Source organism: Hippoglossus hippoglossus, chromosome 3 (genome assembly GCF_009819705.1).
Source record: "Hippoglossus hippoglossus isolate fHipHip1 chromosome 3, fHipHip1.pri, whole genome shotgun sequence".
Classification (NCBI taxonomy): domain Eukaryota; kingdom Metazoa; phylum Chordata; class Actinopteri; order Pleuronectiformes; family Pleuronectidae; genus Hippoglossus; species Hippoglossus hippoglossus.
Genome location: NC_047153.1, coordinates 2520213 through 2661111, shown reverse-complemented (window position 1 = coordinate 2661111; position 140899 = coordinate 2520213). Strand labels below are relative to the sequence as shown.

At 42.2% G+C, this 140899-nt stretch overlaps 13 protein-coding genes across 29 annotated transcripts in view; 5 read left to right on the top strand and 8 right to left on the bottom strand.

The window, feature by feature from the left end:
• Nucleotides 1-8105, top strand: part of LOC117759323 (protein NLRC3-like) — a 17101-nt gene extending 8996 nt beyond the window's left edge. Inside the window, exons 4-8 of the mRNA XM_034581389.1 lie at nt 1978-2117; nt 2501-2674; nt 3544-3628; nt 7617-7893; nt 7984-8105. Coding sequence (XP_034437280.1) covers nt 1978-2117; nt 2501-2674; nt 3544-3628; nt 7617-7893; nt 7984-8105 — 798 coding nt within the window. The remainder of the gene's footprint in view (nt 1-1977; nt 2118-2500; nt 2675-3543; nt 3629-7616; nt 7894-7983) is intronic.
• Nucleotides 8106-8707: 602 nt separating this feature from the next.
• LOC117759322 (cysteine and glycine-rich protein 3-like) lies at nt 8708-9912 on the bottom strand. The gene is made up of 3 exons (XM_034581388.1): nt 9795-9912; nt 9002-9173; nt 8708-8735 (listed from the first exon to the last, which is right to left on the bottom strand). Exons 1-3 carry the CDS (start codon nt 9904-9906, stop codon nt 8708-8710), a joined length of 312 nt encoding a protein of 103 aa, XP_034437279.1. The 5' UTR covers nt 9907-9912.
• A 3851-nt stretch (nt 9913-13763) lies between these two features.
• LOC117752472 (NLR family CARD domain-containing protein 3-like) lies at nt 13764-15092 on the top strand (the record flags this gene model as incomplete). The annotated part of the gene is made up of 2 exons (XM_034569807.1): nt 13764-14709; nt 14764-15092. Coding segments are annotated over 2 exons (1275 nt in total), but the record flags the coding sequence as incomplete, so codon positions are not given.
• An 8559-nt stretch (nt 15093-23651) lies between these two features.
• On the bottom strand, nt 23652-26406 carry LOC117759321 (cysteine and glycine-rich protein 3-like). Its single transcript, XM_034581387.1, has 4 exons — nt 26006-26406; nt 24896-25007; nt 23946-24117; nt 23652-23679 (listed from the first exon to the last, which is right to left on the bottom strand). The coding sequence occupies exons 2-4, from the start codon at nt 25005-25007 to the stop codon at nt 23652-23654; spliced, it is 312 nt and encodes a 103-aa protein (XP_034437278.1). The 5' UTR covers nt 26006-26406.
• A 15948-nt stretch (nt 26407-42354) lies between these two features.
• Nucleotides 42355-57659, top strand: LOC117759320 (protein NLRC3-like). Its single transcript, XM_034581385.1, has 2 exons — nt 42355-43260; nt 57355-57659. Exons 1-2 carry the CDS (start codon nt 42528-42530, stop codon nt 57657-57659), a joined length of 1038 nt encoding a protein of 345 aa, XP_034437276.1. The 5' UTR covers nt 42355-42527.
• Nucleotides 57660-61618: 3959 nt separating this feature from the next.
• Nucleotides 61619-63630, top strand: LOC117752388 (myoblast determination protein 1 homolog). The gene is made up of 3 exons (XM_034569636.1): nt 61619-62338; nt 62891-62960; nt 63253-63630. Exons 1-3 carry the CDS (start codon nt 61808-61810, stop codon nt 63444-63446), a joined length of 795 nt encoding a protein of 264 aa, XP_034425527.1. The 5' UTR covers nt 61619-61807; the 3' UTR covers nt 63447-63630.
• Nucleotides 63631-64641: 1011 nt separating this feature from the next.
• LOC117752233 (troponin T, fast skeletal muscle isoforms-like) lies at nt 64642-78392 on the bottom strand. Of its 15 annotated transcripts, none has more exons than XM_034569455.1 (16): nt 78258-78392; nt 75472-75511; nt 75369-75382; nt 74653-74661; nt 72874-73011; nt 70195-70212; nt 69963-69980; nt 68843-68861; nt 68693-68738; nt 67806-67913; nt 67621-67698; nt 66818-66931; nt 66595-66704; nt 66143-66233; nt 65515-65555; nt 64642-64926 (listed from the first exon to the last, which is right to left on the bottom strand). In XM_034569455.1, exons 2-16 carry the CDS (start codon nt 75489-75491, stop codon nt 64890-64892), a joined length of 861 nt encoding a protein of 286 aa, XP_034425346.1. In that variant the 5' UTR covers nt 75492-75511; nt 78258-78392; the 3' UTR covers nt 64642-64889. The 15 variants fall into 15 exon arrangements, with proteins under 15 accessions (XP_034425346.1, XP_034425336.1, XP_034425442.1 ...); XM_034569445.1 differs by having other exon boundaries at nt 67806-67922; nt 78258-78385; XM_034569551.1 differs by lacking the exon at nt 72874-73011.
• A 2477-nt stretch (nt 78393-80869) lies between these two features.
• LOC117752356 (proline-rich protein 33-like) lies at nt 80870-91382 on the top strand. The gene is made up of 3 exons (XM_034569578.1): nt 80870-80882; nt 83516-83518; nt 88632-91382. Exon 3 carries the CDS (start codon nt 89487-89489, stop codon nt 90336-90338), a length of 852 nt encoding a protein of 283 aa, XP_034425469.1. The 5' UTR covers nt 80870-80882; nt 83516-83518; nt 88632-89486; the 3' UTR covers nt 90339-91382.
• LOC117752696 (lymphocyte-specific protein 1-like) lies at nt 83704-104877 on the bottom strand. The gene is given in 17 exon segments (XM_034570264.1): nt 83704-83991; nt 91905-91998; nt 92537-92620; nt 92944-93042; nt 93149-93286; nt 93685-93769; nt 93991-94022; nt 94886-94927; nt 95103-95126; nt 95484-95594; nt 96789-96833; nt 96836-97043; nt 97175-97311; nt 97509-97643; nt 97646-97757; nt 99741-99881; nt 104600-104877. Coding segments are annotated over 17 exon segments (1569 nt in total). The 5' UTR covers nt 104656-104877; the 3' UTR covers nt 83704-83965.
• On the bottom strand, nt 100320-127821 carry LOC117752128 (V-type proton ATPase subunit d 1). 2 transcript variants are annotated; one of them, XM_034569321.1, is made up of 9 exons: nt 127585-127797; nt 126444-126615; nt 125202-125380; nt 124982-125061; nt 124437-124514; nt 124112-124288; nt 123867-123944; nt 122506-122689; nt 100320-100374 (listed from the first exon to the last, which is right to left on the bottom strand). In XM_034569321.1, exons 1-8 carry the CDS (start codon nt 127709-127711, stop codon nt 122528-122530), a joined length of 1053 nt encoding a protein of 350 aa, XP_034425212.1. In that variant the 5' UTR covers nt 127712-127797; the 3' UTR covers nt 100320-100374; nt 122506-122527. The 2 variants fall into 2 exon arrangements, with proteins under 2 accessions (XP_034425212.1, XP_034425203.1); XM_034569312.1 differs by lacking the exon at nt 100320-100374 and having other exon boundaries at nt 121596-122689; nt 127585-127821.
• On the bottom strand, nt 110605-113507 carry LOC117752587 (rheacalcin-1-like). Its single transcript, XM_034570058.1, has 3 exons — nt 113267-113507; nt 111637-111956; nt 110605-111055 (listed from the first exon to the last, which is right to left on the bottom strand). Exons 2-3 carry the CDS (start codon nt 111844-111846, stop codon nt 110867-110869), a joined length of 399 nt encoding a protein of 132 aa, XP_034425949.1. The 5' UTR covers nt 111847-111956; nt 113267-113507; the 3' UTR covers nt 110605-110866.
• On the bottom strand, nt 117320-121114 carry foxr1 (forkhead box R1). Its single transcript, XM_034569435.1, has 7 exons — nt 120742-121114; nt 120464-120556; nt 119850-120073; nt 119020-119088; nt 117978-118105; nt 117472-117704; nt 117320-117371 (listed from the first exon to the last, which is right to left on the bottom strand). The coding sequence occupies exons 1-7, from the start codon at nt 120860-120862 to the stop codon at nt 117349-117351; spliced, it is 891 nt and encodes a 296-aa protein (XP_034425326.1). The 5' UTR covers nt 120863-121114; the 3' UTR covers nt 117320-117348.
• Nucleotides 127822-129998: 2177 nt separating the features above from the next.
• On the bottom strand, nt 129999-134359 carry LOC117752420 (low choriolytic enzyme-like). 2 transcript variants are annotated; one of them, XM_034569692.1, is made up of 11 exons: nt 134309-134359; nt 134146-134221; nt 133862-133889; nt 133720-133770; nt 133417-133545; nt 132494-132614; nt 131889-132067; nt 131020-131101; nt 130660-130823; nt 130492-130570; nt 129999-130388 (listed from the first exon to the last, which is right to left on the bottom strand). In XM_034569692.1, exons 2-9 carry the CDS (start codon nt 134188-134190, stop codon nt 130691-130693), a joined length of 768 nt encoding a protein of 255 aa, XP_034425583.1. In that variant the 5' UTR covers nt 134191-134221; nt 134309-134359; the 3' UTR covers nt 129999-130388; nt 130492-130570; nt 130660-130690. The 2 variants fall into 2 exon arrangements, with proteins under 2 accessions (XP_034425583.1, XP_034425593.1); XM_034569702.1 differs by having other exon boundaries at nt 129999-130390; nt 130499-130570.
• Nucleotides 134360-140899: the final 6540 nt, after the last annotated feature.

Here is a 140899-nt window from a genome sequence, read left to right as displayed (position 1 = left end):
TTTGTAGAATGAGCGCTGAGGACCGAGTCAGGCTCAATGTGACTGAAGTTTTACTGACAGAGAAACAATCCAATGCTGGACAATGAGTACATGTAATGTTTCTGTGGAAGCTAACCAGGACTTGTCCCGGTGGTCCTGTGGACTGACCACATGACAGCGTGCTGCGTTCATGTTCTGGGCTCATTTCAAACATGAAACCCTTCCTCTGGTTTCAGGACTTACACGGGGTCGTCCATGCCTTTATCTTTTCACCACTAGATCTCTGTACCGCCCTGTACACACGTGTTCCTCAGGCTCCCTGCACCACTTTCAACTGGTCAAACTGCTGCTCAGATCATCGCCACTTCAAGAAAACATGATCATAGAACTGCTCGCCCTCTTCACACATCAACTGTGGAACATGGTCAGAAAAGTGGGTCGGACATTTTCTGGAGGTGCAGCAGCAGCAGGAGATTGTCCAGGTCCAACTCGTTCACAGCAACAGGAACATGTGGGAACATTCAGACGAGGGGCGGAGCCAAAACACACATGTCCATGATAACCATGGTTACGTTAAGTTATGTTAAGTTACAGGTTCACTGTGAAGGAGTTAGTGACGTCTCCAGGTGTCGTACATGTGAACGTAGTCCACTTGTTCACATGTACGACTCCTGAACATGTCCAGCAAGATATTTAGAGACATCTAGTGGTGAAGTTACATATTACAAACAACTCAACCCCGAGGACACGAGGACTTTCAAGCTGTTTTCAGTCATGAACTCTGTAAAATAGTGTCTGGACATTTTCTGGAGTTTGACTTTCACATATGAAGAATGGGTGGAGCAGCAGGAGGTCGGACATGACGTATAAATCCTGCTGTGGAAAGATCAGTGTTGTTGTTTACAGCTCATCCACACCGGCGTCGGCCCTCATCACTAAAAGCTCTGGAATCTCCTCGTGTTTCCAAGTTGACGTCTTCGTCTTCTCCGTGTACGGCTCCTCTTCTTCATCCTGAGATATTTGTCTTCTTCCAGTTTCACGTCCGTCACGTGTTTGTGTCCTCAACACGTCCACTCACTCTCTGTGAATCCTCTGGACATTCACCTGCTCTATTCTCACATGGACTCACCCAGAAACTTTATTAGGAGGCTGCAGGAAAAGTTCCAGAAAATGTCCAGAACAACTTGACTTAGACTTCAATGCAGGTCTGAAAACAGAGACAGTGATGTTTAGTCAAAGTCCTTTATTTTTACACATGGACTCAGTTTAATTTACAGTGAAGTTTAATCCTTTATACTTTATACTAGTCTTCTCTAGACTGGACGACTGTAACTCCCTCCTCTCTGGAAGAAGCCAAAAGTTACTCTCCTGCCTCCAACCAGTTCAGAACGCAGCAGCTTCTCACTGGTATTAAACGGCAATATCACATCTCCCTGATCCTCGCTTCTCTCCATTGGCTCCCTGTCCATTTTAGAATTGATTTTAAGATCTTACTGATCACTTTTAAAGCATCTGGCCCCAAACTACATCACAGAATTATTGAGCCCGTATGTTCCTGCACGCAGCCTTAGATCCTCAGGTGGATCCTGCTGTTCCAAAGTCCAGGTTGAAAACTAAACCGTGACCGTGCTTTTACCATCAGGGCCCCTCGGCTTTGGAACGGCCCCTTGAGGAGATAAGGCAGAGTCAGTGACTTCTTTTAAACCACTTCTTCAAACCCATTTTTATAGACTTGCTTTTATGTGATGTTGTGTTTTTACTGTGTTTTTTTATCATTTTCACCTTTTATTTACTTGTTTATTTATCTCTATTGTCATTTTACTGCTTTTATGGGTTCAAGTTTTTATTTACTTTTCTTGCCTTGAGTCAGGTGGTAACAGTGTTCAAAACACTTTGTAAACTCTGTTTTTAAAAAGTATTATATCAATAAAGTTTATTATTATTATTATTATTTCTTTATCCAGGTTGGAGAGCTGCAGACTGTCAGAGATCAGCTGTTCTTCTCTGGCTTCAGCTCTGAGGTCAAACCCCTCTCATCTGAGAGAACTGGATCTGAGCTTCAACGACCTGCAGGACTCAGGAGTGAAGGAGCTGTGTGGTTTTCTACAGAGTCCAACCTGTCGACTGGAGACTCTGAGGTCAGTTCACTGACTGACCTTTGTAGATCTCATATCTATGATACAGCATTTATACCCAATTGATCTAATTTAATTGTAATTTAACATAATTCCTCTTCATACATAACTTGAATCCATTCATTAATTAATCTGTGACATTTTAAATATTCAGCTACTTGTTAAAACACATCTGAGTTTAGTTCTGGATTTCCTAAACTGATCTGCAGGACAGAGACCGGGTCCAAATAATATATTTTTACTGAATCAGGACTCGTTTTTAGTCCAACATGTCTGATTTCATATTTATCTTCCATGTTATGAGTCTGTGCTGACATGAATATTTGTCTGTTATTTTCACACATGAACTCAGTTTAATTCACAGTTAAGTTTTATCCTTTATTCAGGTTGGAGAGCTGCAGACTGTCAGAGATCAGCTGTTCTTCTCTGGCTTCAGCTCTGAGGTCAAACCCCTCTCATCTGAGAGAACTGGATCTGAGCTACAACGACCTGCAGGACTCAGGAGTGAAGGAGCTGTGTGGTTTTCTACAGAGTCCAACCTGTCGACTGGAGACTCTGAGGTCAGACATCATGTTTTATTGTTAAAGGTTCAGTCTGTAGAATTTAGTGACATCTAGTTGTGAAGTGTCATGTTGCAGCTGAACACCCCTCACCTCACCCTCCCCTTCCAAACATGAAAGAGAACCTGTGGTAGCTTCAGTTGTAATAGAAACTCAAAAGGTTTAGTTGGTCCAGTGTGGGCTACTGTAAAAAACATGGCTTCCTCTGTAGAGAGGACCCGCTCCTGATGTAAATATAAAGAATGTAAATATAATGTAGTTAAATATAAATGTCTCATTTTAGGGTAAAGAAAACAACAATTAGTTTCCAACCAGTTCAGAACGCAGCAGATTCTCACTGGTATTAAACGGCAACATCACATCTCCCTGATCCTCGCTTCTTTCCATTGGCTCCCTGTCCGTTTTAGAATTGATTTTTAGATTTTACTGATCACTTTTAAAGCATCTGGCCCCAAACTACATCACAGAAGTATTGAGCCCGTATGTTCCTGCACGCAGCCTTAGATCCTCAGGTGGATCCTGCTGTTCCAAAGTACAGGTTGGAAACTAAACCGTGACCGTGCTTTTACCATCAGGGCCCCTCGGCTTTGGAACGGCCCCCTGAGGAGATAAGGCAGAGTCAGTGACTTCTTTTAAATCACTTCTTAAAACCCATTTTTATAGACTTGCTTTTATGTGATGTTGTGTTTTTACTGTGTTTTTATCATTTTCACCTTTTATTTACTTGTTCATTTATCTCTATTGTCATTTTACTGTTTTTATGGGTTCAAGTTTTTATTCACTTTTCTTGCTTTGCTGTCAAAGCACTTTGTAAACTCTGTTTTTAAAAAGTACTATATCAATGAAGTTTATTATTGTTATTTATTCAGGTTGAAGTGCTGCAGACTGTCAGAGATCAGCTGTTCTTCTCTGGCTTCAGCTCTGAGGTCAAACCCCTCTCATCTGAGAGAACTGGATCTGAGAGGTAACGACCTGCAGGACTCAGCAGTGAAGGAGCTGTGTGGTTTTCTACAGAGTCCGACCTGTCGACTGGAGACTCTGAGGTCAGTTCACTGACTGACTTTTGTAGATCTCATATGTATAAACAGCATTTATACACAATTGATCCCATTTAATTCTAATTTAACATAATTCCTCTTCATACATAACGTGAATCCATTCATTCATTAATCTGTGACATTTTAAACATTCAGCTACTTTTTAAAACACATCTGAGTTTAGTTCTGGATTTCCTAAACTGATCTGCAGGACAGAGACCGGGTCCAAATAATATATTTTTACTGAATCAGGACTCGTTTTTAGTCCAACATGTCTGATTTCATATTTATCTTCCATGTTATGAGTCTGTGCTCACATGAATATTTGTGTGTTATTTTCACACATGAGCTCAGTTTAATTTACAGTTAAGTTTTATTATTTATTCAGGTTGAAGAGCTGCAGACTGTCAGAGATCAGCTGTTCTTCTCTGGCTTCAGCTCTGAGGTCAAACCCCTCTAATCTGAGAGAACTGGATCTGAGGTACAACGACCTGCAGGACTCAGGAGTGAAGGAGCTGCTTGTCCTCAGAGTCAGTGTGTGTCCTCAGAGTCAGTGTGTATGTCCTCAGAGACAGTGTGTGTCCTCAAAGTCAGTGTGTGTTATCAGAGTCAGTGAGACCTTGTGTGTCCTCACAATCAGTGTGTGTCCTCATAGTCAGTGTGTGTCCTCAGAGTCAGTGAGACAGTGTGTTTCCTCAGAGTCAGTGTGTGTCCTAAGAGTCAGTGTGTGTCCTCAGAGTCAGTGTGTGTCCTCAGAGTCAGTGTGTGTCCTCAGAGACAGTGAGTCAGTGTGTGTCCTCAGTCAGTGAGACAGTGTGTGTCCTCAGAGTCAGTGTGTGTCCTCAGAGACAGTGTGTGTCTTCAGAGTCAGTGTGTGTCCTCAGAGACAGTGTGTGTCCTCAGAGACAGTGAGACAGTGTGTGTCAAACTAAAGCTCATTATCGAGGCCACATCCTGGGATTCAAATGTTTCTCATCAAGAAACTTCTTCTCTTCCACTCGTCTTGTTAGTAAACAACAGATTCAGATCTCGTGGCCTCGAGTTATTTATCTCGTTCACACATGTTATTATATCGTGGTCACGTAATATATTTTTACCAAATGCCACCAGGGGGCGCTGTAACTTACACATTGACACAATCCCAGATGTTTCACCAGCTGTTCTTCCTGCATTTAGCAGCTGTGACTGAGTTTCTTTTATTCTGGATCATGTGTTTGTTCTCCTCTGATTTTTATTATAGAACAGTTTGATCCTCGTTGTGAAATATGAGGCTCTGCTGTCAGTCAAACTGTCCATGTCTGTGATTGGTCATACGCAGTAAACCCCGCCCCTTTTATGTGCACGTGCTCACACAGTGAAACATGGCTTCACCTGTAACAGCAGTAAATCCACCTCTCAGGTGTCCACTCTGCACTTTGACATGCAGAGGAAACACACTTAGCTCTTAGCGTGTTCATTCCAACACGTGAACATGAAGCAGAGAGGAAGCTGCTCCACCTCTGAACAGGACTGAAGTCCCTGCTGCTCTTTCTACTGGATGTGCTGCATCACTGACTCACAGCTGATGAAGTGAGTCTCTGGAAACACTGATGTCTTCTTCTCTCAACAGATGGGAGGGATCTTTGTGGAGCTGAGTGTGAAGAGGACAGTGTGTGTGGACGGAGGCTGAGCTGTGTCCTGAGGATCCAGTGGCTGAAGCAGCAGCAGCTTGTGTGTAGAGCGGCTCTGACTGGGCCTTGTTGCTGGGAGGCAGAGTGGAGACAGAGCTCCAGAGGAATCAGAGGAGGTGAGCTGCTCTGAGATCAGCTGTCACACAGAGTCCAGTCCACCATCCTCCCTGTGTGTTCCTGTGGATGTGACACAGCATCATCAGTGGATCTGCTGCTGCTCTGTCCTTTGACTCAGTGTCTGCAGACACACTCACGCTCCTCCACCTCCTCCACTCTTTTATTCACTCACATATTCTGAACACAAACACGACGACATGACTGCAGATCAACACTTTTCTAAATCTGTTTTGAGTGAATGTGGAGAACATGCAGACTCCACACAGGAAGAGCCCATCTGAACTGGGATTCAAACCAGGAACCTTCTGGCTGTGAGGCCAGAAGGTTAAGGGCCAACCACCGCGCAGCCCCAAAGTCTTGCCCCTCGCTACCGATTGTGTTTATTCACATGAAGAATGTGTTTATTGAAATGACACAACACCAACAGAATATATAAACCCTCTGTAAAGAGTCACATATAGTGTATTTAACTTTGTCTTTATTATTTTCCGCCTTTGTCCCTCAGTATGTCTCCATGTGTGTATAACCACATTCTGTGTATCTGTTTATGATCTTAAAGTTCCTGGATTCACGTCACAAATTGATTTAGTTCCCCACAAAGTTAAACACATTTAAATCACTTTGAGTTCAAAATCCGAGTTTTGACTTTGACACAAAAGATCAAAACTCTGGACTTAAAAATGGGACTGTTTCATTTCTGCATCAGGTGCAGAGCGGTGGTTGCTTTTCTACTTTTGACCCACAGGTGGCGCTGTAGTATAACAGCAGCACATCCCAGTCAAAGCCTTTATATTCAGTCTATGAGTCAAACACATGGATCATTTCCTCTGTGACAAACCAGATGTAACGAGAAGAAAAACATCTCCGAGAGAAAAGTTCTGTTGTTTCTACTTGTCTCTGCTTTAATGCTCAATAAACATCCTTCCACCGACTTCACTGGAATCATGACTCTGGTTTTCTTTCATCTTGCAAACAAACAGGTGAAAACATCACCTCCTTGCTGCAGGTACATGAACAAAATCACCAGTTTGACATAATGGAAACAACCAGAAGAAAAATGAATGTCATATTTACAGTATGAAGAAGAGTCGATAAAGAGCAGAGCATCTTTAAGACTCAGAGGAAACTTTCATAAATATTTTACCATATTTAATAGAAAACTGACCCAAGGACATTTTATACAAACATAGATGAAGATTCTTCGTCTGTCAAGTTTGTGAATTGTTGCTGAAATAATTTCTAAAACAATGATGAAATCTGTTTGTATGTTCTCGACCACCAACTCAGAACAACCACAAGGGGGAGACTGTAGCAGGCCACTGGGAACAGCAGCATGCTGGGAAATAATTGATGATGGGAGGTTCACAGCAGAGACAAGTGACAGAAAGTGTCTGAGAGATGATGTCCTGAAGACAGTGGACAGTTTGGGTCTGTTGTGTTGAACAGTTTGTGTTACTTTGTGGAGACACTTGTCTCAACATGATGATTTCACTGAGTTAATTTTCAAGCCCATCTCAGTTCTTTGTGACTTCAGGATAAGAAATGTTTGACAGAGTCGGTTCCTGACAGGCTCAAGTTCTCACTGTATGGAGAGGTCATCATGTGACTTTGTTATGATCATCAACACACGTGTGTCAGTGTAACATGTGACTGTGACGCCATGTTCATGAACACGCTGCTCTAACATCTGTCCAGCAGATGTTGAAGCTGTGAGGTCCAGTCCACTTCCTCTGCACCAGAGTGAGACCATCATCTCTGCATGGAGCTGTGCACGAGGCTGTTGTCATGGTGACACAGACAAAACACAAAGTGTGAAGGACACGTCGTCCAAATGATCCGTTCAAATTCCACCAAACATATTTATGGGATATACTTTATACTTATGAAGAAAAGTTTGTGCTCGTAATCAAATTCTACATATTCTAAATATTATATATCAAGCAGTTTTGTTGTCTCAATATTTTTTTTTTGCAGTAAGTCTCAAACCGGACGTCACAAAGTTAGATTATGACGACACAAGGTTGTGAAGAAAATCTGAAAATGAATGAATTAGATTCAGTCTTGATTTGAGTCAGTTTTAAATGTACGAGACCTGTATAATAACCTTTGTTCCTGCAGTCTGCTTCAGTGTTGTCGTCTCACGACCAGCGAACTAGAAATCATGGCGTCATTTGTGCGTCCTCAGCCTGCACCGACAGCTCCGGCGCTCCCCGTGCTCACGGCGAGGTGTGGAAGGCCTCGAAGGACGCCTGCTGCATGTACCGCTGCGACAACGACTCCATCGTCCCCGTGGAGTACGACTGCTCCAACGTGGCGGCGCCCGTGTGCCGCAGAGCAGGGGAGGTGGTCATCGGCCTGGCCGACGACACCAGCTGCTGCCCACAGAGAGTCTGCGGTGAGGCGGCAAGTTTGAAATGTTCAAACTGAAGAAGTTGGTGTAGAATTAGAAAATCCAATGTTGAAGATGTGATTTGTGGCTCTGCAGTTTGTAACCAGAGCCTGTGTGACCTGGTCCCTCCTGAGTGTAAGTACGGGGAGAAGCTGGTTTCGTACTACAGGCAGGACTCCTGCTGTCCGCACTACGTCTGTGGTGAGTTTTTATTTTGAGTGCTTTCATTCTGTTTATAGTTTAGACTTAGTTCAGAGTTAGTTTAACCTGCAGGAGTTTCTGGAGGCTGGTGTGATGTGTGTTGTCGCCTCGGTGGAAACGTCTTTACTGCAGCATTCTGAGAGAGCAGGACAGACAAGACCCCAAAATGTGCATTTTACGTTAGAGTAGGTGATGTTTATTTCTACATCCTGCATCAAGCAATGAATAAAAGAACATTTCTAATTGGTGCGAGTGTGTTTTAGCGGCTGTGGAGGGAGATCTGGAGGAAAGTGATTGTTTTCTTTCAAACTCAATCTACTTTTGCTTTTATTTCTTCTTTCACTCAATCAAGAGAAACTGTCTGTGTCTGTGTAATTTCCTGTTTTTCTCAGATACAGTTTTATGCAGAAGTTTTGACACGTTAATAATTTTGTTGATTGATGTTTGGATTGAACAGAAGGAAATAAAACCTCTGCAGAGTCTGTCTTCAAACATCAAGCCACTGTTACGTCAACATTTTATAAACTTAAAAAATTAAAAGAAATGATAATTGTGTGTGTACATTTTTCAGTTGTGTGTCTCTGTGTGTCTGTGTGTGTGTGTTTGGTCCAGGTATCACTCATGTTGTGGCGGGTTTGGGTTTAGATCTAAAAAAAACAAACAAGAGATAATTAAAACTTTCCCGAAGTTCACTCAAATCACCAAAGAACCTTTGGAAGGACATTTCCCAGATGGATTTCTCAAAGCCTCAATAACAATGTGCCTTGTTCCTCGGTGATTTGGATGAACTGACCCTTGGTGCTTCTTATTTGTTTGTTCTGTGTTTTTGTGACGTGTGTATTGTGTCATGTAAAGAGCCTCTGAGCGTGTTGAAATGCACATGTGTGATCTGCATTAATATAGTTGTTGTTACTCGTGAGGCCGCAGGTCCACGTTCTGTCCGGGAGGATCCGAGCTCAGAGCTCCGGCTCCCTGCCCGTATCCGTAGCCTTTGGGCCCATATTTCTTGCCGTAGCAGGACTTGCAGTAGATCTCGGACTCGTGCGCTGCCATCGTGGTGCTGTCCAGCCCTTTTCTGCAGCTCACTGTGCGAAACAGACACAACAAACCAAACCACACACACTTGAACCTGTTACCGTTCGGCCTCAGAGCTCCAGCTCATGACAGACGGCAGGGAACAGAAAACCTAAACAACATGGCCGCTGTCCGAGGCCTCGGATCAGACCGAAGAGAGGCTGATTGTGGCCTAACACGTTTTGACTGTAACACAACAACAACACAACTGAAATTCAGGCCACAGAGGAAGAGGAGGAGAAACTCAGAGAACAGTTTTTACTGTAAAACGACTGGAAGGTGAGAAAAGAGGCTTTTTATGGAGTGAATGTGAATAACCGCTGAGAGAACAGAACGATGAAGAGGAAGAGGAGTTACTGAAGAGAAGAAAGAGAGAAAGGAAAAGAAGAAATGAGGAGAAAGAAGCACAACAGATTGGAAAGTTGCAAGAAAGAGGGGATAGATGGACGGAGAATGAAAAAGATGAAGGAGGCAAGAAAGAAATGAAAAATCTGACAAGAACTCAAATAAGAAACGGGGAAAAGAAAATGCAACAATTCCAAGAGGAGGAAATGAAAAAGGCTGGAAGAAGCTCTTTGTTTCTGCTGATCCACCATGACACCAGAGAGACGAAGAAGAGGAGGTGAACTCACTGCAGATGAAGCAGGTTTTATGGAAGCTCCTCCCATTACACTGGATCTCCTCTGCATGATACACCGACTTCTCACAGGCCGCACACTTGGCTCCTCCTCCCCAGTTTGGCATCTTAGAGTGAAAAGATAAAAACAGAATTCAATCAATCTATTGATCACAAACTCTAAATCCATTTCCAGGATCTAGTGTTGGGCTGCAGCCATCAATTATTCCCATTGACTCAAATAATAACATTAGAAACATTACAAAATTAACTATTTATAATCTCCTGTGATGTAATGTGACATCTTAAATATTCCTCATATAAATAATTCACTCAATTCATAATGTTATAAAACAGAGAAAACAGTTTATTTTTAGCTTCTCAGCTGAGACGCAGAACCAGGAGGTGTTTGACAATTCCATAATCCAAACTATCTCCAATTAGTTTTCCAATTAATTCCTAATAAACTGATTTAATTAATAAACTAATTATTCTGCTGATAACTTAAAACTGTTCAAATATTCAAGGATATAAAATGAAGATGAGAGAGGAACCCCATCCCCATTAAGCTCAAGAGTTCATCAAGACAAAACAAAACAATTTAATAATAAATTTCTCTTTTTAAAGAAAAAATCAACCTGTGATATTTAGATTTGAGCTCAAATGACATCGTCGACTACTCTGAATGATTTTTAAATTATTATTTCTTTTACAATTAATTATCATTTGATTTACCTTAGAAATGATCAATATCTATACGTCAGATGATATTAAGCCAAAGTAGCTGAAATAAAACTTTAGTGAAAAATGTTTTTTACCTTGTTTGTGCTGCAAATTAAATTGAATCAAGTCAGTGAACCACTTTATTTTGGTTTATATTTTTCATGCAGTGTCACAGCTTGATTATTGGGAGGTTACAACAATTCTTTTCGCCGCAAACTTCTGAATATTAATAATATCTCATGTGGAGCTGAGTCCTGATGTTGATGTTCACGTCAGAAAGGAAAAGAGTCTGATGAAGTTGATTTAATTCCACCTACACAAACTGGAATCAACAAAATAACCTCATCACATTTAAACATCAGCCTCGTGATAATAACACACAAACTCTGGAAATGAGATCTTACCTTGAATCACAGTCCGAACGCTTCAGTCCTGTGGCAGTGAACACGCCCGGCTGGTTTATATATCCTCCATCCCACCATCACCACAGTCCACCGGTGACACTGCAGTGAGAGCATCCTCCCAAAATAACCTGTGACAGAGCGGAGGCCCTCTGACCCTTCATCACGGCCCCGGAGACGCCTGAATGTCACAGACGCTTGTTCATGGGCCCACAGACACACACAGGAAACTGGACTGTGTGTGACAGCTGCTCGCACGGAGGCTTCGATGCTGGATTATCAGCAGAAACGACGGGAACTCAAAGCACGTAAATGACAACTGCAGACGCACCAGTGACCTCGTGCTGCTCAGAACACACCAGGAAACTAAACAGCTGGTTGGACGGACGCAGAATGCAGAGAATCTATTGAGCTGCTTGGTCTGAGGGAAGCTAAATGAAGAGAAGGTGTTTTTTTACTGTTTAAAATGTATTTATCATCTGTAGTGAAGTCATTTAAAACCTCTGGAGTCGATACGTGATTTGTCTTGTGTGTTTTCTGGGTCCAAAAGGGTTGAAAAATGTATTTTCTGAAAAAAAAGATACTGAACATCAACAAGGTGAAACTAAATTTAACGTGGCATTTAAAACTGGCTGTAAAAGCCGAGGACTGTAAAGGATTCAAGCAATGAATAATATTTAATGAAGAAGAATGCAAATAACCTGTTCATCTTCATGTGCATGAACTGGACTTTGAACTGGTTGTTTTCGAGAGTGAACTGGTTCAACAGGGAGGAGGAGCCTGAGAACAGGGAAGTGTCAGACTCCATTTTCACCTGGATGAGCAGGAGGAAGAAAAGTGAGCAGGTGAGTGAGAACACAACTTTCTGAAAGTTTTACTGTCACACTCTCACACCTGCTGTTAACATCCGTCTGCTGATCACACCACTCTAAGTTTGTCAGTTCACACCTGGTGACAGACGTAGTTTCATGTGATCGGATCCCCAGAGACAGATGTGAACAGCAGCTGTGGAACAAAGAGCCTTCAAAGGACTAATTAACAGAGTTAACTCACAGTTTCACGTTTTATCTTCATCACGTCTGTTCATCAAGTGTTTAATAACAGAACGTGTTTTCAGAATCATACGTTACAGTGACCTGAGTGTGTGTGTGTGTGTGTGTGTGTGTGTGTGCGTGTGCGTGTGTGTGTGTGTGTGTGGGTGTGTGTGTGTGTGTGTGTGTGTCTGTGTGTGTCCTTCCTTGTTTTTTTTGGGTGTGTTTCTTGACAGACTTGTTTGTCCTGATTCCTTTGAGCTCACAGTGTTTTTCCTCTCAGACTGAAGATGAGTGGTTATGAGGAGGAAGAGGAGGACAGAGCAGAGTCTCCAGTGTTCAGCTGTGTGTCTCTGAAGAGTGACCGGTCCATGAATTATCCTCTAAACTTCAGTAATGAACCTGGACCCTCACACACAGAGTAAGAGACTGTTTCTACTGTGACCTGCTCTGAAGAGGATTGAGTTTCCTCTAGTGTGGCCCCTGCATTAGGACACAGCTTCATTGAAGTTGGTGACTAATCTCTCAGAATCACTCAAAGAGCTCAGACCTCCACCAAGAACCAACACGCTCCTTATGAAACCACTTTGAGATTCACTAGAGACTCGTTTTTATTTGGATCTGCACCAAATTCCACACACTGGTAAACATCAGTCCTCTGAACATGTCTGTGAAAGAGGAACCCCCATCACCCCCCCGATCTGGTTCATAGGACACATCCTTCCACCAAGTTTACTGGTAATCTGTTCAGTGGTGTTTTATAATCCCACTAACGAACAAACCAACCAACACACAAACATACTGGGTGAAAACAAAACCTCCTTGACAGAAGTAATGACAACCTGTGACTGTGACATGTGAGTTATCAGGAAATGTCTTCACAGGGAGAGGAAGAGGAGTCATGTTTCTGAGGAGGAGCAGTCGTCCTGCTGTGCTTCGTGTCAGGACGTCCTGAAGGATCCAGTCTCCACCAGCTGTGGACACTGGTTCTGCAGACAGTGCATCACCTCATACTGGGACCAGTCTGGTTCTTCAGGAGACTCCTCCTGTCCCCAGTGTGGACAAAGATCCAGAACAGGAGCTGGAGCTCAGACAGCCGGTCAGAGCAGCACTGTACATGTGTCTGCTGATGTCTTCACTTCTGACAACAGCACATGTTGTTTTATTTTGTTCCTTCATACAGCATCAACATTTAACATCGTTATAAAAGCACAAAGTTAAAAAGCTTTTATTTTCTGTAGTTTTTCTGTATCTGATGAAAACAATCAGCAGATTCTCAGATTCTCTGTCTCTGACATTGTTTCTTGTCTTTCAGCAGATCGTGGTCTGCAGGAGGTTTTAGATGAACATAAGCTCAGTCTGAGGAGGAGATGTGAACATGTGACTGAAGGAACTAATGAAACAGGAAGTAGAACCCTCCTCAACAGGATCTACACTGAGCTCTACATCACAGAGGGACAGAGTGAAGAGGTTAATACTCAACATGAGGTGAGGCAGCTTGAGACGGCTTCCAAGATGAAGAGCCTCCACGACACTCCCATCAAGTGCCACGACATCTTTAAAGCCTTAACTGACCAGCAGAGCAGCATCAGAGTCGTCCTGACCAACGGCGTCGCTGGCGTTGGAAAAACCTTCTCGGTGCAGAAGTTCACTCTGGACTGGGCAGAGGGTTTAGAAAACCAAGATGTGGGTCTGCTGACTGTGCTTTCGTTCAGGGAGCTGAACCTGGTGAAAGACCAGCAGCACAGTCTTCTCACGCTGCTCCGTGTTTTCCATCCAGCGTTACAGAAGCTCACGGCAGAGACGCTCGCTGTCTGTAAACCTTTGTTCATCTTTGACGGCCTGGATGAAAGCAGACCTTCTCTGGACTTCAACCACAGGGAGCTTGTGTCTGATGTCACACAGAGGTCATCAGTCAACGTGCTGCTGACAAACCTCATCCGGGGGAATCTGCTTCCCTCGGCTCTCGTCTGGATAACCTCCAGACCTGCGGCGGCCAATCAGATCCCTCCTGCATGTGTCGACAGGGTCACAGAAGTACGAGGCTTCACTGATGCCCAGAAGGAGGAGTACTTCAGGAGGAGATTCAGTGATGAAGAGCTGTGCAGCAGAATCATCTCACACCTCAAGACGTCCAGGAGCCTCCACATCATGTGTCAAATCCCAGTCTTCTGCTGGATCAGTGCTACAGTTCTGGAGCACATGTTGACCACAGACCAGAGAGGAGAGCTGCCCAAGACCCTGACTGACCTGTACTCACACTTTCTGCTGGTTCAGGCAAAGAGGAAGAACAACAAGTACGGTGAGGGACATGAGACGACTCCACAGCAGCTGAAGAGGGCTGACAGGGACGTTCTACTGAAGCTGGGGAGGCTGGCACTTAAACATCTGGAGGAAGGAAACATCATGTTCTACCAAGAAGACCTGGAGAGGTGTGGTCTTAATGTCACAGAGGCCTCAGTGTACTCAGGAGTTTGTACTGAGATCTTCAGAAGAGAGTGTGTGATCTTCCAGAAATCAGTCTACTGCTTTGTTCATCTGAGCGTTCAGGAGTTTCTGGCTGCAGTCTACATGTTCCACTGTTACACCAAGAGGAACACAGAAGAACTCAACCACTTCTTGGGAACATATGGGAACACAGGTAGTACCTTCTCCCTGGATGACCTCCTGAAGAGAACCATGGAGAAATCCCTCACCAGTACAAATGGTCATCTGGACCTGTTTGTTCGCTTCCTTCACGGCCTCAGTCTGAAGTCCAACCAGAGAGTCTTAGGAGGCTTGCTGGGTCGGACAGGGAACAATCCAAAGATCATCCAGAGAGTCTTAGGAGGCCTGCTGGGTCGGACAGAGAACCATCCAGAGATCATCCAGAGAGTCATCACCAACCTGAAGGAGATGGAGAGTGGTGACATTTCTCCTGACAGAAGCATCAACATCTTCCACTGTTTGACTGAGATGAACGACCACTCAGTTCATCAGCAGATGCAACAGTTCCTGACGTCAAAGGACAGATCCAAGAAACTCTCTGTCATCCACTGCTCAGCTCTGGCCTACATGCTGCAGATGTCAGAGGAGGTTCTGGATGAGTTGGACCTGGAGAAGTTCAACACATCATACCAGGGTCGATGGAGACTGATCCCAGCTGTGAGGAACTGCAGGAAGGCTCGGTGAGTCCAGACATGATCAATAACATGTTCAATCAGTGGAGATGAGTTGTTCTTCAAATACACTCAGTGTTAAATGGTTCTCATTGTTTGGGGCAGCATGGTGTTGCAGTGGTCAACACTGTTAGTGCAGCCTTTCTGTGAGGAGGAGGTTCTCCTGGTGTCTGCAGGGTTTTCTCTGGGTTCTCCAGCTTCCTCCACAAACCCAAAGACATGTAGATCGGAGTTAGGTTGGTGTGTGTGTGTGTGTGTGTGTGTGTGTGTGTGTGTGTGTGTGTGTGTGTGTGTGTGTGTGTGTGTGTGTGTGTGTGTGTGTGTGTATTTATACGTATGTATACGTAAATATATGTATACATTTGGTTTGTATATATACATTCTCATTGATCTCATTTACATATAAATGAGGGCGGCTGTGGCTGAGGGGTAGAGCGGTCGTCCTCCAACCTGAAGGTCGGCAGTTCGATCCCCAGTCTTCCCCATCTGCATGCTGAAGTGTCCTTGGGCAAGATGCTGAACCCTGAATTGCCCCTCATAGAACAACGAAGTGCTGCTAATAGATGCACTGTATGAATGTGTGTGTGAATGGGTGAATGTAAAACTGTACTGTAAAGTGCTTTGAGTGGTCAGCAAGACTAGAAAAGCGCTATATAAATACAAAACCATATAAGAGCAACTAGATCAGATGTGGAGAAATCCAAGTGATCACTGTTTGCCGTATATTTATTTATATATATATATATATAAGGGCTGTCAAACTTAACGCGTAACGCAGGATGATTAATTTGTGGAATTAACGTGTTAATTATTTTAACGCATTAACGCATGCGCAGAATGAGCCGCTCCATGAACCCCCCCCCCCCCCCCCCACTCACTCGCTCAGAGCGACACACGCAGTGAGATCAGAGCTCGTTCACGTGAAGCAGCCGCTCAGTGACTTTGTAGAAGTGAAACACAGAGTTTCTCTGGTCTCAGCTGCTCAGTGATCAGCTGCTTCATGATCAGAGCAGAAGCTGCAGCTGGTTTGTACCGAGCTGGAGTTTCTGTGTCCTCCTCCACTCGGCTCTCACTGGAACTAATAACCACTCATCACTAGTTATCAGGACCTGATCAGCACATGAAGTCACTTAGTGTTGGTTTGATTCCACAGTTTATGAGGCTGCATTTAAACATCATGAAAATGACTCGTCAACATGTTGTGCTCAGTACAACACGAGACGCTCACAGTCAGGACTCAGTGTTAAAGTGAGCGACACGCAGACATGATCCGACTCCATCGATTCAGAACCAAACACATGACCGGACGTTTGTCACCTGAATCATCCCAATAAAAAATGAACTGTGAACGTGAACTAGTTCATTTTCATCTGCATGAACTGAACTTGGAACTCGTTCTTTTTAAGTGTGAACTGGCTCAACACTGCTTCTGCAGATGGGCTCAGATTCAGATTTAACATTTAATTGTGTCAAGGTCTGGTTGTTTGTTTGATTCAAAAAAGAAAAGAAAAAAGTTTTATTCAACCATCCTTGCTAAAAAAAAAAAAGAGCAAAGGCTAAGAAGCCCCGATTGTTTAGGATAAAGGTTCTTTGAGTTTTATTAAAAAGAAAAGGTTCTAAATAACATCATCCTATGTTTGCTCAGAGGCAAAGCAAAGAGACAGAGACATTTAATTATGGTATGGTATGTTTTAGTTTGATTTTATTGTATTTTTCAATCTTAATCACTATCATTTGGACTTGTCATCAATAACAAAACTAATTTTAAATGTATATATCCACCTTCTGTCGTTTATCTTTCTGTTCCCACAACAATATACAGAGATAAAGGGGATTTTTCAGTCATTTAGAAGCGGTGATTAATCAGATAAATCACAGCTTCTCTGTGTTTAGGATGAGAATCACTGACTGTTCCTTTAAACTGAAGAAGCAGAACTGGAAATATCGTTTATTCTTCTTTCTGGTCAAACTAGAATTACCACCCTGCGTTTGTACGCCACCACCAACCAGTGCAGTGTCCGTCCCTCCAGGCTCCTGACATGTTGCATTCACAATAATATGAGTTCACTGTAACCTTTGACCTTTGACCACTGAAATCTAATCAGTTTATCTTTGAGTCCAACTGGTCAAAATGTGAAGAAATCCCCTAAAGACAGACTTGAGACATCATCTTCAAGAGGCCAGAAACATGTTGTGTGACCTTGACCTTTGACCTTTGACCACTTGAATCTAATGAGTTCCTCTCTCAGTCTAAATGAACGCTTGTACCAAATCTGAAAGGATTCTCTTGAGGAGTTTTTAACATGTTCATGAGGCAAAAAGGGGATTTACCAGGGTGAGGGTCACATGATCACGTTTTGTATGAATGTTGTGTTTTCTGATTTTATTCTAACAGATATTTTCTTTAATTACAGACTCATTGGTTGTCGACTCTCAGAGACTCACTGTGAAGTTGTGGCCTCAGCTCTGAAGTCAGACTCCTCACATCTGAGAGAACTGGATCTGAGTGGAAACTCCCTGCAGGATTCAGGAGTGAAGCTGCTGTGTTCTGGACTGGAGAGTCCAAACTGTCGACTGGAGACTCTGAGGTCCTTAAATCCTTCTTCACTTTTCTAACTTTCTTTCTTATTCGTCATTATTTATTTAAATTGTCTCAGTTCTGCTCTGCTCACTGTCCCTCAGTCATCTGTCACTCACCCAGCCTGTCAGTCACGTCCACCTCATCAACTCCATTCACCTGCACTCACCTGCTCCTGATCACTAAGAAAGTGTCAGTAAATAACATGTGGACTGAGGCCGAGCACTCGTCCTCCTCAGGTTTTCAAAATAAGACACATTCTTATTGAAACACTTATTTAATTACACAAACCTGCTCAGTGACCAACACACAGAGAAGAAGGTGATGAATGAAACAATGGTCCAACATGTCTGATCTGATATTTATCTTCAGGTCACAGACTGGACTGAGGTCAGCAGCATGTTGAGAGTCTGTGTTGACATGAAGACGATCCACAACAACAGGAGGACACATTCTAATATTCATATTTCTTTATCCAGGTTGAATCTCTGCAGTCTGTCAGAGATCAGCTGTTCTTCTCTGGCTTCAGCTCTGAGGTCAAATCCCTCTCATCTGAGAGAACTGGATCTGACTAACAACAACCTGCAGGACTCAGGAGTGAAGGAGCTGTGTGGTTTTCTACAGAGTCCAACCTGTCCACTGGAGACTCTGTGGTCAGTTCACTGACTGACTTTTGTAGATCTCATATCTATAATACAGCATTTATACCCAATTGATCTCATTTAATTCTAATTTAACATAATTCCTCTTCATACATAACTTGAATCCATTCATTAATTAATCTGTGACATTTTAAATATTCAGCTACTTGTTAAAACACATCTGAGTTTAGTTCTGGATTTCCTAAACTGATCTGCAGGACAGAGACCGGGTCCAAATAATCTATTTTTACTGAATCAGGACTCGTTTTTAGTCCAACATGTCTGATTTCATATTTATCTTCCATGTTATGGGTCTGTGCTCACATGAATATTTGTCTGTTATTTTCACACATGAACTCAGTTTAATTTACAGTTAAGTTTTATCCTTTATTCAGGTTGATTCACTGCAGACTGACAGAGATCAGCTGTTCTTCTCTGGCTTCAGCTCTGAGGTCAAACCCCTCTCATCTGAGAGAACTGGATCTGAGCTTCAACCACCTGCAGGACTCAGGAGTGAAGGAGCTGCTTGATCTAAAGCAGAGTTCAGGCTGTCGACTGGAGACTCTGAGGTCAGTAGATGGTTGGAGTCAGTCCACGCTGCTTTCATCAGTATTTTACTAAACACAGTCAGTATCACAGTACAGATCCAGGGTCTGTGCTACCAAGCAGGATTTGTGGTTATCAGGTTAACTTCAGGTTTAGTTCTTTCAGTCCTATGAAGCTCGTTCACTTCTTAACGAGGTAAATCACCATGGTAACTTCTGATGAACGGCTAACCTGCTCCAGGTTAAGTTGGAGATCAACCCGTATAAAAGCTCCGCCCACTGACCACAGTGACTCTACACTGTTGTGTGGTGCACACTCTCCTTAAAGGGACGGATAAGGGAAGTTTAAATCAACGTCTGGTTGGTTCAGTTGATCTCTAACTCACCCAGAACATCTCAATCTCTCCAGACTCATCCTGTCACCAAAACACCAGATGCACTCAGTCAGCTTCCTGAAGATAGGTCCATGTGTTTCTATTGAGGAGTGATGTCAGAGGTTTCCACCACAGTGTGTGTCCTCAGAGACAGTGTGACCTCAGAGACAGTGTGTGTCCTCAGAGTCAGTGTGTGTCCTCAGGGTTAGTGAGACAGTGTGTGTCCTCAGGGGCAGTTAGACAGTGTGTGTCCTCAGAGACAGTGTGTGTCCTCAGAGTCAGTGAGACAGTGTGTGTCCTCAGAGACAGTGAGACAGTGTGTGTCCTCAGAGTCAGTGAGACAGTGTGTGTCAAACTAAAGCTCATTATCGAGGCCACATCCTGGGATTCAAACGTTTCTCATCAAGAATCTTCTTCTCTTCCACTCGTCTTGTTAGTAAACAACAGATTCAGATCTCGTGGCCCCGAGTTATTTATCTTGTTCACACACGTTATTATATCGTGGTCATGTAATATATCTTTACCAAATGCTTCCAGGGGGCGCTGTAACTTACACATTGACACAATCCCAGATGTTTTACCAGATGTTCTTCCTGCATTTAGCAGCTGTGACTGAGTTTCTTTTATTCTGGATCATGTGTTTGTTCTCCTCTGATTTTTATTATAGAACAGTTTGATCCACGTTGTGAAATATGAGGCTCTGCTGTCAGTCAAACTGTCCATGTCTGTGATTGGCCATACGCAGTAAACCACGCCCCTTTTATGTGCACGTGCTCACACAGTGAAACATGGCTTCACCTGTAACAGCAGTAAGTCCACCTCTCAGGTGTCCACTCTGCACTTTGACATGGAGAGGAAACACACTTAGCTCTTAGCGTGTTCATTCCAACACGTGAACATGAAGCAGAGAGGAAGCTGCTCCACCTCTGAACAGGACTGAAGTCCCTGCTGCTCTTTCTACTGGATGTGCTGCATCACTGACTCACAGCTGATGAAGTGAGTCTCTGTAACACTGATGTCTTCTTCTCTCAACAGGTGGAAGTGATCTTAGTGAAGGTGAGTGTGAAGAGGACAGTGTGTGTGGACGGAGGCTGAGCTGTGTCCTGAGGATCCAGAGGCTGAAGCAGCAGCAGCTTGTGTGTAGAGCGGCTCTGACTGGGCCTTGTTGCTGGGAGGCAGAGTGGAGACAGAGCTCCAGAGGAATCAGAGGAGGTGAGCTGCTCTGAGATCAGCTGTCACACAGTGTCCAGTCCACCATCCTCCCTGTGTGTTCCTGTGGATGTGACACAGCATCATCAGTGGATCTGCTGCTGCTCTGTCCTCTGACTCAGTGTCTGCAGACACACTCACGCTCCTCCACCTCCTCCACTCTTTTATTCACTCACATATTCTGAACACAAACACACTCAGCAGATTATTTCTGTTCATGACGACATGACTGCAGATCAACACTTTTCTAAATCTGTTTTGAGTGAATGTGGAGAACATGCAGACTCCACACAGGAAGAGCCCATCTGAACCGGGATTCAAACCAGGAACCTTCTGGCTGTGAGGCGACAGTGCCAACCACCGCGCAGCCCCAAAGTCTTGCCCCTCGCTACCGATTGTGTTTATTCACATGAAGAATGTGTTTATTGAAATGACACAACACCAACAGAATATATAAACCCTCTGTAAAGAGTCACATATAGTTTATTTATCTTTGTCTTTATTATTTTCCACCTGTGTCCCTCAGTATGTCTCCATGTGTGTATAACCACATTCTGTGTATCTCTTTATGATCTTAAAGTTCCTGGATTCACGTCACAAATTGATTTAGTTCGACACAAAGTTAAACACATTTAAATCACTTTGAGTTTAAAATCAGAGTTTTGTCTTTGACACAAAAGATCAAAACTCTGGATCATTTCTGCATCAGGTGCAGAGCAGTGGTTGCTTTTCTACTTTTTGACCCACAGGTGGCGCTGTAGTATAACAGCAGCACATCCCGGTCAAAGCCTTTATATTCAGTGTATGAGTCAAACACATGGATCATTTCCTCTGTGACAAACCAGATGTAACGAGAAGAAAAACATCTCAGAGAGAAAAGTTCTGTTGTTTCTACTTGTCTCTGCTTTAATGTTCAATAAACATCCTTCCACCGACTTCACTGGAATCATGACTCTGGTTTTCTTTCATCTTGCAAACAAACAGGTGGAAACATCACCTCCTTGCTGCAGGTACATGAACAAAATCACCAGTTTGACATAATGGAAACAACCAGAAGAAAAGTGAATGTTATATTTACAGTATGAAGAAGAGTCCATGAAGAGCAGAGCATCTTTAAGTCTCTGAGGAAACTTTCAGAAATATTTTACCATATTTAATAGAAAACTGACCCAAGGACATTTTATACAAACATAGATGAAGATTCTTTGTCTGTCCAGTTTGTGAATTGTTGCTAAAATAATTTCTAAAACAATGATGTAAATCTGTTTGTATGTTCTCGACCACCAACTCAGAACAACCACAAGGGGGAGACTGTAGCAGGCCTCTGGGAACAGCAGCATGCTGGGAAATAATTGATGATGGGAGGTTCACAGCAGAGACAAGGGACAGAAAGTGTCTCAGAGATGATGTCCTGAAGACAGTGGACAGTTTGGGCCTGTTGTGTTGAACAGTTTGTGTTACTTTGTGGAGACACTTGTCTCAACATGATGATTTCACTGAGTTTATTTTCAAGCCCGTCTCAGTTCTTTGTGACTTCAGGATAAGAAATGTTTGACAGAGTCAGTTCCTGACAGGCTCAAGTTCTCACTGTATGGAGAGGTCATCATGTGACTTTGTTATGATCATCAACACACGTGTGTCAGTGTAACATGTGACTGTGACGCCATGTTCATGAACACGCTGCTCTAACATCTGTCCAGCAGATGTTGAAGCTGTGAGGTCCAGTCCACTTCCTCTGCACCAGAGTGAGACCATCATCTCTGCATGGAGCTGTGCACGAGGCTGTTGTCATGGTGACACAGACGAAACACAAAGTGTGAAGAACACGTCGTCCAAATGATCCGTTCAAATTCCACCAAACATATTTATGGGATATACTTTATACTTATGAAGAAAAGTTTGTGCTCGTAATCAAATTCTACATATTCTAAATATTATATAACAAGCAGTTTTGTTGTCTCAATATTTTTTTTTGCAGTAAGTCTCAAACCGGACGTCACAAAGTTAGATTATGACGACACAAGGTTGTGAAGAAAATCTGAAAATGAATGAATTAGATTCAGTCTTGATTTGAGTCAGTTTTAAATGTACGAGACCTGTATAATAACCTTTGTTCCTGCAGTCTGCTTCAGTGTTGTCGTCTCACGACCAGCGAACTAGAAATCATGGCGTCATTTGTGCGTCCTCAGCCTGCACCGACAGCTCCGGCGCTCCCCGTGCTCACGGCGAGGTGTGGAAGGCCTCGAAGGACGCCTGCTGCATGTACCACTGCGACAACGACTCCATCGTCCCCGTGGAGTACGACTGCTCCAACGTGGCGGCGCCCGTGTGCCGCAGAGCAGGGGAGGTGGTCATCGGCCTGGCCGACGACACCAGCTGCTGCCCACAGAGAGTCTGCGGTGAGGCGGCAAGTTTGAAATGTTCAAACTGAAGAAGTTGGTGTAGAATTAGAAAATCCAATGTTGAAGATGTGATTTGTGGCTCTGCAGTTTGTAACCAGAGCCTGTGTGACCTGGTCCCTCCTGAGTGTAAGTACGGGGAGAAGCTGGTTTCGTACTACAGGCAGGACTCCTGCTGTCCGCACTACGTCTGTGGTGAGTTTTTATTTTGAGTGCTTTCATTCTGTTTATAGTTTAGACTTAGTTCAGAGTTAGTTTAACCTGCAGGAGTTTCTGGAGGCTGGTGTGATGTGTGTTGTCGCCTCGGTGGAAACGTCTTTACTGCAGCATTCTGAGAGCGCAGGACAGACAAGACCCCAAAATGTGCATTTTACGTTAGAGTAGGTGATGTTTATTTCTACATCCTGCATCAAGCAATGAATAAAAGAACATTTCTAATTGGTGCGAGTGTGTTTTAGCGGCTGTGGAGGGAGATCTGGAGGAAAGTGATTGTTTTCTTTCAAACTCAATCTACTTTTGCTTTTATTTCTTCTTTCACTCAATCAAGAGAAACTGTCTGTGTCTGTGTAATTTCCTGTTTTTCTCAGATACAGTTTTATGCAGAAGTTTTGACACGTTAATAATTTTGTTGATTGATGTTTGGATTGAACAGAAGGAAATAAAACCTCTGCAGAGTCTGTCTTCAAACATCAAGCCACTGTTACGTCAACATTTTATAAACTTAAAAAATTAAAAGAAATGATAATTGTGTGTGTACATTTTTCAGTTGTGTGTCTCTGTGTGTCTGTGTGTGTGTGTTTGGTCCAGGTATCACTCATGTTGTGGCGGGTTTGGGTTTAGATCTAAAAAAAACAAACAAGAGATAATTAAAACTTTCCCGAAGTTCACTCAAATCACCAAAGAACCTTTGGAAGGACATTTCCCAGATGGATTTCTCAAAGCCTCAATAACAATGTGCCTTGTTCCTCGGTGATTTGGATGAACTGACCCTTGGTGCTTCTTATTTGTTTGTTCTGTGTTTTTATGACGTGTGTATTGTGTCATGTAAAGAGCCTCTGAGCGTGTTGAAATGCACATGTGTGATCTGCATTAATAGAGTTGTTGTTACTCGTGAGGCCGCAGGTCCACGTTCTGTCCGGGAGGATCCGAGCTCAGAGCTCCGGCTCCCTGCCCGTATCCGTAGCCTTTGGGCCCATATTTCTTGCCGTAGCAGGACTTGCAGTAGATCTCGGACTCGTGCGCTGCCATCGTGGTGCTGTCCAGCCCTTTTCTGCAGCTCACTGTGCGAAACAGACACAACAAACCAAACCACACACACTTGAACCTGTTACCGTTCAGACTCTGTCATGGAGGAGCGATGGAGTTTAAATAAAGCTCCTGCACCTCGCTGGGTTTATCAGTCAACGGTGGCATTTACACGTGTTCACATGTTTCTATTTGTGGGACGAGAGGAGAGTGTTGGAGAAAAGATGAACTCTCGGCAGATGGATGAGGCCTCAGAGCTCCAGCTCATGACAGACGGCAGGGAACAGAAAACCTAAACAACATGGCCGCTGTCCGAGGCCTCGGATCAGACCGAAGAGAGGCTGATTGTGGCCTAACACGTTTTGACTGTAACACAACAACAACACAACTGAAATTCAGGCCACAGAGGAAGAGGAGGAGAAACTCAGAGAACAGTTTTTAACTGTAAAACGACTGGAAGGTGAGAAAAGAGGCTTTTTATGGAGTGAATGTGAATAACCACTGAGAGAACAGAACGATGAAGAGGAAGAGGAGTTACTGAAGAGAAGAAAGAGAGAAAGGAAAAGAAGAAATGAGGAGAAAGAAGCACAACAGATTGGAAAGTTGCAAGAAAGAGGGGATAGATGGACGGAGAATGAAAAAGATGAAGGAGGCAAGAAAGAAATGAAAAATCTGACAAGAACTCAAATAAGAAACGGGGAAAAGAAAATGCAACAATTCCAAGAGGAGGAAATGAAAAAGGCTGGAAGAAGCTCTTTGTTTCTGCTGATCCACCATGACACCAGAGAGACGAAGAAGAGGAGGTGAACTCACTGCAGATGAAGCAGGTTTTATGGAAGCTCCTCCCATTACACTGGATCTCCTCTGCATGATACACCGACTTCTCACAGGCCGCACACTTGGCTCCTCCTCCCCAGTTTGGCATCTTAGAGTGAAAAGATAAAAACAGAATTCAATCAATCTATTGATCACAAACTCTAAATCCATTTCCAGGATCTAGTGTTGGGCTGCAGCCATCAATTATTCCCATTGACTCAAATAATAACATTAGAAACATTACAAAATTAACTATTTATAATCTCCTGTGATGTAATGTGACATCTTAAATATTCCTCATATAAATAATTCACTCAATTCATAATGTTATAAAACAGAGAAACAGTTTATTTTTAGCTTCTCAGCTGAGACGCAGAACCAGGAGGTGTTTGACAATTCCATAATCCAAACTATCTCCGATTCATTTTCCAATTAATTCCTAATAAACTGATTTAATTAATAAACTAATTATTCTGCTGATAACTTAAAACTGTTCAAATATTCAAGGATATAAAATGAAGATGAGAGAGGAACCCCATCCCCATAAAGCTCAAGAGTTCATCAAGACAAAACAAAACAATTTAATAATAAATTTCTCTTTTTAAAGAAAAAATCAACCTGTGATATTTAGATTTGAGCTCAAATGACATCGTCGACTACTCTGAATGATTTTTAAATTATTATTTCTTTTACAATTAATTATCATTTGATTTACCTTAGAAATGATCAATATCTATACGTCAGATGACATTAAGCCAAAGTAGCTGAAATAAAACTTTAGTGAAAAATGTTTTTTACCTTGTTTGTGCTGCAAATTAAATTGAATCAAGTCAGTGAACCACTTTATTTTGGTTTATATTTTTCATGCAGTGTCACAGCTTGATTATTGGGAGGTTACAACAATTCTTTTCGCCGCAAACTTCTGAATATTAATAATATCTCATGTGGAGCTGAGTCCTGATGTTGATGTTCACGTCAGAAAGGAAAAGAGTCTGATGAAGTTGATTTAATTCCACCTACACAAACTGGAATCAACAAAATAACCTCATCATATTTAAACATCAGCCTCGTGATAATAACACACAAACTCTGGAAATGAGATCTTACCTTGAATCAAAGTCCGAACGCTTCAGTCCTGTGGCAGTGAACACGCCCGGCTGGTTTATATATCCTCCATCCCACCATCACCACAGTCCACCGGTGACACTGCAGTGAGAGCATCCTCCCAAAATAACCTGTGACAGAGCGGAGGCCCTCTGACCCTTCATCACGGCCCCGGAGACGCCTGAATGTCACAGACGCTTGTTCATGGGCCCACAGACACACACAGGAAACTGGACTGTGTGTGACAGCTGCTCGCACGGAGGCTTCGATGCTGGATTATCAGCAGAAACGACGGGAACTCAAAGCACGTAAATGACAACTGCAGACGCACCAGTGACCTCGTGCTGCTCAGAACACACCAGGAAACTAAACAGCTGGTTGGACGGACGCAGAATGCAGAGAATCTATTGAGCTGCTTGGTCTGAGGGAAGCTAAATGAAGAGAAGGTGTTTTTTTACTGTTTAAAATGTATTTATCATCTGTAGTGAAGTCATTTAAAACCTCTGGAGTCTGTACGTGATTTGTCTTGTGTGTTTTCTGGGTCCAAAAGGGTTGAAAAATGTATTTTCTGAAAAAAAAGATACTGAACATCAACAAGGTGAAACTAAATTTAACGTGGCATTTAAAACTGGCTGTAAAAGCCGAGGACTGTAAAGGATTCAAGCAATGAATAATATTTAATGAAGAAGAATGCAAATAACCTGTTCATCTTCATGTGCATGAACTGGACTTTGAACTGGTTGTTTTCGAGAGTGAACTGGTTCAACAGGGAGGAGGAGCCTGAGAACAGGGACGTGTCAGACTCCATTTTCACCTGGATGAGCAGGAGGAAGAAAAGTGAGCAGGTGAGTGAGAACACAACTTTCTGAAAGTTTTACTGTCACACTCTCACACCTGCTGTTAACATCCGTCTGCTGATCACACCACTCTAAGTTTGTCAGTTCACACCTGGTGACAGACGTAGTTTCATGTGATCGGATCCCCAGAGACAGATGTGAACAGCAGCTGTGGAACAAAGAGCCTTCAAAGGACTAATTAACAGAGTTAACTCACAGTTTCATGTTTTATCTTCATCACATCTGTTCATCAAGTGTTTAATAACAGAACGTGTTTTCAGAATCATACGTTACAGTGACCTGAGTGTGTGTGTGTGTGTGTGTGTGTGTGTGCGTGTGCGTGTGTGTGGGTGTGTGTGTGTGTGTGTGTGTGTGTGTCTGTGTGTGTCCTTCCTTGTTTTTTTTGGGTGTGTTTCTTGACAGACTTGTTTGTCCTGATTCCTTTGAGCTCACAGTGTTTTTCCTCTCAGACTGAAGATGAGTGGTTATGAGGAGGAAGAGGAGGACAGAGCAGAGTCTCCAGTGTTCAGCTGTGAGTCTCTGAAGAGTGACCGGTCCATGGAACTTCCTCTATACTTCAGTAATGAACCTGGACCCTCACACACAAAGTAAGAGACTGTTTCTACTGTGACAACAGTAATGACAACCTGTGACTGTGACGTGTGAGTTATCAGGAAATGTCTTCACAGGGAGAGGAAGAGGAGTCATGTTTCTGAGGAGGAGCAGTCGTCCTGCTGTGCTTCGTGTCAGGACGTCCTGAAGGATCCAGTCTCCACCAGCTGTGGACACTGGTTCTGCAGACAGTGCATCACCTCATACTGGGACCAGGCTGGTTCTTCAGGAGACTCCTCCTGTCCCCAGTGTGGACAAAGATCCAGAACAGGAGCTGGAGCTCAGACAGCCGGTCAGAGCAGCACTGTACATGTGTCTGCTGATGTCTTCACTTCTGACATCAGCACATGTGGTTTTATTTTGTTCCTTCATACAGCATCAACATTTAACATCGTTATAAAAGCACAAAGTTAAAAAGCTTTTATTTTCTGTAGTTTTTCTGTATCTGATGAAAACAATCAGCAGATTCTCAGATTCTCTGTCTCTGACATTGTTTCTTCTCTTTCAGCAGATCGTGGTCTGCAGGAGGTTTCAGATGAACATAAGCTCAGTCTGAGGAGGAGATGTGAACATGTGACTGAAGGAACTGATGAAACAGGAAGTGGAACCCTCCTCAACAGGATCTACACTGAGCTCTACATCACAGAGGGACAGAGTGAAGAGGTTAATACTCAACATGAGGTGAGGCAGCTTGAGACGGCTTCCAAGATGAAGAGCCTCCACGACACTCCCATCAAGTGCCACGACATCTTTAAAGCCTCAACTGACCAGCAGAGCAGCATCAGAGTCGTCCTGACCAACGGCGTCGCTGGCGTTGGAAAAACCTTCTCGGTGCAGAAGTTCACTCTGGACTGGGCAGAGGGTTTAGAAAACCAAGATGTGGGTCTGCTGACTGTGCTTTCGTTCAGGGAGCTGAACCTGGTGAAAGACCAGCAGCACAGTCTTCTCACGCTGCTCCGTGTTTTCCATCCAGCGTTACAGAAGCTCACGGCAGAGACGCTCGCTGTCTGTAAACCTTTGTTCATCTTTGACGGCCTGGATGAAAGCAAACCTTCTCTGGACTTCAACCACAAGAAGCTTGTGTCTGATGTCACACAGAGGTCATCAGTCAACGTGCTGCTGACAAACCTCATCCGGGGGAATCTGCTTCCCTCGGCTCTCGTCTGGATAACCTCCAGACCTGCGGCGGCCAATCAGATCCCTCCTGCATGTGTTGACAGGGTCACAGAAGTACGAGGCTTCACTGACGCCCAGAAGGAGGAGTACTTCAGGAGGAGATTCAGTGATGAAGAGCTGTGCAGCAGAATCATCTCACACATCAAGACGTCCAGGAGCCTCCACATCATGTGTCAAATCCCAGTCTTCTGCTGGATCAGTGCTACAGTTCTGGAGCACATGTTGACCACAGACCAGAGAGGAGAGCTGCCCAAGACCCTGACTGACCTGTACTCACACTTCCTGCTGGTTCAGACAAAGAGGAAGAACAACAAGTACGGTGAGGGACATGAGACGACTCCACAGCAGCTGACGGAGGCTGACAGGGACGTTCTACTGAAGCTGGGGAGGCTGGCACTTAAACATCTGGAGGAAGGAAACATCATGTTCTACCAAGAAGACCTGGAGCGGTGTGGTCTTAATGTCCCAGAGGCCTCAGTGTACTCAGGAGTTTGTACTGAGATCTTCAGAAGAGAGTGTGTGATCTTCCAGAAATCAGTCTACTGCTTTGTTCATCTGAGCGTTCAGGAGTTTCTGGCTGCAGTCTACATGTTCCACTGTTACACCAAGAGGAACACAGAAGAACTCAACAACTTCTTTGGAACATATGGGAACACAGACAGTACCTTCTCCCTGGATGACCTCCTGAAGAGAACCATGAATAAATCCCTCACCAGTGAAAATGGTCATCTGGACCTGTTTGTTCGCTTCCTTCACGGCCTCAGTCTGAAGTCCAACCAGAGAGTCTTAGGAGGCCTGCTGGGTCGGACAGGGAACAATCCAAAGATCATCCAGAGAGTCTTAGGAGGCCTGCTGGGTCGGACAGAGAACAATCCAGAGATCATCCAGAGAGTCATCACCAACCTGAAGGAGATGGAGAGTGGTGACATTTCTCCTGACAGAAGCATCAACATCTTCCACTGTCTGACTGAGATGAACGACCACTCAGTTCATCAGCAGATGCAACAGTTCCTGACGTCAAAGGACAGATCCAAGAAACTCTCTGTCATCCACTGCTCAGCTCTGGCCTACATGCTGCAGATGTCAGAGGAGGTTCTGGATGAGTTGGACCTGAAGCAGTTCAATACATCAGACCAGGGTCGATGGAGACTGATCCCAGCTGTGAGGAACTGCAGGAAGGCTCTGTGAGTCCAGACATGATCAATAACATGTTCAATCAGTGGAGATGAGTCGTTCTTCAAATCCACTCAGTGTTAAATGATTCTCATTGTTTGGGGCAGCATGGTGTTGCAGTGGTCAACACTGTTAGTGCAGCCTTTCTGTGAGGAGGAGGTTCTCCTGGTGTTATGAGCGACACGCAGAAATGATCCGACTCCATCGATTCAGAACCAAACACATGACCGGACGTTTGTCACCTGAATCATCCCAATAAAAAATGAACTGTGAACGTGAACTAGTTCATTTTCATCTGCATGAACTGAACTTGGAACTCGTTTTTTTTAAGTGTGAACTGGCTCAACACTGCTTCTGCAGATGGGCTCAGATTCAGATTTCACATTCACATTTAATTGTGTGACCTTTGACCTTTGACCACCTGAAACTAATGAGTTCCTCTGTCAGTCTAAATCAGTCGCCAACCCATCGATCTCTCTGTCGATCGCCGAACTCTCCGAACTCTCTGGACTCACTGGCTGCTGCCGCGCCGCAGATCAGATGTGTGTCCGTTGTCTGTTTTTCACACGCGCTGTGAGTCCGCTACTGGCTGGTTTATCCTCTGCATTTCCTTCAAACAAGTCGGTTTATGTACTAACTAAATGTCAGGACTCTACGGTATGAAGACGCGCATCTTCCGGTCTTCCCGTTAGAACAAATTAATAAGAAAGTGAAACGCTGGAGTGCTTTTACTTTGAAACGGGTTCCGGAAGTGTTGTAAATATGTTTGTGTCATAGACATATAAATGTTGTGTTTCACAGAAGAATAAACAGAGGAAATGATCTTTCACCTGAGTTTTAATGTTTATTTGTTGGAATTATGTCACAAACATGGATTTTAAAATGTTAAAACCACTTTCTGTATGCGTCTTAAAATAAAAGCACTCCAGCGTTTAGTTGAAAAAGTAATTTTTATTGTGAAATATTTGCAGGAGCGGAAGACGCACGGCTTCATACTGTATAGTACTTGTATATATTTGAGTACAAGGAAAAGTCAATTTTATATCATACTCAAGGCAACGCCTATGTAAAAACATTGTGATGCAGTAGAACATATTGTCGAGCTGAAGCTAAATATTGTGCACTGAACAGATGCTGTAAATATGAATTGATATTAATGTGAACATTGTGCATTGAATAGATAAAGTTGCACAACTGCCTTTCTTTGTGTATATTTATGCTCGTACATTCAGCCTTTAACAGAAATTACAAAAACTAATAAATATGACCCTCCTAAGTGGGTTTCTTGGAAGACATCAGGGTGGTAGATCTCGGCTTACGTTTGGAATTAAAAAGTGATCTTCGGATCGAAAAGGTTGGTGATCACTGGTCTAAACGAACGCTTGGACCAAATCTGAAAGGATTCTCTTGAGGAGTTTTTAACATGTTCATGAGACAAAAAGGGAATTTACCAGGGTGAGGGTCACATGATCACGTTTTGTATGAATGTTGTGTTTTCTGATTTTATTCTAACAGATATTTTCTTCAATCACAGACTCGGTGGTTGTCGACTCTCAGAGACTCACTGTGAAGTCGTGGCCTCAGCTCTGAAGTCAGACCCCTCACATCTGAGAGAACTGGATCTGAGTGTAAACTCCCTGCAGGATTCAGGAGTGAAGCTGCTGTGTTCTGGACTGGAGAGTCCAAACTGTCGACTGGAGACTCTGAGGTCCTTAAATCCTTCTTCACTTTTCCAACTTTCTTTCTTATTCGGTCATTATTTATTTAAATTGTCTCAGTTCTGCTCTGCTCACTGTCCCTCAGTCATCTGTCACTCACCCAGCCTGTCAGTCACATCCTCCTCATCAACTTCATTCACCTGCACTCACCTGCTCCTGATCACTAAGAAAGTGTCAGTAAATAACATGTGGACTGAGGCCGAGCACTCGTCCTCCTCAGGTTTTCAAAATAAGACACATTCTTATTGAAACACGTTGGACAGTTGATAAGTATAGAAACAAACAGGAAGTGACTGTCAGGAGCCATCCCGACTTTAAACAGTGTTTAATTACACAAACCTGCTCAGTGACCAAACACACAGAGAAGAAGGTGATGAATGAAACAATGGTCCAACATGTCTGATCTGATATTTATCTTCAGGTCACAGACTGGACTGAGGTCAGCAGCATGTTGAGAGTCTGTGTTGACATGAAGACGATCCACAACAACAGGAGGACACATTCAAATATTCATATTTATTTATCCAGGTTGAATCTCTGCAGTCTGTCAGAGATCAGCTGTTCTTCTCTGGCTTCAGCTCTGAGGTCAAATCCCTCTCATCTGAGAGAACTGGATCTGACTAACAACAACCTGCAGGACTCAGGAGTGAAGGAGCTGTGTGGTTTTCTACAGAGTCCAACCTGTCGACTGGAGACTCTGAGGTCAGTTCACTGACTGACTTTTGTAGATCTCATATCTATGATACAGCATTTATACCCAATTGATCTCATTTAATTCTAATTTAACATAATTCCTCTTCATACATAACTTGAATCCATTCATTAATTAATCTGTGACATTTTAAATATTCAGCTACTTGTTAAAACACATCTGAGTTTAGTTCTGGATTTCCTAAACTGATCTGCAGGACAGAGACCGGGTCCAAATAATATATTTTTACTGAATCAGGACTCGTTTTTAGTCCAACATGTCTGATTTCATATTTATCTTCCATGTTATGGGTCTGTGCTCACATGAATATTTGTCTGTTATTTTCACACATGAACTCAGTTTAATTTACAGTTAAGTTTTATCCTTTATTCAGGTTGAGGGGCTGCAGACTGACAGAGATCAGCTGTTCTTCTCTGGCTTCAGCTCTGAGGTCAAACCCCTCTCATCTGAGAGAACTGGGTCTGAGATACAACCACCTGCAGGACTCAGGAGTGAAGGAGCTGCTTGATCTAAAGCAGAGTTCAGGCTGTCGACTGGAGACTCTGAGGTCAGTAGATGGTTGGAGTCAGTCCACGCTGCTTTCATCAGTATTTTACTAAACACAGTCAGTATCACAGTACAGATCCAGGGTCTGTGCTACCAAGCAGGATTTGTGGTCATCAGGTTAACTTCAGGTTTAGTTCTTTCAGTCCTATGAAGCTCGTTCACTTCTTAACGAGGTAAATCACCATGGTAACTTCTGATGAACGGCTAACCTGCTCCAGGTTAAGTTGGAGATCAACCTTTATCAAAGCTCCGCCCACTGACCACAGTGACTCTACACTGTTGTGTGGTGCACACTCTCCTTAAAGGGACGGATAAGGGAAGTTTAAATCAACGTCTGGTTGGTTCAGTTGATCTCTAACTCACCCAGAACATCTCAATCTCTCCAGACTCATCCTGTCACCAAAACACCAGATGCACTCAGTCAGCTTCCTGAAGATAGGTCCATGTGTTTCTATTGAGGAGTGATGTCAGAGGTTTCCACCACAGTGTGTGTCCTCAGAGACAGTGTGACCTCAGAGACAGTGTGTGTCCTCAGAGTCAGTGTGTGTCCTCAGGGTTAGTGAGACAGTGTGTGTCCTCAGGGACAGTGTGTGTCCTCAGAGTCAGTGAGACAGTGTGTGTCCTCAGAGACAGTGAGACAGTGTGTGTCCTCAGAGTCAGTGAGACAGTGTGTGTCCTCAGAGACAGTGAGACAGTGTGTGTCACATCCTGGGATTCAAACGTTTCTCATCAAGAATCTTCTTCTCTTCCACTCGTCTTGTTAGTAAACAACAGATTCAGATCTCGTGGCCCCGAGTTATTTATCTCGTTCACACACGTTATTATATCGTGGTCACGTAATATATCTTTACCAAATGCTTCCAGGGGGCGCTGTAACTTACACATTGACACAATCCCAGATGTTTTACCAGATGTTCTTCCTGCATTTAGCAGCTGTGACTGAGTTTCTTTTATTCTGGATCATGTGTTTGTTCTCCTCTGATTTTTATTATAGAACAGTTTGATCCACGTTGTGAAATATGAGGCTCTGCTGTCAGTCAAACTGTCCATGTCTGTGATTGGCCATACGCAGTAAACCACGCCCCTTTTATGTGCACGTGCTCACACAGTGAAACATGGCTTCACCTGTAACAGCAGTAAATCCACCTCTCAGGTGTCCACTCTGCACTTTGACATGCAGAGGAAACACACTTAGCTCTTAGCGTGTTCATTCCAACACGTGAACATGAAGCAGAGAGGAAGCTGCTCCACCTCTGAACAGGACTGAAGTCCCTGCTGCTCTTTCTACTGGATGTGCTGCATCACTGACTCACAGCTGATGAAGTGAGTCTCTGGAAACACTGATGTCTTCTTCTCTCAACAGATGGAGGCGGTGATCTTAGTGAAGGTGAGTGTGAAGAGGACAGTGTGTGTGGACGGAGGCTGAGCTGTGTCCTGAGGATCCAGAGGCTGAAGCAGCAGCAGCTTGTGTGTAGAGCGGCTCTGACTGGGCCTTGTTGCTGGGAGGCAGAGTGGAGACAGAGCTCCAGAGGAATCAGAGGAGGTGAGCTGCTCTGAGATCAGCTGTCACACAGTGTCCAGTCCACCATCCTCCCTGTGTGTTCCTGTGGATGTGACACAGCATCATCAGTGGATCTGCTGCTGCTCTGTTCTTTAACTCAGTGTCTGCAGACACACTCACGCTCCTCCACCTCCTCCACTCTTTTATTCACTCACATATTCTGAACACAAACACACTCAGCAGATTATTTCTGTTCACACCTACGCTCAATGTAGAGTCTCCAATTTACCCAACCCCTGATCTGTATGTGTTCGTGAGATGAAGCCGGAGCACCTGGAGAAAACACGGGGAGAACATGCAGACTCCACACAGGAAGAGCCCATCTGAACCGGGATTCAAACCAGGAACCTTCTGGCTGTGAGGCGACAGTGCCAACCACCGCGCAGCCCCAAAGTCTTGCCCCTCGCTACCGATTGTGTTTATTCACATGAAGAATGTGTTTATTGAAATGACACAACACCAACAGAATATATAAACCCTCTGTAAAGAGTCACATATAGTGTATTTATCTTTGTCTTTATTATTTTCCACCTTTGTCCCTCAGTATGTCTCCATGTGTGTATAACCACATTCTGTGTGTCTCTTTATGAGCTTAAAGTTCCTGGATTCACGTCACAAATTGATTTAGTTCGACACAAAGTTAAACACATTTAAATCACTTTGAGTTTAAAATCAGAGTTTTGTCTTTGACACAAAAGATCAAAACTCTGGACTTAAAAATGGGACGTTTTCATTTCTGCATTAGGTGCAGAGCAGTGGTTGCTTTTCTACTTTTTGACCCACAGGTGGCGTTGTAGTATAACAGCAGAACATCCCGGTCAAAGCCTTTATATTCAGTCTATGAGTCAAACACATGGATCATTTCCTCTGTGACAAACCAGATGTAACGAGAAGAAAAACATCTCCGAGAGAAAAGTTCTGTTGTTTCTACTTGTCTCTGCTTTAATGCTCAATAAACATCCTTCCACCGACTTTACTGGAATCATGACTCTGGTTTTCTTTCATCTTCCAAACAAACAGGTGGAAACATCACCTCCTTGCTGCAGGTACATGAACAACATCACCAGTTTGACATAATGGAAACAACCAGAAGAAAAGTGAATGTCATATTTACAGAATGAAGAAGAGTCGATAAAGAGCAGAGCATCTTTAAGTCTCTGAGGAAACTTTCATAAATATTTTACCATATTTAATAGAAAACTGACCCAAGGACGTTTTATACAAACGTAGATGAAGATTCTTCGTCTGTCAAGTTTGTGAATTGTTGATAAAATAATTTCTAAAACAATGATGAAATCTGTTTGTATGTTCTCGACCACCAACTCAGAACAACCACAAGGGGGAGACTGTAGCAGGCCTCTGGGAACAGCAGCATGCTGGGAAATAATTGATGATGGGAGGTTCACAGCAGAGACAAGTGACAGAAAGTGTCTGAGAGATGATGTCCTGAAGACAGTGGACATTTTGGGCCTGTTGAACAGTTTGTGTTATTTTGTGGAGACACTTGTCTCAACATGATGATTTCACTGAGTTTATTTCCAAGCCCATCTCAGTTCTTTGTGACTTTGTTATGATCATCAACACACGTGTGTCAGTGTAACATGTGACTGTGACGCCATGTTCATGAACACGCTGCTCTAACATCTGTCCAGCAGATGTTGAAGCTGTGAGGTCCAGTCCACTTCCTCTGCACCAGAGTGACACCATCATCTCTGCATGGAGCTGTGCACGAGGCTGTTGTCATGGTGACACAGACGAAACACAAAGTGTGAAGAACACATCGTCCAAATGATCCGTTCAAATTCCACCAAACATATTTATGGGACAAACTTTATACTTATGAAGAAAAGTTTGTGCTCGTAATCAAATTCTACATTTGGTCCATATGTCTCAATATAAACATTCTGACAGCAGATCAATACATTTATTTTTGATTATCACTTGATTTCATTCATCCACCAAACAAAACTATTTCAATACAAATTCTCAGATCTTGACTGAAAAGGAGCAGAAGGAAGAATAATCTGATATAATCCGCTGCTCTTTCACAAGACGTTCATGACAAAGTAGTTTCAGGTTTAGTTTAGGCCAGGTTTAGGTTTAGGTTAGTTTAAGTCTAGGGTTGGGTTACGATAAGGTTCATGTTTAGATTAGGTTTAAGTTTGTGTTAGGTTTAACCGCTTTCTCTCCCTCTAAGTATATAATATTTATTTAACATCTACTTTGAGTTTTTAGATTGATCCCTGTCCCAGCTGCTAACATGGAGGAGGTAGGGTTCATGACCTATACTGCAGCCGGCCACTAGGGGGCGATCCAGATGTTTTTCACTTCACTGTGGGAGTCGTCCATCTTCTTTTACAGTTTGTAGTTCAAGAGAGACGTACAGAAGAAAACTGCTGTCACAGCAGAAAACTGAGCAAACGATCCGTATCACGTCATAATGTGACTTTTCAGACCAGTAATGAATGAAACGTTGTTAAAACACAAGTGAAGCCTCCTTCCAGTCAGCGTCACGTACACAAGCAGCTACAGTTTTCATTTATAAACCATCAGGAGGAAACCATTGGACTTGACAACCTGCAGTGAGACGAGTGCAGGGACCGTCTACAAAGTGCAAAGACAAAAACACACACTGAAAAACATTCAATAGGTTCAGTCCTGTGGAGTGTGGGGTCACCAAATCACTTCACATGTAAATGGTCTGCTCGTGGTCAGACGTATGTTGGAAAAAAGCTGCTCTGGCATAAGGTTGAGGATTTTTTATTATGATTTCATACTAATTACCTTTGAACCAATTGTACCAGTGTATACAGATGCATGTATTCCCGTGTGTTGGAATCTGGCGATACTCTGAGTTCCCGTATCAGGAGGGAAGGTTAAGGACTACACATAATACTCTGTCCCAATATATAGAGATGGATCCAAGGAGCCAAACAATGGAAAGACTGGGTTTGTTGTCCCAGAATTCAATATAAATATAAAGGAAAGAACAGCAGGTCACAGTATATACAGTTGATATGTTGGCAATAGTAATGGCATCGCAGTGGACAGAGCAAAACCAGATTAAACAGGTTCAGACTCACTATCAGCATTGGTATCATTACAGTCATCCCGCAGCAGAGCAGATACACTGTATGAAACCTACCAGACACTATTCAGACGACATCACACACAAACAGAAGTCCGGTTCACGTGGATCCCAGCTCACTGAGCATCGACGGCAATGAAATGTACAAAACAATCTTTCAAACAGGAGAGAGTCATAGAGGAAGCTTTCAGTGAGGCCCAAGCTAAAGCAGGAATTAGGAGCAACATCATGACTGACTGGAAAAACCATGAGGGAGGAAAAGGATCATCGATATGAAATAAAACAAAAAGTGGGAGGAAGGAAAACAGTCTTTGAAACAGCAGAGAGCAAACAGTCATATCAAGGTGAAGATGAGGACTCACAGGATTAAACACAACAATCATTTAATATCATCCATCAGTGTGAATGTGGCTCAGGGGAAGAAAGTGTGGAGCATCAGAAATATAAAGAGAAAGAGAAAAGCTACAGAAGCAGCTGAGGAAATGTTAAACCTAAAGAATCTGTTCAGTACTGAGGAAGCGGAATATAAAGTTTGAGTTTTTAAAAGAAACTGGATCAATGAGGAGGATGTAACTTGAAGGGTTTTATGTTTGTTTTCATGTATATCCGCAGACCAAACACTCCAGCACAGTAGGTGGCGCTAATGCACCTTTAACGTTAGGTGCGACCCGCCATGAAAGCAGAAGGAGAAGAAAAAGTGGAGCCTCACAACGAAAACATCAAGAGAGTTTGTGATGATGAGACTCGAGGCTGAAAACTAAAATACGTGATCTCCGCAGCAGAATGAACGCGTCACTTCCTGCCTCTGTCTGCTGCTCCACCCCCTCACGCTCTGGAGATTTCTATGTTATTGTGAAAGAGTCTGAGTGAAGAATCTCCTGCTGCGTCCTTCATGTGTGAAGAAACTAAAATCCAGACCCAGAGCTCTGGACATCCTCCGGAGTATATGTCTGAAAACGGCTCATGTGAGGGTGGAGGGATCAATGTCACGTGTCGATAAGCTGCATCACATGTTGCACGTAGAGGAGGGAGAGACAGAAGAAGGAATCATGAGGAAACAGAGTATGAACAAGTAGAAACATGTTTTACTCAATAACGTGGGAGATGAGAAAAGAAGGAAGCGTGAATCCTTCAGTATTATAACCAGAAGAGGAAGGACGGACTTTAATCGATGATTCACAGCCCAAAACTCAAACTCTCTCAGTCTGATTATCAGGAGAAGACGTTTAAAAGAACAAGTCTGGTGATATTTTATATGTTTCTTCTTGTTGATGTAAACATATTGTGTGTGCATCCACAGCCTGACACATCTCATGTGTTTGTGCCATAGAGCTCCATCCGCCGCTGGAAATAGTCCCCAACAAATGCACTGTTTCCTCCTGTGAGCGGCTGTTTCAGGAAGCTCCACTCCACAGGACAACGTGCTGAGTTTCACGTTATAACGTGATACAGATCTTCCCATTCTAGAGTCAAGAAAACTGTGATTCATACAATTTAGATGAAACACACTAGTGGAAACATCACTAGGATTATTTTATATTTAATTCAAAAGATGGATCCTTTCACCTGAGTCTTACACACTGCAGCTTTAAATGGTCTGTGAGCAACTCTCATATCTACTGTAAAGAGAGAGAGGAGGAGCCTGAGAACAGGGAGGTGTCAGACTCCATTTTCACTGGGATGAGCAGAAGGAAGAAAAGTGAGCAGGTGAGTGTGAACACAACTTTATGAAGGTTTTACTGTCACTCCCCCCCCCCCCCCCCCCCCCCCCCCCCCCCCCCCCCCCCCCCCCCCCCCCCCCCACAGCCGGCCCGTCCATTAGGTGGTACAGGCCCAGGGCCCTGACAGGGTTCAGTTTCTCCACGTTCCACACTAGAGGTGTGGAAAGGTCTTGATTCTTAGATGCATCACGATGTGGACTCTGCATCGATGAAGAGACTGAACTCAATGACTCGTGTTTTCCAATGTGTTCACAGTGTCAGAGGTTTCCACCGCAGAATAATTCTAACACCGCTGCTTCAGGACAGACGAACATTAAAGGTCCGGTCTGTGTCCGAGTCTCTGTCCGAGTCTGTCTCCTCCTCGGACCTGCGCTCACTTTACACTTTAGACTTTAACACGGATCACAAGTTATCAGGACACGGACAGGACTGAGGTTGAATGCATCATGAACTGTCACGTGACGTACCACATGTTTGGTTTGGGCAGCAGCGACTCGGACCGGACGTCGACAACACCGACATCCCAACAGCACAACTGAGCTGAGGACACCTGTAGGGCTCACACACTGCACACACACACACACACACACACACACACACACACACACACACACACACACACACACACACACACACACACACACACACACACACACACACACACAGAGTCACGTGGTTTCCAGTAAATGCAGAGAGGAGGAGCAGCCAGTGAAAGTGGAAGTCTTTGTTTTAACTGTAACGAGCAGAGGGAGGAAACGTGAAGTCTGAGGCTGGTGAGTGTTCAGCAACATTAATATTATTCATTCATATTATTTTACTGTCACAGACTCTGAGTCAGTTTTCTACACGTGGACTTTAGAGAGAAGAAGATTCAGGATGAACTTCTTTCAGTCAATCAACAGTTTGACTCAACGCTGTGATCGGCAGAGTCCAACACATTAAACCTACAACTGTCTCAGGTTACCGTGGCAACAGGGAAACAGTGTAGGAGGGTTGACTCTGTTGTATTTGAAGAAACACTGAGTTTATGTACCTGGCTTCATTGTGTGTGTTTGAGCTCACAGTGTTTTTCCTTTCAGACTGAAGATGAGTGGTTATGAGGAGGTAGTGGAGGACAGAGCAGAGTCTCCAGTGTTCAGCTGTGTGTCTCTGAAGAGTGACCGGTCCATGGAACCTCCTCCAGTCTTCAGTAATGAACCTGGACCCTCACACACAAAGTAAGAGACCTGCTACAAACATGTGAAGCTCCAAACTGAATCCTCAGAGAATGAACCAATGAATGATGTGTTCTGAATAAAAACATGTTTGTGTTTGCAGAGGTCAGGACCACAGACTGAGAGCAGAGTCTCCAGGGTCCAGCTGTGTGTCTCTGAAGAGTGACTGGTCCATGGGACTTCCTCTAGACTTCAGTAATGAACCTGGACCCTCACACACAGAGTAAGAGACTGTTTCTACTGTGACCTGCTCTGAAGAGGATTTAGTTTCCTCTAGTGTGGCCCCTGCATTAGGACACAGCTTCATTGAAGTTGGTGACTAATCTCTCAGAATCACTCAAAGAGCTCAGACCTCCACCAAGAACCAACACGCTCCTTATGAAACCACTTTGAGATTCACTAGAGACTCATTTTGATTTGGATCTGCACCAAATTCCACACACTGGTAGACATCAGTCCCCCCCCCAGATCTGGTTCACAGACCACATCCTTCCACCAAGTTTACTGGTAATCTGTTCAGTGTTTTTTGATAATCCCACTAACGAACAAACCAACACACAAACATACTGGGTGAAAACAAAACCTTGACAGAAGTAATGACAACCTGTGACTGGGACATGTGAGTTATCAGGAAATGTCTTCACAGAGAGAGGAAGAGGAGTCATGTTTCTGAGGAGGAGCAGTCGTCCTGCTGTGCTTCGTGTCAGGACGTCCTGAAGGATCCAGTCTCCACCAGCTGTGGACACTGGTTCTGCAGACAGTGCATCACCTCATACTGGGACCAGTCTGGTTCTTCAGGAGACTCCTCCTGTCCCCAGTGTGGACAAAGATCCAGAACAGGAGCTGGAGCTCAGACAGCCGGTCAGAGCAGCACTGTACATGTGTCTGCTGATGTCTTCACTTCTGACAACAGCACATGTGGTTTTATTTTGTTCCTTCATACAGCATCAACATTTAACATCGTTATAAAAGCACAAAGTTAAAAAGCTTTTATTTTCTGTAGTTTTTCTGTATCTGATGAAAACAATCAGCAGATTCTCAGATTCTCTGTCTCTGACATTGTTTCTTGTCTTTCAGCAGATGGTGGTCTGCAGGAGGTTTTAGATGAACATAAGCTCAGTCTGAGGAGGAGATGTGAACATGTGACTGAAGGAACTGATGAAACAGGAAGTAGAACCCTCCTCAACAGGATCTACACTGAGCTCTACATCACAGAGGGACAGAGTGAAGAGGTTAATACTCAACATGAGGTGAGGCAGCTTGAGACGGCTTCCAAGATGAATAGCCTCCACGACACTCCCATCAAGTGCCACGACATCTTTAAAGCCTCAACTGACCAGCAGAGCAGCATCAGAGTCGTCCTGACCAACGGCGTCGCTGGAGTTGGAAAAACCTTCTCGGTGCAGAAGTTCGCTCTGGACTGGGCAGAGGGTTTAGAAAACCAAGATGTGGATCTGCTGACTGTGCTTTCGTTCAGGGAGCTGAACCTGGTGAAAGACCAGCAGCACAGTCTTCTCACGCTGCTCCGTGTTTTCCATCCAGCGTTACAGAAGCTCACGGCAGAGACGCTCGCTGTCTGTAAACCTTTGTTCATCTTTGACGGCCTGGATGAAAGCAGACTTTCTCTGGACTTCAACCACAGGGAGCTTGTGTCTGATGTCACACAGAGGTCATCAGTCAACGTGCTGCTGACAAACCTCATCCGGGGGAATCTGCTTCCCTCGGCTCTCGTCTGGATAACCTCCAGACCTGCGGCGGCCAATCAGATCCCTCCTGCATGTGTTGACAGGGTCACAGAAGTGCGAGGCTTCACTGACGCCCAGAAGGAGGAGTACTTCAGGAGGAGATTCAGTGATGAAGAGCTGTGCAGCAGAATCATCTCACACATCAAGACGTCCAGGAGCCTCCACATCATGTGTCAAATCCCAGTCTTCTGCTGGATCAGTGCTACAGTTCTGGAGCACATGTTGACCACAGACCAGAGAGGAGAGCTGCCCAAGACCCTGACTGACCTGTACTCACACTTCCTGCTGGTTCAGACAAAGAGGAAGAACAACAAGTACGGTGAGGGACATGAGACGACTCCACAGCAGCTGACGGAGGCTGACAGGGACGTTCTCCTGAAGCTGGGGCGGCTGGCGCTTAAACATCTGGAGGAAGGAAACATCATGTACTACCAAGAAGACCTGGAGCGGTGTGGTCTTAATGTCCCAGAGGCCTCAGTGTACTCAGGAGTTTGTACTGAGATCTTCAGAAGAGAGTGTGTGATCTTCCAGAAATCAGTCTACTGCTTTGTTCATCTGAGCGTTCAGGAGTTTCTGGCTGCAGTCTACATGTTCCACTGTTACACCAAGAGGAACACAGAAGAACTCAACAACTTCTTGGGAACATATGGGAACACAGACAGTACCTTCTCCCTGGATGACCTCCTGAAGAGAACCATGGAGAAATCCCTCACCAGTACAAATGGTCATCTGGACCTGTTTGTTCGCTTCCTTCACGGCCTCAGTCTGGAGTCCAACCAGAGAGTCTTAGGAGGCCTGCTGGGTCGGACAGAGAACAATCCAAATATCATCCAGAGAGTCTTAGGATGGTTGCTGGGTCTGACAGGGAACAATCCAGAGATCATCCAGAGAGTCATCAACAACCTGAAGGAGATGAAGAGTGGTGACATTTCTCCTGACAGAAGCATCAACATCTTCCACTGTCTGACTGAGATGAACGACCACTCAGTTCATCAGCAGATGCAACAGTTCCTGACGTCAAAGAACAGAACAAAGGAGGAACTCTCTGAGATCCACTGCTCAGCTCTGGCCTACATGCTGCAGATGTCAGAGGAGGTTCTGGATGAGTTGGACCTGAAGAAGTTCAACACATCAGACCAGGGTCGATGGAGACTGATCCCAGCTGTGAGGAACTGCAGGAAGGCTCGGTGAGTCCAGACATGATCAATAACATGTTCAATCAGTGTAGATGAGTTGTTCTTCAAATACACTCAGTGTTAAATGGTTCTCATTGTTTTGGGCAGCATGGTGTTGCAGTGGTCAACACTGTTAGTGCAGCCTTTCTGTGAGGAGGAGGTTCTCCTGGTGTCTGCAGGGTTTTCTCTGGGTTCTCCAGCTTCCTCCACAAACCCAAAGACATGTAGATCGGAGTTAGGTTGATTGGAGACTGAGATTCAGTGTCAGCTGAGATTGGCTCCAGGCCCCTGAGACCGCTAAAGGAGAAGTGGCTACTGGCTGGAGTGTGTGTGTGTGTGTGTGTGTGTGTGTGTGTGTGTATTTATACGTGTGTATACTTAAATATATGTATACATTTGGTTGGTATATATACATTCTCATTGTTCTCATTTACATATAAGAGCAACTAGATCAGATGTGGAGAGTGAAATCCAAGTGATCACTGTGCTGGAGTTTGCTGTATATTTATTTATCTATATATATATATAAGGCCTGTCAAAATTAACGTGTCAACGCGGAATGATTAAGTTGTGGAATAAACGTGTTAATAATTTTAACGCATTAACGCATGCGCAGAATGGTCCGCTCCATGAACCCCCCCCCCCCACTCACTCGCTCAGAGCGACACACGCAGTGAGATCAGAGCTCGTTCACGTGAAGCAGCCGCTCAGTGACTTTGTAGAAGTGAAACACAGAGTTTCTCTGGTCTCAGCTGCTCAGTGATCAGCTGCTTCATGATCAGAGCAGAAGCTGCAGCTGGTTTGTACCGAGCTGGAGTTTCTGTGTCCTCCTCCACTCGGCTCTCACTGGAACTAATAAACACTCATCACTAGTTATAAGGACCTGATCAGCACATGAAGTCACTGAGTGTTGGTTTGATTCCACAGTTTATGAGGCTGCATTTAAACATCATGAAAATGACTCGTCAACATGTTGTGCTCAGTACAACACGAGACGCTCACAGTCAGGACTCAGTGTTAAAATGAGCGACACGCAGACATGATCCGACTCCATCGATTCAGAACCAAACACATGACCGGACGTTTGTCACCTGAATCCTCCCAATAAAAAATGAACTGTGAACGTGAACTAGTTCATTTTCATCTGCATGAACTGAACTTGGAACTCGTTCTTTTTAAGTGTGAACTGGCTCAACACTGCTTCTGCAGATGGGCTCAGATTCAGATTTCACATTCACATTTAATTGTGTCAAGGTTTGGTTGTTTGTTTGATTTAAAAAAGAAAAGAAAAAAGTTTAATTCAACCATCCTATATTTGCTAAAAAAAAAAAAGAGAGTAAAGCCTAAGAACCCCCGATTGTTTAGGATAAAGGTTCTTTGAGTTTTATAAAGAAATTTAATGTTCTAAATAACATCATCCTATGTTTGCTCAGAGGCAAATCAATGAGACAGCCACATTTAATTATGGTGTGGTATGTTTTGGTTTGATTTTATTTTATTTTTCAATCTTAATATCTATCATTTGGACTAATGTTAAATGTATATATCCGTCTTCTGTCATTTATCTTTCTGTTCCCACAACAATATACAGAGATAAAGGGGATTTTTCAGGCATTTAGAAACGGTGATTAATCAGATAAATCACAGCTTCTCTGTGTTTAGGATGAGAATCACTGACTGTTCCTTTAAACTGAAGAAGCAGAACTGGAAATATCATTTATTCTTCTTTCTGGTCAAACTAGAATTACCACCCTGCGTTTGTACGCCACCACCAACCAGTGCAGTGTCCGTCCCTCCAGGTTCCTGAAATGTTGCATTCACAATAATATGAGGTCACTGTAACCTTTGACCTTTGACCACTGAAATCTAATCAGTTTATCTTTGAGTCCAACTGGTCAAAATGTGAAGAAATCCCCTAAAGACAGACTTGAGACATCATGTTCAAGAGGCCAGAAACATGTTGTGTGACCTTGACCTTTGACCTTTGACCACCTGAATCTAATGAGTTCCTCTGTCAGTCTAAATGAACGCTTGTACCAAATCTGAAAGGATTCTCTTGAGGAGGTTTTAACATGTTCATGAGGCAAAAAGGGGATTTACCAGGGTGAGGGTCACATGATCACGTTTTGTATGAATGTTGTGTTTTCTGATTTTATTCTAACAGATATTTTCTTTAATTACAGACTCGGTGGTTGTGGACTCTCAGAGACTCACTGTGAAGTCGTGGCCTCAGCTCTGAAGTCAGACCCCTCACATCTGAGAGAACTGGATCTGAGTGGAAACTCCCTGCTGGATTCAGGAGTGAAGCTGCTGTGTTCTGGACTGGAGAGTCCAAACTGTCAACTGGAGACTCTGAGGTCCTTAAATCCTTCTTCACTTTTCCAACTTTCTTTCTTATTCGGTCATTATTTATTTAAATTGTCTCAGTTCTGCTCTGCTCACTGTCCCTCAGTCATCTGTCACTCACCCAGCCTGTCAGTCACGTCCACCTCATCAGCTCCATTCACCTGCACTCACCTGCTCCTGATCACTAAGAAAGTGTCAGTAAATAACATGTGGACTGAGGCCGAGCACTCGTCCTCCTCAGGTTTTCAAAATAAGACACATTCTTATTGAAACACGTTGGACAGTTGATAAGTATAGAAACAAACAGGAAGTGACTGTCAGGAGCCATCCCTACTTTAAACAGTGTTTAATTACACAAACCTGCTCAGTGACCAAACACACAGAGAAGAAGGAGATGAATGAAACAATGGTCCAACATGTCTGATCTGATGTTTATCTTCAGGTCACAGACTGGACTGAGGTCAGCAGCATGTTGAGAGTCTGTGTTGACATGATGACGATCCACAACAACAGGAGGACACATTCAAATATTCATATTTCTTTATTCAGGTTGTGGGGCTGCAGTCTGTCAGAGATCAGCTGTTCTTCTCTGGCTTCAGCTCTGAGGTCAAACCCCTCTCATCTGAGAGAACTGGATCTGAGGTACAACGGCCTGCAGGACTCAGGAGTGAAGGAGCTGCTTGATCTAAAGCAGAGTTCAACCTGTCGACTGGAGACTCTGAGGTCAGTAGATGGTTGGAGTCAGTCCACGCTGCTTTCATCAGTATTTTACTAAACACAGTCAGTATCACAGATCCAGGTTCTGTGCTACCAAGCAGGATTTGTGGTTATCAGGTTAACTTCAGGTTTAGTTTTTTCAGTCCTACGAAGCTCGTCCACTTCTTAACGAGGTAAATCACCATGGTAACTTCTGATGAACGGCTAACCTGCTCCAGGTTAAGTTGGAGATCAACCCGTATAAAAGCTCCGCCCACTGATCACAGTGACTCTCCACTGTTGTGTGGTGCACACTCTCCTTAAAGGGACGGATAAGGGAAGTTTAAATCCACGTCTGGTTGGTTCAGTTGATCTCTAACTCACCCAGAACATCTCAATCTCTCCAGACTCATCCTGTCACCAAAACACCAGATGCACTCAGTCAGCTTCCTGAAGATAGGTCCATGTGTTTCTATTGAGTAGTGATGTCAGAGGTTTCCACCACAGTGTGTGTCCTCAGAGACAGTGAGACAGTGCGTGTCCTCAGAGTCAGTGTGTGTCCTCTGAGTCAGTTTGTGTCCTCAGAGTCAGTGAGACAGTGTGTGTCCTCAGAGACAGTGAGACAGTGTGTGTCCTCAGAGACAGTGAGACAGTGTGTGTCAAACTAAAGCTCATTATCGAGGCCACATCCTGGGATTCAAACGTTTCTCATCAAGAATCTTCTTCTCTTCCACTCGTCTTGTTAGTAAACAACAGATTCAGATCTCGTGGCCCCGAGTTATTTATCTCGTTCACACATGTTATTATATATCGTGGTCACGTAATATATTTTTACCAAATACCACCAGGGGGCGCTGTAACTTACACATTGACACAATCACAGATGTTTTACCAGCTGTTCTTCCTGCATTTAGCAGCTGTAACTGAGTTTCTTTTATTCTGGATCATGTGTTTGTTCTCCTCTGATTTTTATTATAGAACAGTTTGATCCTCGTTGTGAAATATGAGGCTCTGCTGTCAGTCAAACTGTCCATGTCTGTGATTGGTCATACACAGTAAACCCCGCCCCTTTTATGTGCACGTGCTCACACAGTGAAACATGTCTTCACCTGTAACAGCAGTAAATCCACCTCTCAGGTGTCCACTCTGCACTTTGACATGCAGAGGAAACACACTTAGCTCTTAGCGTGTTCATTCCAACACGTGAACATGAAGCACAGAGGAAGCTGCTCCACCTCTGAACAGGACTGAAGTCCCTGCTGCTCTTTCTACTGGATGTGCTGCATCACTGACTCACAGCTGATGAAGTGAGTCTCTGGAAACACTGATGTCTTCTCCTCTCAACAGATGGGAGTGATCTTTGTGAAGGTGAGTGTGAAGAGGACAGTGTGTGTGGACGGAGGCTGAGCTGTGTCCTGAGGATCCAGAGGCTGAAGCAGCAGCAGCTTGTGTGTAGAGCGGCTCTGACTGGGCCTTGTTGCTGGGAGGCAGAGTGGAGACAGAGCTCCAGAGGAATCAGAGGAGGTGAGCTGCTCTGAGATCAGCTGTCACACAGAGTCCAGTCCACCATCCTCCCTGTGTGTTCCTGTGGATGTGACACAGCATCATCAGTGGATCTGCTGCTGCTCTGTCCTTTGACACACAAAAGTCAAAGTCGTTAATATTTCCAAGTTATGTGCAGAAAAATGTGCAAAGTTAATGCAAATGTTACTTTCCAATGTAAAAAGTGACATTATATTTACTGGTCGGGACATGAAGCTGTGAGCAGTCGCTGTTATAAATAAATAACTGCTGAGTTCAGACAAGCTTCTTATATTTTAAAACAGTTTCACCCCTGATCCTGCTGACGGCAGCGTGTTAGCATGTTGTGTTGAAAACTAAAGACATCAGGTGAAAACCATGAGCACTGCAGGGAATCAGAAAGTGTAAAGTCGTGTTATCTGAACACAGATTGATGAGACCAGGCTGTAAATAAGATGCTCAGTACATCGAAGTATAAAGTCAACAGTGATTTCTAAGAGTCGATGTAAATAAAGAAGAAAAGAAAATGACGAGGTGAAGAACTTTTTCAGATTAAAAAAGAAACAGAAATATTTTCCCCCAATGAGAAGCTGAGGTTGTTTTTCTGTTCAAAGTGAATTTAATCATGTTATTTGTCAAATAGTGAAGTTTTCATGTACATAGTTTAATAACCTGCTTCACCTAATGACTCCGATGTAAAGTGGTGTGAGTCTGTGGGTGAAAGACGTTTAGAAACACAGAGATAATTCGTTTGGAGCCGGGAGCCTGCGGCTCTGCTTCACTGAGAAGATGAAAACGTCTGGACTCATCAGATCGAATCAGTTCAATGACTTCATGAAAAACATGTGAACTCACATTTTGATGATTTTCATTCTCTCTGGATTCTTCACACGTGTTCATAACTGATCTGCATGTTCCTGCTCATGTACAAAGAGATAGAAGGTTTTATACAAGTGGACTTTCTTTCATGTACAGCGTTTATACAACATCGGACAATAAGATCACACTCATCGACATTTATTCACAAATGTACATGAAATAAAAGGAAACGAGGGAATATCCCTTAAAGTGACATTTTTCAATCCACAACGTGATGAACTGCAGAAGAATCATTTATATCCAGTCTGTGATCGTACTTCACGCACAGACCTCACTACGTCCAGGGTTTATGACCTATACTGCAGCCAGCCACCAGGGGGCGATGCAGATCATTTGGCTTCATCTTTATTTACAGTCTAAATTTTAACGATTTTATTTCACGGTGTTTTATTGAATGACGTCAGATAAGATCTTCTCTGTAAAGTCGCAGGTGATGGATCTGACCTGAGTTTGAGTTTCTCACCTTCCATGTTTCACTGTTTAACGGTAGAAGGTCGAAAATCTCAGCTTCAAATGATTTAATTCAACTGCTGCAGGAAAACCACGAAATCCAGTTTGATCATCACGGAAACGTCTCTTTCAAACCTCAGGTAGTTTTATTCACTTCTAAAATCTTGTGGCTGCTTTGTTTACATGAATCATTTCTTTATTTTTACATGAAAATAAACAGTTTCCACTTCATTAAAGTTAAAATTCTCTGACATCACATGACTCACTGAGGAGACTGTGGCGGCGTCTTGTCATGAGGGCGAAGGGGCGAACACGCATTTACACGATGGATCAGACACATGGCACCGTTTGGGAAATGAGGCCCGACACTTATTGTCTAGTGTCACTGTGTCGTGTCACCACTGTTTACAACCATGTGTTTTTAATGTTGAAATGAGTTGTTCCATTCTGTCCTGAATAAAGAATCCCATTAATTCATTAATCAATGATTCTGATACATTCTGTGTTTTACTTATGGATGAAGTTTTCACTAAAGTGTTAAAATTCAAGATCATCTAGAGAAACGTTCCCTGGTGGTGAAGATGAAACACAGCTGAGAGGTGAGAGAGTTTAACTGAGACGTAACCAGGTCACACACACTCTGTTTCCTGCTCTGACATTTATTTCAACTCTCTGCAAATTGAATTGTTCTGTTTAGATGTGTTTGAATAATGGTTTCTCTCTCTGAGTGTCGTGGAGAACGTGTCAGATTGTTTGATTTTTCTACCTTTTCTTTGCTCTTCCTTCTTTACTCACAGTAGAAGTGTGTTCCTGTGTAAGTAGTAGTGTGTGTAGCAGCAGTTTAGTTGGTAGCTGCCGGTGTGGCCTCCACAAACTAACACGCCGACACGGCATCAAACTGTGTCCGGCTGTGGACTGCTCTGTCGAAGAGGTCAGTCTGGCTGTAGGTGAGGTTGTTGGATATGACAGCGTGAAGTCTGCTTCAAGAATGAACAGCGCTGGGGGGGGGGGGGGGGGGGGGGGGGGCAGAGAGACAGAGACAAGGGGTGCTCAGTGCATGATGGGAGTTCCCCCAGCGGTCTAGACCTACAGAAGCATAACAAAGGGCTGGTTCAGGACTCACCTGATCCAGAACTATCTACAGGCTTTATCATATAATAAATAGATCATTGGGTATAAACAGCATCTGCAAGGTATCGCCCCCTGGTGGTTTTCATTTTTATATTTATCCCACTCAACTTGAATTGTAATGACTGTTAATACATTTTTGTTTGGCTGCAGAAACACTTTTCACCATTATATCCTAGTTTCCACCCCAGTGATCCTTTCTGTGGGATTTGACAGATTTGAAACATTCTCAACACGTTAACTACTTAATACACGTAAAGGTTTGTTTTTATAGAACTTTAATTTTCCTTGTCTCTTTGTTCATCTTCGACACTGAAACATGGTGAAACCTTTATTTTCCAGACTCCAGACAGAGCAGATATGAGAAAGCAACATTTGGCTCGTTCAGACCAAGCTGCTGTTTCTTCTTTAATTTCATAGACTCTGTGTCCAGTCAATCAACTGTTAAACCAGATGTGTGCAGATGGATGTGCAGAGGAAGTGAGGCCAGTAAATCTGCTCTGCACACAGCTGATTACATGCTGCGGCACGTTGGCGCTGGCCGACGGGAAAACGATACCGAGCCGCGAAGCCACAAAATCCAGGGACTAGCAGTTTATAGCAGACGTGTAATCTGGGCGGTCAGCCTTCATATCTGATTCTGCCCTGAGACACAGGAAGCTGCCAAGACCTGGAGCCTGATGCTCTTTAAATCTATAATATCCTAATATTTACGCACAGTAAAAGCAGTGGACGGAGACTCAAACCTGGCTGGTGTGTGTGTGTGTGTGTGTGTGTGTGTGTGTGTGTGTGTGTGTGTGTGTGTGTGTGTGTGTTCTATGTGTTTCCTTTGTTTGAAGCATCAGGACGAGGGGACCTGGTTTCTCCTCCGTCTCCTGTGAGGCCACGTACTGTTGTTAGAACCTGATCGGGCTCAATGATGTGAAGCTCACAGTGACACAGCTGCTGTTGTGACCGCTGACGTTAAACCAAAATACTCCCTGATGTCACCAAACATGTAACGACCGGCCGAACGCCGCCAAACTGGCATCAGCGGTGGTGCGGGAACCGGACTGATGCTTGTGTTCCATCAGCATCAGGAAGCTACGGTAGGTGAATTAGATAATGTGTTCAAGAGTTTCGAGATGAAGTCATGGTCTGGTTTTGTTCGATACAACTCACCAGTCATGGAAATATTTTGCCCAACAGGCCCATACCGGGGTCCAGGGGCCCGAGGCGTCTGCGGGGCCTTGAACCACGCAGGGCCTCTTTATGAACAAGTGACAAGGCTCGGTTAAAAACAGCCAAACAACCACAAGGAAATACAATATGACTTTCAAAGTGCTAAACAAGTAAAAGGAGACATGGAGACAGAAAGTTACTGCAAAACAAGCACAGTAGAACAAAAACATCCAAAAGAAAAGTGTGGACAAAACAATCCCGAAAGAAATGCAAAACTGTTACAGGGAGACGCACAATGAGTTTGACTGAATGAAAAACCTCCACATAGAACAGTGCAAGAACTGAAAAGACAAGAGACGAAACACAAGTACAAATGGACACAATTTAATTCGACGTAAAAATGACCACAAAGGGACAGAAACAGCAAAGTTTATATGTAAAATGAGTTTGACTAAACACAAAATTACAACAAAGGGACGCAAAACATTCCCAGAGACGTTGAGTACTGTGGTTTAAATGTCTAATGATAATCTGTCGATGACGCCACGTTGAGAAGCTCATCTGATCTCCTGTTAAACTACAAACTTTAACCCACCACATAAAACGTAGAGCTCAGGAAATCCATCCATCCGTTATCTTTACTGTTTATACCCTGAGGAGGGGGGGGGGGGGGTCGACGTACAGAGACAAACGACGACTCCAGTCAATCTGCACGTGTTTGGAACTGAGGAGGAAGCTGGAGAAGAACCAGAATCTTTGTGGTGTGAAGATTTTATCCGCTGTAGGAAGTGCAGAGTGCAGAACACTGAAGTACGAGCTGTGTGCTCATGAACGCAACATTTCAAACTTCTATTTCTGCATGGAGGCTTTTAGAGTGTGTTGAGATGTGTGTGTGTGTAGGGGGGGGGGGGGGGGGGGGGGGGGTGCTGTAAGGGATCGACTTGCTCTGCTAATCCTGCTACAACAGCTGCACCCCCCACAACCCGACCCCCCCTTGTCAAGAAGATGGTCCAACATTAGAGAGGAACAATTCTCCACAACCTGGAAACCAAGTCGTTTATTTACTGATCTATAAAGTATTGATAAATGATTCACTAACTGTTACTCATGTAAACGGTAAATGCTCTGCATCTATATAGTTCTCTTCTAGTCTTGATGACCACTCAAAGATCCTTAATGTGAACGTTGCTGTTCTCGTATAAATAGATATATAGATATAATTAGAGGTAAAGTAAAAGTAAAAAGATCTGTAATATATAAGAAAATACTGAACTTAAGTGAGTAAAACCTAAACTAAAAACTAAACATGTGACTGTGTAAAAGTCTGTTTCTCTGGAGACGTCAATTCATATTTCATCATGTTTCATTGTCAATTATTTTATCCCAAAAATGCCAGAATGTAAATAAAGAAAAACCTGTGAACAACAACAAACATCGTGTGCTTATATTAAAGTTACCAATATCCTGTTGGCAACAAGTTACCAGAATAATTTTTAGTCAAATTGTTTTAAAATATTTTAACAGTCAGCCACATAAGTATTAGAAGAAACAAACAAAACAAACTAACAGGATAAATAATCAGTAACATAAATGAACATAAATTAACGTTTCATTTCCCGTCTGAAAAGGAGCGGGAAGAATGAACATGCTCCTTCCTCTGTTCTGTAACAAACATAATACAAACTCCGATCTCCCCCTGGACTCCATCCGTTCAGAGCGTCTTCTTCGTCTTCTTCTCGTCTTCTTCTTCTTCTTCGTCTTCTTCTTCTTCTTCGTCTTCTTCTCGTCTTCTTCTTCTTCTTCATCTTCTTCTCGTCTTCTCTTCTCACGTCTTTCTTGCTGCTGACGAAACTCTGGACCAAGAGGTTTGACAGTGACGCGCTGCTGAATCTCTTCCTTCCTGTTCAGGTCAGAAGCTCATAAAACACATCAGCACCGTCACCACTTCAATCACTGGAACCTTTTGTCAGCGACTCTTTGAACAGGACAGAAGTCTCGCTCTGATTTACATCCCCGAGGAGGAGGAGTGAAAAAACAGACCTGACGTCCAGGGACAGAAGCAGAGCTGCACATTTGTCCCCTCTCCAGGAAGTGACCTGATGGCAGATAGAGAGAGCAGGTTGAATTGATTTAACCTTTGACCCCTGAGAGGAGAAGATCTGTTCTCAAGACAGAATCACAGTGGAGGACGGCGGGGACGCAGAGACACGATACGTCATTAACCCTTTAACAGACTCACTGGGAATAAGGTGCACAAAATAAAACTTAAACCTTCAGCCTCTGTCTTTACGTTTGATTCACTGGTCTTATTTGAAATGTAATAAAATGTAAAATATTCTTCACTGAAATGAAGCAGAACATTAAGTAGAAGAAGTGTCAGTGCTTGAAGTGATTTATTTATTTATTTAATCCTTTTAATATATCAAATATAATATATAATATAATAACAACAATAATAATAATTTCATCTATGATCGCACTGAGCATCAATGAGATCTTCATCACTCTGCACAATCCTAGTAGTTATTTTGCAGTATTTTATTTAATTTAGCAGTATCTTGTAGTTTTGCGTAGTTTTTTCAGTATTTTCTTAACCATTAGATATTTGCCAAAGATGAAATAAAACACACAGTAAACTATCATTACTCTCATACTTTCTGTACTCACCACATCATGATAGTGTAGTTGTGGTGAATTCTTTTGGCTGTGATAAGTTAAATCTGATAGTGTTACAGACGGAGAACATGTTTATAGTTCAGCCTCTGATATTCTGACTTTACTTTCTGTGATGAATGAACGGGGATTCTTCTGTTTGATTGACAGACTGAATTTAACTCATTATTATTATCTATGTGTCATTTCTGTGGTTTCTCACCGTTTCTGGTAAATCACAGTTTCACAACAGAGGAGAGAACAGGAGCATTTTCAGGAACATGAGACGAGTCATCAGAGTTCAGATCAACACCAGCTGATTACTACACAGCTGTACTCCTACTCACTGTGCAGTACTGACTGTGTATAGTTACTACACAGCTGCACTCCTACTCACTGTGCAGTACTGACTGTGTATAGTTACTACACAGCTGTACTCCTACTCACTGTGCAGTACTGACTGTGTATAGTTACTACACAGCTGCACTCCTACTCACTGTGCAGTACTGACTGTGTATAGTTACTACACAGCTACACTCCTACTCACTGTGCAGTACTGACTGTGTATAGTTACTACACAGCTGCACTCCTACTCACTGTGCAGTACTGACTGTGTATAGTTACTACACAGCTGTACTCCTACTCACTGTGCAGTACTGACTGTGTATAGTTACTACACAGCTGTACTCCTACTCACTGTGCAGTACTGACTGTGTATAGTTACTACACAGCTGCACTCCTACTCACTGTGCAGTACTGACTGTGTATAGTTACTACACAGCTACACTCCTACTCACTGTGCAGTACTGACTGTGTATAGTTACTACACAGCTGCACTCCTACTCACTGTGCAGTACTGACTGTGTATAGTTACTACACAGCTGCACTCCTACTCACTGTGCAGTACTGACTGTGTATAGTTACTACACAGCTGCACTCCTACTCACTGTGCAGTACTGACTGTGTATAGTTACTACACAGCTGCACTCCTACTCACTGTGCAGTACTGACTGTGTATAGTTACTACACAGCTGTACTCCTACTCACTGTGCAGTACTGACTGTGTATAGTTACTACACAGCTGTACTCCTACTCACTGTGCAGTACTGACTGTGTATAGTTACTACACAGCTGCACTCCTACTCACTGTGCAGTACTGACTGTGTATAGTTACTACACAGCTGTACTCCTACTCACTGTGCAGTACTGACTGTGTATAGTTACTACACAGCTGCACTCCTACTCACTGTGCAGTACTGACTGTGTATAGTTACTACACAGCTACACTCTGTAATTTAGTTCCACTAAAAGCAAAATAAATTCTTACAAACCTTCTTCGTGGTTTGTTTCAACATGTTGATAATAATAAAAAATCTGAGAGGAAGTTGGTCTCAAGTTGCAAATTGCATCATCAGTTTTCTGGAAAGTGTCAATAAAGTTTAATATTGTTATTATAATTCTTCTTATTATTAATATTTGTTATTGTCTATAGATTCTTGCTTGTGTTTACAGGCGGTGTCTCTTTCCCGTTTCACAAACACAGGCTGGAATATTAGATTTTCGACCAGCGATCCACATTTTCACCCTTTAATCTCATTGTTCTGATTATCGAACCTGGAGTTTACTTCCAGGTCCTGAGGTTCCGTAACTGTCAGTCACTGGATATTATCTCTATGTACGTATATATCTTTATATAAACTGTTATGTGACAAATGCATTTCAAAGCAAACACGACAGAGAGTGAAGGGCAGAGGCACGGCATGTTTAACCAATCTGCTGTGTGTGTGTGTGTGTGTGTGTGTGTGTGTGTGTGTGTGTGTGTGTGTGTGTGTGTCCCAGCAGGATATTTGCATCCTATTAGAGCCGTTAGTCGTGCCCATCACAGAGTCCGGAGGTCAACCACCTCGCCACGCAACAGGAAGTAGTAAGTCAGAGTCCGACCGTGGCCGAGAGAAGACGTACACCTGTCGAGCTCCACCACACAACAGCTGTAAAGTTCATTTTAAACATCTTTCAGTTCAAATGCTCAACTTGTCTCAAATTGACGTCCTGTATCCGTAGAGTTTTACAGAATCGGGTTTTCTTTTGCCAGCTGAAAAAAAAAGTATTTTGTTTTGGTAATGAAGCTGCAAAATTAGCTGCAAATAATGTAATAATGATAATAAATCTTATATATGTAGTAATTTTCAAGCAAGTTAAAGTGATTTCCAAGTGAAAAAAAGAACAGAAATTAAAATGAAACCCTCCTAGTGGATTTACAAGTATAATATTGTTATGAATACTATGAAACTAATGTAGATAGATAATAAATAAATAAATTAAATGTGGCAACAAGGAAAATATGGTGAAATTTAAATTAAAAAATCGAATTAAGTTAGATATAAACTAATCAAATGCCATAATATGTAATAATGGTAATATTTAATATTACCAGGGCACCAGGGGGCGATGCAGAGGATTTGGCTTCACTTTTGGGGAACCGTCACGTCGTCCATCTTTGTTTGCAGCGAACGGTGCAGGTGAAAAGCATGAATCAAAAACAAATATTACTAAAGTTAAAGTTACTTATTTAAGATTAAAAAAATTAGTAAAATTAAAAAAGTCCTCAGTACTTTTTACTTAAGCCTAGTTTTTTTAATATTCTTAATTTAAATACATATAAATAAATGTATTTATTTTCAGGCCAAAGGATTTTTCGAATTTATAAATAAATAAATACAATAATTCAACAACTTATTTTGAAAACTGTGAAACAGTGGATTTGAAGAAACTACGACACAAAGCTGTTTTTAAATGAATCAAAAATATTTTTAAAATAAATATAGATATTAAATAGTAAAACATTTCAAACCTAATCTTAGAGTGATGCTGTACTTTAAGAAAGTGTCTCCGACGTGTCAACAACACAAGAAAAGACTCGTTAAACAGAGTTGTTGTTGTTAGTGTTTGTGTGTTTGTGTTGTGAGACTCCCTCTGAGCTCCGGTCCATCTGGAATCCACATCCAGGTCCATCAGGCTGTCCCCCCGTCCAGTGTGTCCCAACGTGTCCCAGTGTGTCCTTGTGTATCCCAACGTGTCCCAGTGTGTCCCAACATGTCCAAATGTGTCCAAACGTGTCCCAATGTGTCCCAGTGTTTTACAACATGTCCCAGTGTTTTCCAACGTGTCACAGTGTGTCCCAACATGTTCAAATGTGTCCCATTGTGTCCCAGTGTATCCTAATGTGTCCCAATGTGTACCAGTTTTTCCCACTGTGTCCAAAGGTGTCCCAATGTGTCCCAGCATGTCCCACTGTTTCCCAAAGTGTCCCAACATGTCCAAATGTGTCCCAGTGTTTTCCAACATGTACCACTGTTTCCCAATGTGTCCCAACGTGTCCCAGTGTATCCCAACGTGTCACAATGTGTCCCAGTGTGTCCCCACATGTCCAAATGTGTCCCAACGTGTCCCAATGTGTTCAAATGTTTCCCCAACTTGTCCTGACGTGTCCACACCCAGTGAGGTCAGATCAGACCGAGGTTTCATGGTTTCCTCGTTTGAGCTTTGATGGCGACGCTGACGACAGGTCTGAAAGATTTACTGTGTGTTTGTTTTCACTTGATGGACAAACAACAGCAGCCGTTAACAGACTGACTCTAACAAAACATGAGCCGCAGTAAATTCAGGTAATTGGGTGAAAGGTACAGAAAGTGATCTGGGAAAAACAAATCCATCAAATCATTGAATTATTAGTAAGAAAACACACCTTGAGAATATTTGTGTTTAAGCTTTTATGCCTGTGAAGGAAAGAACCTCTGAGAACCTGAATGAGCAAAAGTTTATAAAATAAATGATTAATGGATCCATCAAGAAAATTATTCACAGAACATCAAAAGCAAAAACAATCACTAGTTTCAGCCGTTTCATTATGATATGAATAATAAATTATACTTGTCATTTGAATAATTATAATGTAAATGATGAGAAATCTAAGAAATCCACCCATTTTAATATACACATACAAATACTAAACCAACTCCAACAGCAGAGGACGCCCCCCCCCCACACACAGACTTCAACAGCCTAATAAAAATATCTTCTCCTGGTACCTGACCCTCTAAACCGGTCTGGCATCAGTCGCTGGTGGGATCCTTATGAAACAGGAACCGATCACTGTAACGCAGGAGACGGAAACGAGATTAAAAGCTTCAGCTAAACTCAAAAAGAAAAGAAAATCTGGGATGAGGACAGACGATTACACAACCAGCTGGGAAATCACTGTGATGGTTCCAGCACCACCACACAACTATAACTCTGTTTTCATTTCGTGATACAAAGGTACATGCTTATTCTTTTCGCCACTGACATGAGAATCGTATTAAAGGAGCTTCGCTACAGATTATTTTCCTCCCTGTGGTTTCTTATAACTTCACTTTGTGCCTATGTTTGAGAATTATTATTATGACTTATTTATTTAAAATACTTCAATTTAAGAATCCTCAAACTCCCACTAACTGAATATAAAGACGCCACATATCTACACGGAATCGAGTAATAAAATTATATATTCAGATCAGTTTGGTTGGGGAATAAAGAAAAATAAGGAACTGAGCAATTAAGGGCAATTACCAAAATTTCGATCAATTCAATAAATCAATGATTGGTGGAAAAAGAAAAAGAAAGGAAAGGAAATAAAGAAACATAAATAATAATAATATATTTTCTGTATTTTCTTTATTTTCTTATTATTTGTCATTTAACTACTGTTTGTTTATCTTGTATCTTTGTTGTTGTTGATGTTTCGCTCTCTGCTTTGCAATTGAAAAAAAATATGTAGTTTCTCTTAAGCAATGATATCCAGACCTCAAAATGCATTTGGAATACAATGAAATAGTTGTTTGAACAATTTAAATATTTGCTGTGGTGAAATTACGACTGCTATATTAAAAACCAACGTATATGTCAAACAGCACTGAGCCATAAATCAATAAATGGATGTATAATATTGTTCATAATATAATAAAACAGAAAAGGAGATGACACAATCAAAACAAGATTATTTTGAATATAGGAAATAACAACAATACAGGACAATGCAATTATTAAAGATAATCTCATGTGAAGTGAATACGGACTGATGTCGAATAAATACAGAAATTACAAGTGCTCCTTAAATTTATAAAACAATGAAGTTATATAGAACAGACGAGACTAATTAAAACACCATAAAATAGTAATATGCAAGAATGGTAACATTTCGATGAGACATTTGGGGGGGGGGGGGCAAGGTTTACGGCCTATACTGCAGCCAGCCACCAGGGGGCAATGCAGATGATTTGGCGATTTCAGTTTTGGGAGCTGTCATGTCGGCCATCCTTATAAACAAGTCTATAATGCAAAAACAAAACAACGAAACAACAAAAAAGGCAGAAGACAAACACAGAAATGTAGATGGTCACGGTTGTAAAGTTATCACGAGTGATAAAGTGTTCAGTAAGATACTGCAATAAAAAATCAGTGGGACAGATTTAACTAACTTAGAACTATTAAAAACTATGATGTCCTCATATGTGTTCTATAAGTTCTATTGGTTTTTTTGAATGAGCTCGGCAGAACGGAGGTGGGGGTTGTGAGAGTTGATGGGGGGGGGGGGTTTGGGCTCAGCCAAAATAAGAAAGGAACTTGTCTTGGATTTCATGAGCTGCTAAATTTAACACGGTGCCTTCATGGAGCTGGGAGGAGTCTGCGATCTGAGCTGAGCCGTCCACCACTTTATAACCTGAAGCTGTGAAGAGTCACATTCACAAGACAACAAACACAGAACATGTCTGAAGCCACTGTCCCTCCAGCAAGTAAACCTTGACTTAACATTAACGTGTGTGTAACATACAATCTAACACTATTAGGAAGAATTAAAACCCGACTCTTAATATCCAACAAAACAAGACAACATGTTAATGTTAGATCACATAAGGGAAACAATGGTTGTGTGTTTTTGTTAACAATCATCAAGAAAAGTATTGAAATATTTATTAAATGACAATAGAAATACCATCTAATGTCGGCAGTTAGATTCTCTCTCAGTCTTTTGTCAAGAGAAGATACAAATTGGTTATGTTAAGTTATTTTAGTTCAATTTAAATCACAAGTTCAGTGAGATTGTCTCAAATCAAGAGCAAAGAAATCTTTACAGTTGACATTTCACCAAAATCTGTCATTTATCTAATGACTCAAATAAATGTTTGATTAATGATTTCAGTGCTTCATCTGAAACTCAGACGACATCTACACCAGGAAAGAAAAACAGATGACAACTTCAAACAAACCTTAAAAGTGATGAGAATCATTGAGCCTGTGAGTCGGGATCATTTCACCTGTTTGGACAAATTGTCTTAAACTGTTGTCCAGCGACGACCCTAAAACCCTAAAACCCCGTCGGCCTCAGACCGGTGATCTGACGACTCGGCGACACTTTGACCTCCTCAGCAGGACGGCAGCTCTCAGCAGTCGGAGGGATTCAAAGTATTAAACGTAGGTTCATTTAAACACTGATGGTTTGATGAATGGAGTTTTACATCAGAACAAGACATTAAAGCGATTAGACACCAGGAGATATGATTTGTTAAACTGTTGAATATCTGTATGATGTGATATAATATGATGATATAGAATACAATTATAAGTTCATTACAATGAGTTATATTCATTAAATGAGTAATTAAATACCATGGATTTATACATCTTACTTCACTTCAACTTTAAACACAAAAATGTTGTTTTATTTTTGCTCCTCTAGCCCCGTTTCTATCCTGTTAGAAAGTAAGGATGATAATTATGATAATGATTTCATCTGGTTTTCTTATTTAATTTATTATCTGCCATAGTGTTTTATGGTAAAGTTAGTGTGGATGTTATATGTATATACAATGCACATTAACTATCCTTAGATATTTATATAAGGTCATTTTATTCTAATTCAGGTTGTATAAACTGGCTTATCTGTACTTCATCATATGAAATTAGCAGGTGAAACTTCCTGAAAATCAACTGGTTAGATAATGAAATTATCATTAAACTACAATTTGAGCTTTTATTGTAAAATGTAACAATTGATTTATGTGTCATTTGGTCTTTTTACCATTGTTATTACTACTTAACAACTTAAAGTTAAAAAATCTCAGGTTTTATATCTTTATTTAGGAAAAAATTGTATATAATATATGATGTATATAATATATATTTATAATACAATATAAAGAATATTTATTTATAGGTTAAACTGTCAAATATCAACTCAACTTCAGACTGAACGATTGGTAAAGACTTGATTAGCTTCTTTTTACGGCTTCATTTCTGTCGCTGAGTTTCACCTCAGTGACCCCAACACTCCCTACACACACACACACACACGCACACACACACACACACACCACACCCCCCCCCTCCTGTTGGTCACTTACACCACAGCCCCGCCTCCAGTCCGACTCCTTTATAAAGACGAACTGAAGGAGGTGAAGTTACAAACACTGGTCCTTTAAAATCTCTCACTTCTCTCTCGACTATTTCTACTTTTTAAACATTTTCTAACCAGGTCAGCTGACTGTTGAGCTTTCTTTACTTTTTATGGTTTTACACTATTTGTAGTTCACAAATCAAAGTTTTGTGGAGACTTTTTTCAGTTTCGTTCTCAGAGGGGTTTTCTTCTCCTCTCTGCAGATGACGATGGATTTGTCCGACCTTCCCTTCCCTCTCTCCCCAACCAATGACCTTTACGATGACCCCTGCTTCAGCACCAGTGACCTGAACTTTTTCGATGACCTGGACGCCCGGCTCTTGCACGCCGGCCTAGTGAAGCCAGGGGACCACCATCAACACCACCACGTGCCCAAGGATGAGCATGTGAGGGCCCCGGGGGGCCCACACCAGGCGGGACACTGCCTGCTGTGGGCCTGCAAGGCCTGCAAGACGAAGACGACTCACGAAGACAGAAGAAAAGCAGCGACCGTGAGAGAAAGACGTCGGCTCGGCAAAGTAAACACCGCCTTTGAGACCCTGAAACGCTGCACTGCCTCCAATCCCAACCAGCGGCTGCCCAAAGTGGAGATCCTGCGCAACGCCATCAGCTACATCGAGTCGCTGCAGGCGCTGCTGAGGACGGGCCGGGAAGACAGCTTCTACCCGCCACTGGAACACTACAGCGGCGACTCGGACGCCTCGAGCCCCCGCTCCAACTGCTCCGATGGCACGGTGAGCGCACGAACAGCTGAAGAGTTCATGTGCTGCCTCATGAAATGTAAAGAATGTGTCTGCAGGGTTTTTATTTCTGGCTGCGGAGGCTAATTTTGATGAATGGGAATTTCAAGATGTATATTTGAAGTGTTAAATGCTTAAAATAAGATTTAGACTTTTGAAATAATTTGGTAATAAAAGCAGATTCGGACACTTACAGCAGATATTTGTTTCAGTTGTTGATCTTAAAATATTTGCATCAAGTGAGCAGCAGGTTTGAGCAGATTAAATCTTGATAATCCGTGTGGCTGTAAACAAGTCTCAGGTTTGATGTAACTTTGCTAATAACATGCTAAAATGTAAAATTAAGAGTTGTATGTATGTGTATTAAAGGTTCACAGAAAATCATTTTACAGACTAAAAGAACAAGATGTTAGAACCATAAAAATTATAAATCTACAGGACAATTGTTCACTTTTGATTGAGGTAAACACTGCATCAGCTCCTGGTGGCTGCTAATCGATCGATAATATTTGGTTAATTGACTGATTGGTTGATTTTTGCTTGCAGGTGGATTTCATGTCTCCGTGTTCAACCAGAAGTGAAAACAGTGACGGTTCCTACTGCAGCCAGACAGACGGTCAGTCTCTGTCCTGTCTCTCCTTTCATGTCATGTTTATTTATTTTTCTTCATATAAACAGTTTCATTTTAAATGCGTTGGTTTTCTTCTTTAATGAAACTTGATTCCTGATTTAACCCCATGCGACGACATGACCATTCTGTCATTTAATATAACCGAGATTTAACCTCTTTTACTATTTCTCCTTTGAAATAACTAGTCTGTGCACACCGCCTCTTTCAATATGGCCGCCGTTACCTGTCTGTTTCGTTTAAAGGCAAAAACTAACACTTCCTGCTTTGTTTCTTACAGATTCCAGCAGCTCTAAACCGTCGTACATCTCTAGTTTGGACTGTTTGTCCAGCATCGTAGAGCGGATCAGCACAGACCCAGCTGTGGCCCCCCCGGGAGACAGCGTGGTCCCCCGGGGTCCTGGATCACCTGTGAACAGCCCTGCTGGGTCCAGGCCCTCGGCCGAACCCAGCAGCATGTATGAGCCGCTCTGAAGCCGACGGAGTCCCGGACTCAAATTCCACAGAGAAACAAACTTATTCCCCCTATTTTCAAAACTCTCTAAAAGATTCCCTCTGCAGTTGGAGCAGAGATATTTTTATGCCAACACTGTTTGGGTGAGAACGTCTCAGTACACTTCCTTCAGCTTTCAGTCCGAATGAACTGAAGGATGCTGCAAAAAATCTCAGCAGAAATGTATCTATACACAAACATATATATATATATATATATATATATATATGTAAATATCTCTATATGGCTTTCATTGATTTCTGCTTCTGACATAATGACCAAGGACCATTTTGTACATCTGTAAATAAGAGTTACTTGTTTATAGTACACACACACACACACACACACACACAAAGGATGCTGGGATTGTTGTGTCATATGTTTCTACATATTATTTATGAGTGTATAAAATTTGAATAAAGCAATATTTATTTATCTCCTCCTCAGCATTAGTCTGTATTATGTAAACTGAAATTCTTTCTTGAAGCATTATGGCATCTTTGACATCTTCTTCTGTCCTTGCAAACATATTATTCGCCACTGGGTGGCAGTAAAAACTAACTCTAAGCACAATCTATCTGCTCTGATTGGTAGAAGAACATCAGATCTTTACCTGCTTCACCACACTACCAAAACGTTTGACTTTTATGGGCTTCAATTATATCAGTCATCACATAAGGCATCTTTGAAATGTTACCTGGTTGCACATTGTGGAACAGGAATCATTTCAGAGCAGCTTTAGTGAAAAGAAAGTTACTCACTTAAATAACTTGTTCTTTCTTTTTGGCAAAGGTCAATTAACAGTTCTTTAAAAGTTTATTATTCACCCCCACTAAAGTAAAAGTTTGGTCAGGAAGTTTTAATTACAAATCTTATCTGAAATAGATTGTTGACTTGTATTCAAAATACGATTCTAAGTAAATGTGGATTTTACAATAATAACTACTAATCAATAAAACATTACTATATTATTACCAATAATGTTTAGTGTAATAAACATCCAATTGTTGCAATTCACTCCCGTTATCTGGTTTTTTTCACACTTCAGGTTTGTAAAACATAAAAATGTTTTATTTCTTATCTTTCTTTATATAGTGTCGGGGTTTTAATTGAAGCTAATGGATGAGATCGATCAGGTCAATATTGATTCGCACAAACTTGGACTCAGACTGGAGGACGAAGAATTCTGGCATTTTATTGTCTCAACCGTTACAATTTCTTTATTTTTTAACACAAATACTTTGAGAACATTTTTAATATTTATGTAATTTTATTGTAGCTAAATTCATCCAGAAAACACTCTGACTCAAACAAACACAGGCGATGAGGCGTCCGCTCAATGCTGCAGAGGTTGCTGATGTTCGAGCCGCTCCTGTAGCCGAGGGAACGCGCCTCCTGTTGGCCGGACCGCCACGAGGAGCCGCTCACTTCCTGCGGCGCGAGGCGGCGCCCTTCTTGCTGCTGCAAGACGCGAAACGCAAAAAAACAGAGTCAGATCTGAACAGTGACACTTTAAAATGAAACTCTACTTCTCTACGTCACCATGAACAAGAGTGAGGTGAAGTATCCGTGTCACCTCTCAAGGATTTAAAAAATAATCATTTTTAATATGAGCAAATTATGAGCGCCATAATTGAAAAGTCGCCAACTTTAACTTTAATTTTCTCAAACCTTCAATAGTAAAATCTTGTTTCATTTGTGTTTGTCTGTTCTGTTTGAGTCTGAGATACTAGACTGGACTGTTTTGTTAAACAGGAAATGATAAAAGTTGTGAAAAAACTTTGAACTGATCAATACTTAAAAACAAACTTTAAGTCCCTTTAATTAGCCTTTATAAATGATTCATAAGAATGTAATAGATGGTTTATAACACATTAGAATCTAGAATAACTAGTTCAAGTGTTTGATAAGTATAATCTATATTAGAGCCTTATTTTACTATATTCTTGTTAATTATCTGTTAATACACGAGACAGAACTTATGAAACGATTGTTTTCTGACGTAGTTTGTAAATGTTTGTGTGTTTGTGTGTTTGTGTGTTCACTCACTGTTTTTGCAGCTCGTCGATACGGTTTCTGAGAGAAATGACCTGAAAGAGAAGATGAACTGTGACTGGCAGCTACATCTCACCTGTTCACAACCAGGACCTCAACAGTCCTGGAAGATGTTGCAACTTTTGCAACATCTTCATTTTATCTGATTTTACCAACAGAGGGATCAGTGGGTAATTTACGCAAAGACATACGCAAGTTATTAATGCAGGAAATGCTTCCTTTGCTCATTTGTGAGGGAAACAGAAATTATCTTCACCAACAAAACCTAAGACCAGGTTAATTCTGAACACGAAGATAATACCGAAGCATCAAAATCGTCGACATGATTTTCGTGGTTAACATTTCCATAGTAACAACGAGCTCCACCAATCCCAGGAGTAGCTATTACGCCTGTGGATTGTGGGTAGTGTAGTCCTTCTCCTTTACATAGCAAATAAAATCACAATCTCGTGGCTTGTAGTAAGTCTACCTCGGATGGTTAAAATATTATGGATGGTTTTTAAAATCCCTATTCGGAAAATGAAAGGGATTATTTACCAACAATTCACACACAACGAGAAAATACAATGCACGAAGCCAAGACATTTTACAAACAATGTAAAACTCCTCGTGCGTTACTGACCTCGTATCTCTGTCTCTTCAGCTTCTCACAGTGGTCGTATTTAATGGCCTCCAGGCTGTGCAGCCACTCCCACAGCTCCTTCGCCTTTTCCCTGACAAACACAAACCAAAGATTCAATGAACAACCTTAGAAAAATGAATCTAATTTAAATATTCAAAAAAGTTACAAAACTTTAGTGTTTGAGAAAAATCCAACAGATGATGGAGTAGTAGTAAGTGAAACACAAAGGCGAAAACTAATTTAAATTTTGATATTTCGTGACTTTGCCGAACATTCTGACTCTGGTGTGATGAATATTAGATTAATTGACGTTCATGCTGCAGGTTCATGTTTATAGGTGATTTATCTGCTCATTGTACGTTTGAATCTTACAGAACAAGATAACGCGTGTGCTCTCTTTGGTGTAATTATTGTGTTGTGAGTCGGTGACTTGTCTTCTTCCCGTCCGTTACCTCAGCTTGTCCTCGCTGAGGTCTGCGACGCTCAGTGGTTTGCATCTTTCTGACATAATCTTCTTCTTCTTTTCTCTCTCGGTCTGCTTCTTGCCTCTCTTCTGGTCGATCTAGAAAAATCCAAGGACGTCAAACTCCACATCTCCTCAGCGTTTGTATGAAGTTGAGGCAAGAATTTGAAATTACAACAACAAAAAGAAGAAAAGAAGTAAACGACGCTCACCCTCTGCAGGTGGCTGCTGTAGCCTGACCCCATGTTGCTCAGTGCGGTCTTCTTCTTAGCGTCATCCTCAGCCTTCCTCTGGGCGTCGGCATCCTCCTTCCTCTGCCGCTCAGCCTGTCGGATGAATTTCAAAATGTCACAATTCAACAACGTGGCAGACGGAGGGACCCCCGAGATCTTTACTCATAATGAATTCCTTGTGTCAGAAATGTCCACAAAATGTGGAAAATACTGTATTTGCTGCACCTTTAAACTTCTCTGGGTATAGTCACTAATAGTAATTGAAGTAACTATTTATTTAAGTACATGTGCTTTACATTAGGAATAAATAGTTTGAAAATAATAACAAGTTGCAGCGTCTCTTGCTTGGATAAAAGTAAAGTGTGCTTGACCTTTTCTAAATCTCTTCTAGATCATCAAATGAAAGAAATGATTTGATCTTGTTTAAATGTTTGAAAGGCATCTGGACAAGACAAGAGATTATTATACTGCTAATGATTTGACCAGAAAGTTATATATAAAATTAAATATTGTATAATTACTACAATTTGGTGTCATTCAACTGCAGGAAATTGTATGAGCATTCATGTAGTAAATACAGGAGGACCCAGAATGGACCCCTGGGGGATCCCACAGAGGAGAGAACCTCCAAGTGTGACTGAGAGGAACCTAAACGAACCAGTCCAGAAGCACCGCAGTGTTTCAGTGTACTGTGCAGATGTAAATGCAGTAGATGTCAGTGTGACACTGCTTTTCAGCCTGGTGGTGAATTACTCTGCTATGACCACTAAGTGGCTGCGTACCTCCCGTCTGGCCTGTCGCTCTTTATCTCGGTCACTACGAATCCTCTGCTGCTCGGCTCTCTCAGCTCGACGCTTCTCCTGAAAGCACAAGTCAAAAGGCAGAATGAAAAGCTGTCTGTGCGTTGTTTTATTTTTGGACAGACACGACTGTCGTTTCTACATGTTTTCTTCAGGCAAGTTCTCACAATTCGATCTTTGAGACCAATGAGTTCTTCTTCTTCTTTCTTCCTGCACTCGAAGTGAGCGTCGATCAGCGACTGCAGCTCAACCAGGTCCTTGTTTTGGCGTTTCTTCTGGATGTCCTGTAAGAAGTGGACAGATGAGTCATGAGCTGACTGGATACTCGTTGTGCACAGTGCATGGGACAAGGTTGCTGGTCCCAAACCCAAGCTGATGATTTAACTGTAACGTGAGCAATTTTCAGCAGAAAGTTTCTCATTTGTTGGTGTCAATTTACAGCATTAATTTATTCATTAATTAATTATTTCTGCTGCTAGTTCCTGTCCATTGGTTTTGTCAGCAGACGTGCACAAAAACTACAGAATGAAAAATGAAAAGCATTCCACAAAAGACATGGGCCCAAAAAAAAAAAAATACCAGGTGGATCCAGACAAAGGGATCCAGAACATTTAAATCACTTTCTCTAACTTGGCTTCACCAATTTCCCAGGAACTACTCAATCGATCTTGCTGACAAAAATCAGGCATGTTTAGAGGAGTGATACCTATGAGTGTGTATCCTTATTGAATTTAAGCCTTGGTGGAGGTATGTGCTCTCTCCCACATAGTTAATCTGTCCAGAAGTTTTTGTGCAATCTTGCTAACAAACAAACCAACCAAATGGACACATAGAGGTGAAAACATAACCTCCTTGCTGCAGGTAATAAAGCACTTTGTGAATGAAGACACACAAAACAATCACCTGTCCCTAACATTACGTAAGTGATGTTCTGATGATTGGAACTGATGTTAGATCACATTGTTCAACTCCGACAGTCGTGCAACTTTACTCGATGGGAGAACAGAGTTTTAAATAAATTTCTCTGGATAAATATTGATTAACAAAAACTTACATCAAAGTCCACTTTCTCGCCATCAGGGATCTTCGGAGCAGAAGGTCTGTCGAAACACACGATATTCAAATTGTACCAACCAGTAACAAACCAGAGAAATTACCATGTTTCAGCCGCAGATCAGAGATCGCATAATTTCTATGAACTCACTTGAACTTTGGCTTCTCCTCTGGTTTTACAGATTCCAAACGAGTGTTCAGGACAGAAGAGAGAAATCAAAGTGTTAGAGACTCAGAATAGAAGAGAGGTGAAGTCTAAAGAGCTGCTGGTTAATCAGGGGAAAATCCATGTGGACAAGCTGAGTTACATCTGCATGTTCTTCCACACCTCCACTGGAATAAAATGTGAGTCTTCATTTTAGCAGAACTTTCTATCATCATCAGTGGCCTGATTACTGTGTGTTAGCCTCTCATTCAAGTTCTTTAAATACACGTTAATACTGGTTGAAAGTCAATGCTCCTACAGGGGTACGGCTGTAGACGAGCATTGACTGAAGTTCATCGGTTTGTTAATGTGTTCTTGTTCGACCAAACTGACTCCATGTCAAAGAAATATTTTGTTAAGTCAAACAAATAAAATGAAAATAAATAAACTTTGCGAACAGCAGTTTCTATATCAAAGCTCAACAAGAATTAGCATATTTTCAATCCGCTCTTCAACTGTTAAATTATTCAATATGCAGCAAATGCCTTCTTTTTTTTTAAGTCTATGTGTAATTGATTGAAGTTAATATGGACACCAGGTACAGTGCATGAATCTAGAAATCACACGTTTTTGTTTTGGGTATGTTTTCAGTCAACAAATATTTCTTTGGTCATCTTTAGTTAAAACATCAATACGTTTCTTTATTTCTGTGCATTTTCTTTCCAGTGAAGGTTCGTACACAGGAATGAGGCCACTGAAAAATAACGTATTTATTCCACAATGTTAATTTGTTGTGCATTAGTTTGTAAATCAAACCAATATAACCAGAGACGTTTAAAGTGCTAATCAGGATCAGTACACTGTGTGTCATAAATCACCACAGAAACTATTTAATTCAACATACGCGCACACTTTCACTTCACGTAAGACTTTATGTGATTACTGTTAATTGTTTTTTAAGTTTTGTGGTAAGAACAACCGGGGTCGGGAGGTTTGTGATTAGCTTTTTATATTTTATGGGACCTTAATCAATAATAACAATAATACTACTTAAACAGAAACAGAAACAGACATGGGAGGAAAACGCAGGCAAAGCAACAGCGACTCAGCAGGAAATACAAACTACCATCTTGATCGCCCTCCTCTGGCAGGAAACATTCATGCGAAAAAGAGAAGAAGCAGAGATGAGAGAGCGGCCCGTCACCATGACTCAGCATTTCTGAATACACCTCCGTCACCTGAGACTAAGCGGGTACATTTTCCTCTCAAGGGGGAAACCAACAAATCAGACAAATCAAAGTGTGAAACAGAAAAAAGGGTCCAATCAGAAGAACGGAGAAGAATTCAAATCAACATACCTTCCTCTTCATAGGCCTCTGCAAGCAGCAAGCGTCCGAAGCAAGAGCAGAACAGAAACCATTAGTGATGGGACAGGGCAGCCTGTTCAAGTTTTACGCTGCACAGCTTATCAAGCCACATTTACAGGATTGGGGTGTTTGTGGACGTCGCTGCACGAGTCCAACGCCGCAGGATGTTTTATTCCTCGAATACTGTATATACAATTGCTTTGATCAAATTCTGACAGCAGGACCTTTACTTGTTTTGCATAAGAAAATCATTGTTTAAACACTTAAAGCAACTTACTCTAAATTATAATAATAATAATAATGTGTACCTGAGAGTATTGTCTCCTTTTCATTCCTTTCGTACAGGAGGACAGATGGAAATCTTTGATAACGTATAAAAACTAATGATCAAAGGCTTTTTTTGAGTTTGATTCAGGGTCTTTGAGTAGTTTTTATTATAATTTATAATTCAGACGAGCACATTAAAGCCTGGGCCCTCTGCAGCGACTCCATCTGCACGTAAAGTAAAATGCAGAGGTGGAGGACGGACGGAGACGATCGTGTTGCACCACAACACCCCAACGTAAATGTTTAGGAGCAGTTTGCCAGTCTCACTCTTCGTCTACACACAGAGAGAAAGATGCTAAACATGGACTGAAGGGAGCTGAAGAGAAATGGCCTTTACATGGCTGACATTACCCATCATCCTCTCTGCCAAGGCCTCGACGTTCGCCCAAAGCAAACAAAGGAAACTGACGTTGAAATGAGACGACAGTTTGGACCGAAGGCCGCGGAGGAGACGGGAAAGTCGATTCATGCAAACGCAGCTTTTCTTCTTCTTCCTTTCAACATTTATATGCACGGCTCAAATTCAGCACACACATGTCACAGTGAGCGATAACACAAGAAATGAAAAGTGTGGGGTTCATGGACATTGTTGGAGATGCCCGAAGGTACTTTAGGCATCTGGAACAAGTGCAACACACACAGTGACCACGTCGTGCCACAGTGATGCGTGAAGCGACACAGATAAATGAGAATGTGTGATTGTAAAGTGCTGTATCACGATGCTGCCGCTGCCGCTGTGTGCGTCCAATGGGTGTGGTTGTGTCACACACTGTTGATGAGGCTGCAATATTCATGAACTGGTATGAATCAACAAACTGCTGATTTATCAGAACTTTGTCTAGGAGCTGCCACAACTGCAAAAGCAACAGAGTTATTCAAATTTAAATTGTTTATCATCGTAAATACATCATGGAAATACAACAAAGATAGACATTTATATTCTGTAGGGTTTAAATGTTGACCTGATGGTGGAGAAATAGTCTTTGGTCAAACCCTGTCTTAGAGAAACTTAGTCTTCGATCATTAGGGAAATTGTATTTTATTTTACAGGCTGCACAAATGTTCATATGTGTAAATGTTTGTTAATTTGCTTTTGTCTGTTTATTTCAATTTCTAGATCAATTTCTAGATTCTGGCAGCAAATGAATGTTCTGTAATTATTCGATGAACTTTAGCTGTTGTCTGTGTTTATGTTCAGGTTAATGCAGTCAGTTATAGCTTCAGCTTGTTGCTGTTACACTGAGCGATATCATGTGGGTTTTGTGTTTGTCTAAATGTTTTTTTAAATAATTTTATTCTGTTTTAAATGCATCTTAAAACTTTCACAAGTTCTTTATTTCCTCTGCAGAGGTAACTCCAGTGGAAAGGGCTGAAGGGAAACTGAAAAGTAAAATCTAGATGAGTGAAACTGCAAAAATATCCAACCCAACAAGACAATTGAGTTTTGAGTCGTCAAGTTTGTTTTAATATATATCTGCCAGGAAAGATCTAGAGAATAGATCATATATAACTCAAAATAATATCTCCACAAACTGCTGATTTTCTTCACTGTGTGGTTTGATTAGAGTTTCTGCTCATTTCTTACATTCCCCTGCAATTTATCATAAAACCAGCGTTTATCCAGCAAATTACTCGGAATTCTGAGTATAAATATTATTTCCTTCAACAATTAAGAGCAACAGTTTTTACTTTTTAAGATTATAAAACTGTTTGGAAATGTGAAAAAAACTATTCACATTATAAAAGCTAAGCATTTTATGAAACAATGATAGAATATTGCTTCAAGATAGTTCTGTCTATTCGACTGCTGTTAATAAAACTGTGTTACTACACAGAATTATGTGGTAAATGAATATGAAACTTTTTGTTGTGTAAACTTTTAAAAACTGTGTGTGGATTTACTTTTTAGTTTGCTTTATCTTTATTTCTAAAACCTCTGGAAATTCAATCCAACACAAAGTGCTTTTCAAACAGTGGACGTCTAAAATCAGGCGACACTTCTGCTCCACATACCACTGAGGTCTTGCAGTTGGCGCCACAGCATCTGTCATTGTGACAGGCAGAAAATAAACTGCTTGGCACCAATGACGCGCCGAGTAATTATGTTAAAGGTGACTGCTAATCTCTTATTAATCCTGACAACTGGCTTTGTAGGGTATAAATTAAGGTTTTGACATCACCGACCAGAACAAGTTTGCAAGGCTCCACTGTGACTGCAGGAAAATGTAAAAGCAAAAAGTCAAATCACACAGAATTTTCCTTTAAAGACTCAAGACTGTGACTTGTCGAGCAGGATATGTTTTGCTGGATGTCCAGCAGGAGAAGGGTGAACATGCCACATACCTTCCTCCTCATGCACCACCTCCTGTGGCTCGGGCTCTGGTTCGGGTTCTGGTTCTGGTTCAGGCTCTACCTCTGGCTCTGCTTCTACCTGGGCCTCCGCCTCAGGGGCTACTTCTACTTCTACTACCTCCTCCTGGGCTACGGGCACGCAGCATGCACCAAATCGCCGGGGGAGAGGGAGGGTGTCGGAGAAGGCCGTTAATGGAGACCACAGACATTACAGAGCCATTAGAAAACAAAAGTGAGAGAATACTTTAGTTACACAGAGGATGGAAGTTTGAGCGAGGGATAGTGCTGCTGGAGAACGGAGAGAGAGAAACAGATGATGATGAGAGAAGGTCAGTGGGACCTTCCACACAGAAGCCATATTGAACCGTCGGGCTGGAAAACTTCCTGAAGAACAGCCGATGGAAAAACTGGACCTGACTCATTTAAATCCCTGAAGTCATATTGCTCTCGCTGTATTTCCAGATAATCAGTTTTGGGAAACATATCCAATGTTTTGATGATATTCACCATCATATGATGCTGTGGGTTAGCGTTGGTTGAATGTCGTGGATTTGGTAGAAACTATTATAGATACGGCTTCAGTCTAAACTAGTTCCTCTGTTCCACTAGCTTCGGTGACTGGATGCAAAATTTGCTATCTTGTTCTTTCTGGAGAAACAATGAAGCATATTCCAAGGAAAATTAACATTTGTAAATTTAACAATGATTTGCAAACTTTGTGGACAGTTCAGACTAAGTCTAAAGTTCTTTGCACCTTGTGGGAGATATTGTTCCTGTTCCAAATTTAGCAAGTGGAAAGTAAATGTTAATTTTTACTGCAGCAGACATGAAACACAGGAACATGTAGTTTTTATTTTAAGTTTATTTAATCTTGCTTTTAATTCCTTCCTGACTCAGACATATGATTCTGCTATGGTGCCTCTTTTTTAATCTCGTTTTTTATCTCATCGCACTGTTTTTACTTTGCCATGTTTTTTAAAGCATTTATAAATGAATCTGAAACAACTAATGTACAGAAAGACTCAACAAACTAGCGAAGCAACAGCTTGGTTCTAAATGTAATGTGACATGAATTCTCTGAGCCAGTTTCCTCTCTGAATATTTTCCTATATTTGGATCAGCAGCTCCAGGTTTGTCCTCCAGACAGTTTCCAGCTCCACTGTTTGAAATATGGCCGTTGTGTGAATGAGGTCAACGACCGTTGCACTGATGTGACATTCACAGATGGCCGTGTAAACATGTCACATGCCAAGAAAATAAATGTAACGCTCAAAAAAGCTCGGCCACATTTTTTTCTTAACCATGTGATTTGAAACATCACTCGTTTAGAAGAAGAAACCCTTAACCTGGAAGTGTTTGACTGACAGCTGGAGTTAGCTTTACACTGCAGAGCATTACACACATGTACGCTTCTTTCTGCACAAATATGAGAAAGGTTTCAACAACAATAGCATCTGAAGAAAAATACTGATATTGTGTGAAAATGCTAATGTTAATGCAACTGTGGATAATCGAGGAGACAATGCTGACTCACCTGACGCTCATGTATTTAACTTTTATCAACAATTAAACCCAAATGCGGTTTAAGAGTTTTTACTTTGCATGGAAATCCTTTTGAAGCTCAACTTAAATCCTTGTAAATGTTCTACATTCTGTCTTATTAGCAGGTGTCAATGTCAAACACTTCAAATTAAAGGTGAAACCAGGCCGCCGACACATTAGTACAGTGGAAAAAGATCTGAAACGTGGAATCGATTCAGTCGTCTTTACCTTCCTCGTCTTCGGTTTGGGAAAGAAAGAGATGAGAAGAGAAACAAACAGGACATCAAGTCATTTCATCACATTCACATCACATGAATCTGGGTCAATTTACCCAAGTTAAATAAATGGACACAATATATGTTACCAGGGAATCTGACACTTATTTCCAATAAAGGAAAAAGTAGAAAAACACTTTAAAATCATGTCTTGGTGAATTTACTGAAGTCACCAAAGTCTGTTTCGCACACTAAGCCTCTTTCAAAGTAAGTTGTAATAAAAAAATTAAAAAGACTTTAAATATCAAAAAAATGCTTTCAGACACAAAACCACCAAAAAGAGGAACAGATGAAAAATAGGTAAAAAGATGAAATGAAAAAAGAGACTCAGAATGAAGACAGACACACAAAGACACATACAACAAGGACATCGTGTAAAAAACACAACCACAGATAGATCGACTACAAGGAGACTTAAAACAAAAAGACAAAACACAACCACAAAAAGTCCTACCACCCACCCCCCAAAAAAAAGATAGAAAAAGATACCAAGAGACCAAACAACCAAAAATAAACAGAAAGACGACAAGGAGACTGAAAAGGACACAGAATGAACAAAAGGAGACGAGAGACGGACAACGAGAGAGAATGAGTCTGAGGGTCCTGGACAGCAGGGACGAAGACATGTAGAAATAAAAATAATTGAAATGTTTCTGAATGGTCACTTACCCTCGTACTGTTCCCTGAAAATACAAAGAAATACGAGACAGTTAGAAATGACAGGTTAAATCCTCGTGTTGTGCGTTGATGTGGATGTTGGGAAAGCACTTACACTTCCTCGGTGTCCGACATGGTGAGTGCAGACTTCACACCTGAGGGGAAAGAACAGGAATGAGACGGTGCTGATGTGAAACGAGCCAGAGACGCTGCTCTGCCGCACAAATACCGAAACTCCTCCTCCTTAACCTTCAGGTCTTCACTAATTTACATGTTCGTACAGAAAACGTGTGGTTGGGGGGGGGGGGGGTGCGTGTTTCAGCTGGTTGCCTGGCGACGTTTAGATGATGACAAGTGTCTGTTTTAATTTGTAATGTTACAATGGATAGTATTAATTTCACATTCAGAATCCACACGTTCAATTATAACTGCCACGTTATGTACACGTAAATGTTCAGGCACTAAGTAGAGAATAAGGAGATTCTTTAAAAAGGTATTTTTCTAATCCAGTTTCATTCTATTGGAGTCGAGACAGAAATCGCAGATGATCTCAACACTTGGAGAAATAAAACCAAAACCAGTTGCATGACTATAGTCGAGTCTTTTGTCTTCACAGTTCAAGTCAGAGTCAGAGGAGTCGGGGTCGAGTCCCCGTTACCCGAGTCCAAGTCACCGAGACTCGTTAAAGCAAAACGCACCATTCAAAGCGTCTCTGAGCACCGACTGCTACTGAGGGCGCACGTGACCGTTCCCTGTGAACTCTGACCCGGCACAAAGCTGACTAACGTTACAGTGGTGATAGCTTGTGTAAAATTATTAAAGTCTACTATATAAAAATAAGTTTAAGTCCTCGTCTGTAACTTCTGATTCTGAATGATGTCCTATCTTAATGTCCAAATATCGAGAGTCGAGTCCGAGTCCTGGATGCGAGTACAACAACATAGTTTACAAGTAAGTTAGAAATTACATCTAGTATATCTGATTTAGGATTTTGTACGAATCAACCTTTGAATGTGACCCTTACAATTACAGCAGTAAAGTTTCTGTGTTTCTCTGCAGACGAGCTGTGAAACCTTTGATCTGAAGCTGCAGCTGCTTCCCAGGATTCAACACCAGCTTTCACAGATCATTAAAAAAATGTAACTCTGCTCTCTGCTCATTGAGTGTGCAGATGTTCCCCTGAAGCCTCATCGCCACTGTCGATGGGCTCCTGAGGAGGATGAGGAGCAGCTCCGTTGGCTTCACTGTTTATTCTACATGCAAATAAATGATATTGGATTTATATATAAAGTGTCTTTGGATGAGTCCTTCACACTTGGGGGTGGGCACAGCTGCAGGGGACTCGGAGGATTAGTCCTGGATCACATTTCAACCCATCAGCTGAGGAGCGGCGTCCAAATAGCTGCTTTAATCCCCCGGCTCTGTCCAGCTGGAGGATACTCCGCACCCGGGCAGCCAATCAGCATCCAGCTCCGACAAACGAGCTCTTTGATGGACTCGCAGCCGACAGCGGCCTCACCTCTGTGTGTCCGGCAGTCGCTCAACACATGCCGACACTTCAGCACCCTGTATATTTAGTGTGTGGGGGGGGGGGGTCACCTCACTGGATGCTGAGAAGCGTTTCAGAGTCTTTCTGAAAGTATAACTCTGATCAGACAGGAGAAAAGTCACATCCTGGGCCAATGCAGAGCAGATTTAGACTGAAATGACGACAGGAGGCAAATGTAAGAGCCGTGTGGACGAAGGTTGTGAGACAGGAAACGGGCCTCGAATGAGGAATCATCACCGTCTCCAAACCTCACAACCTCTGAGAAGTCGACCAGGACGGTGACCATATCGGTTTAAAGTTCAACATTCTGACAAGAGGCCACAGGATGAGAGAACGTTTCAGTTCCGGTCGTCTGTGTAATGACGAGAAGAGAAGGAGACGTCGAACCCAAACCAGATATTTGACGATTCAGCATCTGCAACTTCACCCAGATGAAGTTTGTGAACATGTGATCGTGCAGAAAAGGAGTCAGAATGTGCAGGAAACCAATGTAACATGCAATAAATTTCACAAAATCCGAAAAGAAACGTTTTGCTTTCAATGTGTCAGGATTTCTTTCTGTCACAAAACAAAGCACTTCCTGTACTTGTGATGTTTCTATGAATCTTTTTAATAAATTCACGATATTGAACAATTTACATGCAATGGCAAAACATTGTAATCAAATCTAAACGTGGTAATTGAAGGTAAAACACGATAAAAAACTGAATTAAACAGATAAACAGTAAAATGTAAATCAGCTGAATTTCAATTTGTAGCTGCAGTTCACAGCTTCAATGGTCAAAGTGCAAACTCTTCTAATTTCACAGAACATTTGGTTTGATGCGATTGTACATTATAAGTTTTATTATTACTATATATCGCTAGGAATTATTGTTATTAAAATGTAATTCCTTTTTTTTAAATTCCTGCAGAGATTTCAAGTTGACTCTGTCTTTTCAAACTGAAACTTAAAATGATATCCAACGAGTCTTTTTTCAAATTGGAATCATCTGATTCAATGAGATAAAATGACATTTTACTGAAAGGCTGAGGAAACTGGACTCCAGCTCTTTAGTCGGTGTTAACCGTCTCCAACATAAACGACACGAAATGCAGCTGAACACGTCTGCGTCTGTTTCACACGTCCCTGAGGCTGCAGTCGGCAGCGCTCTGAGGATGAGCTGTGTTTTCTCCCTGTCAAATACCAGAGGCTCGTTTTCTCCTGCTGCACAAAAAAAAAAAAAAAGCAGCGAGAAACTCAACTCTTGAGCCAAAACCTGCAAAGTTCGGCTCGAAATGAAAGAGAATGAGTGGGAAACGTGTTGTTCGGTGATGATCGGTGATTTCAGGGCCGTCTGCAGCCGTCTTACCTCAGAGGGGAAGAGAAGCTCCTCCGGCGATGAGCATGAAGGTCTGTAAGAATCTGCAGGCGCCGCTCAGAGAATAAGTCCTTGTGTTCTGGTGATACTTGAGCTCATCAGGCCCTTATTGGCTGGGGATGACAGCGAGGTGTGTTAGTGTGTGTGCGTGTGATATGTATGTTTATGTGTGGAAAAGGTGCGGGTGGGGGGGAGGGGGGGTGACCCTGGAGAAGGAGATGGATGAAATACTGTGGATGGAAGAGGAGGGCTCGGGTTTTGGAAAAGGAGCAGCTGAGAAGCTTCTGTTGCTAAATTTACAGCGATAGAAGGCTGAGAGCCGCGGTTACACATCAGCTTGGCATCCAGACAATGGAGGGAAAGTGTGTGTGTGTGTGTGTGTGTGTCTATGTCGGTGTGCGTGTGTGTCTGTGTGCGTGCCACTTCATCAACCAGTCACTCCGTCAGTCAGACATTCACAGAACACTGCAGAGTAACAGAATAATGGAGTAATAATAGAACTGGGCTAAGAACAGAAAGCTCACCAGTCGGTTTCCCTGTGATTTCTGAGGCTGGAACAACAGACAGCAACAGGTCTGAACGTATAAAAGGAGAAAATATAACAAAATTCATGCCAGTTTGTAAATTGACTGATTCAATAAACCAACAACAAACTAGAATCACCTGAAACAGAATCTGAGTTTTATAGGTTTGCACATACAAGGAAGCTTTTTGAAATGTTTTATTTTTTAATTATTGTTACTTATTGTTCCTCATTTTTTTTATATTTCTCTCAATTATAAATGTTCATTATTATTAATTCTAATTAGTAAGTTTGGAAGGAAATCATTTGAATGTATGATTTTCATAAGTATAAAAGACGAGGGAACATGAAAAGCTCATAAACCTCCACCGAGGCCCAACAGCCTCCGTATGAAACCACAATTCAATTCATTAGATCCGGATTTTTATTTGGATCTGCACTAAATTTCAATTCCACACACTCATAAATATCAGTCCTCTGAACACACCTGCTCTTTTTCATCAACATTCATCCATTGTTCTCTGAGAAAAAAGGTGAAAATGTAGAAAATTGCTCTCTCTCTCCTACAGAAAGTGAAAAATAATTTCCTGCATCTGCACCAAAATGTAATGAGCTCTTCCCCCGACACATATCACGTCCTTCCACAACGTTCCATGGGAATCGATCCTGCAAACTACCAGACAGAAATCTCCCTCTGCTTCACCCTCTGGGGTCGTTTTCTCAAACCACCTGACGGAGGTGGAATCAAGCAGCAGCAGTCAGACTCCCTCTGGCTGGTAAACAGTGAGAGCAGCTTGTTCTTCGGTTGCTGCAGAACTGGACACATGCAGCTCCGAGGAGGTTTCCCATCAGCGGAGGCGTCTCGAGACTTCCAGGCTGCAGACTGTGAAACTGATGTGTGTGTGGGTCTGTTGCCAAATGGTATTAACAAATAAATACCATCACACGAGCATGTAAGTGTGTGTGTGTGTGTGTGTGTGTAGTTACACTTAATAAGTAGTGAATGATTTAGACACTTATTACGTCCTCCATGTTTTTGCACCTTGTCTGTTTGTTAGCAGTTTTGAAAAACGATCCAGCAATATTCTGTATCCATCTGCTCCACCTTCTCCAGGCTCTGGATTAGTCTTCTAATAATAGAATCTGAATTTTAGGGCCAAGAAAGTTGTGTTAAAATGTTACATACGAGGTCTTAAGTAGGTTTTACTGATGTTAATGTTCATTTAATGCTGCTTTCATCATGATTTAGATTCATTTATCTTGTCTGTGGGAAGAATATGATTCCTACTGTCTCCGTCTGTAGAGAAATATCTCCTGTGTCCAGGGTTATTCTCTACTAATCTTCAGTTATGGGCAAGTATCGCAAAATTTCTGATATTTCTTCATATCTGTGTTACAGTTCATTCATTAAGGTCTTAAAAAGTCTTGAATTGAACTTGTTGAAACCTGCAGAAACTTTCCATGCACTCAGGAATAAGTCACTGATCAAATAAAAAAACTGCAGATGATCAGATTTCATGTTATAGAGAAATATTAAAGTCAGAGATTCTTATGTTTAAATGACCATGAACAGCAAACCTTATCAGAGGAAATAACCTGTGGCCAGTTGAAGTTCTGTGGGGCCTGTGGCCACCCCCCCCCCCCCCCCCCCCCCCCCCCCCCCCCCCCCCACACACACACACACACACACACCCCCCCCTCTGAACAAGCTTTTGGGAAAAGCTGCAGAAATCCTCGAAGACTGAAGAGCTGCTGCTGCTCTGTGCTGCACAATGCTGCCACTGGTGGTCGGAGGTTGTACTGCAACAACACAGTGTTAAAGTCTCACTTGATTTGTTCAAGAGACACTGAACTGAAACTCATGTTGGTTTAACAGAACACAAACTGGATGTTTGATGAGGGACATATTTTAACCCTAACCTCAATAAAACACGTTATAAACATAATACAATTTATTTTTTATACTTAGTTTTTAATACTTTTTTGTACACAGTCATCAAGTACTCTACTGAAGTACGGTTTTGAGATACTTTACCTTGAGTATTACAATTTCTTTTATTCCACTTTTTAAAATCGCAATTATCAGGTTACAAGTTTCTTTGAAGAAAAAAATGAACATATGATTATATATCTATATGTCTATTGAACTCAATGTGAATCTGCTTTTGTAAAACAAAAACAATATTCATAATATGGACAATAAAGCAAGGTGCATTACCGAACTTCTACTGTGTGTCTCAATATCCTGCTTCCTCCCCCCCCCCCCATTCGGAGCTGTATCTCTTATTACCCTGGATATTTGCAGCTTCTCCCTCTCTTCCGAACAGTGCTACCGAGGTTGAAATGGTTACCAACAGTTTAATAACGGCTGTGCACACTTCCTGATGCCAGATAAATGTCCTCCTCACGTCCCGGTCGCCCCCTGCTGCTCTACACAGGTGACCCCCTTCCCTCAGGTGGAGGTGGCTGCGCTCGGCCTGTAGGGGCTGAACCTCAGCCATCTCAGGTGGCCTGGAAACCCCCGTCTGCCCCTGCAACACACACTGAAGGCAACAGTTTTATTTTTGGAGTGGCCACGGGCACGGTGGCTCGCTCCCTAAAGCTCTGGTTCACTTCAGGATGAGACGGCCCTGTGGCACTCTGAGCCGGGATTAACAAGCAGAGAGCATTTTGTCCCGACAGCCGCTCGCCGAAGGTAAACCAGTCAAACTCGGTGTCTGTTGATTGACAAGCTGGTGGTTCTGCAGCGTGTTGCTGAGCCGTCAGCCAGGTGCTAACCTGCAAATTATGCTTAGAATTTGGTAGTGGCACGTGCACGATCTGAAATCTCAAAAGCATGATGGATATCAGACAATCCATTAGAGGAGGGAGAGCTTGCAAAGCAGCGCTTACCATGTTGTGTGTTTCTGCACAATGTTGTGCCAAGTCAGTGAAAGCATGAGTCAGCAATGAACAGAACCTTCACACGAGCAAATTGATTTCACTTTTATTCCTTTTTTGGGCCTTTTTCTGTTGTAAATTATAAATAAATTCATTCCCTGTATTATTTCTTTCTTGCACTGAACAGTTTTCAGCCTGACCAGCTGAACACAGCCTGTCTGTGTGTTGATCCGATTTACACTGTAGCTGCACGATGACAGATAAAGAGTTCGGCCTCCTAGTTGTTTAATTGAGTTCCTTAAACGTAGCTAGATAGAGGTCATGGTACAGTTTAATCTCAAAGCTAATGTTACACTTTCCTCTTTTGAGCTCCTCCAGTGGAAACCTCCCAGAGCCTTAAAAGGGGGACGTCTCATGTGTCAGCTGGCCTTCTGCTCCCTGTGGCTGCAGGAGTCACTCTGACAAACGGGATTCATGTTAAACTCACAACCAGACAAACATCTCAGAGTTTCTACCTTTCAAAACAAACTCAATGTTCTGTACTTCTGTAACATTCAAGCCACAGATTATTGAACTTGCTAAAAACATTCAAGCACAGTTATCCTGCGTCTTCTCCCCAAAGTGGTGTAAAGGCGACGTAAATTAAAAGTCAAGATAACCCCGGCTCCGAGACACGAGGCCGGAGCTCACGGTCCTCGCGGCTCTGAGAGGATTTGGGCCTGGGATTGGTTTCCAGCAGACTGAGGCTGTGTGTGTGGCTGCAGGACGACAGGCAGCAGGTGCTCGGTGTCAGGATGTTTGCTCTTATTTCCCTCCGTCTAAAATTAGAAAGTGGCCCATAGTGTCACCCAAAGATATTCAGACAGGAAGGGAACAATTCAGCTCATGTTGCCGCAAGGAAAGGTAAAATATTATCAACGTACGACATATCACGTAGAAAATATTATAATCATTTATAATATAAAATATCATTTTAATCTTTATGTATTCTGATAAATCGTGTAGGTTTTAATACAGCAAGTGAATCAAAGTCAGCACCGGCACGTCTGCCAATTATAATTCTGGGTACAGAAATATTCAGAGAAGCTGTTTTCACACATGACACGTCCCTTAAATGAGGTCCAGACTTTGCCTTTGGAAAAGAAAGAATGCAGCAGGAAAACGTTTGTGTCGGACAACAGACATCAGGACAACAACAGGAAAATGGCCAGAATATCAGGCGAGGGGGGGGGGGGGTGCAAGGGTAGAACATGCAGGACGCAGGACGGAACCCGTCGTCTTTGTCAGCATCTTCTACGTGTGTGGCTCCTCTTTTTCCGGCCTCATTCTCACATGGGCCAACTCTAATATTTTGCAGGAAAACTTCCAGCAAATGTCCGCGGCAGCTGACACGTTCTCACGGAAAATTTCAGGAAAATATCCAAACCTCGGTGCGTGTCCGACAGAAGCTTATGTAAGATTTGCTGTCTGTGGATTCCATCTATGACCTTTGACCTCCTTTTTACTGTTTGCTTGTAACATCACTGGCGGAGGAATCTAGAATTTACTCGTGCTCTCGTTTGAAGTTGCTAAACGCTAACACCGACTTCTCGCTGCGTGACCCTCGTCACTCTCCTGCACGAGTCGTTAATCTTCCTTTGGGTTTACTTTTATTTCATCCCGAGGTCAGTTTTTAAATTTGACGTTCTCCTTGAGAGACTATTTTCATAAGTAGTTTGTCATCATTTCAAAGTAGCCTTGCCATAAGCAACGGCTTTACATGCCTTTCTATTTCCAATAGTGACGCTTCCTGTAGCCATGCACCATCTTCAGGACCCAATCAAGAGATCTGAAACCTGCTGATGAGTCCGTTGTCATGGGAGCTCATAGTTCTCTAAAGCCAGCCGCAGACGTTGTCCAGCTTAAATCAGCCCAGTCAGCAGCTGAATAAACTACAGGGGGAACACAGCAGAAGACAGAGAGCTCACATAGAGAGTAAATCACAATGGAAGCAAGAACACAAAGAGTCCGACACCAGGAAACTTTTTTAAACGATTTTATTCCATCGTATTCAAAGATAGAGTGAAAGAGAGAGATTATTCACAGGATTAAAAGAAAACATTGTCCAGTATAAACAGAGAAGAGTCTGACTTTTAGCTTCACTACCCTTGTAAAATGATAACATGAGTGTAAAGGAGGTTTGGAATCACAACAGGATTTAAGAGAATTTCCAACCTGAAGCTTGAAACACGGAGAACGTTGAAGTGAGAGTCGCTAAAGATTTGTTTTTCTTCCATGAAAAAGTCCAATATGTGTTTCACAAATCCTCATAGAACTCTCCAGCTGTAAAATAAGAAATAACTTGATGTCAGCATTTATAGTGGTTATATACACACACAATTAATGGCCTTAATATTTAATGATAAATACAAATAATCATTCATTATTTGACCAACTGCTGAGATGTGATATGTCTGGAATGAAAATGTACATTTTGGGCCAGACTGTGTTTTAGAACATTTCCAGCTGCTTCGAGATTGAAAACTTCACAAAATGAAAACAGCATCATATCGAATTCCTGCTCTGAGGTCTCAACAATTTAGTTTCTAAGCATTAGAAGCAAAAACCTCAGGTATTGTGACTCAGGTTTTCTGAGAAAAACCTTCATAATTAGAATAAACAGCAAACAAAGTTAGAGGTGGTGTCAAGGCTTTTCTTGAAAATCAGTATGATTGGGTTGTATCTGCTTTCCATGTATGCAAGTCGATTTTTGCCTTGATTTGAATAAGATAAGTGAACTGAGAAGTGTTATCCGTCTTGCAGGAGTCAGACATGCTGATGGAAGTCAGCTACAGTAACGGGCTGGAGCCTGACCTTCCCAGCAGTATCCTCCGGCCTTGCTGCCAAAACCAGCAAAGACAATGCACGGCTTCAGAAACTCAAGAAGAAGAGAACCCACGAAAAAAGGCAGCCTCTCTCAGACGCCCGTCCCCTTTCGCTCCTGTTTGTCGCCTGTAAACGAAGCGAGCACGGACCTCGAGCACAGCGACCAGGTCCAGGCCCATCGAGGACACCAGAATCAGTCTACATTGCGGACTCATCACTGTCCGGTTTCCCCTCCCTTTTTGATCACTCTGCATTTCCTCATCCTCAGAGCAGCCCCCTACGGTCAAACTGGCAGCTTCCCCCCTCAGTCTTACACGACTCAGATCAGGGCTTCTGAAGAGCTGGGGCTCCACTGTACGAGTGCTCCTCTTTATTATTCGACGGACGAAAACCCCTTTTCATGATGCCACCTTCAGCTTCACCAGCCCCATCACCACCTGAGCAGCTCCCCGCACTACCTCTTCATTCTGCTTTTTAATTTAAACATGACACCAAGTTCCCATAGGCAGTCACAACAGTCTCTTCTGCCACTGGTTGCTAATCCAGCCCTAAAATATCACTCACAGCCTGACCCTATCCCAGCTGCCCCCCAACTGTGCCAGGACCGGCACCTTTCAAGTTGCAGACCTACCTCCTGTTCCCTGTGCTGCTATCACTTTCAAACAACCAGACACCTTTGTCCCAAGGGAGACAAACGCCACTTTAAAGGACAGCCCTCAAACTCAGATGTCGTCTTGGACTGCCAGATTCCCCAGTAATGGCAACCTCGGTCCAAACCAGATGCCCTCTTGAGATAACTGCCTCAAAAATATCGCTTGTTGAAGCGGTGAAAGAGTCAAAACCTGACTCCTCACAACCAGGATTTATACCTCAAAGGCAACATTTTATGAGATCTCTAAACCCCCCTCCATGCAGGACCTCACAGTAATAAACCCCAACCTGCCATGGAGCATCATTATCTGCCACAAATAGGGTGAAAACAATATGTGCCAGTCTTGAAAAATGATCAGAAAATGTTTGTAACCAGGACTCAAAGTGGAAGACCTAAGACTCCCTCCTGCAGACCGTCTCAAGTATCCACACCCACTTTTGGAAATATCCAAACCTAACCCGCTTTTATTTGCTGCAAGTCCCAATTTACAAGCTCCTGCTATTGCTAAAGAAACTCCACAGAATACATTATTAATTCAAGCTAGTGTTAAACATAGTAAACCTGCTAGTAAACCTCTTACTTCCCACAGAAGAGCCGAAGCGAACTGATGCTAATCAAATAACTTCCATCAAGCAAGCAGCAATTACAAAGAGATAGAGAACCAGCACACCCGAAGGAGTACAATAAATGTAAATGTTGCCAATACTGAATTGTATCCCAGAGAGAATTTATCATCAAGTATCACTGCACCTGGATCTGTTGTGGCCAAACCAACATTTGATGGAACCTGTCGACCACAGCCAAAAACAGACCAAGTTGCAGGAAGTGAAGCTTCATCCTTTCCAAAGGTTCCATCATTTTTGACTGTTCCAAACACCTCCAATCTCAAACCAACACTGGTGATTTCAATGCACAGCACCAACAAGTCCAAGCCCCCTGTCCACCCCGAATCGTCCTCCTGCGTTTGAGGCACGCAAGTCCTTGACATCCTATTGGAAACTCAAATGACGTTAGTGACCTCCAAGCCCAAATCCCGATCGACTTATTATGGCCTTACTCATCTGAGTATGCTGCCTTTGGTGGAATTAGGAGGGTTAGCAGCACATCAAAGCCCTGTTACCTGCAGGGCTAATGAAACCTTGTTAAACAAATCACAGTCGGAAGTAGCTGTTGATGTATCACACATCTCTAAGTCTGATGCAACAAAACAAATCAATGGAAATCAAGATCTTCTCTCTTCAGTGGAGGTTTCTGCTGCTCACGGTTTACAGCCTCTGTCGCCTCCAACGGATTCTCAACGTCCGGAGGAACTGATGGTCACATGTAGCAAGATCTGTTTGAGGAAAGTCTCTCAGAAGCTCAAAGTTTTGGAATACAATCACTTAGAACATCTAGTGTGGACACAGTAAAACCTGAGTTTCCTCTTGGCTTGTCACAGAAAACAATGCAGCAATCACCCAAGTGACGTGTCCCACACCACAAGCCTCATACTCTGAGGCTCCAATACCTACAGCAGGTGAGGTACACGCACAAAGTGCAGCACTATTTTCTATGGCCTAAATCACTATTTACAACCCCATGCCTGACTGACAGCAGTGGAAAGTTGAGTTCTGTACTCAGCCTTAGTGGAAAGTAGATCCAAATGCAGATACACAGCTGATTGCAAAGGGAACGATACTGATCATGAAACCAGGTTGTTCAATCTCTTGCTACAGAGAAAGAGCTCAAATTCTTAGGGAGTACCATCACAAATGGTGCATCCATCTTAGGAACCCAACAAAGCACCCAACTGGTGTCAGAAACACCACTGCCCAGTAGAGTGGCTACTGAACCATCGTACCTAAAACAGAGAGAAGTAGTTAACCAGCAAATCAAAGCAAACAGGGAGGATATTGGACCCAACAAGACAAACAGGGGAAACAATTTACCTTCTAATGCTGCCAGTACAGAATGTGTACCTGACAAAACAAGCACTGAGCACCACTTCTCGAATGTATTCTCTAAAGAACCAGTTTGCTGTTAAGACAGTGCCCATGCTGCCACATGAGCCAGTTACAGCTTATATAGTTCTGCACAGTCCAATATCTGCACCGTATCTGCGGCCGAGCAAAGCACCAAATTTATACAGCAGCCTGGCGCCAAAACTCAAACTTACAGTCAAACTGTCGAAAACAAGATGAACTTACCCAGAACAGGTTCTCGTTGATACAACCTCAAGCACCAACTGTTGTAAACCCATATCCTGTAAATACTACACCACTGAGTAAACCCAACAGAGAAACCAAACAGCCAGGCCTGTCAATCACTGCAACCAAATCGCCCAGGATATCAGACACTAAATCATCTGTCAAAAGTGAGACAGAACAATCAAAAGTGCAAACAAGAGATCCCCAAAAGACAACCAAAATGAATGATAGTGTACTTGTTAACACACAGAGTAGCATGAGAACCATTGGCCAAGATAAAGTTGCTCAAGGAACAAGTTTCTACACAAACTCAAGCAAAACGACGGTAGAGATTAAACAAGCCAATGAAACAAGTCTTAGAATATCTGCTAAAGATGCAATACTCTTTAGTCAAGCTAGTATAGATGCCAAACCTCCAACTAATAGTAATATTAACACTAACAGGGTAAGAAGCTCATCACTAGACCTCCACAACTCGTTGTATCCACAACTCAACCGTGAAAAAGTCAGTTCACTGACAGCGAAAGTGGAAGTAGAGAATCTTCCCTCTAAACTTATCCCAGCAGAAGACAGTCAATTAAAACAGGCTTCAAATCTTTCAACAGGAAATGTAGCACTGACCACACTGAGCGGTGAAACTAAGTTATCAGACCAACAAGGATTAATAACAGTCAATAAGTTTTCCACAGACACAGTCTCACCTGGACAACCAGGAGGTTTAGAGCCCGTTCATCACCTCAAACCTGCTGCAGAAACTGCTCTTGGTGTTACTGAAGCCAAACTCACCAAAAAGCCCCCGACAGAAACTATTTTGCCAATCCTGACAGATCCAGCAGAGGGCAGTAAACCAACATTTAATACTGGACGGGTCAGTAAACCAGCAGTGCCGTCGAGCCCAACCATGAGGCGAGTCGCACCAAGGAGCCCTCAGCTGAGATCAGAGAGACCTGGTAGTCAGTCCGCAACCAAAGTACCCATTGATGAAAAATCTCTTTCTGGCTCTATTGCCCAAACAAGGGTCCACATTAACTCGGATGGAAAACACATTTCCAACCTTCTCGCTGAGCAAAGATCATCAGAAGCATCCGCACCTCAAGTCACTAAAACTGCTGTAAAAGAACAATCACCTTTAATCAAGCCAATTACTGAGCGTAAATATTTATCAAGTCCCACTCCAAGAACTAAGCACTCTGTGACAACCAGTGCTGTGTCAACATCTTCCATTTCCACTGGTTGTATAACAGCAGACATATCTAAAGTCAGTGTAGAACAGCAAATCATGACAGTACCAGGTCATATCATGCCGTCCCAAGAGATTGATCAAACTGTAGTGAGCTCTCAGTCTGGACACAAACAGTTCGGCAATCTGTCACTGAAACAAAGAAATCTAGCAGCCGCACTGTAAATACTCAAACCCTCTCACAAACTGCTGTAAATACCTACGCTACTACTAATATTCAGATACTCAGTGAAGCCAATAGAGATTTTAGAACCCCAGTTAGCCCTCTTACAGTAAGTAAACCTTGGACTGAAACAAGAGCTTCCCCGCGGCCCGAGCCACGAGTGAGGAGTACACCTATACGAACATATACTCCAACCATAGTTCAGGGCTCTCAAACTCCTGTGTCTTTAAACGACACAACAGAAACAATACCCTCGTCAGTCATTATGGCAGAACAGAAAACGCTCCGATTACACCTCTTCAAAATTATACATGTACAAGTGCTGTTCCGTCTTTGGCAAAGTCTTTCACAGAGCGTATCTCAAAACCAGAAATAAAACCATCCAAGGACACTTCAGTCCCTGAGGTAAAAGCACATTCCCCGACACAACAGTGAAACAAACATAGCATCAAATTCTAGTAAGCAGGGAGAACTCCTATCTACAGATCCTGTTTTAACCAGTAAACCCACTTTAAAACCAAAACGTCCCACTAAGCAGATAGAGTCAAGACCCTCCTCTGCCACTGTAGAATCAAAACCCCAGTAGTAAAACCCGATGTAAAGTCAACTTCAAAATCTCCCCTCGATCCGGTCCAGATTAGTAATGTTCAGTCTTCATCAGAGCTACCAGTGCAGAACATTTCCCCTGCAAAGCCAGCAACAGATACTGACATGAAACCGTCCATAGTTAAAGCTGCTGTGATTGACTCTGCCACTCCTGCCTCTCTGCCTCAGGCCTCAGTCTCAGTCAAAGCTCCGTCACCAAACAGAGGAACATCACCGTCATCTCAGCAAAAAGCTGGACTCAAAGACAAGGACGTTCCGAAGACCAAAAGGACTCCTGCACCGACGAACGCCCCAGCAGCCGAACCCTCCAGGAAGTCAACGACATCAACTGCATCTTCAATTGCTGATAAGAAGGTTGTGACAGCAGAGACACCCCCTCCAACGGCTCAGCCCAAAGCAGTCCAGAAGCCCAAAGGCCTTAAGGGTAGGCTCAGCGGATGGACACGGCTCAAGAAACACATGGTTGTTGAGCCAGACGAACCAGTGTTTCCAGAGATTGAGGCCAAATCTCAGGTCGTCGACAGTGGCAGCAACGAGACAACAGATGTAGGTGGTAGCGATAAACCGGTACCTGACCAGTGTGTCAGTCAGGATGTGCTCAAGAACACAGAAGCTCCCAGGGCGTTGAAGATGTGGGACGCCCTCCTCTTTCAGATGTTCTCCACAAAAGAGCGAATAATGCAACAGGTCAGCAACACCAAGAAGGATTCAGAAGAGAAAAAGGCCCCGAAAGACAATCAGGCAGAAGTCCCCTCTTTTGTCAGTCGCCTGCCAATTTTGCTCTACAGCCCCCGATTTGATGCCAGGAAGCTTAAAGAGGCAGCGGAGAAGCCGCTCACCAAAATAGCAGCTGTGTTTGAAAGGGGGCTGATAAAACGCAAGTCTCAGGAGGACGAACGCAAGGACTTCAACAGAAAAGCCAGAGGATTTGGGTCGTCGAAAAAGGTGGATATGTAAAATGAACTGAAGCTTTGAGAGTGAAGAGTGATTTCTCTGTTCGGTGATTTATCGTGAGATTGGTGCAATGATCTCAGCAAACTGAGAGATGCTCGGACGAGAAGAAACACATCGCGAGAATTTGGAAGAAAACAGACGAGAAACAATTTCTGCAATAGAGTTAATTTTATGAATCAGTTATTGATTCCTGCTTAACCAACATCTACTGTTTTCTAATTGTTGGAGCAAGAGTATTTCCATTGGTAATTTAAAAAAAATGGATTCTTGCATATTCTCCGTATGCGTTACCCGTGAAAACGTTAAGAGGTGATACACGCGTCTTTGCACTTTTAATGATGTGAAATAATGAATATGAAAAATAGACAAAGACAGCAAAGAACTCTGAAACTCTACTTGGTTGGATTTGTCTTGTATCATTGGACGATGGCGTAGGTTGGATGTAGTGTTGAATGCACGATCTGTTGATACTCTGATAGATTTAAGACCGTTTCATTTGTCACGCTCCACCTTTTTCTATTTTTTCTAAACAAAGTTGGGCTGTTAGCGTTCACTCCGCTGGTAGGCAGTTTTTTATCTCTGTAACACATAGGGCTTTTACATTCCTGGAACAACAGGGCAGATGGGTTTAGAGGACGAAGAAAGAATGAAGGTTTGAAGTCTGGTCAGAACAGATTAAGGTTCCTGAAAGTCGGGTGTGGATGGAAACGTGGTGGGACCTGTCCGAGCTTTCGGTCAGGGCAGAAAATACCGAGGCTGGTGCATTTTGGGACGAAGCAGCGTGGTTCCAAAAACCAGAAAAGGCCGTGACAGCTGCAGAAAGATCTATGTGAAAGTGACATTTCATGGCTTTTGAGGCTTAAGCAGGTATCAGCATGTTGCTATAGAAGTTGTTGTGTTGTTTTCCATGAGATGACCATCGTGATGTGGAATTTCTTTTATAAGAGGGGACTTTATAAGCTAACTATGGCCCCATTTATTACATTGACGCTTCATCCATGTTTTGTTTACTGTGTGATTTAAAAATGCATAAAGCTGAATGTGAAATTCTTGTGTTTTATTTCTCCTTTTTATTATCCCAAGGCTGCAGTGGACGAATTAACTTAATGCAACAAGGTTTAACACGAGTCACACCTGGTTTAAAGGGTGACGCAGATCTGATCTGTCTGGTGTTGTTCTACTTTTTATTGTCATCAAAAATCCATGAAAAGACCAAAATCTAAAGTGTTGAGTACACAATAAACATAACTACTATGTGCAATAAGAGTAAAACTGTTTAAGACATCTTGAAATCAGCTTGAAACAAATCAAATATTTAAAAGTCAGTGAGGCAACTTTTTTAGACTAATTTAAACTTCTCAACACATTTATAAATTCAAGGTAACTCAGTATTCATCAATCTACTTATTGATTTAATGTCAGTAAGTAATTAATTCAATAGGCTAAGTTTAACATAAATGTAATAAATACAATTAAATATGTTTATATAGCATATTAACAAAACAGTAATAACACGATAAAAATGTACCGCTGTTTTCCCACAGAATCTGGATTAAGGGCTTTTCTCACCTGACAGACAGTTCTCATCTTCGTCAACAGAAACCTTCTCGTACTTCCCGTGACTGGTCACCACAAATTTGTACTTTTTACCAGAGGAGCTCTCCTGAAATTCAGTTCAGAAAAAAAGAACGTTATCAGTAGATAGGTTGACAAACTTCACTTATTCAATCGTATTTAAAGTTTTGACTTCAGTATACAAGTTTAATAAGTGACGTTGTCCTTTGGTCGCAGTGTGAAGTTGTGAGTTTCATGTGCAATTCTCAAACAAGCACCTTAACGTAATAAATAAAATAATAGATGTATTTCTTATATACAAATATAATAACAATAATAATGATAATAATATTAATAATAACATGTATTTGTAAAGCACCTTTCATAAAAGATTTGCAGCTCAAAGTGCTTTAGATAAAATATAGTATAATATATTTTGTAAATCAAACTAGGAAGAAAACTGATTTTAAGAACATGTTAAAATTACATTAAATAGAAAATGAAATATAAAGAATTTGAAATTAATTTAAGTTTGAATAAATATTAGAGCACAGAAGTGCCGGCAAGTTAAAGATCTAAATATATTTAATAAACAAAAGTAATAAAGTGTGATTCATCAGTCGACAGCTTTGGATGTGAGTTCGTACCTTCCCGTCCCGTCCTGGAGAGAAAGTGTCACCAAAGCTCTCCCACAGATTCTTCTTGTTTAAAACTCCTCCAGGTTTTATTTCCTGCAAAAAAAACAACAACGTGCAAAACCGTCACCTCTGCTCAATGAGCTGTAAGATGCTGCTGCTGCCACACGGGGGCGACGTGCGGCGACTGATTCACAGAACATGAGAAGAAGCTGGGGGGTGGGTGCGTGAAGGAACAGAGAATAATGACCTGTTGGCGTAGAAAGAAAAACTGAGAGAGACTAAAGAGACAAGAGAACAAAGATTGATCCGGAGGTGAAGTGTTCTGTGCATCCTGTCGAACCTGCGGCAGCAAATCAACACATCTCAAACAATCAGAGTATTCAAGTACTGTAAGAGTATTTCATGGAGGTACTTACTGCAGGTTTGGAGGGCGAGCTGCACCTGCTGCCATCTTCACCTCCTCTCACCCACTGGTTGATGAGATCAGCCACGCCCACTTTTAAACCATCCGCGTCCTGCTGAGGAAAACAAACTTTTTAACTATTTTCTCAATTACTGAGAGTGAAAGGTGTTGTATAAATAAAGCTTATCACACATTGTATTTGTTAATCGTCTCTTGACCTTGGAGGCTGGGACTGAGGTGTTCTGGTTCCAGGCGTCTCCGGCTTCAAACAGGTTCTTCTTGGCAGCGACGGGTTCGGTCGGACTCGTCAGGTCGGTGAGAAGCTGAGCTCCTGATCGTCCTTCCTTTGAGGAGAGCTGTGGAAACACCGTGAGGTTTAATCCAAATGATACCAACAGTCAATGTCTTAAAACTGACGACTCAGCCTGAATCTAGACACAGCTCAGATTGTTCTGTGTCTGAAATCACAGGAACAACAGAAAAACACAAATGACTCTGCAGGAGAAACTCGGGCTCGGATCAGAAGTGACGGATTCACCACATGCGGGTGAAAGTATTAATTTCCTCTTCTTTAGTTTGGCTAGATTTTTGTCGAGATGCTGACACTGCACTTTTTCAGCTTGGCGTTGAACTTCTGGACGTTGGTGTTTGAACAGACATGAATTTAAATCTCTCTACTAACTAGAAAAGATGTGTAAAAGAAACCCTGGAGAACAAACTAGCAAAAAAAAAAAAAAAAAAACTTGTGTTTTACCTCCAGAGCTTGTGTGTACAGCTCCCGTTTCTTGTCAATCTTGGAAACAGCCACAGGGGGCGACGTCTTCTTTATGCTGCCGGTGCTTTAGAAGAAACATAGACGATCGGAAACATTAAAGAGTTTTCACCATGTTTTATATCTGCACATGAGCTTAAATGCAACAGAGGGAAAGTTTGAAAATGACTGAGCACGACAAGCAACTTTCTAAACAACACTTTTGTTGTGTATAAAGACTGATTGTTTTTTATCTAGTTCTGTTTTGTCAGACTGCCGAGCTGTTGAATCTCACAAACACACACTCACCTCCTCCTCAGAGACTCAGTTCTCTCGATGATCTAGAAAAGACACAAAGTTTTTATTGGAGCCAAATAAAAACCTGATGTGTATTTATTTGATCTGTTTTTGAGGGAAGAGTTTGAAAGAAATCTGCAACATGGGCTGAATCAGAATGAGCTGTTTTTATTTGAATGTGTTTTTGGTGACGTAAGCAAAGAAAAATGACCGGAACAGAAGCAGAGCGGGATAAGATGAGGACCAGGAACACAACCACAGACATATGAAAAACCTCTGAACAGACAAACTGCCACTTGATTGTCCTTTGGCTTTTCTCTTTGTAGTTGTTTACATATTTGTGTAGTTATTCTGTTTCTTTTCGTAGTATTTGAGTCTCTTTGTAGTTCTTTTGAGCGTCAGTGGGATTATTTTTAGGTTTTCTCTACCCCTTTGTATCTCTGAGGTTGTTTTGGGAGACAGGGGTAGAGTCTCTTCGTCATTGTTTTAAATCACTTGAGTCTTTTTCCTCCTCTTGATGGTTGTTGGTGTCTCTTTCTAATTGTTTTGAGGCACTCTGTAGTAGTTTTGTAGTTTTAATTAGTTTCTAATCTTATCGATCACTATGTGTTTGTTGTGAGTCCTTCTGGAGTCTTTTCGAGTCCCGGTGGTTGATCTGCGTCTCTTTTCAGTTGATTTGAATCTATGTGTTGTTTTTTGTCTCTTTGTAGTCCATGGGTGCATCTGAAATAGTTTTTGTCTTTCTTCAGGAGGTTTTTGCGTCTCTTAAAGTCTTTTTGTGTCTTTTAACTTTGACTTTCAAACCCAGGCCCAGTGTTCAGGATTAATCGATCCATGCCTGAAACCTCGGTAGTCTTTAAGCAGCTGCTGACCTTTGACCCTGACCATCGTCTGTAGTCGTACTCACTGTGCATTTCCCGTCAGTCGAGACTCTGCTGTTGATTTCATCCTGTAAAGACACAACGTGCTGAGTGACCTGCAGCTCTGACATCTCACAAATAAACAGTCGGTCAAACAGCTTGTGTGTGTGTGTGTGTGTGTGTGTGTGTGGTTGTGTGTGTGTGTGTGTGTGTGTGTGTGTGTGTGTGTGTGTGTGTGTGTGTGTGTGTTTGTGTTGTACTCACTGGGTAAAACTGTATGAGGAGTTTCTGGTGCCACCACAGAAAGAATGAAAAAGACAACATGTATAATGAGTGCGTCACCACAGGCTCATGGGAAACGTAGTTTTACTCCTTCAGATTCTTAAATTTAAACTGTGCACTGTGCTGGTTTGTTATGAAGAAGATACAAATATCAGATGATATCTGCATTATCTTTGACAATATTACATATTTCATTACTTCACTATTTACCTAACAGCCAAAGGTAATAAGTTACATTACTTGTTTCATTGCCTTTAAGCAAAGACACCAAATCCCTTCACCTGCTGCTGCATATTTTATATCTAACGTGTAGAAATTGAATCAGAAATCATTTATTGTATGGACCTTGTTTGGCTTTAATACCTTGAAAGTCGGGCTCATGGGGCCGTAGTTTAACGGCTCCTCGCCTTCGCTGCAGAGAGAACTGGCAGATCTTCTGTTCACCTCCACTCTCCTCGTGGTTTCCACTGAACCCTATGACAACAACAATGTCAGATAAGATAAGATACGATAAGATAAGATGAAATAAGCCTTTATTAATCCCAAGAGTATAAAGTCTAAAATATTTTTCACATGTGACACTCGGAGAACACGTGTGTCCGCACCACTGCTGTGAGGTTGTGTGTGAATAGAAATCATGAACATCCCACTGAGTGAAAGTGTTGAACACAACTGACAACAATGTGTTTTAAGGCTCCAGTCGTGGGGGTAAAAACTTGGTGAAGCCCCCTGACGTTTAATTTGCCCTGAGGAGTCTTTTGACTGTGGCACCATGAGTGTGTTCCTGTTGTGTTTCTTTTCGCTCACACACACAACGGCCTCGTTCAGACCTGCTGTTAACGTCCGTCCTCCGAGATCCGATCACACTGGTTAGCTCGAAATTCCCACCGGGTATTAAATGTGTCCCGGATGCGTCTCCTGTGATCGGATCTCACTTCACCGCTCTATATGCAAATAAACATGTTCGTCATTTGTGTTCACGAGGACCAAATGATGTTTTTACCCAGTGTGATCGTACAGATGTGTCTGCAACGCACTTGTTGAGGTTATGTGTGTTTTCCTCGGTGAAACTGAGCGTAAACTTTAGTTCCTCGGGTCACATGTAATATGTCAAGTGTTCATCTGCTTATGACATTTTGCTCGATAGATCATGAGAAATCCTCTGAGCAGAATCCACAGTTTGGCCTGAAAACACGAAACAGATTTATTTTTACGTCTGGTGCATAAATAAATCTGTTGTGATTGTGGTGCTGCAGGAAAGGAAAGAGTGATATGGTAAATGGATTTATATATTTTATAAGTTTATGTGTTTGCATTGAGGTTTTCCAGTCTTACAAATGTCAGAGGAAACTTTGGGGTTAGGTATGTTGCCAAAGGGCACTTAGGAATGCAGACTGATGGGTGTTGGGGATCGAACCACCAACCCTCTGTTAAGCGGATGACCCTCTTTTACTTCCTGAGCCACAGCGGCTGTATTATGAATAAAATGACCAATCAAAGCTCTTTTCACAACTACTCACTTCCACCCACTGACTGAGCAGCTGTCAGGAGCAACTTGGGGTTTCACAGGAGGAGGTGGGATTTGAACCAGCAACCCTCTGAGCCACCGCTGCCCCCTACATGCTCTACTGAGTGCCATAGTTGTAACAGCTGCATTAGAAAGCCAACCTTGTTTGGCGTCTTGTGCCCTTCCACCTCCTCCTCTTCCTCTCTGTTTCTCTGCTCCCTCCTGAGGTGAGGTCGTCCCTCTCTTCACGTGTGAAGCTCAGCTCTTCTTCCTCCTGATCTTCTTCATCTCCGCAGCTCTGTCTGGTGTCTGCCGACCTCCGCTCCTTCTGCAGAGCGGGCTGCACAGCTTCCTCCTCCTCTTCCTCCCTAAGCTCCTCCTGCTCCACCTCCCCGTCCACCCTGCAGGCCGCTCCGCTGTGGAGGAGAAGTGGTGAACAAAGTCCAGGCATGGTCAGATCCGAGGATGCAAACACACAGCAGACACTGGACAGAGGAATCGAGTTGGGATTAGAAAAAACATGTCAGACAGTGAGTGGAGAACCCACCGGGGCCTCATGGTCCCTGCAGCCAGGTAGGAGGCCCTGTCAGCCGGATGTCCGGTGGCGTGCTGCAGTCTGGCGTCCTGCGGCAGAAACACTGACGAGCTGTACGAAGTCCTGACTTCCTTTTTGCTGCATGGAATCTAAAATAAAATAAAAGCATCGCAGGTTAACGCGCTTGATGATGATCTGCAGAATCGTGATCTGCACGACAATCTGCAGAATATTCAGATACAGGTTGATTTTAAAAGACTGTTTTCAGATGCTCTGCTTCGTCTTCTGGAGACTTTTACTGCACAGTTTGGAGCTTGTTTTGGCTCCAGCTCAAAGCCTCTCGCACCTTCTCTGCAGGTCTTGTTAAAGTTTCCTGGGGCCGACTGCTTCCTTCCAGCTCTCGTCTCTCCTCTTCATCCTGTTTCTCCTCTTCAGGTCCTGGTTTCCAACGTGGCGCGGTGCTGGGTGTCCGCTCCCTCACTCGACAGACGTGCTGCACCTCCTGCTCGTTACGATTCTCCAACCTGTGACTCCAGCTGAAGCCCTCGTCCTCCTCCAGAACCAAGCAGCACCGGGCTTCAGCTCCCCGTCCAGCCTGAGGAGCATGTGGAGAACAGAGGAGAACGTAAAGGACTGATGAGATGATCCAGGATGAACTGAATCCCAGTAGACACATAAAACACACAACGTGCAGCGTTGTGTGAGGATACGAAACTCACACTTACTTTACTTTACAACTAGAGCAAAGATGGTATAATAATACTGTTTGGCATAACAATAAATTCAGAATGAGGGCCGTTCATAAAGTATTTATTGGTGTCGGACTAAAGGGAAGTGGGGGAAAAAGTAAAACTGCTGTATGTCTGAACAATCCTGTGTCACAGGTTCGTCTCCCACTTTGAAAACCTCAGATTAACATGTCATCACCTGGAGCTGTTAACAAGTGAACAAGGTAATCATCAAATAAAATTCTGTACTTTTATTTGATATTTTACTACTATGTCCTTATTTCCAGGTACTGGTTTGTTATTCTAAGTTTGTAATAATGCTGTTGCATTTACAAGAGGTTCTATTACGACCTCTGAGCAGCGCTGGAGGTTTTCAAAGTGGGAGACGAACCTGTGATACGTAGTTCAGAGGTAGTTTTGTGCAGAAACTAATAAATACTTTATGAAAGGCCCTCGTTATGTATTTGTTGTTGTCTGATGTCAAACAGTATAATTATACTGATCTTTGCTCCGTTTGTGAAGTAAAAGAATCGGTGAGTCTTTGTATCCATCTTTAATGCGATCCACAGGTCTGGAACAGGGGCGGAGCTGAGAGAGGCGACAGGTGGCAGACAGGGGAGCGTCAGTCTCCATGGCAACAGAGACGGTCACCATGGAAACATCAAACAGAGCAGCACAGTGATGAACACCTCCTGTTTGAGGTCGACTCAGAGCAACACTAACAACACAGATAAATGCTGATGATATATTATCTTGTTTCTATATTTTCTTATCTTATCTTTTTTGCAAACAACTTTTGAAATTTTAAAACACAAAAGACGATGATGCAAACTCTGGATTTCTTGGATAAATCTTCTTGCAAATAAAACACCTTGAAGTGTTAAGTTATTTTTTTATATGCCGCTTATAGGCTGAAGATAGAATAAACGCATGTTCTGAAGTTTTACGACTGTTTTTAAGGAACCAAACTTAACTTGTTGCCGAACCAGTGGTCAGATTAATAATCATATTCAGGCGGAACAATGAAGCTGATGACTGAGGCAGAGTTGGATGAGTGAAGCACATTTTAACACATTCAGCCGTTTTCAGTCTCAGGTGACGAGGATATTTCCCTCGAGACTTCCTCCTCCGACGTCGGGACGAACAACAAACTACAGAAAGTGATTTTCTCAGCTCGTTCACCTGCAGCTTCACTAGACGCAACGTTTCCCCTGAACTCAGCAGCTGAGGGTGAATAAACTTTAACAAGCAGGACGGTTACATCCGATCTGATCCAACACAAACAAATGCATCGTGTCAGCAACAGAAATCTGCAGAAATCCATCCGTGCAGGAGGACGAGCACCAACCAGGGAACTTTTATTTTACATCCTAAATGATTTATTGATCTTTTCTAACTTATTAGTGACAACTCATGAAAAGACTCACGAACAGCAACTTGTGCAGACGTCTTTGTTTTGAACTCCTCCCTCCGCCGCGGTCCAACAGTCCCTTTGAATTCTGTCAAGATCATTTGTTCTACAGTTCATTAATATTGAAGATACTTCAAACTGTTGATTCTCCACTAAATCCATATCAACTCAGCTACACTTTGGTGACACTCACAGGTTTGTATTTGTTAACGTGCGGGCGGCGCCAATGAAACCACATTCGAATCAGCGAGATGCAGATTTTTATTTGAAGTTGCACCAAACTCATAAACATCAGTCAGATTTATTCCATTCAACCACAAACATGAATTTTTCCCTGAGAAAAAGATTAAAATAAAAACACAATGTTAAAGGAAGTGAGTATATATGTTTATATGTAAAGTTTTCTGTTCAGTATTAAAAACATCAGCATCGCACTCACTCCGTCCTGTGTGTGTCGTCATGGTGATGGGTGGGCTCGGGACAGGCCGGGCCGCCCTCTCCTCTCTGAAACTCCCTGGCTCTCCTCCTCTGCTCCCGCTCCACCTCCTCAGCATCCTCCTGGCTCCGCTGGGCCGTCACCCTGAAGGCAGCGTGGACACCAACACACACTCGTAAACATCGGCCTGTAAGGAGTCGGTAAACATCTCAAAGAGCAGAACCCGTTCTCCCTCTCCTGTGAGAGTGAAGAGGGAGGAGGCTGCTGTTTCTTCCCTTTTAATCTCTTAAAGAAATTAAAATTCAAACCCAATCAATGTTTGTAATTTGTCTGATTCAAACAGTTTAAGAAAGATGATTTCTCAGGTTAGTGGATTTGAAATTAAAAAAGACGACTTCTCCCTCATGAGAGTTAATTCACTTCTTCTGTCTGATGAGTTTTAGTTTGCAGTGGGCGGGACTTGATAACAATAACTCCTTTTATTGTCCATGCACATCTGGAAGAGCTCGATCCAGCTGCTGTGCTGTTTCACTTAATCCAAACCTCTGGAGGGAAACAAAGAGCGAGGGAGGAGGAGGTGAAGGTGAAGGGACAGAGGAGGAGGAGGAGGAGGAGGAGGAGGAGGAGGAGGAGGAAGACTTTCATCCTGCCGACTTTCATCTTACTGAACACACGTCTGCTGGAAATATTCAGCCATCTGATTGGCTGACAGCTTGAAAAGGTCGAACTCTGAGCACAGAAACTGTTGATTGGGAACAAACAAGTTTTCCACAGTGATGTCATCGTTTTCAAAGGAAAATTCCAGTTTTTCACAACTTGGATTCCTTTTTTAAAAGCCATGATGGTATTCTTAGTTAATAACTGAAAGCTGGGAAAACGTCACTGAAAAGAAACTCAAGAAGTTACAATCTGTCCAGTAGTTTTTTGCGTTAATCCTGCTGACTAACAGAAAGACAAGCAAAAAAAAAGATGAAAACATAAAATCCTCGCGATGCACTTTATGTTTAATGGTTTTTCTAAAATAAGGTTGAAATATCTTCTGCACTTTCTGATGAATAAAAAATACTGTCCCTTTTATCTATGATAGGTAACCATCTTTGTTCAGAGGTCTCTCTCCGTTTGAAATCCCTAAGCCGGTAACATGTGTCCGGTAAAATCAGTTTGTGATCACATCACTGCAGCGTCACAAAAACAGGCCTCGGGCCTGTTGGTTTTTTTATTAAACATGAAACATCCAAACCATATTGACCAACTGTGGCTCGATTAAATGCAAAAATAAATATGATTAACAGTCCACACATGAGATCATCACCAAACATCTGTAATGTGCAGAGAACCAAAGATAAAAGCCTGATTAAAATGGTTGAAGCTGCTGGTGGAGACATTGGCCACGCTGCGGTCACTATCATGTGGGAACGTGACCTACATCAGATGGTTCCCAGTGGGGACGTGGTGGGATCAGTGTTGGCAGGACTTTATTTGATGTGTGACTGTTTCAGCTTCTCACTCAGGACTGTGTGTTTTTAAAGGAAATGATTAAAGTGGGGATCAGGTTCGATTGTGGAGGTGAAAACTCGCCTCTGACAGTCCAGCACATCCTCTCCCACACTGATATTCATCCATCCATCATCTGTACGGATATTTGGATGTTGTGTGGGGAGCTGGAGCCAATCCCGGCTGACATTTGGCGAGAGGCGGGGTCACCAGGGTATCGCAGGGCCGACATACAGCTACACAACCTTTCACACTCACATTCACACCTATAAACAACTCAGAGTCTCCCATTAGCCCAACCCCAGCCTGCACGTCGCTGGACTGTGGGAGGAAGCTTGAGTCACCGTCAGAAAACCCACACAGACACATGGTGAACATGCAAACTCCACACAGAAGATCCCGCTGAGGCAGAAGTGCAGACCGCTGCACCACTATGCCACCCATTCATATTCAGGCTCCTAATTTGAATATGGGTTACTACTTTCTATTGCTGCAGCTCCTCTTTTCAGCCTCTGTCTCACTTTTGAACTTTGCATCACAAAAAACACCAAAGGAAAGAAACACTGAAAAAAGCATCAAATGTCTCCTTCAATAAATGTAACACCTCATTTAAAGTCATATGATATCATTAGATCAGACACATGTAAGCCAGCGATTATGTTTCCTACAAGACAAATTAGCTGCTGCAGATTAGTTGTGTAGAAACGTAGATTCTAGTCGACAGCGTTAAGGAGGCGACGTCACTGCCCTCGTCTTTCAAAAGCCTGAGACGGAAGCAGCTGCAGATGAGACATGTCTTCTCTGCATGAGAATGTCCTGTGTGTCCTGTGTGTGCAGCACATTGTGGAGTTCACGCCACCTTCAGGGTCTGATGGGACATTTAACAGGACGCTGTGAAGCACGAACGTGAAACAAGCAGATTATGGAGGAAATCTCTCTGATACACATCACTTTTTCCACCATTTACACAATGAGGCAATGGAGGCCTGGGGAACGGCATTTTCTTTGTGTGTGCGTGTGCGTGTGCGTGTGCGTGTGTGTGTGTGTGTGTGTGTGTGTGTGTGTGTGTGTGTGTGTGTGTGTGTGTGTGTGTGTGTGTGTGTGTGTGTGTGTGTGTGTGGCGGGGCGGGAGGGCGTCCAGGACTCAGCCAGATGATGTCATGGCCATTAAGGAGGTTGCAGCTATAAAGGAAGCCATTGAATCAAAGTGTCATTTTTCTGTGACGTCGCACGGAAATGTTCCACCGAGGAAACAAGGACCTCTCTGACAATGAGGAGAAGTGGTGAAGGGTGAAAATGTGGAAAGAAATTTAAACTCCTGAGCCCGTTGGAGCAGAGGACTCAGGACGGACTGAGGGAAGAGCCCGAACTCGGCTGTTATTCTCAGATCTCTGCTGTGAGCCCGGAGCCCAGAGCCTGCAAATGTGGAGCAGTCGACGAGTTGAGATCAGACGGAGAACATCACTATTACATCTGCGTTAATTTACAGTTGTTTTTATTTTATTTTCAGCAGTTGCCTAAACTCCGAAGCTGCATTCAGTCGACTCATGGTCTCAGACGACGGGTTTGAAATCGTCTGAGCCTTATTGACGACCACAGGCCGGCGTGCTGCTTCATCTGTGTGGTGTTCCGCAGGGTTCGATTCCAGGTTTCTTATAGTTTTATTTTTGTGACCGCTGCGCAGGTCTCACAGGAAACTCTTACGAAGTAGCCGCTGAGCAATAACACTGAAGCCAGGATCACTTAAAGTTTATATTTTAAATGACTTCTGCACCAGAGAAAACTTTTGTGACGCTGCCAAGCTCGCATTGGAAAATAGAAATGTTTTTCTATCTGGGTTTTCATAAAGTGAGAAGTAGAGTCGCCTTCTGCTGAGGATTCAGGAGAATACACGTTTCAAGCAGTTACACATTGGCTTCACTTTCTAGACCTGGAGTCTTTTCTGTAAAGACACAGAAAACTATATTTATCCACATCATTTATATTATTCAAAATCAGTATTTTCCTTAAAAAGAGTATTGAACATCAGGCACTTTGGCTGATTCATGCTTTGTAACAGAAGTATTTAAACATCGTATTTTAACGCCCTATTGAGACCAAACTCACTCTGACTGTTTTCAATCGAATGGGAAAACCCCTCATTTCTTCCAGGAAACACAGATCCAGTCGTTTCTGCTTCAGCTCTCAGAAGCTCAGAAACTTCACTTGTTCTCTCACGTGCGACACGATGACAATGTTTTAAATAGTTTCACTGTTAGAGATGTTGACAGGCTGAGATCCATCTTGTTAATTGAACCTAAACCTCAATTAAACTTTAGCTCTCTGCCTATATTTGGATTTCATGGCTCTCGATTGTAAGAAGTGGTGAAAATGGTCGACGGCACAGAAACCACCGGGATTATTATATATATATTTTTTCCATTAGACTATAAAGAGCTCAGGATGAGTCAGCTGATGATCAGTCGTCCATATAATTTTGGTTTAATGATGTGATCTTGTTTTAACCACTGGTGATTAGGTTGCATTACGACAGTTCCTGTTTTTGTGTCACCAATGTACATTAATCATTTAACGATTTACAATTTAATGTAATGTTTAAGATGGTTTCAGACATTGTATTTCATATGATATATATATATATATATATATATATGTATATATTCTAATGTGTGTTTGTGTTCTGTGTTTAACGTGGCTGCAGATTTGTGGACGACAAATGCGAGATGACGTAAAAGGAAAAACAACACTTTTTTGCACTGCAGTCCAGAGACGATGCATTATCACCACAACTCACAGCTACACTATATCTAGTCTGAAAATACTTTAATACAAGTAAAAGTCATGCATTTAAAATTGTACTTGAGTAAAAGTAAAAATATGTCTGCAATTATGTACTTTAACTGTCAAAAGTAAAAGTATGATCTGTCTGTGTACTACGGCAATGACATAATGTAATATACATGCATTAATATGTAAGTGGAACATTTATGTTGTACTTGTTCATTTACTGTTATTTTCTTCCATAATAATTCATCGAAGTAATAAACTGATCATATCTTCATGTGTGATATTTTAATCTTTAAAGTAACTTGATAAATACAATTTATAATTTGGAGTAAGAGTTTTCCACAGAAGAAACTGGAAATACTCAAGTACATCACAAGTGTTTCAAGACTCAACCAATGGAGTAGTCGAGTAATTTCCTTTAGAATTACTTTCCACCTCTGATTACAAAAAAGATTGGAAATAATAAATAAAAGACACATTTTGTAGAATTACTAAAATATAGTTTGTTTGCACCGTTATTATGAAATTCCACAGTATGGACATTTTAATCAATGCAGGAAAAATAAATGTTGTTCTCTCACCTGATGAGGTTCTGCAGGAGCTGTCTGCTGGAGTTCCTTCTTCTGTTGGAGGACATGGTGGACTGAGCTGCACCGGGTCCTGGGTTCAGGTCCTGGTCTGTGGTCCTGGGTTCAGGTTCAGGTCCCTGTCTGTGGTCCTGGGTTCAGGTCCTGGTCTGTGGTCCTGTGGCTCTGGATCTGTTCTTGGTTCTGGAGACTTTTCCTACAGCTGCTCTCTTCTTCTTCTCATGTCAGCCTCTCTCTCTCTCTCTCTCTCTCTCTCTCTCTCTCTCTCTCTCTCTCTCTCTCTCTCTCTCTCTCCACCCTCCATGTGGTTTTCATTGAAGCATTTTGACACCCTCCACCCTCCCTCACCCTAACCGGGGTCATGTGACTCTCCCAAGGGGAAAGTAAGATGATATCATAACAGTGGATCAGTCACAATATTGTATGCATGTACAGTTTTACCATTCAAGTCACTTTAATGGGAACACACACACTCTCTCTCTCTCTCTCTCTCTCTCTCTCTCTCTCTCTCTCTCTCTCTCTCTCTCTCTCCACATAGCATTGACATGTAAACAGTCTGTATAACTATGGTGTTTCTTTTTGGTGTTTATTTAACTTTTTTATAGTTTTGAAATCAGTTTCAATTATTATTTTATTTCTACATTTGTACTATTTTAAGCTGCTGTGTCTAAATCTAAATTATGACTTTGTGTTTGGGCTCCACGTTCTGCTGCAGAATCAATAAGTGACGGTTCTGGATGATGGATAAGAAACCAAACATGTGACGCACAGCACTGAACATACGTGCTATTATTAAAGTAATTTCTTAAAGAACAGACACAGATTGAAGGAATAATAAATGAGATCACAGGACAAATTGAGTCCAAGCCGAGCTTTTGTCTTTGAGGGACTTTTAAAAAGAGATTTCTGGTATTTTTAAACCTGGGCTCTGTATCATTAAATGTGTGTGTGTGTGTAAATCAATGGTACTTACAAATTATTTTGGAATCGGTCTAATTACAGCGCAGCCACTGCCCTCGTGTCACAGCTACTGGTGGAGGCCCATTGTAAATATGGTTAATTTACACGCCCACATTTATAACCACAGGGCCAAGGATGAAAAATACCAGAATCCCCCTCGCATCCTGGGTTCAGTAACTCTGGATGGGTGTCGGAGGTGAAAGGATTCCGAACTGAGGAGAAGCCGTGGTCTTTGCTGTGACTGTGTGAAGTTCAGATACGAGCAGCAGCCTGACGACGAGGCTGAAGCAATAATGAGCTGGATCTGGTTTCTGTCCACCCGCTTATGAATAAGATATGTCAGCTCGGAACAGGAGCAGCTGCTGGAGGCGCCGAGTCGATCTGCTGCGTCCACACCGAAGCTCCCGGCTGACCGTCACAGCCCTGAGCCCCAACACCACCCTGTGTGTGTGTCTGTGTGTGTGTCTGTGTGTGTGTGTGTGTGTGTTCAGACACTCAGATTAGAGACTCAGCTCCTGAACACAGAGACACAACTGGAACTTTTCCCTTTGAAAAGAATTCTCTTCATCCAAAACACACAGCTGTGCATTAGGTCACCCAGGCATTTCCAGCCAACACTGATTTATTTACACACACACACACACACACGCACACACACACACACACACACACACACACACACACACGCACGCACACACACACACACACACGCACACACACACACACACACACGCACACACACACACACACACACGCACAAATCCCACGGGAGATTGAAACACTCACAAACACTCCACAAATCGGTTGCCGTGGTAACACTCCCACAGCACTTAACACAGCTCGGTCTGAGGCCCCCCCCCCCCCGACTGCCTAACATTCAACACTTTCTCCAGTGTTTCACAAAAACAGTGTAACACAACTGATGATTATATATCATTTATTGTTGTGAACTAAAATATTCCAATGTTTACCCAGAAAAGACAATAAATCTCAATAACAGAGACGGACATTAAAAAGTTAATAAGTGTTAAAATCATTATTCAACATGTTTGAGTAATTTCCTGATTTAAAGCTCAGTGATTATTTCTCTGTGCGGTTGTTTTCGTTGTTAGTGACAGAGTCCACAATAAATTCAAGTTCTCATATTCTCACATACGAAGGATTCACAGGAAACAATGCTGAATTTAAATTGTTTTCACAATTTGATTTATTGCTTCGTGTGATTACAAACATTTCGACTAACTCCTTTTCCATATTTTCCATCAGTGGATTATTTATGTTTTCTGTGAAGCAGTAAAGGGACGAGATGGAGTGATGTTAAATATCATAATGTCAGGACCGGGGGGAGGAGTCCCCGTCAACACAGCTCCTGACTATGTCCGAACAATGTGGTCTGGACTTTGTTCCGGGTCAGACTTGTGGGTGGAGCCTGGGTAGATCTCCTCGTCTTTCCCAGTTTACGTCTTCGTCTTCTACGTGTACAGTTCCTCTTCTTCATCCTGAGATATTTCACATTAGCGCGTTAGAAAACATCATCAACCGACAACTCCCTCGTGGTGAATCCTCAAGGTAATCTCCTGCTGTTCTCTTACATGGGCTCATACGGACATTCACAGGAGTTCTTACTCGGGGGGGCTGGCAGGAAACTCTGGAGATCTTCCGGAGTCTGACTCGCTCATTTGTGCCCCTCCGGAGAATGTCAGGAGACTTCACGGACTTCAGCGCAGGTCTGACAGTAGAGATTCAGCCAACTGCTTTATTATTTCTTGTATCGTGCAAATTGCTTTCGGAAACATTTCAAACTCGAGTTAATTTCTCTTTTCAGTTTGTGTCACCTGAGGCGAAACCTCCTCCTCTGGATTCTCTCCTGTGCTTCACTGCTTTGTTCCTTCTTTCCCCAGTGAGGTCCACAGCCATGTCACTGTTTAACACGTTTACCAGACAATCTGATGACCTGAGTCTGGTCCTGAAGGTTGCAGATCCAGTCTCGGCTCTTGGCTCAAATCATCTCCCTTCCACATCCGCCCCGTCAGTCTCTCACTGCAGTAAACACTGCCAGCTGTCCCATAAAGACGGCACCAGGCGCAGGAGACCCAGTCCAGACAGATGAGGGAATGGATTCAAGGTGAGTGACGTCAGGGAGGAACTCGAGGAGGCTGAAGCTGGTGGTTTGCTGGAGGCGAAAGAATGTCTCAGGAAAACTTTCTTTGTTTCAGTATAACAAGCTTTTTTTTCAAAATAAAATAAGCAAGAGAGTGTGGAAAATACAGAGTCACTTAAATATTGACTTTAATCACCGTCCTTCTCTGCCAAAGCAGTTCTATGTTTTTTCTCACTCTCTCGTCCTGACAGTATTTTCTTGTCAGATGTTGAGATAAAAAAGACGACCTGGTGAGATCATGTGTTCACTGTTTCCCCAGTGATTCATTAAAAAGAAAATACCTGAGCAACTGCGCAACTCGGGAGCAGGATACGAAGTCTGAGCGTCAGGTTTATAGAACCTCAGAGGGTGAACAGCTCCAGCTGATCCACACAGAGTCCGTACGTGATCACATCCGCAACATAAACTCAACTCTGACGTCAACTTTTCCAGAGGTGAAGGTGAGAGTGAACCAGCCCGACTCTGATTTCCACTTTGGCTGTCGGCTGTTTTCTTTCCCTGTACAAAATAACTTGGATCAACAAACAGTGAATTAAATAAGAACCAGTAGCACCACAGTAGGTTGTAAACGTCTCTAAGGCAGCTGGGGGGGCAGAGTTCAGATTTTAGGGTTCGTCAGATCACTCAAGTTTTAGCTCAGCGGAAAAGTCTGAGGTTGAAGGTCATGAATTCAACACAAAGCAAAGCATCATGGGAAACATCCTCCTCTGCATGGCTGATACAGTTCAGTGTGTGTGTGCGTGTGTGTGTGTGTGTGTGTGTGTGTGTGTGTGTGTGTGTCAGCAGCAGGCCTGTGTGTGACGAAGTCTGCCACCTGGTGTAAATATACCAGCACTGCATGTTAAAAACCAGAGAAACTAAGTGAGTTCATTTTCTTTTATCATTATTCACTTGGTTTGGACCCAAACGAATAAAGTTTGTTCATCTGAAAGTTAAAGTTATGACACAATTGATGACATTAACTTTAATTTAGTTTATACCATCATGTTTTGCCTTTTTAAAAAGGCATAAATGAAATGTATTTTCCTGAGAAGCAGCTGCTGGTTTTGTTAATCTCAAATATTTATATAAAACATCCATCTGGTTGTTACTGGGAGAGGAGGTCTGGTACACAAGTCACCAGTCCACCACAGGTCTCAGATAAAACATGAAAAAATACATAAATAAATAAAAATATATGACATTATAAATTAGTTTATTGATTAAAGGCGCATGTTTACTTGCAAACAAAAGTTGCATTGACCTCTAGTAAGTTTCAATGAGATCTAACATGTTGAAGGATTAAACATTTTAAATAAAAAAAGTTTTCTTATTTTTCTTATCATAATCATTTTTATTTTGGAAAAATAATACACTTTATCTATAAAGCACTTAAAGCTACTAACTTTAAAACATTAACATTGAGTAAAAGTAAAAAAATAAATCATATAAAAATGAACCCAGGCAGGGATGAAAGCTCTTTTTAAAACGAATGATTTAAGAAAGGATATAAAAACAGGAGCAGATGTTATATTTCTGATCTGGTTAAATCGTTCTGCTAAACCTTGATGGTCGTCATTCGCCGATCAGACAAAAAGACGACTATAATGTTTTCGTCTTTGAGTTTGTAAAAGTCCTGAATGTTACTTCACAGACTCAAAGTGACGTCACCAGCACAAGATGGCAACGTTCGTATCGGAGATATTTTAGCTTCATTTATGTACAGTTGCAGTTACAGTTGTGTTCCATCTGTATCTGTGCGATTTGTTTCATGAAGTCCTGTTTTTCCTAAACCTGCTGACTGCACTGAAATAACACAGAACCACGACGTAACATAAACAGACTGAAATGATGTCATTCGGCCACACACACACACACACACACACACACACACACACACACACACACACACACACACATCTGTGAAACACTCATCAGCCGCCAGCTTCATTAAACACAATCTGGGATCAGTTTCTCCACTGACTCCTGTATCCTTCGTCCAGTTTTAAATACGGAACAGATCTGAGCTTCTATTAATTTAGGGTTTGTTTTTTTTATCTGTTTCCAGAATCAGAGAGTGAGATCTTCTCTCTCGTCACAGACATTTCACTCCCAAGATAGCAGCAGTGTAATGCCAACGCCTGTGTGTGTGTGTGTGTGTGTGTGTGTGTGTGTGTGTGTGTGTGTGTGTGTGTGTGGCTGCAGTGAATCACAATGTTTCTCTGCACAGCAACGGTCACTGACAGGCAACAGGTTCATCTCCAGTGTTTCCATTACAACACAGTGTGAGCTGATCCCTGCCTCCATACTTAGCTCAAATAAACAGCTCAGTTTCAGGCCTGAAGCTACGACTAAAAGTTTTTTAAGAAAATAACTACTTCTCACTTGATTTATATCGTCAGCGATCTCGGAGCTCAGCAGCTAGGCCAAAATCTTCAGGTGTAGACGGACGATATCTGGGCCAAGACTCCATCTTCTGTTAGACGCACACTGTTTACGGCCGCACACGTTTCTTTTATCACACAAATGTTTAGTTTAGCTAATCTCGATTACCAACACGCCTGCAAATGAATGCAGATACATTTAAAAGCCGATTATAACGCAGATTCTAACGTAAACATTTAGCAGTTTTGGTCTCAATCTCTAGTATTTAGAGTCAAATAGACCATTAAGCACTGTTTGCATTGAGGCATCATGGATACAGTTTGATTGACAGCTCTTACCGTACAATGGGTGCGGGTCGCAGGTGTAGGTGGGCGTGCCCCCAGTCAGGCCCCACCCCCCGCTTGTCCTACTATGGTTACTTCTGGTTTAAAGAAAACCAAGATGGCGCCGGACAAGAGACGTCAAACTGGAGGCTTTAGACAGCAGCTCTCAATTTTATTTTTTAAGGGTTTTCTAATGTAATGATACACAAACAGTTTAAATCACAGCCGATGTGTTGGTTTTAATGAGCAGAACATGATCTATGAGAGAATCACTCGTTAATTACAAAGCTGAGATGGAAGATCAGATTGAGTTAAAATACAATTTTTAGAAGAAGTTTCATCTAAGTCTTCCGTAAATACAGTTTAACATCTAGCATCTAAAGACCCAAAACTCAAACTGAGTCATTGGACAGAGGCGGTGGAAGCAGAACATTCTGGTGGTGTTGAAGGTCATTAAAAGGTGTAACAAAGGAAGTTCCTTGTCTCCGAACAGTCTCTGATCTCGACGCTGCCGGTGTCTTGCTTGGATAAGGTTCCACAGTGCTGCTGCTCCAGGGGGCAGACGGGCAGGCCAGAGTACAACAAGACTGCCCCGTTCACCCACAACCAATCACCGGCCAGGAATCGAAGGCCTGTCCACACCTGAGGACAAGAAACAACTGATAAAGCTCCGTGGATGACACATGCTGCAAAACCTTTTCCCGACAGCCCACCGTTGTAAAAGCTATTTAAACAAGGTCGACCATTACGCTTTATACTATTGATTTTTAAAACATTAAAGTAGGGTTATAATAATATCTCGCCACGGTCCGATGACTGCACGTTCTGTGTGCACCCTGGAAGTAGAAACAAATCAAACAAATAAAAGAAAGAAAGCTGGACGACCCGAACATCACAACACGGTTTCAGCAAATCAGCAACAAGGGCCTTCATGCTTCTGCGAGACAGAGATCTCTGAATCGGAACCAGCGATTCCCCCGTGAACGGTCATCAACAGTGTGCTGATCTTTCTTGGAGCGATTTTTATTAAAAACGTGGATCAACTGTTACATCTCAAACGAGTTACTATCATCATTCCTGTGCTAACGAGGGAGGACGAGGTGATGGATGTGGGCGTGGAGCTTCTGTAGGAGCAGTAACCCCAACTTTTAGGTTTGATATTTGTAAATTCCCTGTTTCGTAAAGTTAATTCCAGCTCACAGAACCATGTTGCTGAAACCCACCTCGTCAGTGTCGGCCTCCATGACCCTCTTCATCATGTAGCTATGCTCCTGTCCAGGCTGCACGCTGACCAGCTCGTGGTTCCTGTTCCCCCCCCTGAGCGCTCTGCAGTGTTCCAGCGCCTCCTCCCACGTCTTGTTCTCCTTCACCAGGACCAGGTTGTCCCAGTAGCAGAGGACGGGGAAGCGGGTGGAGCAGTTTCTGGCGGACATCTTTTTACCCAGAGAAGAGATGGAGGCACAGTCGCCTTTGTTGCTGCTCGGCTCAGCTGCTGACCAACGTCTGTACTCCGACAAGCCTCTGCTCCACTTCCACGCTCCCTCTGCAGGACAGATGGGGGAAGTTACGCAAGGCAGACGAGGTGAACATCTGCCTGTTTATTTTTTGTTAGAAAATTGATGAATTGAACAGCAATGAACAGCTGCATCCACATCACTTCATTTTCATACTGCTATAGATATGCCTGGTTTCCACATGAACTAGTTTTAGAGCTGCTGAAATGGAGACTGTTGGAAACGATTACGTGGACACAACAGCTTTCTGATCGGGTCTCTGCGCTCACGGCGTAGCCTTTTGCTGCCTCGAAGCCAAAATGTTTGGGGCGTAAAAAATGCCATTTTCAAACAAAATACATCGCAGAATGGATGTCGCCCCAGAGTAAGAAATGAAGAAACAAATAACGTGTTTTAAGAGCTGAAATTAAGACATTTATTCACCTCAACACTTTCTAAACTTCTTGTGTCCTCAAGGATTTTCAAAGCTTTTCATTAAGAGGGAAGTAAAAGTGGCCGACTTGAAGGCGCTGGGCTCTTTTCTTACACCAGACAAAGCGGCACCAAGTGTCTTTGCTAGCTTTATGTCATTATCGATTAATGTCTGAATAACAAATGTTCGTGCGTCCGTCTGAGCACATATGGGCGTCGTCAGGCGCGTAGACACATGGCCATCGTAGGGCGACGGGAAGTGAACGTACGACTGACCAATAAAACCTGGTCTGAAGTCATTAGCTGCGTTTCACTGTGGTTTCAAAGACGGATTATCAGGTGCAATATGTGCTTTCATAGGCGAGGGCACAGTCTGTTACAGACAGCAGCAGAAACGATGGAGCAATTATCAAATGGAGCTGTTAAAATATCAATCTGCTATTATGAAAGTGCATCTGGCTTTTAAATAGGAGAGATGACACTGTAATTGGTTTATTATGTGTTGTGCTTATGGAAAACACCCGTGATTAGTTTAGTGAAGCACTTCTGAAACATGCCAGCGACGTTTTCTTGTGACTCATCCTAAATGCAGCCGCTCCATGAGCTTATATGGTTAAAATAAAGAATAATTAATTAATAGTTGGAGGACTAAGTTTGTAGCACAAGTCTTTTACAAGAAATACAAGATAGCTATCGGAAAAATAAAGTCTATAAATACTATTGAACCTCTAAAAGTGTTTTTTCAAATCATACTTATAAAAGATGGGACGACCTTTTTTATTTTTGTTTTCCTACAAGTATACAAAGATGTCTTCAGACTTTCTCCAGAGTTTCTGTTTCACACATGAACAACGCAGCAGTGGATGAGTTCCAGTTTGTCCACTGAGCCCATTAGAGCTCATGAAAACATGGCTGGTTTGTGTTTTACCGTCTCTGTGCAGTCCCGTCCAGACAGGAAAGTCCTGTGGAAGTATCGCCTTCTCCAGGTCGGAGCCCTTTTTGAAAGTTGACAGATCGGTGTGGACGTCCTTGCAGTACGTCTGGGCCTCCGACCACGTCTTGGACTGAGGTATAAAGGTGTAATGGTAATGGTCGTCGTGGGGGTGGTGACAGATGAAGAAATAATATCGGTCACAGGTGGTTCCGTAAACACTTTGAAGAGAAAAAAATAAAAAATAAACTGAATTACAGTGGAGAAATTTGATGCATTCAATCACTTTATTCTTTTGTACATGTTTATTTGATCTCTCTGGATTTCAACTTCGATCTGGTTTTAACAGTTTTATCAGAACACAGCGCGACTCGATACAACTTCTTATCTCGGTGACTGTCGTCTTTCTTTAGGTCACCGCAAAAAAAACATCGGTTGCATAGAGAGATAATCACCGTGAAAGAGAAGGTGCCGACCATAACAAGGGTTTTGTTTGAATCCACTCAGGCGGAGTGTGTGTGTGGGGGGGGGGGGTGTGTGGTTGGATCAGATTTGACTGTCAAAGTTATCTGCACTGAAGATTATATAGTCAAAGTTTTTCATCAAATCAAACAGAATTTTCATTATTACTGTTCACGTGTGTGGTTTATATACAAATTTGAATGATTAACTGAACTGCTGTTATTTTTTTCACAAGTTCACAACTTATCAAAATAAAAGCTCTGTTATTCAGCTTGATGTTTGGCATTACAGCAACAAGACGAACGTTGTGCTTTTAGTTTCAAGAAAACCTGATGAAGAGAAAAGGGATTCCATCTAAATCTGCGCCGAAGTTTAATTCTGAATCCAGGACTGACGGAGTTTATCAGTACTGAATGGAATTAGATGCACTGGACACATCACATGTCAAACACCTCCTTCATGCATAGAAACTGTTCAGCAGTTAGAAAACACAACCACACCTTGAGATCACGTCAGAAGAAACATGGACGCAGCCGTCACTGGAGTCAGGTTCATCATGTGCCCAGGCCCTGAAGCTGGTTCCATCTCTGTTCGACCAGATCCAGTGACTCCAAGAGGAAAAGTTGATCCTCTCTCTGAACAGGCCGATCCACGCGTAATAATCCTTAATGTTCAGACCGTCTGAATCCGCCTGTGAATACATGATGGCCAAGTCACGGTTGTATGCGCTGTTTGGAGAAGAAGAATCAAAGTTGGTATTCGCACAGCGACGAGTCCGAATACACAAAAAACTAAGTGACACCAACAGCAACAGATGTTTGGGGACGTGAGGTTTTACTCGTTTGTTACATTTTCCTTTCTCCTGTTTTTCTACATCCTGGACGATGCAGTGATTTATTTACATGAACCAGTCAGTCAGTCTGCGGCCATTTTAAACTACACCAAGCTTAGGCTCCATATTTCTCAGTCTTCACCTCCCGTCAAAGGCTGCCAGTTAAATTTAAGATATTTTAAAAACTTTTAAAGCTCAGCACGTTCTGGCCCTCGGTTAAACAACGGAGCCATTCACGCCAAATTCTCCAAACTATGATCTAAGATCTTCCAATAAATAATTCCTAAATCAAGGCTGGTAACTAAGGCTGCTAACTAAGGCTGGTAACTAAGGCTGCTAACTAAGGGTGACCAGGGCCCTGAGGACATTAGACATTCCTTAGTAACTGTTTTAAATGGATTGCTTAAAACATACTTTTTACAAGACATACTTTAAATACATGATTTTAAACTATTTTAATGGTTGTGGTTTGTTTTTACAATTTTCTTTGATGTTATCCTTTTTAACACTTTCTTAATTTTACACTCAAGCTTCACTTTGAATAAGTCTGATTTATTTGTCGCTACACGTTACAGCGAACATGAGCATCACAGGTTACGTTTGAAAACATGACACGTCCATGTGACAAAGAAACATAAAACAGTAGGCAGCCATAGATGAATAAAAGCATTTGATTGCTTTTGACAATCATGTGACTTGAGAAGAGAAGCTCACCTTCTGCAGAAGCTTTGCGCTTCCTGCCAGGTGTAATGAAACGTTCGGTAATAATCATAATGTTTCCTCAGCACTGGTCCCAGTCCAGACTCTGCAGGAGTGCAGAGGAGGAGGAGGAGGAGGAGGAAGGGCCCAGAGAGGCCGCTCTTCATCATCACGATAACACTGCCGGACAGAGAGCATCATTGTGTTATTAAACCATATGTGCGTCTGTGTGTCGTGAGGTTAACAAACACACAAACAAAGCAACAAAACTATTTTTACATCCTCAATCATCCGCTGCTCTTTGAAGGAAACGGTGCTCGGGCAAATAATTAAGTTATATCTGGAGATGGATGACGTCTAAATTAGAAATATCTACGATATCTATATATCCACTTTTAGGTTACATGGTCAGTCGTGGACCCCAGGGTCCCCTGAGGAAGCCCACGGCCAATCACGTTTTGGTATTTAAGGTTACAAATGCACGCCTGGATTCATCTTTTGGTCGTGATATATAGTTTACTCCTGCAAGTGATTTTCTCCAGCATAGGATCAATAAAATGTCTTAATCTGCTAAAAACAGCCAATAACTGACAAAGAGGCGTCGGCCTGCGTCGTTACCTGATGTGAGACGTCTTCAGGGATGATCCGCCGCTGCTGCTCGATCAGCCTCCAACTTTAAGCTGTACGACTCACTGCTTTGTATCTGGACATTCATTTGACGAGCAGACACTCACAGGTCAACTATCAGCTGCACAAACCATTTGACTCTTGGCAAATGAGCCAGAGATTTACCTACAGACCTGACACAGTAAAAACATTATGACTCGAGACGCTGGGTCGCAGGCAAATGAAAGCTGCTGCATGGTGGTCGTGTTCGGCCGCCCTGGTCACACGAGGAGATGCGAGACGTCGGCAGGAAAGTTAGAAAACGCTGCTTGGGATTTATTGACCTGCGTTCAGCCGTAAAATAAAACATGTTAATGGTGCCATTACTTTCTGAGGGAGGTGAGTTTAGGAGACGCTGAACTGAACATGGCAAAAATTGTATCTGTTCCAAGAGAAGAAACTGAATTTACTGAGCCTACATTTAGTTTTTCTCAGAAAACTCAGTACAGACAGGATTTTTAATAATGAAAGTTAATAGTTTATCATGTAACAAGTCACTGTTAATGTCGGTATTGCACAGATACTCATACACGTTTATATCTCATCCGATAAATGACGAGATTCAGGTTGAAAATGCTGAATCGTTTTGTTTTTCCAGCACAGAACATCTGTTTAGTTCCAGACGTCTCTGTATGTGGCTCGAATATCTCAAATATCATCGTGTTGGTTTAACACTTGTCGTGCATTTTGTTCATGGCCAGAAAAAGTGCAGGGCTGAATTTGTTGGACACGTGATCCAATATTAATAAAGTTTGAATAAACAGGCGACCAGCGCTCCGTAGCGGTCGGATAAACTCCAGCAGCCGTCGACAACTGGGTTCGAAATCACTGCCACATCATTTTGCTAATTACATTTTATAAACAAGACGTTTTCTCCAGTTCAGCTTCTGTGTAGTTTAGCTTCACTGAACTAGTTGAAGAAAGAAATGCAAGTGAGCTGGACTTTAAACATTTGTTCTCATTTGCGTAAAGAAAGTTAACATCAGCCAATATGATTTTCTACCAACGTACGTTATCTGCGTCAAGAATCCTGTATCGGTTAAGTAACAACATGTTCGTCTACGTTCGGCTGAACGTGGCCACGCCGAAGAGCCGGAAGTCACAATGTTTGTGAGCATTCAGGCCAACTCACCTGTAGCTATGTAGCTTAGCTGAATAGCTTGTAAAACAAATAACTGGTGAAGAGAAACTAAAATTGTTTGCATTAAAGAAACGTAAAATAAAAAGCAGCTCCAACGAAACCAGACAAACACAAATAATGAATTTATTCAAAGGGACGTTAAATTAAATATCTTCACCTGAATCCACTTTTTTGGTAAATAAATCAAAAATATTCCTTATGGATCTTCAAATATTAATGAAAATTAAATAAGTTGCAAGAGAACATTCTGCATATTTAGCTTTATTATGCATTATGCTTTCAGAGTAAACTCTGAATTATATCTGAAACAAAGAGAAAAGACACCATTAGTAAACATTGTGACTAGAAATCTTAGTCACAGATGATCAACCCACAGTTTCCTTCACGCTCCCCCCCCCCCACCTGGGTGCGACATGCTCCTCTCCAGCTGCTTGGACGATTCCAGCGTCAGCGTTCGGATCTCGTCATGCAGCCGACGTTGTCCGTCCAGAGTCAGGTGCCAAAAACACGACTTCCTCTTCTCGTCTCTGCGCAGCTGGTTGCAGGTTTTGCGGAAGCTGTTGCTGAAGCACAGGTTGTGTCGGATGGTGTTTTTCCAGCCGTCAGGAGCCGTCTGAAAGAAGGGGAAGTGCTCTCTGGAAACGGAAAGAGAGGACTATGAGGAACCAGGGGGCGCTCAACCCCCCCCCACACAGGCCATGGTGCAACATGTTAGAATCCTGCAACTCCACCATTAGAGACGACACACGTTCTTTAAAAAGTTCTTTCCTAACAGCCTCTTCTAAAATGTCTGATTGGGTGCCTTCCAATTGGTAAACAGAATGAATGCTGGAAAATCTCATGGCGCACGACCTTTAACCTTCACATAAAACCGTTGGGCGCATTTTAACACGCGATCACATAATGACCTGATGAAGTTGTAAATCTGCTGGACTTTCAGGCTCCCGCTGTGGCTGCTGTTGAGCGCCAAAGCGATGAGGATGCAGTAATTCACCGGCGGACGGGGCCAGCATTCTGGCGTCAGGTTCTTACTGTCCTGCAATAAAAAGGTGAAAAATAAAACCCATCACTAATTCCACTTACGTTGCGTGTGGATTTATCTGACGACATTTCCAGAGCACTGGAAGAAACGTGCAAGACGCCGCCATTACGGCTCAAACTAACACGAGACCTTCAGGAAAGTATGAACTTCTCAACACTTTGAAATCACGCTTTGAAAAGCACAATACATTTACATGTCTGCATGTTTGCCCTGTGGTTTTATGCCACCTGTGCAGTTTTAGTCAAAAGACATTTTCCCAGACTCATGAAGTCACTGTGACCTTTGACCACTGAATTTGAATCAGTTCATGAGTCTAAGTAACAACTGGTTCGCTAGATACAGACTTGAGATATCATCTTCCAGAGGTCACCTTAACCTTAACCTAAATCTAATCACTCACTCAGTGAGTATAAGTGAACATTTGAGCCAAATTTGAAAACATTCTCTCAAGGCGTTCTTAAGATAACGTGTTCACGAGGCAAAGTCAAAGTCTCAGTGACCTTAACCTTTGACCAAATTATAATCAGTTCATCCTTGAGGCCAGTTGAACACTTGAACCAAATTTGAAGAAATATTCTGAAGGTGTTTATGATATTTTGTGTTCAGAGGAATGAAACCCGAAAAACAATGCCAACCACCACTAGGCGGCGCAAGCGCAGGGGCATAACAACGAATCTACTTCCTCAAGACTGTCTTCGTGTTTGTGTAGCGTAGTATTTTTATTTTTTTTTGCTCAATTCAATTAGTGTCCAAATATTACTAAATGCTGATTGCAGAGTGAACTCCTGAGAATCAACCTGAGCTGCTCATCTGTCACAGTAAGAGTTTGAATGAGTTTTAAAAGATATGAAAACATTTGCGGCTCCTCACTGAGTGAACCTGGTGGATCACAGGTCTGATGTCCTCACCCTGACTTTGGTGGTCCTCCCCTTGCGCCTGTTCTTGGCCGGTCGACGGGAGACGTCTTCATCCTTGATCTTGAAAACACTCACATAGTTTGTGTGCAGAGTTTTGTACAAACAGTCTATGGTGCAGAGTGAAGCTCGAAAACTTTGTGTTCATCCTGCCTGTCCTCACATGAAACTGAACATTCTTTCTTACTTTTTTTTTACATGAATAGTTAAATGTACGTAAAGTTTGAATGAGTCACTGAACTGATGTTATTTCTTCACAATCTTCTGACCCAAGTTCACAACTTTTCAAAATAAAAGCTGCATAATTCAGCTAAATATGAAGCAACACAGCAACAAAATGAATGTTGTGCTTTTACTTTGAAGATAACCTGATAAGGAGAAACGAGATTCTATGAACGTTGTTGCCATGACAGAGATCCGTCTGTGTCAGCGTGTGAAATAAAAATAATCAAACTATGAAAACAACATGGTGACGATTTTTGATCCGATGTTTGAACGAGTTACCAACGTAGAAGAAGACGTGTTTATCTCAGCCCTCCGCCCCCCCGACCGATAGAGAGCGATTGATTCAGTTTATTGTCAATATTGAACATATCCTGAGTCCAAATCACACCAAACTCGATACTCTGCGTCCTCAGGCAATTTACGATAAACCATCCAAGTGTGAAGCTGATGAGATGAACGCTTTGTGAGATACGCGTTCCACATACAGACAGACTGTGGAATCAGTGGCTGGATTTCTACATCTCACAGAGTAGATGCAGGTCGAGGCAGGATCTATTCTGTGAAGCTCAGAGAACAGAGTGAGTGCTGAAGGACTGTACCATGTCCTCAGTGGAACCAGGGTGCAGCAGTTCCTCCTGGAGGGCAAACACGTGGAGCTCCGCTGTGGCTGCATGTTGTTTGTCTGCAGGACTCAGCAGAGACGTTTGGACTTCCTCTGCAGGTTCACAGGAAAGCTGATAATCTGCTGCACGTGGTCCGTGTGGGATGGGGCAGACGATGTTTGGATTCACCAGCAGCCACGGACTCGGCTTCACAAAGGTGTCTGACGGACAAACGAAGAGAAAACATGGCAGACTTTTAATCAGATTTTTATTCTCATCAATAAATTGACTTTAGACCTGATGGGACAAAACAAACCTACAAACACTGAGCAACGCAGAACAGGATTCTAATAAAGGGAAGAGTTAAGATAAATACCTTTTAATAATAATGGAACAAGTCACATTAACAATATAACTGAGGCAGATCATTTAATGTAAAATAAAAAATAACAGTGGACTGAACAGGAAAAACCACAATCAGTGTAACCTCTGTGAAAATGTTCCATGAATTAAAAGTTTCTCAAAACAGAAAACATGCTTTTGAATCAGGTCGGTCCTGCAGCTGTAAAGTGACAAACGTCTCACCTCGGTTTTTCTTCCTCTCAACTTACCTGATGTCTTATCGTAGAAAACAAATTCATCTTTCCTCCTCGAGGCTCTGACTGACGGCCTCTGCACCACGTACTGATCAACCAGTTTCTCATCTGTCAGCCACAGTGAAACAAAAAACATCACAGGTTTTTCCACATTTGAACTTTAAACTGCTGATTCAAACTTGTGAATGCAAATGTGAAGTGGAACTTGTTTATTCTGAATCTTCTCTGTGATGATCTGTGTTTCTGTCCTCTGTGGTTTTCTCTGCCAAACAAAAGAAAGAAAATCTCGTCACCGTGGTAAAACTGGTCGGAGATGGTTGCCAGCTTCAGCTCCTTGTCCAGGTCCCAGTCTGTGAGGCCCACAGTGCCGTGCAGGTCAAAGAGCCGAGCGCTGGTTTTCAGATGAAGGGTCATGTCTGGATGTGTTTGATTCTGAGTGTAGCAGCAGCAGGTCTGAGGAGCCGCAGGTTTACTCACAGGCCGGATCCTGCAGCTGCAGCTCAACAGCCTGATTAGACTTCATTAAACCTGGAGAGTTCAGCCGGTGCTGAGACACGCGTATGTCTCGAGTCCCCACATGAGAATAAAACAAAACTTTGTGTTTCATACGTTCAACTGAGTCATAATCATTAAGGGTCTGAGTCTTGATCAAGTAAATACAAACGCCTGGTGCCACGAAACTGAGCTTAATATGCACCAGCTGAGATAGTGTGTGGATCTTCATTAACAAAAAGTAAAGTTCAGATTTTTGTGGCAAAAAGCCCTTTCAAATGATCTTTATTTAAATTCACAGGCTGCCAGGGGATTTTCAAACGTCGCCGGAAAAGCGTTTGTTGGAAAATATCTCAACTATTTAAATTTCATACGGACGTATTGAGTCCTGCTAAATGCAGAACTTAGGAGCGTTTCAAGGGACTTTGGGGGCCCAGGGCAAAAGGGACCTGGAGGGCCCCACATAGAACTCAACTGTTAAACGAGCCGCAGGAAAAACATGTAAAGATTTCAAACGCTGACATTTTCCAGTGGAAATATAAAAAAAAATTGCATTCTTTCTTATTGATTTTCGACTTACTTACTTTTATAAAAACTGGGTATTGTGATGACACTTTTTTTTTCTTCAAGTCCCCAGAATAAATTAGTTTCAAAGTCATTTCTATAGACCTGCGTTGGTGCAGTTTATTTCTTCAACCACATTTACAATAGACATTTCACAAGAAACAGAAATAAATCAATACATCATTTTTACAGCATAAGAAAAACAAAATCATACAGTCATCTTTAAATATCTATTCATCTTCTTTTAGTAGTTTAAACATTACGTTTGTCATATACTCGCAAGATTTTGCCTCATTCCAGCACGTTTATTGACAAACTTCACACAGGAACAGAGACGTCGACCAGAAGCTCCTGTTTTCTTAAATCTAACCACAATCCAGGGCTCACACATTTCACTTGTTAGGTTTTGGGGGAGTAAACCACAGTAATGACCAAACATGCCGACAAAACCTCGCACACAAAAACAGAAATAAATATGTTATATAGAGACTGACACCGAGCAAAGGAATGTTTTCATGTCTGCTTTGACGAGCTGAAGGTCAGACGATGCTGATCGGTGATAAGTGGAAATCGTACAGTTAATTCAACTTCAGCTCTTTCATGTTCCTGCTCATCAGTCTGATGTTAGAAAGGCGGTTGGTGTTCAAACACCACACTGTGTGTCATCAGGTTTAGACAGTGAGAGGCGACTGTTTGAAAGTCAAATCAGTCGCCTCCTTTACCTTGTTAGCTCGTTAAAACAAGCACCAACCACCTGAGCTGATTTTCCTCTTGTTAAACTTTGTATTTAAGTTGATTATACGTTTTATTTTTTAGCAACAATGAGCCTGACGGGGAGTCACATGACAACAAACAAACTCAGGCGTCGAGAACCAATTCGCACCTACGAGTGAAGAATGGACAAAATTTAGCATCAATCTTTAACACCAAGCTGTGAGCGGAGACGCCGCGCAAGACGAAAGACTGAATGAAATGCTGATGGGAGGAAGAAGAGGAGGACTGAGAGAGGGAGGAAGAGAAGGCTTAAAAGATGGGAATGTAGTTGTCGATCTTGGCGCGGTGCCGCTGGGCGATGCACTCTGCGATCCACACGATGTTCCTGCACTCCTGCTCCTTCAGCTTGACGTAGGCGTAGAAGACGCTGAAGTGGAACTGGTTGAGGAAGGCCAGCTTGTTCAGCTTCACCTGAGACACAACACGGGGACAAGTGCACGAGGAGATGAAGTAGACAAAGAGCGCCGAGCCAAGAATCACAAACACACACCTTCCACAGCAGCGGACATGTGTCAATATGTCTTCACCCATTGTTCTGCACACCGGCGCCGCCACACCCGATTCAGTGCCCATTTTATTATTCACACACCATCCAAGCGTCTATTGAACTCAGGGAATTTAATCTGTCAGCCCAACGCCAACTTGGTCATTCAAGTGTCAATTAACAACAAAGCACAAGCTACTCAACCACATTTCTGTCATTCACTCGTCAAATATCATTAACTTCACTACTGAACTTAACCCTTTGAACAATCTTTATTCAAATAAGCGCCTCAGCAACAAGTGTGTTTGTGAAGGAGGAGCAGCCGTTCTAAAATGCAAAGTCAGGGACTTAAAATTGGAGACGGACAGCGTGACGGCTCCTTCGCCTCCTCCATGTTAGCAAAGGCGACATGGACAGAGCTAAAAGGTCCAAGTAGTAGTTTCGGTCATTTAGTTACTTCTTCTAACTTTTGATGATATAGAAACGGGCTGAGACGTCATGATTGACAGATGAGACCGAATTGCAATTGGTCGAGATCAATGCTACATTAGCATGCTAACAGTGACAAAGCTAACTAAACCTGACAGTCATCAGGTGCAATGTTTACCATGGCCACCATCTTTGTTTAGCGTGTTAGCACGATAACGCGTCAACACACTGGTCTGGAGCATTGAGTGTATGTAAAGATGGACGACATGACAGCTACCAAAAGTGACGCAAAATCATCTGGACTGCCCCCTAGAGGCATGCTGCAGTATACGTCATAAACCCTGGCTCCTACATGTTAGTGGATGGGACATGGACTAAATAAAATTGTCAGAATTACACACCAAATACATATTCTCAAAGATGGTGTCTGCTGTTTCTGGTAATTCTTATCAAATTAATACATGTCCCATGTGTTTGGTTTAAATTATTCAGACATCTATCAGTGGAATCAGGCTCCAAACCACGATCACTTCTGCACAGGCTCTGGCTCCAAATAACTTCAAGATAAGATGGCGACCTCTGGATTTTGGCTGTTTTGCACAATGGGAGGAAGCAGAGACGCGTCGTCTATATTTACAGTCAACATGCATTGTGTGTGATGATGATGTGTGTCACCTCGTGCTCAAAGAAGCGATCCTCCAGTGTTTTATCTCCAGGGTTGCTGCCGGCGCCTTCAAACAGCAGCTTGTACTCCTGAGGACGTGGACAAGTTCAGACACAGACTAATAATTAAAAACAAACGAGGCTGGATTCACTTTTTCTGGTGGACTGTACGGAAACTACTCATAACATTTCAGGAGCTGCGGTTTATGTTGAAATGCTCTGCTGATGTTTACAGGCCAAAGGTTTTTTGGACTTACAGGATAGAAATCAGCGACGGCCTTGACCTGCTCGTAGTCGTCAGCACGGGCCAGCTGAGCAAGGCCTTCTGGGTAAAGCTTGCCACAGTGGGGGAAGAGCTTGGCACGGTCCTCCTTGGACAGCTCGGTTCCGAACGAGTTGATGGTGATGATGAAGGCTCTTCTGTCGGCTTCGAACTGCGGCAGAGACAAGAAGAACAACCTGAACTGAGACTTTAATCCACAGGCAAAACACATCAACCTGTGAACTTCACGCCCGCTGCTGCTCACATGTAAACTACTAGGAACATGTAAATTCATCTATAGGAGCAGGGCAGAGACTCACCTCCAGAATAGGACACATGGTGTCTGCTGTGGTTCCTCCAAGGTTAGAGCAGAACTTATAGAACGCCTCCAGATAAGCCTGAAAGGTCGAGGCACCAAATGAAGGAAACTCACACTACAATTACAACAATAATAATAATAATAATAATAATAATAATAATAATAATAATAATAATAATAACACATGTTCGATCCTTTAGTGTTTTCAAAATCCCTTTACACATTAAAATAAAAAAGCTAAATCTGTTCTCAAATCAAATTGTCAGTAAAAACAGTTTATTATTAAAAATATAATCTCAGTGGTGCAACCAACACAGTTTATATCAATTACACAACATATTACAAATTGCAAGGTTTTGAATCTTCCAGTTTTTTTAGGGGGATATTTTGTAATTCATATATTATTTCTTAGGATTTTTTATCTCATATTTGTCTATTTTCTCTCAATAAAATCTACTATATCTCTTAATTGCATTTCACAACATCCTGCCTTAGCTTCTGTAAAGCACTCTGAAAGTACTTCCCAACGGTCACACGATGTTTTACCTTGTATAGTGTGTTACGAATGATTTCAATGTTCATCTCGTCCAAGTCCTGTTCAGATATACAGTCCTGGAAGAATGCAGCTGAAAAGAACATTTACATCAAATCAACAGAAGGTAACTTTGAATGTTTCTATAAGCTTTGGTGCATCTCTTGTTCAGGATGTAACATTACGACTTTTTACACTGTCTTAGGAAGTGTGCGTTTGTATGGAGCCACATACCCAGGGGCGTGTCCACCAGGATGGCGTTGTACAGCTCGGCGGGGGTCTGGGCGATGTTGACCGCCTCCATCTGCTCGAAGCTGCCCAGCGGGTGACACTTTGGCACCAGCTCAGAGATGGCCCGCTGGTGCAGAGTGCCCGTGATCAGCAGGATGACGTTATCGATCATGTAGCTGTACCTGAGGAGGGAACACGGTGGAGGGAACAGGAGAGGATTTGTCAGCTCGTCTCTGTGGAGTTAGATCCATTTCAAATGAACATTAACATTCTACCAGCATGTAGCGATTGTATACCATAAATTCATATTAAATTCCCTCCACTGGTCTAAATTCATTTCATTACAATGTTAAACAACTTGTCCCTGTAACGCAAAGCTAGAAACAAGAATGTGAGAAGAGCTGATACCTCCGCCAAGGCCCAACATGCTCCTCCAATTCAATCAAGCTGCACACACACTCCTCGATGTCTATCCTCTGAATGTTTGGTCATTTTTAAAATCGATCAATTAATTACTATCTGTAAAAACTGTAAAACTGTCCCCCAATCCTGATGTGGATTAACACCAAACGTTAATGGGTTCTTCCCTGAACTGCAACACATCCTTCCACCAGGTTTCGTGGTCATCTGTGCAGTTGTTTTTATGTAACGCTGCTAACAGTCAGACTAGAAGGCCGCTCTGAGAGCACAGGGCTAACGCCCTATCTCTCACCATGTCAAAGCAGCGCTTCCCATTAATTATCTAAACTGCGGCGAGCAGTTTCATAATGAAGCAAAAAGATTTAAGACTTCTCATAATGACATAAGAGATGTCTGACTTGGTGTTTTGCTGTGTTGTATAGCCGTGTGCAGAGCTAATTGCCACATGCTGTGTAGTCTTAGTCATAGTTACAGCTGCCGTTGTGTGCGTACCCACAAATGGCTTTAATGCTGTTTTCTCTGATGTGAGCACGTGTCTTTCACTCTTGAGTCTTTGTACCTTTCACTCACAATCTGTAACCTGTGAGAGAAATGTGTGCATGCAACCCACTACCAGCATGGATTGAATGAGCTCTGTGGGAACAACGCAGAGAAACCGAACTCCTAGATCCGGCCTTTTATTTGGATCTGGACCCAAATTGTATACATTTTTCCCTGAACCGAACCACATCCTTCTGTGTCCTGGTTATTCAGGCAGTATTTATTTGTAATCCTGCAAACGGACAGAGTGGAAACACAACAACGTATTTATCGCCTTAAGCTTACGTGATGAAGTCCATGAAGCTGGCCAGCGGCTCGTACGACTGGTTCCTCATGTGGCGAAACTCTACCACCATCTTCTCCTTCAGCTTGTCATCAATGACGGACACGGTCAGAGGAGACGCCTCATTGGCCAGGAAGCTGCCATAGTCTGTGCTCTGCAGGTGGAGCTTCAGGTCTGCATTGGGAGACACGTCAACATAGACATTTTCTGATCAGTGCTCGTCAAACAAATACTTATTTAACGTTTAGGCACAACAGGGAACTTTTTGTTATTTCCCTTCGGTTGTTCTCTCTCTCTTCCATACTTCCCACCAACCGGTCGAAGCAGCTGTTTTAAAAAGGTCTTAAGTGCCTTGATATAATGTATGATGGGATTTAATTGATTTGAATCCATCATATTTCATTGTCAGCCATTTTTGAAGCAGAAATACTGAATGGAATCTCACAAAACAAGTTCGGTTGATAACTATAATAACAATTGAATATATTATAATAGAATGATCTGCCACTACACACAATTATCATTCATACTTGGTGTGATCAGTGAGAATGGATGTCCTGTGTGGCTGACGTGTTTCACTCAGTGGGTTTTGGTGATGTGCACGTGAAACACATGTTAACTACATGTTGTTGAACAGTATAAAAACACAGGGATGATCCTCTACACGTCACACGTCTGAAGAACTGTCAGAACTACAGTTTAGTGCAGTAACGTCACAGTTCGCGTGATCTTTAAACTGCTCGTTGACTCATCCACCGGAGCTCGAGCTGCGGAGCACGAGCTGTTCCCTCACAGTAAAGGGAACCAGGTAGAACCTCTTCCTGCTGCGCTTTCACTTCCTCTTCCTAAAAGAAAAATCCCCTTTAATGACCCAATGAACGACACAACCCTGGACTTAGCTGGGGGTTAGCATCATGCTAGCTGCTGCAGCGGGCGTACAGAACGACGTTTTGATCGTATAAAATGAAACTACAACAAATGACTGGTGTCAGACTCGGTGACTGGAGGAGTTGAATCGCACGATTAAACGCGACATAGGCGTTGACGCGCGGGAGCTAACCGCTAACGCCAGCTGAGGTTAGCCCGTGGGATTAGCCCCGGTGGCTAGCTAGCACGTCAGCCGCTAGCCGTGCGCGAACTCACCTTCCAGGGTCTCGCACTGGACGAGGTTCAGATAATCCGCCTGGGACAGGATCCCGGCCTTGAAGCCCCGGACCAGCCCCTCCAGGTATCCGTTGTCCACGTTAAAGTACAGCTCGGAGAAAGGCATCCTGTCCGGCGTCAGATCCGAGTCCGCTGCGGGAGGAAGAACCGAGAGGCTAACGTTAGCATCAGCTGACTGGCCCACGTGACTGTCACCTGACCGGTCATCTGCTGTCACTGCGCGTGAAATATCAGAGAAAATATGTATATAACATAATATATATATATATATATATATAAAATAATAATATATTAAATCTGAGCGTCACTCAAGAAGAGGAGTTTATCTGTGGTAACAAAACAATCTCACACTGGTTTAGAGTCGTGAAATAGAAGCTTTACAACAATAACTTTTCAGAATTTTTGATTTTTTTCTCAATATCAATATTTTGTTTAAAAATATGAGAATCACTTAAGTCTACTAGGGGGAGGTGTGATTCTATGGTAATAATACAAGTTAGCATTGGTTTTGAGTCGGGGTCAAATATGGAAGAAAAATCTAATTTTTAAAATATATTATTATTCATATGAAGTATAAGCAGACCTAAAATCTACCAGAACGAGGTGTGTCCTGTTTATCTAGGGCAATAATATTAAATTAATATGCACAAGGCCTTTAAAGATAGATAATAATTAATTAATAATTAAGTTAATAATCATCCCTTCTTATCTGAATCCAACTTTTCATATATTAGTTGAATTACATCAAAGTAACCCCCATCAAATTTTTGCTTTTCCTTTTTGTTTTAAAATCAGAGAAGAGGAAAAGGGAAAATAACACAATTGTTTCATGTAAATGAAATGAAGGAAATGTTGTTTTTAAGGAGACCTACGAGCAGAGAGCAGTGGGGGGGGGACATAAAGATTATTCAGCAGCAGACGTGCAGCACTGAGGAGATTCAGCTTGATGACTAATTAAGAACAAAAGGAAAGAAAACATTACATGGAGATAATAAACATTCAATATGAGCCCTCAAGTAAAGCAAGAGGAAGAAGATTAAGTTGTTAGGTAATGACAGTCATACAAATAATTACCTAGTCTTGTATAACAAATGTAGACAGTAATGAGCAGAGAGCGTGTGTGTGTGTGTGTGTGTGTGTGTGTGTGTGTGTGTGTGTGTGTGTGTGTGTGTGTGTGTGTGTGTGTGTGTGTGTGTGTGTGTGTGTGTGTGTGTGAATGAAAAGTTTAGAAAACACCATCCTTCGCCTTGAGAGTTCTAGTTTAGGCATTTTGGTCTGTACAAGGATAACTGCCGAGGTGGAGGAAGGACTCTTACTTTGATTTACTTAAGTAAAAGTAGAAACTAAAAGGTAAAAATGTACTGAAATAAAAGTATACATTCACTTTTGACTTGAGCAAAGTAAGTAATTGCTTTGAAAATGTTAAAAGTAAAAGTACTTGTATGATATGATTACCTAAGAGTCTCTGTCCTGCAGCGATCTCTGTGCTCGGAGATGAACTCTATGTCCTGAAATTAACTTCTGGTATGAAGTAAATAAAACCAGTAAATAGATGCAGTCCATTGGGGGGAGTTATTCCAGGATGCAGAGATTAATAAGATAAAATAAAAGTGTTGCCTATTCTCTAATACAACCTTCTAATTTATCATTAACTGTGTCTACTGTATATTTTGTTTAATACACAAATAACTCATATCAATACACGAGGCTGCAGATGATGCTACTGAAAACATCTTGTTGTCATATTAATTCATGGCTGAGTCATTGTGAGTTGGTTCTTCATCAGTGATGATGGTGATGACAACATCATGTAAAAGCAAAAGCAGTGATTACAAATAAAAATAATATAAAAAGGAGACGACATTACACAGAAGCAAATAAATAAAAGCCGTACAAAATTAAGTGTGTAAAAAATTTCAAAATTCATTTACCTGATTTAATTAAAGACACCAGTTATCAAAATGATTTAACACCTACGGCAAAGGAGTGACGTGTCAAACTTTAATCGTGACATCAACAAGTTAGTGGAAGTATTTTGGAGGAATGGCATTTAGCAGAGTTCGTAAAAATAATGGCGACTCACAGGCATAATGTGTTTGCCACCCCCTAACCTTCACCTTAACCATCACAACTGAATGCCGAACCCTGACTTTAACATAAACCTAACCTTTCCTTTATAACCGGATTAGTTCTCACTGCTCCGACATCATCTCCTGAAACTTGTTATTGGTTATATGTGTCTGATTTCTGTGAACATTCATGGAGCTTTGAACAAACTGAAAACTGAGGTGAAGTTTGTCGTTCACCGGCAGGATGAGGAGAGCAACCCGTGACGTCAGGAGAGTGACGGAACACTGCCTCCTCTTGGTGGGAATAAAGACACACGTTTATTGTTGTGATTTTATTGTGGAAATAGTCCAGTGTAGAAATGAATACACAGCCATTGATTAGTAGTCTGGAAAAAAGGAAAACCCACAAAAATCAAAGACGTTTGACCCAGGCTGTCTTAACAATGTTATTGATTATTACTGTTAGCACAAATTAGATGTGTTTGTTTATCTCGCTGCTGATGCTCCACACACAATGAGCATTAAATGAAGTTTTTACTGAATATTTAAAAACAGCTTTCACAATTCACGAAGGATCCATCACAGCAAACATCAGCCCCTCGATTTGTTCAGACTGTTTCAGGCCTGTTTCACTGCCTGGTAGTTCTGAGGAAACCCATCACCCAATCATTATGGGAAAATCATTAAACAAAGATCAAATTCTTTTTTTTTTTTATAAATTCTGATACCAGATGAACAATAGAGTTTGCAGAAATACATGAAAACCAACTGCTAACAGAAGCTAATGTAGACGTGTGGAGAGACGTCAGATCCCTGTCACGTGTCCTGCTGCTTTTGGATATTATTGTTGCTCTACATCAGAAATCCTGTTGAATTCTCTGGAGGTCGACACGTTCCTGGTTGGGGGAGAAAAAAAGATTTGATATTCCCACTCAGTTTCTACTTTGTTCTCCTAGTGGGATGTATTTGTTGCGTCCTCACTTACGTTAGCAGTGTGATGGGTTCCAGTTTAATTTTCAGACGCTGCATCGGTAAAGTTTGTTGATGCGGGCGACGTCATTCGAGCTCATGGATTTGGCCCTTCCAAAGTCGAGGTTGGGGTCGCTCCTGGCGAGGATGGTTGGCTTTCTGTTTTTGCTGAAGGCGTATCTTTGAAGAGGAGCCAAACACAACATTAACGTTTTTTGTCTTAGTTCATTAGCTCTGTTGTTATTCACTGACATTAGAAAAACACATTCACTGCATCAGTGTTGATCATTATGCTGCAAGGCGGGTGTTGTATATGCATGGAAATAATTTGATCAGATTCAAGAAACAAGTAAATAAACAAAACACAGAGACTCACTTGCTGTAATGCATAACAGAGTTGAAGTCGTAGGGAGTCGCCAAGTTGTTAGTGTTCTCTTTATCAAAGTTGTGTTCCTTTCCTGCAGAAGGAGAGAGACATTTTAAATTAAACTGAGTTTTTATCATTTTCACCTTTTCTTCAGTATGTAACCACTCTGAGAGAAAGTATCTCCACAAGTATTGAATTGATTATTTGGTGCAGATATTCATGATCCCCGGAGGATGAACCCTAATGGGTTGGATGGCGTTGCTAGAAGTATTGTAGAAGCGGCTTAAAACTATTATATTTCAGGGAAAACTATCGTACATAAGTCGTAGCCAAGAAAATAAAGATTTGAACAATAAATCAAAACAGCCAATGTTAAGGCGAACAAATCCTTGACTCCGCCCGCAAATCTTACCATGTGAAAAAACTACTTATATAAAGATTATTTTAAAAAACGCACATAAGCTTGGTTCATACTGGTGAGAAAGTTCAAGCTCCACCTCTGATTCGCTGTCGGTGTTTTATACATCTTCCGAGTATGATTGGCTGGAAAGAGGCTTTGGTCCATATTCACGTACGACATCACAACAAGCGTAAACACAGACGTAGGATCCACATTTTATATACTGATTATTAGAACTTCTAAATTATGAGACTATAGGATTGATTGTACATCATGCAAAGGGGAAAATGATAGTACAAATACTATTGCCGTACGTCTGGCAACGTTACGATCTACAGGGCTAATATTCAGGATATTTTGTCTTAATTTTTGGGCCAAGGGAGGAAGTGGAGACGCGTCCTCCACCTTCATTTACAGTCCATGGCACAAACAGATGAAACTGGCACCGTGGAATGAAGGTTTTTGTGGATGAGCTCACCTGGAATAATGTTGTTGGTGATAATTTGAATGTATTTGTCCCTGTCGGAGCGGACTTGCTCGTGGTGGAAACCCAGAGCGTGGAGGACCTCGTGCTGCACCGTGCCTTTGTACAAACAGCCGTTTTTCTTCAGGGAGACAGCCTGTCCTCTACTCTGACGGCCCACGTACGACCAGCACCTGACACACACACAGGGAAATTATTGTAAAAGACATATAGAAAAGTTACAGATAAGAAAGAGGTCACATTATCCATTTGGCTTTTAGAAGGACACAAGTGTTGTCTGATTTTAAACCTTTATCACCGGGACAACATCCTGTTTTCGATCCCTGCCGAGACCGTTACAAACAGAAACCTGTTTCCTGACCTGACTTTACTGTGGTTAAGACTGAACGTTGAGGCTTTAACAGCACGAGTGCAGCGTCTGTTCTAAACCTGCTTGTTTGGAATGAGCTGTTTGTTGCATGCGGTGACGCTGGAGGCAGCTTTTCTCTCTGAAACTGGAAGAGTGACCTGCAGTGACTACGCCGCTGTAAACAAAGACACAATTCGAGGTTCGCTGAAGCTCAACTCAGTACACAGAGCCTCTGAGTGTGTGTTCCTACCCAGATCCAGAGTAGAAGTAGAGGTAATGCCTGTGATACCAGCGTCTCCACACAAAGCGAATGCATGTGGATCTGTGGAAGGACACCAGGCTTCTGATGATGATGTTGCGCTCTGTAGTGGCTGCGGAGACAAAGTACGAGCTGCGTGTTCTGTAGACCATCCTTCAAAGTGCAGTAACTTACATTCACAGTTTTTCAGATCATTCTTATTCAATTCAAAATATCTCTAAACACAGAACTTGGTGATATTGTCATGATTTCATGGGGGAAAAGTCAATATAAGAAGATAAGTTTTATTCGAAGTTCTAATGTTATTGGAAAAAGTCAATGTTATGAGTAAGGAGCTGTAATTTAATGAGGAAAACATAAATAATATGAGAATAAAGTCGTAAAATAATGAGAAAAAAAGTCAATATTATGAAAATATAGCCAGTATTATGATAATTAAGTTATTATTTAATGTGAAAAAGTCAATAACACGAGTTGATGTCAAAATTTTTAATTTTAACGCAGGTCATAGCCTGATCTTCTGATATTCCTCCTCTAAAATGACATGAAACCTAAATAATAATAAGTAAACTCTGGAGTATGAAAGTAAAACTACAATAGTGTGAGAATACCCCAACATTCAAATAGCTCATTAGAGGGTCAGCAGATAAATCTGAGGGAATGTGAGATGATTAGTGGAAGAAAAAAACAAATGCTTTCATATTATTCCTTTTTTTAAAAACTAGATATGAAATACATTGAGAAGAAGTAAAAGCATCTCAAAAATATAGATGTACTTAGACAACGCAGCTTTTCTACTGAAGGATTTAGTTTTTGTGCGAAAATCTCTTTTCGACCGCTGTGGAACGTTTTTTAGTTTTTACTGGAAACAAAGCTGACGTTGACCAGACCGTTTTTTTGTGGATCAGACTCACTGTATCTGGAGGAGATGGCCACTGGCACTCGGACATAGCTTCCTCTTTTAGGCCACGCGCAGCCAGTGGATGTGCAGGGGTCTGCGTTCCGCTGTGCATTTTGCACAATGTCGCCATAGACCAGATTTCCTGAAGAACAACGACACAGACACTTCAGAATCTGGAGGTTTACACATTTTTCATTTTTATACCAAAACTAAAGAGCGATCTAACTTTTGTCACTGTTCAAGTATCACTTTATTTCAGTCATCAGGTTTTTCTATTTCGGGCAGAAAAGTTGGACCATATGAAATTCTTTCTCACGTAAGCCATCGTTGACTTTTTCAAGGACATCAGAGACTGCTGGAGATTCGTCTGCAGGTCAACACAGAAAATATCAGAAACAAGTGGCAGCAGAATAATTTTTAACGTTAACATGTGGAAAACTCTCCATTATTAAACTCACCCAATTCATTTGCTTCATCAGCTGCATACTGCTACACAAAGCCACAACGTTACACATCAGGTGCTGTTTGAAAATCTCATATCTGAAATTGTGGAGGTTCCTTTACGGACCCTTTGCACCAGCTTTCTTTAAACTTAAAGGCTCATTGAAAAACAATTCAATTATTTCTCAAACACGTCGTCACCACGCTCGTAATAGAGATGATTTTTATTTCAGCTGATAATGTGAAGATGCCTGGTTTTCACAGGACAGTGTAACATCAGGATCCCAGTGTTGAAACTTACTGCAGTGAAGAAGAAGAGGAGGAGGAGGAGGAAAACAGGAGTCATGATGCCGGTCCTCTCAGGTTGAAGTTCAAATCTGAAAATACACAGAAATAATCAGTGTTTGAGGAATAAATCAGATGCAAATAAGTTTGGTGAGAATAAAAAGACCAGAGGAGTTTACCTGTTGTTCCAGGAGTCTGGTGCAGTGTGACGGCAGCTGCTCGGCTCATCAATCTTTATAGGCTGCTCTCACGGGGTGTGGCTGAGGTTTCATCCGCAGGCACAATATGAAGCTGCTCATTTGGAAAAATCTAAAACATAATGATTTAACCAGCAAAGTGAATATATCCAATGGTGGAGGATGTTTTCAGATTCGCAAGTAGAATTTAAATACACCAACATAAAAGATACATAACAATATACACAACAATATATATGGATTAGTAATTAAGTACCTCAAAGCACAGTTTAGGTACTTTGTTAATGTGGGGTAGTGTAATCTTTAAGAAAACACGCATCATGTGTTTTGTGTGTAAAGTCTTTAATTTGCATTTAGCTGCCACGTGATTGTGTTGGATTGCAAAGTCAAATATTTCCAGCTGAGTCGCAGTCGAGGTTGAAGAACAACATTTTAACAATGAACCCTCTGGCTTGTTGAGAAAACAATCTGCGGTAGCCATGACTTTAATTTCGACGCATTCTTGACGTTAAAGCCTGGACTCAGATTTTTCTTTGAAACCAGTTTTACATAAAGAAACTCACACAAGATTGTGCTGCCCAACATCATTCATCTTTTAGCACTTGTCAAGTGTGTTGTTGTTAGACGGAAGAATGTTTGAGAATGGATGAGTGATTTTCCACTGAAACCTGAAAATGGCCTATTGTTCACTTTGTTAAAGGGGCAGTTGAGACACAACGAGGAAACGCGTCTTATTTTCATAAGCGTCTCGTAAAACGACATGAATTCAATGCACAAATTAACAATATACAGAGAGAGATATCGAGAGATTTTACCTCCGAAAGGAAGATGATAGGAAAGGATCAAAGAAAGGTGATTATCTACTCAAACTCATAAATAAAAAAGCTCAAAAGTTAATATTAAGCAAAATCTTAATGAAATAATAACACCACTATGTTTACTCATATGTACGTGAATGTGTCGCAGTATTTCAAGAAGGGCTGCAACCACCAATTATTTTCATTGTGAAGAATTTTTCTTTCAAAATGTTTAAATGTTCAAAGGTTGCAGCTGGACAGGAAGGTCAAGTTCTGAGTGTTTCAAAGGGGTCGAGGTTAGTTCAGTCACGTCAGAAATAACAACAGCTGAACGCTGTACGAGTTTGAAGACAGCAGAGATTAAAGATTTGAAATAAGATTAATTACGAAATCAAGCGACAATGACGAGTGCTGGTGCTGCTGAAGTGTGTACAGTAGCCATTGTTACTACAAGACTCATCACTCATGAAACTATCTGGAAGCTCTATAGAAAAAATAAATAAATTGACGCTTACGCTCGACTCCCATTACAGAGAAGATTATGTTCTCTGGAATGTTGCGCGGCTGCATGTTCACACGTTTGACAAATAGATGCTGGGTTGCGCAGTTGTTCATATAGGTTCTACAGTGAAGGTTTCTCACACTACTACTTACATCCCGGTGGCTACTGAACTAGCTAAAGATGATCATGTGGAATATGAATTGTGTGCAATGATGTTTACAGCTGTGTCACAATGCAGGGGCCGCATTCTTCAGAGGCTGCATTTGAAAACCAATAGCGTCACGGCGGCGCGACTGGACCGTCCCATTTTGAAGCTTCCTCCATGTGTGCTTCATTTCATCCCCAAGATATGAAGGCTCCAACCGGTGGATCCTTTTTTGGACCTTAGCTATCCCAGGATTCATTGCACTTTGGTGACTTTCAAAGAGGTTATGGTGCCGGCAACTCAACTGCTAACAGTATGATCAAAAAACCAAGGGCCATAAAAACGTTCTCGTTGTGTCCAACTGCATGGGCAACTCCAAATGTGCGAGACCAGCTGGTGATGCCGATCAAGGAAATCCTCCATAAACCAGACCGTCTCATTTCGGTTCAGTCCTCGTGATCTATGCGGCCCCGCGATGACCGCCTCCTTCGTGGGCCACGTAGACCACGACCCCAGAATTGGGACACAGCTTATATCTTGTGTCTTTAACGCTCATTTGGGGGCTTCTGTTTCGAAAAACTGGTCTTCCTGTTACAGCCGGTTCAAACAGGCCCATCTCAAACTCTATTACTCATGATACTTATCATTTCACCGATATCCTTCCTACAGAGAAATTGTGAAATCTGTGTTTGTGGCATCGCAAATGTTGGAAATAGTTAGAAAATCTGTTTGTTTCAGTTTTGTCCTGAACATGCTGGCCCCAGTTAACATTGAAATCTGTGTGGGAGGTCAATGGTTCATATTTGAGGTTCATGGCACAAAATATCCTCATTGTGTGACGTTTATCTTTGTTAATGTTTCTATATTTAACAGCTTTGTCTTTCGGTTTGAGAGCACGTGAGTGTTTGTAATTTGCTGAGGCTTTCTGAACTCATCAGACATTTTGATTGGGAACAATTCTATGCCTCTTTTCAGTCGATCAAATGTAATGAATTTTTAAGTTCAAGTCCATTCTTTTAGATGTACACGCATTGGGTGGCTTTGGCTCTGTAGGTAGAGCGGGTCGTCCACCAGGGTCGGTGGTTTTTATCCCCGGCTTCTCAAGTCCACATGCCAAGCTGCATACAGAAGATTTTTCACGTCAGATACTTGAGCACATGATGAATAGACGTCTCTGAGCAGTGGAACATAGTTTCGCTCATACTTACAGAAGCACACAATAGCTGAATGACGTGTGACAGGAGAATGACAGTTATGTAAGGAGCATGTTTACCACTGTCGGCTGTGTGGCCCCATTTCTGGGTGAAAGGGCTTAGAACATTAGAACAGAGACTGTCCAAACCAGAAAAACAGCACCTATCCTTTGTCCAAATGTGCAAAAATATTTTCCACTGTTGGGTCCTAAACGTCATGGGCGGAGGATCAAGGAGGATGGCTGCACGTATGAACGTTGGTTTCAGGTTTGATCAGATCCATGATGAGTGTTGAACATGTCCGCACCACAACCATGGACGTTAATCTCTGGAGCTGCTTTCAGACACGCACTGAACTCCAGATAATCTCCTGAGTCAGTTGCTGCATATACTGTATTCTCCACAGTTTCTCCTGCCAGCCCCCAAGTAAAAACTCTGGATAATATCCGAGTGAGCCCATGTGAGAACAGAGCAGAGTCAATGACATTTTCTAACACACGATGGACGTAAAATGAAATATCTCAGGATGAAAAAGAGGAGCCTTACCCGTAAAAAGACCTTGAAACAAGACATCAACTTGGAAAGATTATAGAGTTTTGGTGATGAGGTCCGACGCCGGTGTGGATGTGTTGATTTTGCTCGATCCTACTTTTACCGAGCTATATTTGTGAGATCCAACCCCGATGACCCGGTTGATATTGTCAGTGACATTAGAGCCTTCTGCTTTCAATCAGCAGCAGGGTGCACTGTACGTGACCGATTCTCAAAACTGGAACAGCACATCCTGCCACTCTCCGCTGAGTAAGATCTCATCATTCAGCAGAGCACAATGGATCATCAGTCAAATCAGGGAAATGATAACAAGTATAACATAAGGGTTTACGCTTCCTTTCCAATGATCCAAATCATTTCTGCTTGTTGGTGATTTGTTGGGGGGCCTGTACGATTGAATCAAGTTCAACATACCCAGGATATGTTTTCATCATCTGGCTTCAATGAACCTGACATTGGTCGTCCTGGATAATCTGTACAACAAGACTGGTTATCAACTGGCCCAGTTAACCTTGGTTTCCTAGCCGGTATTTTCAGAACCATGAATAAAGTTCTGAATATATTACAACAAGAAAAGCTGAATCCTGCAGGTAGAGTTGCTTTTATGCCAGAGTAGAAGCTAAATATTTTTGAGCTATTATTAACGGTCATGTAATGAATTGATTACACATTGTGACTCACTTTAACGCATGAAATTGCACCCTAATAATTCACTTAGTTCAATTGCACATTTGAATGTCACTAAAACTGGACTGGCATGAATCAGCGTTTCTTCTTTATTCATGTTTCTGATGCTGCTGCTCATAATTAACTCTGCTTCTTCCGCATGAACATGCTCGTAGCTCGACAGGAAAACCCCGAGTCACCTGAGCCAGTTGACCAGCTTCGTCCTACAGGTTATGCAGAACGACCAATGTTAGGTTCAGTGAAGCCAGATAACGATCCTGAGTATGTTGAACTAGCGTCATAGTTCAGGCGTTTTGAAATGTATTGGAATGTTTTTGGAATTAATCTAGGTTTGACACCAAGATGGCTAGGTGTTAGGTGTCTAGGTCGAGTGGTTAGAGTTAACCTGAAACACAAAGCAGCGCTGTCTGTACTCTACTGACACACCCTTTACCACATTTACATGTCACAACAACACATGCACAGCATTAATGTGACAGTGGTATGGCAGTGAAGCAGAACCACATCAGGGAAACTCCAGATTGGCTGTTGTCCCCGTTTTAGTGGCAGCGTCAGATGTCTTTTTACTTTTAGAAACGTTGCACAGAAACTCCGTCCTCGGTGAGATATATCTCAAACCCTCTGCTCAGCAGCATACTGTGTGTTTACATTACCTTTTAACCATTCCTGATTCATTTCAATTACATTTTACACACATATTGTCAAGGCTCTTGTAAAGTCAAACCCTGAAGATGTTATAGAGAAACTCAACAGTTCCAACAATAAGCACTAATGTATCGGTCTCGTCCGAATCCATTTCAGGTGCTTCTCCACCATTGAGTGTTTCTGCTGCAGTAAAGATTAACTCTCTTTAAAGGAGGCGGGGTCTACTACTTACCATCTGTGATTGGAGCATGATCTCAGGTATTTCTCCTGCACGTTGTTAGCAGCTCCAAACACGATCATTTCTTTTTACCACATAACATATCTACAAACTGTGTTATCCACAGGTAACTGCTCTGTTTAATGACAAAGTAAAGTCATATAGTGACAATTATTATGGAAAAACAAGGTGTAATGGTTTTTACAACAGCACTAATGCCAATGATGATACTGCTAAAAATGATAATAGTAATACTTAAGTACTCACTCACTCACTCACTCACTCACTCACTCACTCACTCACACACACACACACACACACACACACACACACACACACACACACACACACACACACAGAGTCTTAAACAGACCTTTTGGATTAATTTAAAATATAGTTTAATGTTTTATTTTGTTTTTCTCAACTTGTGTGTCTGGTTGTTTTACTTCCTGTTTTTAGAACCTTTTCACTTTCTGCACTTATTACAAAACTTGGCATAACCTGCCCTCTACTGGCCTGAACCATGTACAGCCCTTCCGCACTATATCATCATATATATACAGTATATATATATGGGGATATTGATATATATTTACGATGTATATGGGGACATTGATGTGTATTTAGGATATACATGGGGACATTGATGTGTATTTTTGATGTATATGGGGACAGAATGGGGACACTTGTCCTCCTTAAAGTACGGAAATATTATCAATTGTATTTAAAGTAATAGTACTAATAGTAGAAAAAGGGGATATGTGGCAGTACTTTAGAAATAATCCAAACACTTCATCAATGGCAATTGTATTTTAATCGATAGCTCGATGAATTGTTGTAGTTCTATTTGGCACATTATTATTTTGACCTGATGATGGTGCTAGATCAAAACTCAGGGCCTCACCAACGTTTTACCAATTCTTCCTGAGGCTGATCATAAATGTCTGAACCAATTTTCACCACAATCCGTCCAACAGCTGTTTAGAATGTGTGAGAATCTTTAAAAACAGGTGAAGAAAAAAAGTTCCCCAGGAATGTGTTTGTTGTTGTGACTCGGCGACAAGAGGCTGATGTGACTCATTCCCCCAGGGAAAATAATATGGCTACTGCAAATTCTGAAAGATTTTCCTCACAAACCACTTTTTCGCTTAAAGTCATAAATACAAGAAAGAAAACAACATAGCTCAGAAATTACCAAAATTTAGTTTTTCTCATTTGCTCCTCTGGACTTCCGTGTCAAAGAAAAAAGAAAATCAACTTCATCGTCATCGAAGTAGTTTTACTTCCTGTCTGTGGGACTCACCCTCGTGTCCAGTTATCCAGTTCATCTGGCCCAACCTCATGCCTCCTGTGTGGCTCCTCCTGTTTTCTATACTGTTCTTTGTTTGACTTTCTATAAGCCTGATTTATTCTCATGACATATTCTTCTTTCTACAGAATACATTTTGAGTTCTGAAATCCATGCACAAACACACAGTAATTAGCAGGTTAATTCTAAAATTAAAACAATCATAAAAGTTTAAAAGTTGACTTGAAGTTGGGGTCAATTTATGTTTCACTCCCATCGATCATTATCATTACTGTTGTTCATGTTTTTAGAACCTTTTCACTTTCTTTCTGCACTTATTACAAAACTTGGCGTACCCTGCCCTCTACTGGCCTGAACCATGTATAGCCCTTCAGCACTATATCATCATATATACAGTATATATATATATATATATGGGGGACACTGAGGTATATTTATGATGTATATGAGGACAGTGATGTATAAGAAGATAAACTTCATCGTCATCATCCAGCTGGAAGCTCACATCAAGCGCATGGAAAGTCCA

Bases quoted from the DNA above. Each gene is read 5' to 3' on its own strand.
- LOC117759321 (XM_034581387.1), bottom strand. From the start codon at position 25,007: ATGCCAAACTGGGGAGGAGGAGCCAAGTGTGCGGCCTGTGAGAAGTCG. The intron at 24,118-24,895 runs GTGAGTTCACCT...TGTTTCGCACAG, and splicing joins TAAAACCTGCTTCATCTGCA to TGAGCTGCAGAAAAGGGCTG. The intron at 23,680-23,945 runs GTAACAACAACT...TGTTTTTTTTAG, and splicing joins GTGGACCTGCGGCCTCACGA to ATCTAAACCCAAACCCGCCA.
- LOC117752420 (XM_034569692.1), bottom strand. From the start codon at position 134,190: ATGACTCCTGTTTTCCTCCTCCTCCTCCTCTTCTTCTTCACTGCA. The intron at 133,546-133,719 runs GTGAGAAAGAAT...GTTGTTCTTCAG, and splicing joins AAAAGTCAACGATGGCTTAC to GAAATCTGGTCTATGGCGAC. The intron at 130,824-131,019 runs GTGAGTCTCTGT...TCCTCTTCAAAG, and splicing joins TCTGTTATGCATTACAGCAA to ATACGCCTTCAGCAAAAACA.
- LOC117752128 (XM_034569312.1), bottom strand. From the start codon at position 127,711: ATGCCTTTCTCCGAGCTGTACTTTAACGTGGACAACGGATACCTGGAG. The intron at 124,515-124,981 runs GTAAAACATCGT...TCGACCTTTCAG, and splicing joins TTCGTAACACACTATACAAG to GCTTATCTGGAGGCGTTCTA. The intron at 123,945-124,111 runs GTAAGTCCAAAA...CCACGTCCTCAG, and splicing joins CCGTCGCTGATTTCTATCCT to GAGTACAAGCTGCTGTTTGA.
- LOC117752388 (XM_034569636.1), top strand. From the start codon at position 61,808: ATGACGATGGATTTGTCCGACCTTCCCTTCCCTCTCTCCCCAACCAAT. The intron at 62,339-62,890 runs GTGAGCGCACGA...TTTTGCTTGCAG, and splicing joins CCAACTGCTCCGATGGCACG to GTGGATTTCATGTCTCCGTG. The intron at 62,961-63,252 runs GTCAGTCTCTGT...TGTTTCTTACAG, and splicing joins CTACTGCAGCCAGACAGACG to ATTCCAGCAGCTCTAAACCG.
- LOC117752587 (XM_034570058.1), bottom strand. From the start codon at position 111,846: ATGTCCGCCAGAAACTGCTCCACCCGCTTCCCCGTCCTCTGCTACTGG. The intron at 111,056-111,636 runs GTGGGTTTCAGC...TCTTGTCCTCAG, and splicing joins TGGAGGCCGACACTGACGAG to GTGTGGACAGGCCTTCGATT.
- LOC117752233 (XM_034569445.1), bottom strand. From the start codon at position 75,491: ATGTCGGACACCGAGGAAGT. The intron at 66,234-66,594 runs GTAACGGACGGG...TGTGTTTGTCAG, and splicing joins CTCAGCGAGGACAAGCTGAG to GGAAAAGGCGAAGGAGCTGT. The intron at 64,927-65,514 runs GTGAGTGAACAC...CGCGTCTTGCAG, and splicing joins ATCGACGAGCTGCAAAAACA to CAGCAAGAAGGGCGCCGCCT.
- foxr1 (XM_034569435.1), bottom strand. From the start codon at position 120,862: ATGACCCTTCATCTGAAAACCAGCGCTCGGCTCTTTGACCTGCACGGC. The intron at 118,106-119,019 runs GTGAGGACATCA...TTTTTATTGCAG, and splicing joins GGAGGACCACCAAAGTCAGG to GACAGTAAGAACCTGACGCC. The intron at 117,372-117,471 runs GTGGGGGGGGGG...TCTTTGTTTCAG, and splicing joins GAGGAGCATGTCGCACCCAG to ATATAATTCAGAGTTTACTC.
- LOC117759322 (XM_034581388.1), bottom strand. From the start codon at position 9,906: ATGCCAAACTGGGGAGGAGGAGCCAAGTGTGCGGCCTGTGAGAAGTCG. The intron at 9,174-9,794 runs GTGAGTTCACCT...TGTTTCGCACAG, and splicing joins TAAAACCTGCTTCATCTGCA to TGAGCTGCAGAAAAGGGCTG. The intron at 8,736-9,001 runs GTAACAACAACT...TGTTTTTTTTAG, and splicing joins GTGGACCTGCGGCCTCACGA to ATCTAAACCCAAACCCGCCA.
- LOC117759320 (XM_034581385.1), top strand. From the start codon at position 42,528: ATGTACTACCAAGAAGACCTGGAGCGGTGTGGTCTTAATGTCCCAGAG. The intron at 43,261-57,354 runs TCCCAGCTGTGA...AATGTGTACCAG, and splicing joins CCAGGGTCGATGGAGACTGA to TTTTTCCCACTGTGTCCAAA.
- LOC117752356 (XM_034569578.1), top strand. From the start codon at position 89,487: ATGAAACCGTCCATAGTTAAAGCTGCTGTGATTGACTCTGCCACTCCT.